At 46.8% G+C, this 125,326-nt stretch overlaps 3 protein-coding genes across 5 annotated transcripts; 1 reads left to right on the top strand and 2 right to left on the bottom strand.

Annotated features, from left to right (window-relative positions):
- Positions 1-70,870: 70,870 nt before the first annotated feature.
- Positions 70,871-80,272, bottom strand: rpl32 (ribosomal protein L32). The gene is made up of 4 exons (XM_080184001.1): positions 80,171-80,272; positions 77,502-77,602; positions 77,046-77,227; positions 70,871-71,045 (listed from the first exon to the last, which is right to left on the bottom strand). Exons 2-4 carry the CDS (start codon positions 77,595-77,597, stop codon positions 70,916-70,918), a joined length of 408 nt encoding a protein of 135 aa, XP_080040127.1. The 5' UTR covers positions 77,598-77,602; positions 80,171-80,272; the 3' UTR covers positions 70,871-70,915.
- Positions 80,273-86,757: 6,485 nt separating this feature from the next.
- On the bottom strand, positions 86,758-115,821 carry abhd14a (abhydrolase domain containing 14A). 3 transcript variants are annotated; one of them, XM_080184003.1, is made up of 5 exons: positions 115,517-115,821; positions 114,166-114,430; positions 111,635-111,750; positions 93,453-93,688; positions 86,758-88,080 (listed from the first exon to the last, which is right to left on the bottom strand). In XM_080184003.1, exons 2-5 carry the CDS (start codon positions 114,420-114,422, stop codon positions 87,901-87,903), a joined length of 789 nt encoding a protein of 262 aa, XP_080040129.1. In that variant the 5' UTR covers positions 114,423-114,430; positions 115,517-115,821; the 3' UTR covers positions 86,758-87,900. The 3 variants fall into 3 exon arrangements, with proteins under 3 accessions (XP_080040129.1, XP_080040128.1, XP_080040130.1); XM_080184002.1 differs by lacking the exon at positions 115,517-115,821 and adding an exon at positions 115,023-115,500; XM_080184004.1 differs by lacking the exon at positions 115,517-115,821 and adding an exon at positions 115,035-115,500.
- Positions 115,822-116,160: 339 nt separating this feature from the next.
- On the top strand, positions 116,161-120,482 carry LOC145339524 (transmembrane and coiled-coil domains protein 1-like; the record flags this gene model as incomplete). The annotated part of the gene is made up of 4 exons (XM_080184005.1): positions 116,161-116,196; positions 116,234-116,393; positions 119,740-119,763; positions 119,950-120,482. Coding segments are annotated over exons 1-4 (753 nt in total), but the record flags the coding sequence as incomplete, so codon positions are not given.
- Between the last annotated feature and the right edge of the window lie 4,844 nt (positions 120,483-125,326).

Below are 125,326 nucleotides of genomic sequence, written 5' to 3'. Positions count from 1 at the left end.
GGAGGAGGAGGCGGTGTGAGGAGGCGGGAGGAGGAGGAGGTGTGAGGAGGCGGTGTGAGGAGGCGGGAGGAGGAGGTGTGAGGAGGCGGGAGAGGGAGGCGTGAGGAGGCGGGAGGAGGAGGCGTGAGGAGGCGGGAGGAGGAGGCGTGAGGAGGTGGCGTGAGGAGGAGGCGGTGTGAGGAGGCGGGAGGAGGAGGCGGTGTGAGGAGGCGGTGTGAGGAGGCGGGAGGAGGAGGTGTGAGGAGGCGGTGTGAGGAGGCGGTGTGAGGAGGAGGCGTGAGGAGGCGGTGTGAGGAGGCGGTGTGAGGAGGCGGTGTGAGGAGGAGGCGTGAGGAGGCGGTGTGAGGAGGCGGTGTGAGGAGGAGGCGTGAGGAGGCGGTGTGAGGAGGCGGTGTGAGGAGGCTGTGTGAGGAGGCGGGAGGAGGAGGCGGTGTGAGGAGGCGGGAGGAGGAGGAGGTGTGAGGAGGCGGTGTGAGGAGGCGGGAGGAGGAGGTGTGAGGAGGCGGGAGGAGGAGGCGTGAGGAGGCGGGAGGAGGAGGCGTGAGGAGGCGGGAGGAGGAGGCGTGAGGAGGTGGCGTGAGGAGGAGGCGGTGTGAGGAGGCGGGAGGAGGAGGCGGTGTGAGGAGGCGGGAGGAGGAGGAGGTGTGAGGAGGCGGTGTGAGGAGGAGGCGTGAGGAGGCTGTGTGAGGAGGCGGGAGGAGGAGGCGGTGTGAGGAGGCGGGAGGAGGAGGAGGTGTGAGGAGGCGGGAGGAGGAGGCGGTGTGAGGAGGAGGCGTGAGGAGGCGGTGTGAGGAGGCGGTGTGAGGAGGCGGTGTGAGAGGAGGCGTGAGGAGGCGGTGTGAGGAGGCGGTGTGAGGAGGAGGCGTGAGGAGGCGGTGTGAGGAGGCGGTGTGAGGAGGCTGTGTGAGGAGGCGGGAGGAGGAGGCGTGTGAGGAGGCGGTGGTGAGGAGGAGGGGGAGGAGGAGGTGTGAGGAGGCGGGAGGAGGAGGTGTGAGGAGGCGGGAGGAGGAGGCGTGAGGAGGCGGGAGGAGGAGGCGTGAGGAGGTGGCGTGAGGAGGAGGCGGTGTGAGGAGGCGGGAGGAGGCGGCGGTGTGAGGAGGCGGGAGGAGGAGGAGGTGTGAGGAGGCGGGAGGAGGCGGCGGTGTGAGGAGGCGGGAGGAGGAGGAGGTGTGAGGAGGCGGGAGGAGGAGGAGGTGTGAGGAGGCGGGAGGAGGAGGAGGTGTGAGGAGGCGGGAGGAGGAGGAGGTGTGAGAGGAGGCGGCGTGATGAGGCGGTGTGAGGAGGCGGGAGGAGGAGGCGGGAGGAGGAGGCGGGAGGAGGAGGCGGTGTGAGGAGGCGGTGTGAGGAGGCGGGAAGAGGAGGCGTGAGGAGGCGGTGTGAGGAGTCGGTGTGAGGAGGCGGGAGGAGGAGGAGGTGTGAGGAGGCGGTGTGAGGAGGCGGGAGGTGGAGGCGTGAGGAGGCGGTGTGAGGAGTCGGTGTGAGGAGGCGGGAGGAGGAGGAGGTGTGAGGAGGCGGGAGGAGGAGGCGGGAGGAGGAGGCGGTGTGAGGAGGAGGAGGTGTGAGGAGGAGGTGTGAGGAGGAGGCGTGAGGAGGCGGTGTGAGGAGGCGGGAGGAGGAGGAGGTGTGAGGAGGCAGTGTGAGGATACGGTGTGAGGAGGCAGTGCGAGGAGGAGGTGGTGCGAGGAGGAGGCGTGTGAGGAGGAGGCAGTGTGAGGAGGAGGTGGTGCGAGGAGGAGGTGGTGTGAGGAGGAGGTGGTGTGAGGAGGAGGTGGTGTGAGGAGGCGGTGTGAGGAGGTGGTGCGAGGGAGCGATGCGAGGATACGGTGTGAGGAGGCGGTGTGAGGAGGAGGTGTGAGGAGGAGGCGGTGCGAGGAGGAGGTGGTGTGAGGAGGAGGTGGTGTGAGGAGGAGGTGGTGTGAGGAGGAGGTGGTGTGAGGAGGCGGTGTGAGGAGGCGGGAGGAGGAGGTGGTGCGAGGAGGAGGCGGTGTGAGGAGGAGGCGTGGGGAGGCGGTGTAGGAGGCGGTGTGAGGAGGCGGGAGGAGGAGGAGGTGTGAGGAGGCAGGAGGAGGAGGAGGTGTGAGGAGGAGGCGGTGTGAGGAGGAGGGGCGTGAGGAGGCGGTGTGAGGAGGCGGGAGGAGGAGGAGGTGTGAGTAGGAGGCGTGAGGAGGCGGGAGGAGGAGGAGGTGTGAGGAGGCGGTGTGAGGAGGAGGTGTGAGGAGGCGGGAGGAGGAGGCGGTGTGAGGAGGCGGTGTGAGGAGGCAGGAGGAGGAGGCGGTGTGAGGAGGTGGTGTGAGGAGGCGGTGTGAGGAGGAGGCGGGAGGAGGAGGCGTGGGGAGGCGGTGTAGGCGGTGGAGGAGGCGGGTGGAGGAGAGGAGGAGGAGGTGTGAGGAGGCAGGAGGAGGAGGCGTGAGGAGGCGGTGTGAGGAGGCGGTGCGAGGAGGCAGGAGGAGGAGGAGGTGTGAGGAGGCGGGAGGAGGAGGCGGTGCGAGGAGGCAGGAGGAGGAGGAGGTGTGAGGAGGCGGGAGGAGGAGGCGGTGTGAGGAGGCGGGAGGAGGAGGCGGTGTGAGGAGGCGGTGTGAGGAGGCGGGAGGAGGAGGCGTGAGGAGGAGGCGTGAGGAGGCGGTGTGAGGAGGCGGGAGGAGGAGGAGGTGTGAGGAGGCAGGAGGAGGAGGCGTGAGGAGGCGGTGTGAGGAGGCGGTGCGAGGAGGCAGGAGGAGGAGGAGGTGTGAGGAGGCGGGAGGAGGAGGCGTGAGGAGGCGGTGTGAGGAGGCGGGAGGAGGAGGCGTGAGGAGGCGGGAGGAGGAGGCGTGAGGAGGCGGTGTGAGGAGGCGGGAGGAGGCGGGAGGAGGCGGCGGTGTGAGGAGGTGGTGTGAGGAGGCGGTGTGTGGAGGCGGTGCGAGGACGCAGTGTGAGGAGGAGGCATGAGGAGGCGGTGCGAGGAGGTGGTGCGAGGAGGTGGTGTGAGGAGGCGGGAGGAGGAGGCAGTGTGAGGAGGTGGTGTGAGGAGGCGGGAGGAGGAGGAGGTGTGAGGAGGAGGCGTGAGGAGGCGGTGTGAGGAGGCGGTGTGAGGAGGCGGGAGGAGGAGGTGTGAGGAGGCGGGAGGAGGAGGCGTAAGGAGGCGGGAGGAGGAGGAGGTGTGAGGAGGAGGCGTGAGGAGGCGGTGTGAGGAGGCGGTGTGAGGAGGCGGAGGAGGAGGCGGTGTGAGGAGGCAGGAGGAGGAGGAGGTGTGAGGAGGAGGTGTGAGGAGGCAGGAGGAGGAGGCGTGAGGAGGCGGGAGGAGGAGGAGGTGTAAGGAGGCGGGAGGAGGAGGCGGTGTGAGGAGGAGGTGTGAGGAGGCAGGAGGAGGAGGCGTGAGGAGGCGGGAGGAGGAGGAGGTGTAAGGAGGCGGGAGGAGGAGGCGGTGTGAGGAGGCAGGAGGAGGGAGGGTGTGAGGAGGCGGGAGGAGGAGGCGGTGTGAGGAGGCGGGAGGAGGAGGCGGTGTGAGGAGGCGGGAGGAGGAGGCGTGAGGAGGCGGGAGGAGGAGGCGTGAGGAGGCGGGAGGAGGAGGCGTGAGGAGGCGGGAGGAGGCGGGAGGAGGAGGTGTGAGGAGGCGGGAGGAGGCGGGAGGAGGCGGCGGTGTGAGGAGGAGGCGGGAGGAGGCGGCGGTGTGAGGAGGCGGTGTGAGGAGGCGGTGTGAGGAGGTGGTGCGAGGAGGTGGTGCGAGGAGGCAGTGTGAGGAGGAGGCGTGAGGAGGCGGTGTGAGGAGGCGGTGTGAGGAGGAGGCGTGAGAGGCGGTGCGAGGAGGCGGTGTGAGGAGGCGGTGTGAGGAGGCGGGAGGAGGAGGCGTGAGGAGGCGGTGTGAGGAGGCGGTGTGAGGAGGCGGTGTGAGGAGGCGGGAGGAGGAGCGTGAGGAGGCGGTGTGAGGAGGCGGTGTGAGGAGGCGGTGTGAGGAGGAGGCGTGAGGAGGCGGTGTGAGGAGGCGGTGTGAGGAGGCGGTGTGAGGAGGAGGCGTGAGGAGGCTGTGTGAGGAGGCGGGAGGAGGAGGCGGGTGAGGAGGCGGGAGGAGGAGGAGGTGTGAGGAGGCGGTGTGAGGAGGCGGGAGGAGGAGGTGTGAGGAGGCGGGAGGAGGAGGCGTGAGGAGGCGGGAGGAGGAGGCGTGAGGAGGTGGCGTGAGGAGGAGGCGGTGTGAGGAGGCGGGAGGAGGCGGCGGTGTGAGGAGGCGGGAGGAGGAGGAGGTGTGAGGAGGCGGGAGGAGGAGGAGGTGTGAGGAGGAGGCGGCGTGATGAGGCGGTGTGAGGAGGCGGTGTGAGGAGGCGGGAGGAGGAGGCGGGAGGAGGAGGCGGGAGGAGGAGGCGGGAGGAGGAGGAGGTGTGAGGAGGCGGGAGGAGGCGGTGTGAGGAGGCGGGAGGAGGAGGCGTGAGGAGGCGGTGTGAGGAGTCGGTGTGAGGAGGCGGGAGGAGGAGGAGGTGTGAGGAGGCGGTGTGAGGAGGCGGGAGGAGGAGGAGGTGTGAGGAGGCGGGAGGAGGAGGCGGGAGGAGGAGGCGGTGTGAGGAGGAGGCGGTGTGAGGAGGCGGGAGGAGGAGGAGGTGTGAGGAGGAGGTGTGAGGAGGAGGCGTGAGGAGGCGGTGTGAGGAGGCGGGAGGAGGAGGAGGTGTGAGGAGGCGGTGTGAGGAGGCAGTGTGAGGAGGAGGTGGTGCGAGGAGGAGGCGGTGTGAGGAGGAGGCAGTGTGAGGAGGAGGTGGTGTGAGGAGGTGGTGCGAGGAGGCGATGCGAGGATACGGTGTGAGGAGGCGGTGTGAGGAGGAGGTGTGAGGAGGAGGCGGTGCGAGGAGGAGGTGGTGTGAGGAGGAGGTGGTGTGAGGAGGAGGCGGTGTGAGGAGGAGGTGGTGTGAGGAGGAGGTGGTGTGAGGATACGGTGTGAGGAGGCAGTGCGAGGAGGAGGTGGTGCGAGGAGGAGGCGGTGTGAGGAGGAGGTGGTGTGAGGAGGCGGTGTGAGGAGGCGGTGTGAGGAGGTGGTGCGAGGAGGAGGCGGTGTGAGGAGGAGGCAGTGTGAGGAGGAGGTGGTGTGAGGAGGTGGTGCGAGGAGGAGGCGGTGTGAGGAGGAGGCAGTGTGAGGAGGCGGTGTGAGGAGGCGGTGCGAGGAGGCGGTGTGAGGAGGAGGCGGTGTGAGGAGGCAGTGCGAGGAGGAGGCGGTGTGAGGAGGAGGCAGTGTGAGGAGGAGGTGGTGTGAGGAGGCGGTGTGAGGAGGCGGTGCGAGGAGGCGGTGTGAGGAGGAGGCGGTGTGAGGAGGCGGTGTGAGGAGGAGGTGTGAGGAGGTGGTGTGAGGAGGAGGTGTGAGGAGGAGGTGTGAGGAGGCGGTGTGAGGAGGAGGTGTGAGGAGGAGGTGTGAGGAGGAGGCGGTGTGAGGAGGTGGTGTGAGGAGGCGGTGTGAGGAGGAGGTGTGAGGAGGAGGTGTGAGGAGGTGGTGTGAGGAGGAGGCGGTGTGAGGAGGCGGTGTGAGGAGGCGGTGCGAGGAGGCGGTGTGAGGAGGAGGCGGTGTGAGGAGGTGGTGTGAGGAGGCGGTGTGAGGAGGCGGTGCGAGGAGGCGGTGTGAGGAGGCGGTGCGAGGAGGCGGTGTGAGGAGGCGGTGTGAGGAGGAGGTGGTGTGAGGAGGAGGCGGTGTGAGGAGGTGGTGTGAGGAGGCGGTGCGAGGAGGCGGTGTGAGGAGGCGGTGCGAGGAGGCGGTGTGAGGAGGCGGTGTGAGGAGGAGGTGGTGTGAGGAGGCGGTGTGAGGAGGAGGTGGTGTGAGGAGGCGGTGTGAGGAGGAGGCGGTGTGAGGAGGAGGCGGTGTGAGGAGGCGGTGTGAGGAGGAGGCGGTGTGAGGAGGAGGCGGTGTGAGGAGGCGGTGTGAGGAGGCGGTGGTGCGAGGAGGAGGTGGTGCGAGGAGGAGGTGGTGCGAGGAGGAGGCGTGAGGAGGAGGTGGTGCGAGGAGGAGGCGTGAGGAGGAGGTGGTGTGAGGAGGAGGTGGTGCGAGGAGGAGGTGGTGCGAGGAGGAGGCGTGAGGAGGAGGTGGTGCGAGGAGGAGGTGGTGCGAGGAGGAGGCGTGAGGAGGAGGTGGTGCGAGGAGGAGGCGTGAGGAGGAGGTGGTGCGAGGAGGAGGCGTGAGGAGGAGGTGGTGCGAGGAGGAGGTGGTGCGAGGAGGAGGCGTGAGGAGGAGGTGGTGTGCGATCAGCCAGCAGGCTGTTTGGAATTGGAAGCTTCCACACAATGAAAGAAGCAGCTGGAGATACACAGACAGCTCACTGCACTACCAAAACGGAGCAGAATCCTGGTCTTTAAATATTTCTGTTGCTGAATGGACTGACTTCAATACCAAAGAAGAATTACTGATTCTAAATACAATTTATACAAAAATAAATACAAAATTTACAAAAGAGATGACTTACTGGAAGCCTACAAGGTATGGTCAATATTTAATTTCTGATGAACAACCAGTCCATGGATGGAAATGGCATTCTGAAGGGGGCGGGCCAGTGGCCTTGGTACCAATGACATCGCTTAAAAAAAGGGATGAGACTCGAAAAGCAGAATATGGGGAGTTAGAAAGGAAGTTGAGAAGTCGGATCTCAAAGGTAGTGATCTCAGGATTACCACCAGAGGCACGTGATAGAGGAGAAACAGCAGGATATATAGGATAGAGACATGGCTGAAAAGATGGTGTGGGGGGGAGGGTCTCAGATTCCCAGGGCATTGCGGCTGTTCCGGGGGAGGTGGTTCCTGTACTAACAGGACAGGGTCACACCTGGGCAGGACCAGGACTGATGTCCTGGAGGGTACTCACTGAAGTGATTTAAACTAATATGGCAAGTGGATGGGAACTCAGAGCAGGGGGAATCAAAAACAAGAGTAAAAGACAGCAAGGAGAGTAAGAGTGATAGGCAGTGAAATAAAGGGCCAGAGTCAGATAAGGACACAGTAAGAAATAGTAGGAATGGAACAAGAAATGTTACAAGGGCTCGCCTTAATGTTTTGTACCTGAATGCTCAGAGCATTCAAAACAAAATAGATGAATTATTTGCATAGATGGATGTCAAGGGCTATGATATAGTTGGCATTACGGAGACATGGCTCCAAGGTGACCAAGAACGGGAACTAAACATTGAGGGCTGTTCAGTCTTGAGGAAGGGCAACAGGAAAGATGGTGGAGTTCTTGATTCTTGATTAAAGAAGATATTGATATGATATTGAGGAAAGATACTGGCACAGGTGATATGGATTCTGTATGGGTCAAGTTAAGAAAGGGGTAAAAGACATCAGCATAGGCTTAGAGGGCCGAAAGGCCTGTTCCTGTGCTGTACTGTTCTTGTCTTCTTTGGTGGTGGTCAGGCAATTTCAGGCACTTCAGGAACAAATAGGTGAACTCCAAAGTTATTTACCCATGTTTGGCGCAAGAGCAGTAAGGGAACTGTGGCCAAACCATGGCTTACAAGGAAAATTAGAGGTAATATTAGTTTCAAGGAAGAATCATAGAATTATAGGATCTTTACAGTGCAGGAGGCCATTTGGCCCATCGAGCCTGCACCACCAACAATCCCACCCAGGCCCTATCACCATAATCCATGTATTTATCTTGAGGAGGCAATGGCCTAGTGGTATTATCACATGACTATTAATCTAGAAACCCAGATAATGTTCTGGGGACCCGGCTTCAAATCCCGCCATGGCAGATGGTGGAATTTGAATTCAATAAAAAATATTTTGAATTAAGAGTTTGCTGATGACCATGAAACCATTGCGGATTGTTAGAGAAACCCATCTGGTTCTCTAATGTCCTTTAGGGAAGGGAATCTGCCATCCTTATCTGGTCTGGCCTACATGTGGCTCCAGAACCAGAACAATGTGGCTCTTAACTCTTAACTGCCCTCTGAAATGGCCTAGCAAGCCATTCAGTTGTATCAATCGCTACTAAGTCTCAACAAAGAAATGAAACTGGACGGACCACCTGGCATTGACCTAGGCACCAGAAAAAAACAACTGCAAAAGAAACAGCCATTGACCCTGCAAAGTCCTCCTTTCTAACACTGGGGGGCTAGTACCAAAACTGAGAGAGCTATCTCACAGACTAGTCAAGCAACTATGTGACAGTCATTCTCACGGAATCATACCTTACAGATAACACTCCAGACACCACCATTACCATCCCTGTATACATTCTGTTCCACTGGCAGGACGGGCCCAGCAGAGGTGGTGGCACAGTGGTATACAGTCAGGAGGGAGTTGCTCTGAGAGTCCTTAACATTGATTCTGGACCCCATGAAGTCTCATAGCTTCAGGTTAAACATGGGCAAGGAAACCTCTCACTGGTTACCACGAACTGTCCTCTTTCGGCTGGTGAATCAGTATTCCTCCCCCATGTTGAACAACACTTGGAGGAAGCGCTGAGGGTGGTAAGGGCGCAAAATGTATTCTTGATCGGGGGATTTCAATGTCCACCACCAAGAGTGGCTCAGCAGCAGCATTACTGATCAAGCTGGTCAGGTCCTAAAGGATATAACTGCTAGACTGGGTCTGCAGTAGGTGGTGAAGGAACCAACAAGAGGAAATAGCATACTTAACCTCATCCATACCAATCTGCCAGCAACAGATGCATCTGTCCATGACCGTATCGGTAAGGGTGACTACTGCACAGTCCTTGACATTGAGAATAACCTCCATCATGTTGTGTGGCACGATCACAGTGCTAAATGGGACAGACTTCAAAATGATCTAACAACTCAAGACTGGGCATCCATGAGGTGCTGTGGGCTTTCAACAGTAGCAGAACTGTACTCCAGCACAATCTGCAACCTCAAGGCTTGGCATATCCCCCACTCAGCCATTACCATCAAGCCAGGGGATCGACCCTGGTTCAATGGAGGGTGCAGGAGGGCATGCCAGGAGCAGCACCAGGCATACCTAAAAATGAGGTGTTAACCTGGTGGAGCTACCAAACAGGACTATTTACAAGCCAAATGGCAAAAACAGCAGAGCTAAGCAATTCCATAACCAATGGACCAGATCTAAGCTCTGCAGTCCTTCCACATCCAGTCAAGAAGGAGGAGGAGGCTCCGGGAATATCTCCATCCTCAGTGATGGAGGAGCCCAGCACATCAGTGCAGAAGATAAGGCTGAAGTATTCGCTGCAATCTTCAACCAGAAGTACCGAGTGGATAATCCATCTTGGCCTCCTCCAGTGGTCCCCAGCATCTCAGATTCCAGTCTCCAGCCAATTCGGTTCACTCCATGTGATATCAAGAAACGATTGGAGGCACTGGATACTGCAATGACAATGGGCCGCGATAACATCCCAGTAATTGTACTGAAGACTTGAACTCCAGAACTTGCCGCTCCCCTAGCCAAGCTGTTCCAGCATAGCTACAACACAGGCATCTACTCAACAATGTGGAAAATTACCCAGGTACATCCTGTACACAAAAAGCAGGACAAATCCAACCCCAATCAGTCTGCTCTTCATCATCAGTAAAGTGATGAAAGGGTCATCGATAGTGCTATCAAGCAGCACCTGCTCAGCAATAACCTACTCAGTGATGCCCAGTTTGGGTTTCACCAGGGTCACTCAGCTCCTGACATCATTACAGCCTTGGTTCAAACATGGATGAAAGAGCTGAATTCCAGAGGTGAGGTAAGAGTGATAACCCTCGACATCAAAGTCACATTCAACAAGCGTGGCATCAAGGAGCCCTAGCAAAACAGGAATCAGAGGGCAAACTCTCTGCTGGTTGGAGTCATACCTGGTACATAGGTTGTGGTTGTGGAGGGTCAGTCATCTCAGCTCCGGGCCATCTCTGCAGGAGTCCCTCAGGGTAGTGACCTAGGCCCAACAATCTTCAGCTGCTTCATCAATGTCCTTCCCTCCTTCATAAGGTCAGAAGTAGGGATGTTCGCTGATGATTGCACAATGTTCAGCACCACTCGTGACTCCTCAGATACTGAAGCAGTCCATGTTCAAATGCAACAAGATCTGGACAATATCCAGGCTTGGGCCGACAAGTGGCAAGCAACATTCGCACCACACAAATGCCAGGCAATGACCATGATCAATAAGAGACGCTCTAATCACTGCTTCTTGACATTCAATGGAGTAACCATCACTGAATCCCCCACTATCAACACCCTTGGGGTTACCATTGACCAGAAACTCAACTTCCTGATTCCCCAGAGCCAGAAGGAGGCCATGTGGCCCAAGTAAGGAGACCAAAACTGTACACAGTACTCCAGGTGTGGCCTCACCAGCACCTTACGCAGCTGCAACATAATCTCGCTGTTAAACTCTATCCCTCTCGCAACGAAAGACAAAATTCCATTTGCCCTCTTAATTACCTCCTGCACCGGCAAACCAATTCCTTGAGATTCCTGCACAAGGACACTCAGGTCCCTCTGCACAGCAACATGCTGCAATTTTTTACCATTTAAATAAGAGTCTATTTTGCTGTTCTTACTACCAAAATGGATGATCTCACATTTACCAACATTGTACTCCATCTGCCAGACCCTTGCCCACTCACTTAGATTATCTATATCTCTTTGCAGACTTTCAGCGTCCTCTGCATGCTTTGATTTTCCACCCATCTTAGTGTCATCTTCAAATTTTGACATATATTTGGTCCCCAACTCCAAATCATCTGTGTAAACCGTAAACAATTGTGGGCCCAACACTGATCCCTGAGGCACACCACGAGTCACTAATTGCCAACCAGAAAAATACCCATTTACCCCCAGTCTTTGCTTTCTGTTAGTTAAGCAATCCTCTATCCATGCTAATACGTTACCCGTAACACCATGCACTTATGTAGCAAGGTGCGGCACCTTGTCAAATGCCTTCTGGAAATCCAGATACACCACATCCACAGGTTCCCCATTGTCCACTGCACATGTAATGTTCTCAAAGAATTCCACCAAATTAGTCAAACATGACCTGCCCTTCATGAGCCCATGCTGTGTCTTACCAATGGGACAATTTATATCCAGATGTCTCGCTATTTCTTCCTTGATGATAGATTCAAGCATTTTCCCTACTACAGAAGTTAAGCTACCTGACCTATAGTTACCTGCCTTTTGTCTACCTCTATTTTTAAACAGTGGCATCACACATTGCTATTTTCCAATCTGTGGGAACCACCCAGAGTCCAGCGAATTTTGGTAAATTACCACTAGTGCATTTGCTGTTTCTCCCACCATCTCTTTTAGTACCCTGGGATGCATTCCATCAGAACTAGGAGACTTGTCTACCTTTAGCCTCATAAGCTTGCCCAACACTACCTCTTTCATGATAAAGATAGTTTCTAGGTCACCTGCCATGGCCTACCTGTCATCAATTTTTGGCATGTTATTTGTGTCTTCCACTGCGAAGACTGACAAAAAATACCAGTTCAATGCCTCAGCCATTTTCTCATTTCTAGTTATTACATCCCCCTTCGCATCCTCTGAAGGACCAATGTTTACTTTTTTGTTTTATATATTTGTAGAAACTTTTGTTATCTGTTTTTGTATTCTGAGCTAGTTTACTCTCATAATCCATCCATAACCCATCCATAATCATAACACATGCATTTACTCAAGCTAGTGCGCCTGATGCTAAGGAGTAATCCAGCGTGGCCAATCCACCTAAACCGCACATCTTTGGAATGTTAAGAATTGGGACAGGAGTTGGGATGTCTTGTTGAAGTTGTACAAGACATTGGTAAGGCCACCTTTGGAATACTGTGTACAGTTCTGGTCACCCTATTATGGAAAGAATATTATTAAACTAGAAAGAGTGCAGAAAAGATTTACTAGGATGCTACCAGAACTTGATGGTTTGAGTTATAAGGAGAGGCTGAATAGACTGGGACTTTTTTATCTGGAGCGTAGAAGGCCGAGGGATGATCTTATAGAGGCCTATAAAATAATGAGGGGCACAGATTAGCTAGATAGTCACTATCTTTTCCCAAAGGCAGGGAGATTATAATTAGAGGGCATAGGTTTAAGGTGAGAGGAGAAAGATACAAAAGTGTCCAGAGGGGCAATGTTTTCACATAGAGGGTGGTGAGTGTCTGGAACAAGCTGCCAGAGGTAGTCGTGGAGGCGGGTACAATTTTGTCTTTTAAAAAGTGTTTAGACAGTTACATGGGTAAGATGGATATAGAGGGATAAGGGCCAAACATGGGCAATTGGGACTAGCTTAGGGGTTTAAAAAAGGGGTGGCATGGACAAGTTGGGCCAAAGGGCCTGTTTCCATGCTGTAAACAAACTTCCATGACTCTATTTTGGAGGAAACCAGAGCACCCTATGGAAACCCACACAGATATGGGAGAATGTACAAAATCCATACGGATAGTGACCCAAGCTGGGAATGTGAGGCAGCAGTGCTAACCACTGTGTCACCGTGCTGGCCCATGCCATGCCACTAATGTAAGCCCGCTATTCAAAAAGAGAGATAAGAACAAACAGGTAACTATGGCCATTGAGCCTAATGTCAGTACTGGGGAAGTTGCTAGAGTCCATTAGCAAGGATTTCATAATATTTGGAAAGCAGTGGTATGATCAGACAAAGTCTGCATGGATTTACAAAGGGAAAATCATTATTGCTAAATTGCCCCTTAGTATCATGGGGACCAGCTAAGGTAAATGCATGGGGTTATGGGGATCAGCTTGGGTGGGTCAATGGGCCAAATGGCCTCCTTCTGCACTGTCGGGATTCTATGATTCTATGTCTAAAACATATGGGATTGCAGGTAATGTGTTGAGATGGATAGAAAGCTGGTTAGCAGACAGGAAGCAAAGAGTTGGCATAAATGGGTCTTTTTCTGATTGGCAGGCAATGGCTAGTGGAGTTCTGAAGGGATCTGTGCTAGGATCCCAACTGTTCACACTTTATATCAATGATTTGGATGAGGGGACTCAATGTATTATCTCCAAATTTGCAAATGGTACAAAGTTGGGTGGCAGGGTGGGCTGTGAGGAGGATGCAGAGATGCTTCAGTGTGATTTGTATAGACTGAGTGTGTGGGCAGATGAATGGCAGACGCAGTATAAAGTGGATAAATGTGAGGTCATTCACTTCAGAAGCAAAAATAGGAAGGCAGATTATTATTTCAATTTAAATCAAGAGTGGGACCTTGGTGTCCTCGTGCATCATTCACTAAAAGTAAGCGCGCAAGTACAGCAGGCAGGCAATAAAGAAGGCAAACGGCATATTGGCCTTTATAACAAGAGGGTTTGAGCCTAGGGATAGGGATTTTTTACTGCAATTATATAGGACATTGGTGAGGCCACATCTGGAGTAGTATGTGCAGTTTTGGTGTCCTTATCTGGGAAAGGGTGTCTTTGCTATAGAGTACAGCAAAGATTTACCAGCTGATTCCTGGTCTGTCATGAGGAGAGATTAAGTCGGTTAGGATTATATTCATTGGAGTTTAGAAGAGTGAGAGGGCATCTCATAGAAAGTTGTGAAATTCTAACAGGATAAGATGGTGATGATATGATGGTGGTGAGTCCAAAACTAGGAGGTCATAGTTTGAGGATAAGGGGCAAACCTTTTAGAACTGAGGAGAGGAGAGATTTCTTTACCCAGGAAGCAGTGAATCTGTGGAATTCACTACCACAGAAAGTAGCTGATTGGAAATGTTGAGTGATTTCAAAAAAGAATTAGATATAGTTCTTGGGGCTAAAGGGATCAAGCGATGTGGGGTGAAAGCAGGATCAGGCTACTGAATTTGATGATCAGTCATGATGAAAATGAATGACAGAGCAGGCTCGAAGGGCCTGCTCCTAATTTCCATGCATGTTTCTGACATGCTGTGTCTGTATTCACTTGTTGTTAATGTTACATCCTGTCGCAATGAAGTACACACTCCAAATGTCAGTGAGAACAGCCGTTACTAACTGAGCAAAGGGCATTATTCTGAAATAAGAACTGGTTTACAGCTGTGTGGGGAGGAAAAGGGATTCTGTGCCAGTGTTCTCTGGGTAAACCCGTGGTAAAAAAAGACTGACCCCAGATTGCTCTTTTACTCCGGGAATGAGTAGTCAGTTATAAAATGGCCACTACTTCTTTGTACGTCTGGTAAAGTCACCTTGCTGTGACAGGGATGTGTCCTTGGGGAGGAGGTGATGAGGAGAGTGCAAAGCTCTGTCACCTACTGCAGGCTGGAGTTGTGACAGGTCAGGTACATTAATGTTCAATTCTGTCCTCTCCCTGCCTCCTGCATCCTGCAGACTGTGCTGGTGCAGCTGGCTGTGTCTCAGACAATAATACCCCATCTTCAGCAGCCTGGAAGTGGTGTTATCAAGAGGAGGTGGATCCCCCTCTGAGAACTAACACTTAACCACTCAAAGAAGAGTACTTCACTTTATAATCTGTTCAAGTGAGTGTGAAGGGGTAATAATGTCTGGGATTCAGCAACTTTTAGTGGTTAAATCAAGGTGACTCCCTGACACACTCTCTAAAATCAACAAGTAACAATTTATTTATCTAACTTATTTATTTAACAGTAAACTAGTTAACTAAATTATTGACAAACTTAACAAAACATTATTCTAATGGAACCTGCTGAGATTTTCCAGCATTTTCTCTTTTGGTTTCAGATTCCAGCATCTGCAGTAATTTGCTTTTATTCTAATGGAATGCTGTTTAGCTAAATACAATTCCCACTTATTAACAAAACAGAAGAATTTTAGTCACTCTAAATTACTACCAGGTTTGTCATCTTCCAGAATCATCTATCTGCTTCGCTGTCTATATGACACTTTGAGTTATGGGCTGTGCCAGAGGGCAGTTACTATCTCTGCTCATTCTCCCACTGCCTGTTCTTTTATACCTGTGATGACATATCCACACCCCCTACAATATGATTGGTTTTCAATCAAAACATCAATCTCAAATCTAATAGGTTGCTGGCATCCAAGTGCCCTATTTAAATTGATAGACTAAATTCAAAACATCCAAATGTCTGAAGCCTGTTACCAAGGCAACCCTGCTGTTTGGTCTTTGATGCAAATGTTTCAATCTGGGACCCCATATGCATCTGCATTTTTTTTAAACTTGCAAAACACAGAAAAACGCCACCTTTTTTAAAGGGACCATGTAATTTTACAAGCACCAACTTTGCAAGAGGAGAATCCCCTCTCAATCTGCCACTGTTTCAGCTCCATTTAGGAGATATTTGAATGTTCTGGTTCACTTCCTTATGACACTGTACCTGTGCCTTTCAATGTGGTTTGTACACAATCTCAATCTCTTCCCTGGAGATTCAGCAGAACTTACATCTGGTGTTCACAGACATTGTGTAAACTAAATTAGCCATGGCTCATCTGCACGATTAACCCCTCACATTCTGCTGTTTTCAAAGTCCCATCTGAGCTACAACTACACAGACTTATCCATGTAGCAATAAATCATCCATGGAAATCCACACCGATCCCCTCCACTCTGCAGGCTCTCACAGGGAGGGGGTGTAGAAATCAGGGGGTTCTCAGGGTGGGGCAGAGTCTTCTGGGGTAGTGATTCACAGGGGTCAGACACAAAGGGGTGATTTTGGTGTTGAGGGGGTTCTGACAACGGGGATGATCGGAGGGAGGGAGGCAGCAGATAGGAGGGAGTGATTCAGGGGCAGGTACAAGAGGAGGGGGTGATTGGAATTCAGTTGAGGGAGGGTTCTGATAGGAGAGGAAAGGGTAGAGCGTAACATTTGGCAAATGTCCCAGGGGACTCCCGCTCCTCGGGACAGAGAGCGAAGGATTTCTGGATGATCATATGCACGCACGCGTCTACACTGCACAAAAAGGCCATTCGGCCCATCAAGCCTGCACCAATAACAATCCCACACAGCCCTTAGCCCCATAGCTTCACACATTTACCCTGCAAATCTCCCTGGCACTAAGGGGCAATTTAGCATGGTCAATCAACCTAGTCCGCACACCTTTGGAGTGTGGGAGGAAACCGGAGCACCCGGAGGAAACCCACACAGACACAGGGAGAAAGTGCAAACTTCACACAGACAGTCACTCGAGGCCAGAATTTTTAAAAAATTTATATCCAATCAAAAACCAAATTGGTCCAATCAAAGTGTCTACAAGAGAGACATTACAGCTCTAAGCTGAACATGACAGGCCCTACCATTCCTGTCTTGGGCTCGATCTACAAGATTCAAGCAGATAGAAGCTGGCATTACACCCTCTCCAGTGCTTGATCTGAGCTTCACCTTAGCCAAAAGGCCTATACAACATCTTAATAAATTGTTTCAAATGAAGCCTCAGTGTAACCTCATTGACTTCCATCAAGTGTAGGATCAAACTTCTACACTTCTTTTTATTTCAAAAATATACTTTATTCATAAAAAAACTCTCAAATAAGCCATTGCAAAATGACATATCCGATAATTACAAAGACCAGTCATTTTTCCAACACTACACGATGCCCATTTACAGGACATTATATTCATTTCATTTCAGTATTTGAAACTATATACATTTATTAGGTTTTACTGTTGCAGTTATTTTTCAGATTAACACACAGTTAAGCAGGCCGAGGCTGTTCTACAGTTACTGGGCCCTCGGTCTGCATCGGTTGAAAGGCTATACACAGTGGCCTTTCCTCATTGTGCCTTTGTGACGGCTGCCCCAAGCTTGAGCGCGTCCCTCAGCACATAGTCCGGGACCTTGGAATGTGCCAGTCTGCAACACTCAGTCGAGGACAAATCTTCCAACTGGAAGATTCGGATGGACCAAAGTGCGTCCTTCACCGAGTTGATGACCCTCCAGCAGCAGTTGATATTTGTCTCGGTGTCCGTGCCCGGAAACAGCCCGTAGAGCACAGAGTCCTGTGTCACCGAGCTGCTCAGGACGAACCTCGACAAATACCACTGCATCTCACTCCAGACCTTCTTTGCAAAGGCACATTCCACAAGGAGGTGTGCGACCATCTCATCAGCCCCGCAGCCGCTTCGAGGGCAGCGTGCAGTGCTGTTGAGACCTTGAGCGTGCATAAAGGATCTGACGGGGAGTGCCCTTCTCACTACCAGCCAAGCCAGATCTTGGTGCTTGTTTGTGAGTTCTGGTGATGAGGCGTTCTGCCAGATGACACTGACAGTCTGCTCAGGGAACCATCCGACAGGATCCGCCATCTCCTTTTCTCTCATGGCCCCAAGGACGTTACGCGCTGACCACTGCTTAATCGCCACGTGGTCAAAGGTGTGTTTGCGGAAAAATTTCTCCACGAAAGACAGGTGCTGTGGTACGGTCCAACTACTTGGAGCATTCGGTGGCAGTGTGTCCAGACCCATCCTTCACAACACGCGGGACAGGTAGAAACTCAAAAAGAACTGGCACTTGCTGTTGGCGTACCGAGGATCTACGCACAGCTTGCTATCAGCAGCCGCACACAAAGATGGCCATCAGGATGAGGGCAGTGTTGGGAACATTTTTCCCTCCATTTTCTAGAGATTTGTGCATCGCTTCCCACCGGATATGATCCATCTTTGATCTCCAGATAAATTTGAAGATGGCCTGGGTCACTGCTGCTGTGTAGGATTTGGGGATAGGCCATACCTGCACCACATACAACACGGACAGCACCTCGCACCGGATCACCAGGTTTTTTCCAGTGATAGAGAGGGAGCATTGCTCCCACAAGCCCAATTTTTGCCTTGCACTCTTCCCAGTTTTTGGCACATGCCCCTGCTGCTCAAAACCATATCCCCAACCATATCCTTCAGGTAATCTTCCCTGACGGTGAAGGGGACAAAGGATTTATCAGCCCAGTTCCCAAAGAACATGGCCTCGCTCTTGCTCTGGTTGACTTTGGCTCCCGAGGCCAGCTCGAACTGCTCGCAGACCTGGAGGAGCCTGCAAACAGACGAGGGGTCTGAGCAGAAGACAGCCACGTCATCCATGTACAGGGAGGCTTTGACCTGCGTGCCTCCGCTGCCTAGGATTGTCCCCCTTTGACGCCTGGGTCCCTTCTGAGGTCCTCAGCAAACGGTTCAATGCAACACACAAAAAAGATGGAGGAGAGAGGGCAGCCCTGTCTGACTCCAGACCTGATTTGAAAACTATCTGACCCCCACCCATTGACTGAAACTGCACTACTGAGTCTGTGTAGAGCAGTCGGATCCAATTGCGGATTCCCTCCCCAAAGCCCATTTTGGAGAGCATATCCATCGTGTAGCTGTGCGATATTCTGTCAAATGCCTTCTTCTGATCTAGGCCAAAGAGACACGTATCCACCTGCCTGTCCTGCATATAGGCAATCGTATCCCTGAGTAGCACGAGGCTATCAAAGATCTCCCTGCCGGATACAGCACAGGTTTGATCAGGATGGATCACTGACCCCAGAGCAGATTTGACCCGGTTGGCGATGACTTTGGCCAGAATTTTATAATCCATGTTCAATAGTGAAATGGGTCGCCAATTTCTAAATTCTTCCCTTTCCCCCTTCAGCTTATAGATGAGGGTAATGATGCCTTTCCTCATGGATTCTGACATTCTGCCTTCCAGAACCATACTCTCGTATACTTCCAGGAGGTCCGGTCCCATCAAGTCCCACAACACCAAGTAAAACACAGCCGGTAAGCCGTGGCTTCCGAGAGTTTTACCCTTCTGAAAGGAGTCGACGGCCTTTGTCAGCTCATCCAGAGATAACAGTCGGTCCAGGCTCTCCCGCTCACCGTCATCTAAGACCTGAGTGATAGACGACAGGAAAGACTAGGAGGCCGTGCTGTCTGTTGGCTTCAGTCATAAGGGATTTGCAGATCCTCAGAACGTCAGACTGCGATGACCTTACTGAGCTGTCCTCTTCCTTCAGGCTGCTGATCACAGAGGTTTGTCTGTGTACCTTCTGGAAGAAGAAACACGAGCACTTTTCGTCCTGCCCCATGGAGCGGACCCTGGACCGGAAGATGACCTTGGAGGCCTCCAAGGCAAAGAGCGAGGCTTGCTGGCTCTTCACCTCCTGGAGATCCTCCCTGACATCAACCCCCAAAGGATGCAGTTGGAGCAGTTCCTGCATGCTTTTCTGGAGTCAGGACATTTCCCCGTCTCTTCCTGGCCTTCTGAGCAGATGAAGAACCCCTTGATCCCACCAGAGCGATGGAGACTCAAAGAAGGGTTTCATGGTTCTCCAACCGTGGTAAACCATCTACACTTGATCTTAGCCAAAAGGCCAATGCCAGAATTGAACCCGGCAGTGTGCCACCGTGCCACCCTGTGTTATAGAAGCTCCATTTGTATCAGTCGAGCAGCAGACAGAACCTTACTGAGCTACATCAGGGCGTGTGGAGATGTGAGTTGATCTATAAGCTGCTGATGTTTCACAATTATCCTCTCCACACAATCTGCTCGGAGCTGCCCGTTATCTCAGTGATTTAATGCGGTCATTAATGAGATGCTGCATTTTCAATAAGCTCTGAAATCAAACTTTTCTTCCTCCTATTAGCTGAATATTGAGTGACTGCTCACTCATCTCCAGGACGTATGTGAGATTGTGCGGTGCAATTCCTCTGCTTCACCTCACTGGAAATCAGATCAAAAGATTGGGTGCTCAGCATTCAGCTCTTGCTTCTGGTAGGCTTCTGCAGAAAATGCAGATGTATGGGATTGAGGGTATTCTAGGAATTTGGATCAGGAATTGGCTAGCAGATAGGAGACAGAGGGTGGTGGTTGATGGTAAATATTCGTCATGGAGCCTGTTCTGCGCTGTAATGTTCTATGTTCTATGTTCTATATATGTTCTATGCTGGGAATATGGTGCACCCTCACACTCAGCACTATTCCTGAAAACAGGGAATCGATACTGAGAACAACCAGCCTTTCCCATCAGCCTCAGGGTGAGGTGCCAATGACAATGCATTATGGGCCAAAACCACAATCGTCACTCCAGCCTCGGTCTCTGTAATCACAGTGAGGAATCATAGCTGTGTCAGGGACACAACAGACAGCCAGTGAGAAGCAGGAACTTACACTCAGAAAGGTTATGATTGGATGAAGCCCAAAGTGTTAGTTTCCGTCGGTGTTAAAGATTCTTCAGAAATAGAATCTGGGTTTATCTCTGTGATTAGTTTCTGTTCAGAGGTATCACTACTTAGCATTTCTGATGCAAGTACTTCTGGTGAAGCTTCAGTGATTTCACTTCATGAGGCCAGTATCTGATCAGTATGATGTTGTCAAACTCTCTCATCATCCATCTGTATGGTATGAGATATTGGACATGTTTTTACGAGGATAATAGCGGGTATCCAATTTTCACTGTCATGTAGCTTCTCACTCGTACTCATTCTGCCTGAGTAAATACTCTCTTTTCAGAGTTTTATTCTCTCCTGGCAATCTGTGTTTTTTGTTGTCATTTGACAATCTAAGAATTGTATCAAAAGGTCAAACTTGATTCTTAGATTTCTTTTTTCAAAGCAGCATCGCTGGTGAGCTCTGTGTCATTGCTTGTGCACTGTTTCTGTATGATATCAGGAAGTTAATTACTCATCTTGGCAATGTCCCCTGGTCCTTTGTTGCCTGGATTGAGTGCTTGAGCAACTATATGAATCGTTCGGTCAATCCATTTGTGGATGGATGGTACAGAGCCATAGAACCATTGATTCCCTACATTGGATTCCCTACAGTAGGAGGCCATTTCACTCATTGAGTTGGCACCAAACCGCTGAAGGAATACTCTATGTAGGCCAACATCCCCCACCCTATCTCTGTAACCACATGCAATGATCACCTAACCTGCATGTCTTGGGATTGTGGGAGGAAACCAGACACAGGGAGAATATGCAAATTCCACACAGACTGTGACCCAAAGCTAGAATTGAACCCAGGTCCCTGGCATTGTGAAGCAGCACTGCTAACCACTATGCCATGGTGCTGACATGATGTGTTGTACTTAATTTCCTTTCATGTAGTCTTCGAACTTCTGGGAAGTGAATTATGTCCCATTGTCACTTAAGATCTTCTCAGTCTGTTTGGCTGTTGTGCATTTCATGATCACTACTTCAGGCCATTTAGAACGTGTATCTACAATTATGGGGAACATGTGTCACTTCATTGGGCCAGCATAATTAATGTGTGTTCTCTGCCATCACTGTTTCAGCCATTCCCAAGGATGTGAGGTTTGTGGAGGTGGAGTATTTCTTAGTTTTACACAGGATTGACGTTGCCAATCTCTCAACTATTAGTGCACCCACTCCAATAAATACATGCCCGTTCCTTCATTCTCGCCACACCCGCCCTTGTGCAGCTATTCAAAAATTTTTCCATACAAGCATGGGGGAATAATCACTCCGATTCCCCACAGTAAAACTCCACTCTGGACTGTCAATGCAAATTTTTTTGTGATGCAAGGCTTGAATTCTGGATCCTTACGATGCCCTTCTGTTTTTGTTCCTTTAAGAAGCATATCCCTAATCTTCCCCATTATTGGATCGGTTCTTGTGTGCCTCTGAACTTGAGAAGAAGTCACTAATTCACTATCTATTTGTGAAAAATATTGGTTGTTGATGACATTTTCTTTGGGTTCTTGTTTGATTTGTAACAGCAATCTTGACAAAGCATTAGCATATGCATGTTGCTCTGATTGAAGATATATATTGTAGGCATGTGCTGATAATATCAAATACCATTTCTGTAACTTACTAGCAGCTGAAGAAGGAATGTCTTGATATGGCCCAAAGATTGTTGTCAAGGTTTGGTGATCCGACAGAAATCTAAAACGATGCCCATAAATGTAGCAATGAAATCTTCTTACTCCAGACAGAATATTCACAGCTTCTTTTTCCAGCTGAGCATAACTTGTTTCTACACTAGGAAAAGTTTGTGAAGCAAAAGCTGTCAGTCACTCTTCTCCTGAGGCATGATATGCAAAATAACCGCACTTATCCCATGAGGTGATAGGTTGCAAGGAAGTTGTACTTTCAGCTTGAGGTTGAAGTGAACCAATAGCTTTGACTTCTTTAAAGGCTTCTTTTAACTCTTCACGCTCTGTTCTGCATTCCTTTGTCCAATGCCATGCCTGTTGAAAACACAGCGAAGTGTGTAGTGGCTTCAAATGTGTTGCTAAATTTGGAATCAATTTACAATAACTGTTCATCACTCTGAGAAACAATCCATGATGGTAATTATTCGTCATGGAGTTCAGTTACGAGTGGTGTGCCTCAGGGATCTGTTTTGGGGCCACTGCTGTTTGTAATTTTTATTAATGATCTGGATGAGGGTATAGTTGGGTGGATTAGTAAATTTGCTGATGACACCAAAGTCGGAGGTGTGGTAGATTGTGAGGAAAGGTGTCATAGTTTGCAGGAAAACTTGGACAGGTTGCAGAGCTGGGCCGAGAGGTGGCGGATGGAGTTTAATGCGGAGAAGTGTGAGGTAATTCACTTTGGTAGGAATAACAGATGTGTCGAGTATAGGGCTAACGGGAGGACTCTGAATAGTGTGGATGAACAGAGGGATCTAGGTGTATGTGTACATAGAACCCTGAAAGTTGGGAATCAAGTAGATAAGGTTGTTAAGAAGGCATACGGTGTCTTGGCGTTTATTGGTAGGGGGATTGAATTTAGGAGTTGCAGCGTCATGTTGCAACTGTACACAACTCTGGTGCGGCCGCACTTGGAGTATTGTGTGCAGTTCTGGTCCCCACATTATAGGAAGGATGTGGAGGCTTTGGAGAGGGTGCAGAGGAGGTTTACCAGGATGTTGCCTGGTATGGAGGGGAGGTCCTATGAGGAGAGACTGAGGGATTTGGGGTTGTTTTCGCTAGAAAGAAGGCGGCTAAGAGGGGATCTTATTGAAACTTATAAGATGATTAGAGGTTTAGATAGGGTGGATAGTGATAGCCTTTTTCCTAGGATGGAGAAAGCTAGCATGAGGGGGCATGGCTTTAAATTAAGGGGGGGTAGTTATAGGACGGATGTCAGGGGTAGGTTCTTTACCCAGAGGGTGGTGAAGGATTGGAATGCCCTGCCTGCTGCGGTTGTAAATGCGCCTAGTTTGGGGGCGTTTAAGAGATCCGTGGATAGGTTTATGGATGAAAAGGGATTGGTTTAGGTTAGAGGGTCATTGTTTTTTAACTGGTCGGCGCAACATCGTGGGCCGAAGGGCCTGTTCTGCGCTGTAATGTTCTATGTTCTATGTTCTATAATTGTGTCACGTTTTGATTTTGATTTGAATTATTATTGTCACATGTATTAGTATACAGTGAAAAGTATTGTTTCTTACATGCTATACAGACAAAGCATACCATTCATAGAGAAGGAAAAGAGAGAGTGCAGAATTAGTGCTACAGTCATAGCTAGGGTGTAGAGAAAGATCAACTTAATGCAAAGCAGGTCCATTCAAAAGTTTGAGAGCAGCAGGGAAGGAGCTGTTCTTGTGTCGGTTGAGAAAATGGTGCTTCTGAAATTGCTATCATCGTTTTCCATTCCTTATGCAAACCACTTTTATCAATGATGTAGCCCTCGTAGTTTATGGATGTATTGAAAAAGTTGCACTTTTCCTTTTTGACCCAGAGATTACGTTTTTGCAAACGTTCCAATGTAGCTTCCAAGTTGTCCAGGTGCTCATGTTCATTTGAACCTGTGACAAGTATATCATCTAAATAAGTCAGTACACCATTTAACCCACTCAGAATTTGACTCATGGATCTCCAGAATACAGTAAATGTGGAGGTTATCCTAAATGGATGTTCCCTGTATCGAAACAGACCTTTGTATGTCATGGTAGTGAGTAACAATTGTGATCTTGCAGCTACATTCATTTGTAGGTATGCCTCACTTACTGAATTCCTGGCTTCCAGATAGTCCACCAAATAAGTCTTCAATCAGCAGTAGTGGATACTGATCAATGCATAGAACAAGGTTAATGGTCATCTTGACATATCCTTACTGAGCCATCAGGTTTTAGTACAAGCACTACTGGTGAAGCCCAATCATGTGTCGTCAGTAACTGGTTCAGTGACTCCTTTTGGGCGAGTTTTTCTAGTTCTTCTTTGACTTTGAACTAATGGAGTGAGAGAGGGTTCTGGTTTTGAGACATTTTGGGATACTGCTGGGCTTAATTTTCTATTGGACTTCAATCACAGAGTCCAATGAGATTTCACAGACATTTCAAACACACTTTTGTACTTTTACAGAGGTTTCTGTCAGTCAATTTTTCCATTGATCAGTTAGTTTACAGCTCCCCAGCTGATTTAATGTTTCGCAGCCATGCTCTACAGAATAAAACAGGAAAGGTCCCATGGACAACGTGGAGCGACAACGCCACGTTTGTCCATTCAAATCCACTTTTACCTTAATGTATCCTTTCAGTAGTACAACCTCTTCTGTGTATATCCGTAGGATAACATTTTGATGATTTCAACAGCAGATGCTTTAACTTCTGATTATAGATTGTCTCAGATATCAATGATACTGCAGCCCCAGTGTCCACTTCCATTTTGACTAGCCTACCATCTGGGAACACCCAAAAACAGTGTGAACACCATGTACTAAAAAGACAAGCTTGTGGTTTTGCAGATTGATTTCGATTTATCTTTGTGTTGTAGATCTTCACTCCAGCTCCTACCTGTGAAGTCTCTTCAGCAGCCAGCTATATTGACGTTACAATGTCCACTGCTGATTACAGTCTTCTTTCTGTAAGCAGGTTTCTCTGCACAGCTCCCATCCGGAGTCTACATACCAACCGATCACAAAGCATATCATCAAGCATCACATCAAATCCACAATATTTAGCTAACCTGCGTAAAGTCACCACAACCTGAAATGCTTTTGCCTTCCTCCTGCTTCAGCAGTGGAACCCAAATCTTTCTGCAATGCTGAGTAGTTTTAGTGAGGAATGCTTCTCTAAGTCTTGGGTCAGTTTGGCATAGCTTTTAACTTCTGGTTTTGCTGGATGGGCCAGATTTTGTAGTGATATAAACATTTGCATCCTAATAAAGTGAGAAATGTTACAACCTTTAGATCATCTGGTATTGATTTGCTTGGTGATAATGACATGATCTTTCTGGCCCATTGTTCTGGTTGATCGGCACAGTAAGCCGAGAGGATAGTGCACGAGGCTTTTGCGCCAGGCATCAACTGATCTCGTGGTGAAAGCCATCTTCCCATGTTATACATATGTCCCTGGACACAAACCAATTTAAATATGAATGGCTGACATACCTGGCACAATCATTTCCAGCCTCTCACTGATGGGAATGACTCATGATCCCCAGGAACAGGGACCAGACATGATGACCACGCCAGAGGGACTGGAGGTCATTGAAGCCCCCGGGTAGTCGGGTAATGGCAGAGCAGTGCCAGCTTGGCAATGCCCATCAGGCACATGGCACTGCATATCGGGCATCCTGGCAATTGTTTTGATAAGATCTCACCTAATATTGGAATCTTTTTACACATGAGCTCCAAATCTCAAAACCTTCAACAAATACATCCATGGTGCCATCTTTGCCCACCATTTTGGTCACTGGTTCTGAGGTTCTATACATCCTTCACATACCCTCCTCCCCCTCTTTTCTGTTCTTGTTTCAAATTTGTAAAATCTCAAATAAAATTTCAAATTACTCTTGGACATTGCAACAGATTTGTCTAACAATGCACAGATTGGATTGTGCCTGGAATTTTCCCTCATTCCCAGTAGCAGCATCTTACAGATCTCACAGTCCAGTGAGTCTCCATTCCTGCACTCATTTCACTTCACCCTGTGCACAGTCTCTGCAGCCTGGCAGTCCAAAGATTTAGTTAAATGGTAAGTATGTTTTTTTTTAATTTCTTGTTTTCTCATGGTTTTACTTTAAACCTTTTTTCCATTGACAATTTCTTTCCTTGCCAATGATTGTGTTTTTGATCCAAAGTGCTGGATTTTTTTCAGAATCTGGTCAATTTTTTTTAATATCCCACTCTTGTCGTCAGTTTTCCCTTTGTTAAGATTTAATCATGAAATTGAACAAACAAGGGGCCACACTTGAGGGTTAACATCAAACATAATACAGCATTTTTGGGAGATATTGCTCACCCAAGTTCAAAATGAAAGATTCCCAAAAGACAGCATACCCCTCTGCTTACATCGCAACAGCTCACAGGGTGTTTCACTAGCAGAGATATAACCACTTCACATACCAAACAAATAGTGAGGCAAGTTACTCCAAAAGAATTCAGAAAAACAGTCACAAATAACAGGTCTCCACATCTCAAGGGAGAGGTCTTGAAAGAAATGCTATGATTACAGAACATCGCTCAGTGAACAGCCATTGAAAACATTTCTGCACACATCACTGTGAACAGAAGCTCTTGCATCTTCAGCTCTCTCTCTCTTCCTGCATCCTCAGCTCTCTCTGTTCCTGCATCCTCAGCTTTTTCTCCCCCCTCTCTCTCTCTCTCTCTCTCTCCCTGCACCCTTAGCTCTCTCTCTATCTCTGTTCCTGCGCCTTCAGCACTCTCTCTCTCTCTGCTTCTGCACCTTAAGGTCACTCTCTATCACACTGTGCCTGCACCTTCAGCTCTCTCTCTCTCTGTTAATGTGCCCTCAGCTTCTCGCTCACTCTCTCTCTCTCCCTGTTCCTGCAACCCCAGCTCTCTCCCTCTCTCTCTGTTTCTGCACCCTCACCCCTCCCTCTTCCTCCCTCTCCCTCCCTCTCTCTTTTCCTACATCCTGAGCTCTCTCTCTCTCTCCATTCCTGCACACCCAGCTCTCTCGGTCTCTCTGTTCTTGCAATCTTAGCTCTCTCCGTTCCTACACGCACAGTTCTCTCACTCTCGTTCTCTCTGTTCTTGTACCCTCAGCTCTCTCTCTCTCTCTCTGCCTCTGTCCCTGCACCTTCATTTCTCTCTCCTCTCCCTCTCTCTGCTCTTGCACCCTCAGGTCTTTCTCTCTCACTGTTCCTGCACCCTTAGCTCTCTCTTTCTCAGTATTTGCACTCTCAGTTCTCCCCCTCCCCCTCTCTGTTCCTGCACCCTGAGCTCTCTCTCTTTCTCTCTCTGTTCATGCACCCTGTCTGCCTCTGCACCCTCAACTCTCTCTCTCTCTGTTCCTGCACACTGAGCTGTCTCTCACTATCTCTGTCCCTGCATCCTCAGGTCTCTGTCTCTCTCACTCATTGTTTCTGCACCCTCAGCTCTCACTCTCTCTCTGTTCCTGCACCTTCTGGTCTCTCTCTGTGACTGTTCCTGCACCCTCAGCTCTCTCTCCCTCTCTTTCTTCCTGCACCTACAGCTCACTCTTTCTCCCTCACTCTCTACCCTTGCATCCTCAGGTTTCTCTCTCTGACTGTTCTTGCACCATCAACTCTCTTTCTCTCTCTCTGTTTGTGCATCCTCAGCTCTCTTTACCTTAATTTTCCTGCATCCTCAGCTCTGACTCTCTCTCTGTTCCTGTGCCCTCAATTCTCTTTCTGTCTCTCCCTCCCTTTCTCTGTCCTGCAACCTGAGCGCTCTCTCTCTCTCACACTCTCACTTTCCCTCTTCCTGCAACTCAGCTCTCTCTCCCTACCTGTTCCTGCACCCTCAGCTTCCTCTCTCTTTCTCGTTCTCTCTCTGTTCCTGCGCCCTCAACTCTCTCTCGCTCTGCCTCTCGCTCCCTTTCTCTGTCCTGCAACCTGAGCTCCTTCTCTCTCACTTTCGCTCTCCCTCTTCCTGCACCCTCAGCTCTCTCTCTCTGTTCCTGGACCATCAGTTCTCTCTCCCTCTTTCTCTCTCACTCTCTCTGTCCCTGCACACTCAGGTCTCTCCCTTTCTCACACACAGTTCCTGCATCCTCAGGCCTCTCTCTCTGTTCCTGGACCCTCACCTTTCTCTCTCTCTCTCTCCCTTTGCCCTGCACACTGAGCTCTCTCTCTCTGTTCCTGCACTCAGCTCGCTCCATCTCGCTTTTCCTGCATCCTCGGGTCCCTCTCTTTCTCAATAGTTGCACTGTCAACTCTCTCTCTCTCTGCCCTACACCTCTCTCTATTTCTCTCTCTGCCCCTGCACCTTCAACTCTCACCCTCCCTCTCTCTGCTCCAGTGCCCTCAGGTCTCTCTCTCTCTCACACACTGTTCCTGCACCCTCAGCCCTATCCATCTCACTTTTCCCACACACTCAGGTCCCTCTCACTCTCAGCTCTCTTTCTCCGTCTCTCCCTCTCTCTCTCTCTCTGTCTCTCTCTGTTCCTGCACCCTGAGCTCTCTCTTTTCCTGCACCCTAAGCTCTCTCTCTCTGTCTGCTCCCTCAAGTCTCTTTCTTTCACACACTGTTCCTGCACCCTAAGCTCTCTCTCTCTCTCTGTTCCTGCACCCTGAACTCACTCTCTTTCTCTGTCTGTTCCTGCACTCTCAGCTGTCTTTCTCACTCTTTGTGTTGCTACACATGCAGCTCATACTCTCTCTGTTCCTGTATCCTCAGCTCTCCCTCTCCTTCCCTCTCTGTTCCTGCACCCTCAGCTCTCTCTCTCACTCCCTCTCTCTGTCCTGCACCCACACCTTTTTCTTTTCCTCCCTGTTCCTGCACGCTCAGCTCTCTCTCTCTATCTGCTCACTCACTCTTGTTCTCCCTGTTCCTGCACGCTCAGCTCTCTCTCTCTATCTGCTCACTCACTCTTGTTCTCTCTGTTCCTGCATGCTCAGCTCTCTCTCGGTCTCTCTCTGTTCCTGCATCCTCATCTCTCCCTCCCTCTCTCTTCCTGCACCATCAGCTCTCTCACTCTCTGTTCCTGCGCCTACATCTCTCTCGTTCTCTGTTCCTGCATCCTTAGCTCTCTCTTTCTCAGTTCCTGCACCCTCAACTCTCTCTCTCCCTCTCTGTTCCCACACCCTCATCTTTCTCTCTCTGTTCCTGCACCCTTGGCTCCCTCTTTCTGTTTCTGCACCCTTAGCTCTCTCTCTCTCTTTCTCTCTCTCAGTTCCTGCACTCTCAGCTCTCTCTCTCGCTAATGTTGCTGCACTCTCAGCTTTCTCTCTTCGTCTCTCTCTCTGATCCTCATGTATCTCTCTCTCTCTCTCTGTCCCTGCACCCTCAGCTCTGTCTCTGTCTCTCTCTCTCTTCCTGCACCCTCAGCTCTCTCTTTGTTTCTGCACCCTCTGCTTTCTCTCTCTCGCTCTCTGTCCCTGCAACCTCAACTCTCTCTCTCTCTTTCTCTCTGTTCCAGCACCCTCAGCTCTCTCTCACTCTGTTCCTGCACCCTGAGTTCTCTCTCTCTCTCTCTATATCTGTCCGTGCACCCTCAGGTCTCTCTCTCTCTATGGTGCTGCACTCTCAGCTCCCTCTCCCTCTGTCTCTCTTCCTGCACCCTCAGCTTCCTCTCTCTCTCTCTCTTTCTCTGTTCATGCACCCTGTTCTCTCTCTCTCTGTTCCTATGCCCTGAGCTCACTCTCTCTCCCTGTTTTCCTGCACTTTCAGCTCTCTCTGTTTCTCTGTCTCTGTTCCTGCACTCTCATCTCCCTCTCTCTCTCTCTCTCTGTTCCTGCATTCTCAACTCTCTCTCTCTGTTCCTGCACCCTCAGTGCTCTCTCTCTCTCTCTCTCTGATGCATTGTACACTGAGGATTAATATCTTGGGACAGAGAGTAGTTCTGATGCAACCTTGTGGATGTTGTTATGGGAAACACAGCGTATGAACTGCCAGTTTGTGAATGATCACACAGTAGTTTAAGAAGCAACACTGATGATACCTCAGCCAATATGAGATCACTGATAGCTTTTCATTAGAGCTAGCACAACATTCACCTCATTACCCGTGGCAACACTTGGTGAAAAAATCAAATATTGGAGCTATTGTTGAAGGCAGAAAGCGAATCAAAATTCCAAAAGCATCAGAGAGGATTGAATCAATTGTTGAATGGAATTTTAGAGAAAGATTTGGACACCAACACTGGTTATGCTTCGCAAAATTTCTGCAAAAGCTTCAATCATACCACAACTGCAAATATTTAAACAGAGTGTAGGAACAGGAGAAGGCCGTTCTGTCCTTCAAACCACCTCCACCATTCAATATGATCATGGCTGATCCTCTATCTCAATGTCATACTCAGCCCTCTCCCCAAAACCCTTAACACATTCAGAGTCAGAAATCTATTTCCATTTTAAACATATTCAGTGTTTTGGCCTCTACAACCTTCTGTAATAAAGAATTCCATAGGTTCACCACCCTCTGGGTGATGAAATCTCAATCCTAAATGGCCTATCCCATATCATGAGACTGTGGCCCCTTGGTCTAGCCCCATCCCAGCCAAAGGGAACAATATCTCTGCATCCGGACTGTCCAGCCCTGCCAGAAATCTGCACATTTCAATTAGATCCCCTCATATTCTTTGCTACTAAAAGCATGTTTGTAAATTTAAAATAAAGCTGGCTTCCTTCATTATAGTACATTGCGCATGTGGGAAACCTAATTGACTCAGCCAGTCCAGCACTGAGGTGAAAACTGAGTCACTGGTTTGGGCAATCAAACACAGACAAGAATGTTGGATGTCTACTCAACTGAGAAAGGGCAGAATGATGCATGCTGGGCTGAGTCTGGGGGAGGGTTGGGCATCTTACCATTGTCCTTGGAGTTATTCTCTTCCAGACTCATCTGCTCAGCCAGTTGGGAGAGGGAGTCATCGAGAGGCCGGCTACTGCGCAGGGTCACGGAGAGTCGGCGCTTGATCATTCTCATCCTGTCCATTGCATTTCAGGCAGCCAGAATCTGTAAACAGAGGCAGAGAGCATAACAATCACTTCCATCTGCTTTCACCTTTCACACCTCTTAGAGTCTGCATCAGCATGGGAAGGAAGATCAGGAAAGGGAGCAGGAAAATCAGGGAACAATCCAAAGAACAAAGAACATTACAGCACACAAACAGACCCTTCAGCCCTGTACCGACCATGCTGACTGACTGAACTAAAACTCCCTACCCTTCCCGGGACCCTATCCCTCTATTCCCATCCTATTCATGTATTTGTCAAGACGCCCCATAAAAGTCATTACCGTATCCGCTTCCATTACCTCCCGTGGCAACGAGTTCCAGGCACCCACCACTCTATCCACATACAAAAGAAAATGAATTACACACAATTATACCCAACGTACACATCACCCCAATGGGTCCATATGGGTGGATCATAGACTCTCTCTCACCCATTAATATATCCTTCCATTCCTTTCTTACATGTTTCTTCAGCTTCCCCTTAAATACATGGGAATGGGAAATGAGTAAATGATTGGAGAATAAAAGGAAGCATGCTGTGGGACTGAGAGAAATAGGGTCTATGGATAAGGCCCAGAGGGTGGATGAATGGGTAAAGTACTGAAATGGAGAAGGAGGGAGTTTTGGAAGAAGGCTGAGCTGAGCACAGGCTGGGATTGTGATGGTGACACTGGGTGTATCCATGCTGCTGCTGTATGCCTACTAATTACTCACACAGAATCCCTTTCTGCAGCTTTTGATTTCATCCATGCTGTAATCAGGAACTTGTTATAAGCCATGCTGTGCTGGTCTTCTGTTCGGTATCATCATCAGTGACTGCACAGCACAGAACTCCTTTCCAATCGGGCTTTCTAGATGGTGTGAGTGGTTCCTGATAAAGAAAGGATTTGTGTGTGTCTTCTGGGCTTTGGAATGTATTTCAACATGGTGGCAGCACCCCAGTGAAGGACAGCCCAAATTGGTGGAAGTTTGGATGGCTGCCCAAAGACTTTTCACTCGCTGCTGCTGTGCTGTGACTCGGGAACAAGTTGGGAGCACAGAAATCTCACTGGCCAGCTATTTAACTTCATCAGAAGAAATCTGGTTTCTGGGGGCTTTCTTTGTTGCGTTCCGAACTCAGGCACCACATGGGGAGCGTGCCAAGGCGGGGTTCAGACTCGTAACTGAAATTAACTACAGCCTGATGTGATTAATGAGAAGATTGACAGAACAGGGACTTAAAAGAATGTCCTCTTACCCTGCTGGCTCAACTTGATTGAATCTGAACTTCCACCAGGGATGGAGTGGGGTCCTCTGGCCTGAGTTTAAATTTCTGCTGCCTGGATGGATTCTCCCGCTGCTGCCATGTTAAGTTCAGTTATTGCTATACATGAAAGGATACTGCTTGGACACCATGAAGCTGTCTTGTACAAGTTACAAGGAAGGGTTTATTGACAATAATGAACTATGTATGTATTTACAGTAGGAATGGGGATGACTCTATTCCAGCTGCTTGCACATTGCCTCTCATCTCTAGACTGCCTCACTCGAGGGCCTGTGTTTTCTTACATCAGTGTATGGACATTGCTGTACTCAGTCTCCCTTTAGTTTCCAGATCCTTCCTCTACAGTTAACAGTGTGGGCAGAGTCTTAGAGCAGGTAGAGTGCACATGTGGTGTTGAAAAAGATTAAATGATAAAGAAGTTCTGCATTTCTACAGCACCCTTTATAAGCCCAGGATACAACAAAGCACTTTCCAGCCAAGTATCTTTCAAAGTGTGGTCACTGTCGCAATGTGGGAAAAGTGACACCCAATCAGAACACAGCAAGATCCCACAAATAGCAATGTGATAATGACCTGATAATCTGTTGTTTCAGGCATAAATATTGGTCAGGATAACCCCCCTGTTTTTCCTCCAAATAGTGCCATGGGACTGTTTGTACGTCCACATGTGAGCTCAGCTCAGTTTTAACATCTCATCCAGCGGATGTTCCCTCCAACTCTGCGGCACTTGTTCAGTACGACATGGGGATCACAATCACTGGGATTGGACTTTTATAACCTTTGAATGTAGAGGCTGACCATACTGTGAGAAAGATCTTTGATAGGGTTGTATAAAAGGACTGTGTGATAGAAGGGTCTGTGATACACAGGATTCATGTCAGGCTGAGTATAGTGCCAGTCACACAGTGCTGGAAGGTGGTTCACAAGTCCAAGCTTGCTGAAATAGGTCAGGATGAAGACATGGAGATAGTTTCTTGCCTGTACCATTGATTGTATATATTTAGATAGTTACAAGAACTTGCTGTTAACATACAGAAGACTATGAAGACTGGTCCTTAATTGACAGGTTCTGTAACCAATCCCATTACAAATGTACAGGTTACCAATTTTTAGGATTTTATTTCTGAATTTTTTCCTTCAGTTATATGTTTATTCAGGAAATGGAGCAAAAGGTTGGACTGATTGAAGTGGAATTTTTATACATGTGACTGTAGAAATGTCTATTTAGCTCCCCTGCAAATCACAGATATTAAATGCCAGCCGGATATGGTTTTAATGCTGCAGTGAAACATCTAGACCCAGCAAAAAGCACTCTATTGATTTGATCTTCTGATATCCCATATTTCACACAGAGCTCCAGTTCCAACTAATGCATCAGGTCAAGGTCTGAGGAAGAGAGTCTCCTCTCATTCTTTCTGAAGTGGGATCTGCCATTGCACAGCTAATCAATGGCAGCTTATTCAAAGCAGAATTTCAATCTGCTCCTCGTAGATTTCTCCTTCACCAATCTTTACTGACACCACCTTCACTCTCCACAATCCCAACAAGCAGTCACAAGCTCCCAACAAATATCACTGCATTGTTCCAGTCTTTATGGCCAGCTTTATGTACAACGACAAGACTTAATATACAATACTTTACTCACCTGTGCATTCTGAATGTTGTGGGGCGTGACTTTTTATAATGACGTGAGTGTGAATAAAGAACATTCAAATCATCCTAATAACACATCAACAATGAGTGTTTTGTAGACAATACCAGCTAAACACAAAGCCAATGCTCTGTAGACTCACCGTACAGGACAACATCGGTCACAGCTGTCAGGGGGCCTGCACCATTCAGGTTTTGCAAAACAAAATACATCAAAGAAGCAACTGACTGTTACTGGCCATCATCTTGGCTGTTCAAGGGAAACCTTTATTCAAATACTATTCAATCATTCATCAGAAATTCTACTCCAAATTCATAAAAGCTCATTCTACAGGGTGTTCCATTTGTAACTTTTAGACCTCGTTTCATTGATACTCAGTAATGAGTCCAGTTGAAATTACAGTCAGCCAACTGAACAGATGTGATGACCCAGACAGCTTAAATAGTTCAATAAGATGCAAGTGGACAATAAATCAGCCTAATGAATGCACTGCACAGAAACCCAAAAGCAATTTACTGTCGTGGCCTTCTCCTGGTCTCTTCCAGTGTAAAAAGAATTGAAGATTTTGCAATTTTTCTTCATCACTAATCACTAAAGACTCTGACCATCTTGGTCAGTCTTTGCTGAACATTTTTGAATGCACTGATATTCATGTTGAGGTATGGTGATGAAAACTTTATGTTTTTATATCTTGAAGCATAATAAACACACACCTGTCAATATGCAAGCTACAAAAGCAGTGGTTTATTAGCCCAATGTTAAAGTTTCAAACCTGGACACCCTACAACAGCCTGCAGTTTTGAAGTTTTTAATGTAACAATTAATATAATGTTTGTTTGAAATTAGAAATATTTGACCGCAAGTACTGGGAAATGAAGTTAATCCAGGACCAAATAAAACAAACGTAATGTTAATAATAACAGTATTTCTCACTAGTGGTAGATGTCTAGGCTTGGTGCATAGAACTTTAGGAACACGATACACGCTATCCAAGTCTTTGCTGGAGAGAGATTTAACACGTAAGAGTTGGACAACACAAAACTTTGAAGGTGCCCAGTTCTGACCAATGTGTCACTCGTTTGCAGTGTCTCTCGCTCGCACTGTTACTTAGACTGTGCATCTCGTTTGCATGATGTCTCTTACACGGTTACTTGCAATGTCACTCGCAGTGTGTAACTTACTTGCACTGTGTCACTCACATTGCTCAATTCATTAGACAAGTGTTTCTCTTTGAAGTCTCAGGTATATATGAGGGTGTTTCTCATGCATCTCTTATTCCTTCTTGTTGTTTTTCTTTTGTACTGATCTTCAGTTAGGTAACATACACAGATATGTTTACAATGGTTATGATCTGCATGAGACCAAATACCTTTGGGAATTGGATAACACAGCTATACCAGCCAGTTACAGGCAGTGGTTAGTGTGTCACTGAAGTGGATGAGTTTGCCTGAGACTGAGGAAGGTGAGGTTGAAGCTATTCATTCGGGTACAAATCTTGGTTCATAGAATGGGTTGGGACAGAGCAGAGAATGCACAAAAAACACAACAATGTAGCTACAGGGAGCTGACAGAGATACGGTGGATTGAATGTTCTCCTCTGTGCTGCTACCTGTGCTCTGATGCTAAGTTGACACCACAGACGAAAAGAAGATGAGCAATCAATCCAATAGCTCCTAAAAGCAATGTTTATTTTCACAATAGACTATTGCTTTAGATCAGATGTGTCAGAGGAGAGAGGCTGAACTCTCCTGCAGTGTGAGAATTAAAGAACAATCTCTTAAACATTGCTACAAAAGGGAGAAAAACTGTTCTTTTTTTAACATTTTCACTTACTAGCTACAAAAATATTAGTGTTGATAAAGAGGCTATCAGGGCGAATGAGGTGGAAAGTCACGTCATGAAATCTCCACAAAAGTGTCCAACCAGAGGTGATAACTCTTCACTGGAGATTTAATGCTTTAATGTGCTAGTAGCTTGGGAGCTGAACCCATAATTAAACGCTCTGAATCTCAGACAGTAATCTGGATAGTCGTTTGATAACTAACTGCTGAATCTCTGAGCAGCTTTCTTTCACCTTGTGAATTCTCCCCATCTCCAGCTATTTCTATCTGAAGCTGCTCACATGCCCAATATTGAAATGTTAATTATTGATGGGTTCCAGTGAAGGGCTCTGTTTGGTTCCTGTTGATATATATTTGTTAAAATACTGACCCCAGCATTCCTCCAATACATCTCCAACCAAAATGAAAGCTCATTTTAAGCATAAATTCAATCCGAGTACAATATCCTGGAGGCCAGACATCACTTCTGGATATTAATTCAGGAAATTTATGACTGTATTCCATTTAATGCTGGGGTTCACAGACTGGAGACTAATCACAGATCCCAGACAGAGCACTCAATTAAATCACACACAACATGACAAACCCCTGTCGCTGCATCCAGACACACTGGGAGAGGGGAAGTGCTTCGAAGCTTGAATACTTCTGTGTAAACATACTTTCAAACAAGGCTTCCATTTATCTCAACTGGACTGTGCAATCCCATTGCCATATAGTATTAGCCATGGCTCAGTTGGGTAAGCACTCAAGATTTTGGGTTCAGATTTCATTCCAGGGCTTGCACACAAGAGAAAGTGAAGCAATATTGTAAGTGGTCTCAGCTGCATCTAAAAAATCCCTTCAAATACAGATCCAGGTACTTTTAAATGAGCTGAGTGTTTCAGCCTCAATTGCCAATTGAGGCAGTGAATTCCAGATGCCCATCACCCCTTGGGTGAAAAGGTTTTTCCATATGTCCCTTCTAATCCTTCTACCAACCACCTTCAATCTATGCCCCCTAGCAATTGACCCCTCAGCTAGGGGAAACAGATCTTTACTATCAACCCTGTCTCGGCTCATCAGAAGTTAGTCCACCTCAGTTAGGTTCCTCTCTTTGCTTCGTCTGTTCGAAGGAAAATAACCCTAGTCTATCCAATCGCTCCTCATAGCTGCAATTTTCAAGCCCTGGCAACATTCTTGTAATTTATGTCCACCCTGTAATGTGGTGACCAGAACTGTATCAAAATCCCAGTTGTGGCCTAACCAGCATTTTATAAGGTTCCATCATGCCTACTTTGTTTTCAATACTTTGCCCAATAAAGGAAAGCAATCCATGTGCTTTCTTGATCACCTTATCCACCTGTCCTGCCACCTTCAAGGACCAAGGTCAGTATTCACGAAAGAGAAGGACTTGGTGGATGATGGGTCTGGGAAAGGATGTGTAGATAGTCTGAGTCATGTTGAGATCAAAAAGAAGGTATTGGGGTTCTTGAGAAACATTAAGATAGACAAGTTCCAGGGTCTGATGGGATATACCCCAGAATACTGAGAAGCAAGGGAGGAAATTGCTGGGACCTTGAGAGAAATCTCTGTATCCTCACTGGCTCCAGGGGACATGCAGTAAGAAGTCTCACAACACCAGGTTAAAATCCAACAGGTTTATTTGGTAGCAAAAGCCGCTAGCTTTTGGAGCACTGCTCCTTCATCAGGTGAGTGGGAGTTCTGCTCACAAACAGGCATATAAAGACACAAACTCAATATACAAAATAATGGTTGGATCTAGATAGGCTGGGCGAATGGGCCAGGAAATGGCAAATGGAATTTAATGTTGGCAAGTGTGAGGTGGTCCACTTTGGTAGGAAGAATGGTGGGAAGGACTATTACTTACGGGGCGAAAAACTGCAGCAGGCGACGGTGCAGAGGGACCTCGGGGTCCTTGTGCATGAGTCGCAAAAACCCAGCCTGCAGGTGCAGCAGGTGGTCAGGAAGGCGAAAGGGATGCTGGCCTTCATAGCGAAGGGGATTGAATATAAAAGTAGGGAGGTCTTGCTGCAGCTGTATAGGGCATTGGTGAGGCCGCAGCTGGAGTACTGTGTGCAGTTTTGGGCGCCGCACCTGCGCAAAGATATGTTGGCCTTGGAGGGAGTGCAGAGGAGGTTTACTAGGCTGATACCGGAGTTGAGGGGGTTGAGCTATGAGGAGAGGCTGAATAAACTGGGCTTGTACTCGTTAGAGTTTAGAAGAATGAGGGGAGATCTCATTGAGACGTATAAGATGATGAATGGGATGGATAGGATAGAGGTGGAGAGACTCTTCCCGCTCAGAAAGGACAGTAGGACTAGGGGGCACAGCCTCAAGATAAAAGGGGGGCGGTTTAGAATGGAGTTGAGGAGGAACTTCTTCACTCAAAGGGTGGTGAATCTCTGGAATTCTCTGCCCGTTGAAGTGGTGGAGGCTGCCTCGCTAAATATTTTTAAGACGCGGGTTGATGGGTTTTTGATAGGAGAGGGGATTAAGGGTTATGGGGAGAGGGCGGGAAAGTGGAACTGAGCAGCGACAGATCAGCCATGATCTTATTGAATGGCGGGGCAGGCTCGAAGGGCTAGATGGCCTACTCCTGCTCCTATTTCTTATGTTCTTATGTTCTTATGAATACGAGTCTTTACAGGTATTCAAGTCTTAAAGGTACAGACAATGCGAGTGGAGAGAGAGGTAAGCAAAGGTTAAAGATGTGTATTGTCTCCAGTCGGGACAGTTAGTGAGATTTTACAAGCCCAGGCATGGGGGTTACAGATGGTGTGACATGAACCCAAGATCCCAGTTGAGGCTGTCCTCATGTGTGCAGAACTTGGCTATCAGTCTCTGCTCAGTGACTCTGCGCTGTCATGTGTCGTGAAGGTCGCCTTGGAGAATGCTTACCCGAAGGTCAGAGGCCGAATGCCCGTGACTGGTGAAGTGTTCCCCCACAGGAAGAGAACATTCTTGCCTGGTGATTGTCGAGCAGTATTTATTCATCTGTTGTCGTAGCGTCTGCATGGTCTCCCTGATGGACCATGTCTCGGTACATCCTTCCCTGCAGCGTATCAGGTAGACAATGTTGGCTGAGTTGCAAGAGTATGTACCGTGTACCTGGTGGATGATGTTATCATGTGAGATGTTAGCATCCGTGTCTATCAGGCGCATCTTGCAGAGGTTGCTGTGGCAGGGTTGTGTATGGCTACAGATGATTGAACACTGTTTGACAATCACCAGGTAGGAGTGTTCTCTTCCTGTTGGGGAACACTTCAGCGGTCATGGGCATTCAGCCTCTGATCTTTGGGTAAGCGTTCTCCAAGGCGGCCTTCACGACACACAACAAATCAGAGTCACTGAGCAGAGACTGATAGCCAAGTTCCACACATATGAGGATGGCCTCAACCGAGATCTTGGGTTCATGTCACACTATCTGTAACCCCCACAACTTGCCTGGGCTTGCAAACTCTCACTAACTGTCCCAGCTGGAGACAATTCACATCTCTTTAACCTGTGCTTAACGCTCTCTCCACTCACATTGTCTGTACCTTTAAGACTTGATTACCTGTAGAGACTCACATTTCAACTATTATTTTGTAAATTGAGTTTGTGTCTCTACATGCCCTGTTTGTGAACAGGGCTCCCACTTACCTGACGAAGGGGCAAAGCTCCGAAAGCTAGTGGCTTTTGCTCCCAAATAAACCTGTTGGACTCTAACCTGGTGTTGTGAGACTTCTTACTGTGTTTACCCCAGTCCAATGCCAGCATCTCCATATCATGACTACAGGGGAGGTCCCAGGGGACTGGAGAATAGCCAATGTTGTTCCTTTGTTTAAGAAGGGTAGCAAGAATAATCCAGGTAATTACAGGCCAATGATCCTTACATCAGTGGTAGGGAAATTACTGAACAGGATTCTTCGAGACAGGATCTATTCCCACTTGGAAATAAGTGGACGCATTAACGAGACGCAACATGGTTTTGTGAAGGGGAGGTCGTGTCTCACGAGCTTGATCGAGGTTTTCGAGGAAGTGACCAAGATGATTGATAAGGGTAGGGCAGTGGATGTTGTCTACATGGACTTCAGTAAGGCCTTTGATAAGGTCCCTCATGACAGACTGGTGCAGAAGGTGAAGTTGCATGGGATCAGAGGTGAGCTGGCAAGGTGAATACAAAACTGGCTCAGTGACAAAAGAGAGAGGGTAGCAGTGGAAGGGTGCGTTTCTGAATGGAGGGCTGTGACAAGTGGTGTTCCTCAGGGATCAGCGCTGGGATCTTTGCTGTCTATAACATATATAAATGATTTAGAGGAAAATGTAACTGGTTTGATTAGTAAGTTTGCAGATGACACAAAGGTTGGTGGATTTGCGGACAGCAATGAGGGCCATCAGAAGATACAGCAGGATATCGATCAGTTGGACGCTTGGGTGGAGAGATAGCGGATGGAGTTTAATCCAGACAAATGTGAGGTAATGCATTTTGGAGACTCTAATACAGATAGGAAATATACAGTAAATGGCAGAACCCTTAAGAATATTGATATTCAGAGGGATCTGGGTGTACAGGTACACAGGTCACTGAAAGTGTCAATGCAGGTGGAGAAGATAGTCAAGAAGGCATACGGCATGCTTGCCTTCATCGGCTGGGGTACTGAATTTGAAAATTGGCAAGTCATGTTGCAGCTTTATAGAACCTTAGTTAGGCTGCATTTGGAATCTAGTGTTCAATTCTGGTCATCACACTACCAGAAGGATATGGAGGTTTTGGAGAGGGTATAGAAAAGACTTACTAGGGTGTTGCCTGGTTTTGAGGGCATTAGCTATGAAAAGAGGTTGGAGAAACTTGATTTGCTCTCACTGGAACGATGGAGGTTGAAGAATAGAAGTTTACAAGATTATGAGAGACATGGACAGGGTGGATAGTCAGAAGCTTTTTCCCAGGGTCGAAGAGTCATTTACTAGGGGGCATCGGTTTAAGGTGCGAGGGGCAAGGTTTAAAGGAGATGTACAAGGCAGATTTTTTACACAGAGAGTAGTGGGTGCCTGGAACTTGTTGCTGGGGGAGGTAGTGGAAGCGGATACGATAGTGACTTTTAAGGGGCATCTTGACAAATACAGGATGGGAATAGAGGGATATGGTCCCTAGAAGGGTAGGGGGTTTTAGTTAAGTCGGGCAGCCAGGTTGGTGCAGGCTTGGAGGGCCGAAGGGTCTGTTCCTGTGCTGTAATTTTCTTTGTTCTATGGGAATATACTCCAAGGCTCCTCACTCTCTCACCCCTTATCTTCCTATTTATTGGGTATTCCCCTTGCTTTGTTTGTCTTCCCCAAATGCATCACTTCATGTCCTAATACTTATCCCTCCATCAACATCATTGACACAAATTATCTGATCATTATCACGTTGCTGTGTATGGGGGCTTGCTGTGCACATGCTTGCTGTCGTGTTTCCGTCATAACTGTTCATTGGTTGTAAAGCACTTCCAGATGTCCAGTGATTGTGTACGCTGCTATATAAATCCAATTTGTTATTTGTTTACCTGCTGTTTAATATGACTGATGTTACTGTGTTGACATAAAATGGAAAGCAGTACGTAACTCCAAGTGAACGAGTTATAAATCTTTGAAATTCCAAATTTTGCAAGGAATATAAAATTGATATTGGGTCTGAATCAGTAACGGCAGTGTAACATTCTGTAATTTTCACTGGCCTGGTAGTAATGAACTCTGGTTTCATTCTGCAGTTTCAGTGAATTTTCTGAGGCCTAAATGATCTGTACACATTTTTTATTGCTGAACTCTGTTTATTGATGGATAGATCATGCTGCTTGGCACCAGGGGATTAAAATATTAGATGAGGGAAAATGTACACAATTAAATTAAAACTGCCACCAATAAATCAGATTGGCATTTGTTAATTAAGAGTATTTTACAGAATGTGACAAAGATAGGTAACCTTCACAATGCATCATTCCACACAAATAATAGAAAAAAATATAATGCACTAACTGGTAGATTTAATTCATACAAAGTCAAATTGCCAGAAAAATTAAAAACACAATCCCAACTCCTTCAGTTTGTACCCTGAGCATCAACAGAAGATTCATAAATTTGGCATTCTAAAATCATCCCAGGCAGGAGCCAGTCAGTAGGTGTGTCGCATGACCCGACGTATTCAGATATGAGCCTGCTTTGGAAAACTGCCCTGTTCCCATGGGATAGGCAACAAAAATAAACAAGTGCTCCTGTGAGCTTCGTTCCATATAATTTTCATCCTTTCTTTTCAGTCACTGATCCAAAGACATAACTCAAATCCCACCATGGACAGCTGGCCAATTGAATTCAGTTAACTAATCAGAAAAATCAGGGATGAAACGTTCCTGTCACTAATGCTGATCATGAAACCATTGATGATTGGTGGAAAAACCAATCTGGTTCATTGATGTCCTTTCAGGAAGGGAATCCACTGTCCTTACCTAGTCTGGCCTATACATGACCCCAGACCCAGCAAAGAACTGCCCTCTGAAATGGCCTAGCAAGCCACTCAGTTGTTACAGAAATATTGGAAAAGATTAAAACCAAACAGACCACCCAACATCAGCCTCGGCACTGGAAACAACAAAGGCACAGTGCGCCTTGCAAAGTCATAGAGGTTTACAGCACGGAAACAGGCCCTTCGGTCAAACTTGGTTTTTTTAAAAACCCCTAAGCTAATCCCAATTATCTGTATTTGGCCCATATCCCTCTATACCCATCGTACCCATGTAACTACCTAAATGTTTTTTAAAAGATAAAATTGTACTCGCCTCTACTACTACCTCTGGCAGCTTGTTCCAGACACTCACCACCCTCTGTGTGAAAAAATTGCCCCTCTGGACACTTTTGTATCTCTCTCCTCTCGCCTTAAACTATGTTTAAGACTCCCCTATCTTTGGGAAAAGATATTGACCATCTACCTTGTCTATGCCCCATATTATTTTAGAGACATTTATAAGGTCACCCCTCAGCCTCCTATGCTCCAGAGAAAAAAGTCCCAGTCTATCCAGCCTCTCCTTATAATTCAATCCATCAAGTTCCAGTAGCATCCTAGTAAATCTTTTCTGCACTCTTTCTAGTTTAATAATATCCTTTCTATAATAGGGTGACCAAAACTGTACATAGTATTCCAAGTGTGGCCTTACCAATGTCTTGTACAACTTCAACAAGACATTCCAACTCCTGTATTCAGTGTTCTGACCGATGAAACCCAGCATGTCGAATGTCTTCTTCACCACTCTGTCCACCTGTGACTCCACTTTCAAGGAGATATGAACCTGTACCCCTAGATCTCTTTGTTCTGTAACTCTCCCCAGTGCCCTGCCATTAACCGAGTCAGTCCTGCCCTGGTTCAATCTACCAAAATACATCACCTCGCATTTGTCTAAATTAAACTCCACTGGCCCAATTGATCAAGATCCTGCTGCAATTGGAGATAACTTTCTTTACTGTCCACTATGCCACCAATCTTGGTGTTATCTGCAAACTTACTAACCATGTCCCCTATATCCTCATCCAAATCATTAATATAAATGACAAATAACAGTGGATCCAGCACTGATCCCTGAGGCACACCACTGGTCACAAGCCTCCAATTTGAAAAACAACTCTCTACAACCAGCCTCTGGCTTCTGTGAAGAAGCCAATTTTGTATCCATTTAGATATTTCACCCTAGATCCCGTGAAATTTAACTTGATGAAACAACATGTGGTACCTTGTCAAAGGCCTAGCTAAAGTCCATGTAGACAACATCAACTGCACTGCCCTCATCTACCTTCTTGGTTATCCCTTCAAAAAACTCATTAAATTTGTGAGACATGATTTTCCACTCACAAAGCCATGCTGACTATTCGTAATCAGTCCTTGCACCTCTAAATGCCTGTAGATCCTGTCTCTCAAAATACCTTCCAACAACTTACCCACCACAGATGTGAGGCTCACTGGCCTGTAGTTCCCAGGCCTTTCCCTGCAGCCCCTTTTAAACAAAGGCACAACATTTGCCACTCTCCAATCTTCAGGCACCTCACCTGTGACTATCGATGATTCAAATATCTCGGCTAGGGGATCTGCAGTTTCCTCCCTAGCTTCCAATGTCCTGGGATACACTTCATCAGGTCCTGCAGATTTATCTATCTTGATGCGCTTTAAGACTTCCAGCACCTCCTTCTCTGTGATATGTACATTCCTCAAGACATCACTATTTATTTCCCCAAGTTCCCTAACATCCATACTTTTCTCAACAGTAAGTACTGAGCAGAAATACTCATTTAGGATCTCGCCCTTGTGGATTCGGACATAGTTGTCCTTGTTGAACCTTAGGAGGCCCTACTCTCTCCCTTGTTACTCTTTTGCTCTTTATGTATTTGTAGAAGCTCTTTGGATTCTCCTTTGCCTTATCTATCAAAACAATTTTGTGTCCTCTTCTTGCCATCCTGATTTCTCTCTTAACTCTACTCCGACACCCTAATTCACTTGATCCCAGCTGCCTATGCATGTCATGTGCCTCTTTCTTCTTCTTGACCAGGGCCTCAATATCGCAAGTCATCCAGGGTTCCCAACTTCTACCAGCCTTGTCCTTCACTCTAAGAGGAATGTGTTTACCCTGCACCCTGGTTAACACACTTCTGAAAGGCTGCCACTTGCCTTCCCTTTGCCTTCCCACAGGCTTCCCCAATGAACTTTTGAAAGTTCCTGTCTGATACCATCAAAATTGGCTTTGCCCCAATTTAGAATATTAACTTTTAGGACAGATCTATCATTCTCCATCGCTATCTCAAAACTAATAGAATTATGGTCACTGGTCCCAAAGTGATCCCTCACTAACACTTCTGTCACCCGCCCTTCCTTATTTCCCAAGAGGAGGTCAAGTTTTGCCCCCTATCTAGTCGGGCCATCCACATACTGAATGAGAAATTCCTCCTGAATACACTCAACAAACTTCTCTCCATCTAATCCTCTGATACTATGGCTGTCCCAGTCAATGTTGGGAAAGTTAAAATACCCAACTATTATCACCCTAGCTCCTGGAGCTATCTGTAATCTCCTTACATATTTGCTCCTCAATTTCCCGCTGACTATTTGGGGACCTATAGCACAACCCTATCAAACTGATTTCCCCCTTCTTATTTCTCAGTTCTACCCATACAGACTCAGTGGTCAAACCCTGGAATATATCCCCTCAGTGCGGCCGTGATACTTTCCCTAATCAAAAGTGCAACTCCCCCTCCTCTCTTACCTTCTGTTCTATCTTTCTGATAGCATCTGTACCCTGGAACATTAAGCTGCCAGTCCTGTCCCTCTCTTAGCCATTTTTCAGTAATTGCCATAATATCCCAGTCCCACATACCCATCAATGCCCTGAGTTCATCTGCCTTGCCCATCAGGCCTCTTGCATTGGTATAAATGCAGTTTAATCTGGACTTCCCTTGCTCTCTGTCTTGCTTTTGACTGATCTGTCTGGTACTAGGATTACTGATACTGCCTTTACTAATTAATGTGCTCTCTTTAACTTCTGTACTGTCCTCAAACTTCTCTTCTGTCCCCTACTGCTTTGGATCCGACCCCCCCGGCCAAACTAGTTTAAACCCTCCCAAGTGGCTCTAGCAAATCTCCCTGCCAGGATGTTAGTCCCCCTCCAGTTCAAATATAACCCATCCCTGTTGAACAGATCAGCTCTTCTCCAGAAAAGATCCCAATGATCCAAAAATCTAAACCCCCACCCCTGAACCAGCTCTCAAGCCGGGCATTCATCTGCCTAATCCTCCTATTCCTGCTCTCACTAGCACTACGGGTACTAGTCCTGAAATGACTACCTTTGAGGTCGTGCGCATTAGCCTTCTGCCTAACCCTCTATATTCACATTTCAGGACCTCATCCCTTTTCCCACCTATGTCGTTGGTACCAATATGTACAACGACCTCCTGCTGCTCACCCTCCCCCTTAAGAATGTCCTGCAATCACTCAGAGATGTCCTTGACCCTGGCACCAGGGAGGCAACACACCATCCTGGAGTCTTGATTGCGGCCACAGAAACGTCTGTTCGTGCCTCTAACTAGCGAGTCTCCTGCTCGCTTGCTCTTTGTCCGCCCTTTCCCAAGGCAGAACCAGCTGTGGTGTCACAGGCCTGGCTGCTGCTGGTATCTCCGCCTGACTGGCTATGCCCCTTAACAGCATCCAAAATGGTATACTTGTTTGAAAGGGGAATAGACACAGGAGACTCCTGCACCACCTGCCTGCCTCTCCTGGCAGTCACCCATCTACTGATTTGAACCTGTGGTGTAACACCCTCCCTGTAACTAGTGTCTATCACACGCTCTGCCTCCTGTAAGTCCTCCTGACAAACAACTGGGGGCTTGTCGACAACTGGGAGAGCTGTCTCACAGACATACCGTCCTCCCCTCAGCTGATGACTCCGTACTCTTCCATGTTGAACACCACTTGGAGGAAGCGCAGAGTGTGGCAGGGACACAGAATGTACTCTGTGTAGGGGACTTCAGTGACTCAGTTGTTCCATCACAGACCGAGCTGGCTGGGTCTTAAAGGACATAGCTGCTAGACTGGGACTGTGGCAGGCTTTGAGAGAACCAACAAGAGGGAAAAACATACTTGACCTTGTCCTCACCAACCTATCTCCACAGGTTGGAGATAGGTTGTCATGGACAAAGTCCCATCTTCACATTGAGGATACCTCCATCATGTTGTGTTGCACTACCACTGTGCTAAATAGATTAGACTTTGTACAGATCTAGTAACTCAAACTGGACATCCACAAGGTGCTGAGGGCCATCAGCGGCAGCAGAATTGCACTCAACCACTATCTGTAATCTCATGACCTGGCATATCCATCGCCACTCTATCACCAAGCCAGGGAATCAACCCTGGTTCAATGAAAAGTGCAGGAGGGAGTATCAGGAGCAACACCAGGCACAAGGAAAAATGGTGTCAAGAGGTGTCAACCTGGTCAAGCTATAGAATAGGACTATTTGCATGCCAAACATCATAAGCAGCACATAATAGACAGAGCTAATTAATCCCAAAACTGATGTATCAGATCCAACCTCTACTGTCCTGCCATATCCAATCGTAGATGGTGGCGGACAATTAAACAACTCACTGGAGGAGGAGGCTGCACAAATATCCCCATCCTAAGTGATGGCGGGGCCCAGCACATCAGTGCAAAAGATAAGGCTGAAGCATTCACTGCAATCCTCAGCTAGAAATGCTGAGTGGATGATTCATCTTGGCCTCCTCCAAATGTCCAGCATCAGAGATGCTGGTCTCCAGCCAATTTGATTCACTCCATGTCATAGCTGAATAAGCTAGGCTTGTACTTGTTAGAGTTTAGAAGAATGAGGGGAGATCTCATTGAGACGTATAAGATGATGAATGGGATGGATAGGATAGAGGCGGAGAGACTCTTCCCGCTCAAAAAAGACAGTAGGACTAGGGGGCACAGCCTCAAGATAAACGGGGGGCGGTTTAGAACGGAGTTGAGGAGGAACTTCTTCACTCAAAGGGTGGTGAATCTCTGGAATTCTCTGCCCGTTGAAGTGGTGGAGGCTACCTCGCTAAATATTTTTAAGACGCGGGTAGATAGGTTTTTGGTAGGCAAGGGGATTAAGGGTTATGGGGAGAGGGCGGGAATGTGGAACTGAGCCACGACAGATCAGCCATGATCTTATTGAATGGCGGGGCAGGCTCGAAGGGCTAAATGGCCTACTCCTGCTCCTATTTCTTATGTTCTTATGTTCTTATATTGCAAAGGCTACAGGCCTGACAATATTCCAGTGATAATGCTTCAGAACTGTGCTCCAGAACTTGCCGTGCCATTAGCCAAGCTGTTCCAGTACAGCTATAACATTAGCATCTACCCAGTAATGAGGAAAATTGGCCAGGTATCTCCTGTACACAAAAAACAGGACAAATCCAACCCGGTCAATTAGTGCCCCAGGATTCTGGGCCTCTGACATGCACTTGTAATCACAGAATTTATACGGCTAGTCCAGTAGAGCCTTTGTTAATGTTCAGCCCCAGAATGTTGATATTGGGAGAATTCAGTAACGTAATGCCATTGAATGTCAAGAGGTGATGTTAGATCCTCTTTTGTTGGACAGCAAATGTTGCCAAGCTCTTCCAGCACAACTACAATGCTGGCACCAACTCAGCAATGTGAAAGTTTGTCCAGGTATGTCCTGTACATAAAAAAGAAGACAAGTTCAACCCAGCCAATTACCAGCCGATCAGCCTATACTCGATCATCAGTAAAGTGGTGGAAGGGGTCATCAAAGCACTACTGAACATCAGTTACTCAGCAAAAACTCACTTACGTTCAATCTGGGTTCCGCCAGGGTCCCTCCACTCCTGACCTCAGTGCAGCCTTGATTCAAACAGGGACAACAGAATTCATCTCCAAAGGTGGGATGAGAGTGACATCGAGGCAGCATTTGACCAAGTACGGCATCAATGAGCACAAGACAAACTGAAGTCAATGGGAATCAGGAGGAAAATTCACCGCTGGTTGAATCATATCTGACACAAAGAACCAACATGAATCCACTCACAGATACAGAATAGAGACCAACACTATTAGCATAGTATTAGCACTACTGCTTCACAGCTCCAGGGACCTGGGTTCAATTCTCGGCTCGGGTCACTGTCCCTGTGGAGTTTGCACATTCTCCTCATGTTTGCATGGGTTTCCTCCGGGTACTCCAGTCTCCTCCCACAGTCCAAAGATGTGCGAGTTAGGTTGATTGGCCATGCTAAAATTGCCCTCTGTGTCCTGAGAGGCGGAGGTTAGAGGGATTAGTGGGTAAGTATGTAGGGATATGGGGATAGGGTCTGGGTGGGATTGTGGTCGGTGCAGACTCGATGGGATGAATGGCCTCTTTCGGTACTGTAGGGTTTCTATGATTCACCCACTAATGCAGAATAAATATCAACACGATACAAAAATAGACCAACACTAATTAACTCACAGACAATGTAGACCCTACTACTTCACCCACAGATACAGAATAGAGAACACTAATCTGCCAACAGATACAGATTAGAGACCAATACTAATCCACCAACAGATACAGAATAGAGACAAACACTAATCCACCCACAGATATAGAATAAAGACCAACACTAAAAGTAAAGTAAAAGTAAAGTTTATTTATTATTCACAAGTAGACTTACATTCACACTGCAATGAAATTACTGTGAAAATCCCACAGATACAGAATATAGACCAACACTAATCCACCCACAGGCACAGAATATAGACCAACACTAATCCACCCACTGGTACAGAACATAGACCAACACTAATCCACCCAGATACAGAATATAGACCAACACTAATCCACCCACAGATACAGAATATAGACCAACACTAATCCACCCACAGATACAGAATATAGACCAACACTAATCCACCAACACATACAGAATATAGGCCAACACTAATCCACCCAGATACAGAATATAGACCAACACTAATCCACCCACAGATACAGAATATAGACCAACACTAATCCAATCACAGATACAGAATATAGACCAACACTAATCCACCCAGATACAGAATATAGACCAACACTAATCCACCCACCGATACAGAATATAGGCCAACACTAATCCACCCAGATACAGAATATAGACCAACACTAATCCACCCACAGATACAGAATATAGACCAACACTAATCCACCCAGATACAGAATATAGACCAACACTAATCCACCCACAGGTACAGAATATAGACCAACACTAATCCACCCAGATACAGAATATAGACCAACACTAATCCACCCACAGATACAGAATATAGACCAACACTAATCCACCCACAGGTACAGAATATAGACCAACACTAATCCACCCAGATACAGAATATAGACCAACACTAATCCACCCACAGGTACAGAATATAGACCAACACTAATCCACCCACAGGTACAGAACATAGACGAACACTAATCCACCCAGATACAGAATATAGACCAACACTAATCCACCCACAGATACAGAATATAGACCAACACTAATCCACCCACAGGTACAGAATATAGACCAACACTAATCCACCCACAGATACAGAATATAGACCAACACTAATCCACCAACACATACAGAATATAGACCAACACTAATCCACCCACAGATACAGAATATAGACCAACACTAATCCACCCACAGGTACAGAATATAGACCAACACTAATCCACCCAGATACAGAATATAGACCAACACTAATCCACCCACCGATACAGAATATAGACCAACACTAATCCAATCACAGATACAGAATATAGACCAACACTAATCCACCCAGATACAGAATATAGACCAACATTAATCCACCCACTGATACAGAATATAGACCAACACTAATCCACCCAGATACAGAATATAGACCAACACTAATCCACCCACAGATACAGAATATAGACCAACACTAATCCACCCAGATACAGAATATAGACCAACACTAATCCACCCACAGATACAGAATACAGACCAACACTAAACCACCCACCAATACAGAATATAGACCAACACTAATCCACCCACAACAACAGAATATAGACGAACACTAATCCACCCACCAATACAGAATATAGACCAACATTAATCCACCCAGATACAGAATATAGACCAACACTAATCCATCCCGATACAGAATATAGACCAACATTAATCCACCACAGATACAGAATATAGACCAACACTAATCCACCACAGATACAGAATATGGACCAACACTAATCCACCTGTGGATACATTCAATGAGATTGAGCATTTTGGAACTTACTGCACACAGCACCATGACAGCCAAAAGAGTGTAAACTAAATTATAAGTGTTAGTTAGGTGCTGTTTTATAAATAAACTTAATGACGAGGCAAAAATGTTGAGAAATGGATTAGCATATTGTGGTCAGAATGTGTTGCCATTGAATCTTGCCTCCTGACAGTACATCGGTCTCTGTAGTCCAGCACTCTTCCTGAGGCAATGTGCAACATGTTAAAGCTGCCTTTGCAATCAATGTGACTCGTGCAGAAGTGCCGTTGTGTACCAGAATGGAAATCAGCTGATAGCTGAGATGTTGCAGTTCGCTGCTCCCACTGTCTGTGTAATGTGTTGATAATCACCGTTGTGTTTATTTCTCATGCTCAGAGCTTTGAGAAATGAATCAGACGGTGTGGAGGGCGGAGAACCAACCAGCAATTAAATCAGTGATCCCTGCACAAAGCTTTCTACTGAAGCACGAACATCAACCTGGGAGGAGATGTACTCACCATTAAAGTTGTGTCAATGCAAAAAAATGCAACACAATCGTCCAGCAGCGCACAGCTCCGGGCTGCTTGCCAGCACCTCTCAGTTTGACAATGATCTGACCATTTCAATTCAGGGCAAATAACAACCTGCTGAAAGCAGAACGCAAATCCCAACAGTCAGCTCTCCAAACTAAACAGATTGATTAGCTATGCCTTTCAGCACAGTTTCTTCCAGAGGAGCCAACAGTCTAGATTCACGGAGACAAGTGTCTAACTGGGCAATGCTGGGCTCAGCACATTCACCGCTTCCTCCATTACCCAGCCTAGGGGAGTTATGACCTTGTTGGTAACTCCATATTTTACACTAAGATCGGCACTGCTTGACACCGCTTGGAAATCAACGGGAATCAGGAATATTTTCCTGCTGAAAATACGTTTCTGTAATGTAGCAAATGGGTTATAAGCAAACGTTTGATACAGTGGAAGAAATTAAAGAGCAAAAACGAATTCTGTCTAAAAGTTTCTATTGACAGTTCAGACTGGGATTCCATGCTGCAGGAACCCTATTCTCTGCAGCGCAGGTAGGCCATTCAGCCAGTCTGTGCTGGCAAGGCAGAAGAAAGTTAGACTAACACCTACCATCAGGAAACACTCTGAGGAGGCAGCCCTGGCACTCAGAAACAGTGCTTCCAGGAGGAACACATTGGACCATCACCAAGTTCTCTCTGACCACTGAGTCCATGATGAAGAAAATCAAAGATAATTTGTGTTTTATTATTGACATCAAAGCCAATAGACACCAGATGAAATAGGTGGTCAACAAACTGTAGAATATGGATGTAGCGAAAGTCAACAGTCCGATCAGGCCTGACGGTGAGAAGATGTCTATCTGTCTGGCTCAGTTTGGGATGCATTGAAAGTTGCCAATAAGAGTGGTATAATCAAAACTGAGGGGGCGGCACGGTGGTACAGTGATTAGCACTGCTGCCTCACGGCACCAGGGACATGGGTTTGATTCCTGGCTTGGATCACTGTCTGTGTGGAGTTAGCATGTTCTCCCCGTGTCTGTGTGGGTTTCCTCCGGGTGCTCTGGCTTCCTCCCACACTCCAAAGATGGGCAGGTTAGGTGGATTGACCATGCTAAGTTGCCCCTTAATGTCAGGGGACTAGCTGGGATAAATGCATGGGGTTATGGGGATAGGGCCTGGGTGGGATTGTGGTTGGCAGACTTGATGGGCCAAATAGCCTCCTTCTGCACTGTAGGATTCCATGATACTATGATTTAAAAAAGAATTGTCCAAGTATTTTAATAAAGATTTAAAATGAAAAAAGTCAGCAATTTATATGGTGCCATTACCTCCTCACCTCGCATATTCTCCCCTTACAAATAAAAATGCAATTCCCAATTTGCCTCAATAAGCGGCACAGTGGCACTCTCTGGGTTCAATCCCGGCCTTGGGTGCCTGTGTGAAGTTTGCATGTTCTCCCTGTGTCTGTGGGTCTCCTCCAGGTGCTCCAGTTTCCTCTCACAGTCCAAAGATGTGCAGGTTAGGTTGACTGGCCATGCTAAATTGTCCTTAGTGACGGAGATTTTCAGGGTAAATATGTGGGATTGTTGTCAGTGCAGGCTCAATGGGTAAAATGGCCAACTTTTCAAAATTCATTTAAGGGACATGGGCGTCGCTGGCTGGCCAGCATTTATTACCATCCCTAATTGCCCTTGAGAAGGTGGTGGTGAGCTGCCTTCTTGAATCGCTGCAGTCCTTGTGCTGCGGGTTGACCCACAATGCTATTCAGGAGGGAATTCCAGGATTTTGACCCAGCGACTGCAAAGGAATGGCGATTATATTTCTAAGTCAGGATGGTGAGTGGCTTGGAGGGGAACTTGCAGTTGGTGGTGTTCTCATTTATCTGCTGTCCTTGTTCCTCTAGATGGAAGTGGTGGTGGGTTTGGAAGGTACTGCCTAAGGACCTTTGGTGAATTGCTGCAGTGCATCTTGTAGATAGTACACACTGCTGCTACTGAGTGTCGGTGGTGGAGGGATTGAACGTTTGTAGGTGTGGTCCTAATCAAGCAGGCTGCTTTGTCCTGGATGGTGTCCAGCTTCTTGAGTTGTTGGAGGTACACCCATCCAGGCAAGTGGGGAGTATTCCATCACACTGCTGACTTGTGCCTTGTAGGTGGTGGATAGGCTCTGGGGAGTCAGGAGGTGAGTTACTCGCTGCAGTATTCCTAGCCTCTGACCTGCTCCAGCCACTGTGTTTATACGGTGAGTCCAGTTGAGTTTCTGGTTAATAGTAACCCCAAGAATGTTGACAGTGGAGGATTCAGTGATGGTAACACTATTGAATGTCAAGAGGCAGTGGTTAGAGTGTCTTTTATTGGTCATGGTCATTGCCTGGCATATGTATGGCGCAAATGTTACATGCCACTTGTCATCCCAGGTCTAGATATTGTCCAGATCTCTCTTCTCCCACTCTCTTCCCCCCTATCCTTCCATCAATGGGAAGATGGACTGCTTCAGTATCTGAGGAGGTGTGAATACTGCTGAACATTGTCTGTCATCGGCGAACGTCCCCACTCCTGACCTTATGACAGAGGGAAGGTCATTGATGAAGCAGTTAAGGTGGTTGGCCTGAGGTCACTACCTTGAGGGACTCTTGCAGAAATGGGCTGAAGCTGAGATGATTGACCATCCATAACCACAACCATCTTCCTATGTACTAGATTGGCGCCAACATACTCGCACAATCACAGAAAGTATATTCCAGATCCTAACCACTCACTGTGTAAATCTGTCTCCACCACACTCACAGACAGTACATTCCAAATCCTAACCACTCGCTGTGTGAATCTGTCTCCACTACACTCACAGACAGTACATTCCAAATCCTAACCACTCGCTGTGTGAATCTGTCTCCACCACACTCACAGACAGTACATTCCAAATCCTAACCACTCACTGTGTGAATCTGTCTCCACCACACTCACAGACAGTACATTCCAGATCCTAACCACTCACTGTGTGAATCTGTCTCCACCACACTCACAGACAATACATTCCAGATCCTAACCACTTGCTGTGTGAATCTGTCTCCACCACACTCACAGACAGTACATTCCAGATCCTAACCACTCACTGTGCCAATCTGTCTCCACCACATTCTCAGACAGTACATTCCAGACCCTAACCACTCACTGTGTGAATCTGTTTCCACCACACTCTCAGACAGTACATTCCAGACCCTAACCACTCGCTGTGTGAATCTGTCTCCACCACACTCACAGACAGTACATTCCAGATCCTAACCACTCGCTGTGTGAATCTGTCTCCACCACACTCTCAGACAGTACATTCCAGATCCTAACCACTCACTGTGTGAATCTGTCTCCACCACACTCACAGACAGTACATTCCAGACCCTAACCACTCACTGTGTGAATCTGTCTCCACCACACTCACAGACAGTACATTCCAGACCCTAACCACTCACTGTGTGAATCTGTCTCCACCGCACTCACAGGCAGTACATTCCAGATCCTAACCACTCACTGTGTGAATCTGTCTCCACCACACTCTCAAACAGTACATTCCAGATCTGAAACATTCGCTGTGTGAGGATTTTTCTTGTGTCTCCATTGCTGCTTTCATCAATCACCTTTAACCTCTGCCCTCCGGTTCTTGATCCTCCTACCAATGGGAACAGTTTCTCCTTAGCGACTATTTACAGACCCCTTGTGATTTTGAACATCTCTATCTAATCTCCTATCAATCGTGTCCTCTTCAAGAACAGTCCCAACTTCCCCAATCCTTCTCCAAAACTGAAGTTTCTCATCCCTGGAACCATTCTCGTGAATCTTTTCTGCATTCTCTTTAAAACTTTCACATCCTCCCTAAACTGTGGCACCCAGAACTGGACACAGTGGGCTAGTTTTCATTGAACCAGTGTTTTATACAAAGTTATCAAAACTTTCTTGCTCTTGTACTCTATGGCCCGAATTATAACGCCCTGAATATTATGTGCTTTATTAACTGTTGTCTCCACCTTTCCTGCCACTTTCAATGATCTATGCACACATACAGATTTGGGAGGGACTTTGAGAAAAAACCTGGATCCATCCACTCTCTGTCCAATGATAACCTTGAACTGAGTCCTTCTTTGATCAAGCATTGATGAGTTCATAGAATCATTTTAGTGCAGAAGGAGGTCCTTCAGCCCACCTAGGCACTATCCCTGTAATCCCACATATTTACCCTGCTAGTCTCCTTGACACTAAGGGGCAATTTAAAATGGCCAATCAACCTAACCCGCACATCTTTGGACTGTGGGAGGAAACCAGAGCATCCAAAGGAAACCCACGCAGACATGGGGAGAAATTGCAAACTACACACAGACAGTGACCCAAGGTCAAAATTGAACCCAGTCCCTGGCGCTTTAAGGCAGCAGTGCTAACCACTGTGCCACCAGTTCTCAGCTTTGCCTCACAATGTTAATGAGAAGCGTGTCAGTACAGGGAGAGATGGCTGACACAGGCAGAGCTGGTAAACATAGATAGAACTGGTAAATGCAGGCAGAGCCAGTGGGACACTGGTTAGCACTGTTGCCTTACAGTGCCATTGACCTGGGTTCAATTCCAGCCTTGAGTGACTGTCTGTGTGGACATTGCACGTTCTCCTTGTGTCTGCATGTGTTCCCTTCGGGTGCTCTGGTTTCCTCCCACACTCCAAAGATGTGCAGGTTCACAAAGATGTGCAGGTTAATTCGGGTTATGGTGATAAGACCCGGTTGGGATTGGTGTGGGTGCAGCTCAATGGGCCGAGTGGCCACCTTCTGCACTGTAGGGATTCGATGATTCTAAATGCAGGTAGAGCTGGTGAATACACCAAGAACTAATCAATTTGTACTTTTTTTGTGACTCTCAGTCAAAAGTCACAACATCACAATCATTCCCTTGTAAGATCTCCAGGGTCAGTAGGCCTGTCATGGAATGTAGTTGGTGAGAGGGAATTGTAGTCTATGCTGTGCTGGAAGTCCATCTACTACTCTCATGTTCACTTCAGATTTGTCAGTGGTCCACACCTCTAGAATATTCCTGCGACTAAGTTATGATGAAAAGGGAAACACTTCTTTCAAACACTTGGAATACCATACTTGAGATCTCGGAACAAGCTCCTGATCGCTTTTCGCTATAAAGGCTTTTGCCTCGCAAAAGATTTTCAGCTCCCAACTTTGCCAGCCTCTGAACATCACATTTACAAGAAACCTAACAGGTACATCTGAGATCCTGCATAGAGAACAATAGATCCAGTAATCAATAATCAATCCATTAGATCCAGATATCAAAAATGGCTCTAATAGATCCAGAAATCAACATTAGATCCAATAGTTTCAGGGGTGAGAAACCGATCCAATGGGTAAGAAATCCTCAACAGATTTGCTTGTATGAGGAATCAACAACAGATCTAATGGGTCTCGGGATCAACCAAAGGAATCAGTAACTAATCTGCTATCTTCACCAGATTTATAAAGGTAATCTGATGGATATTTATTTTCCATTTGTTTTCCCGGATAGGGAGTAGTTTGAATAATTAAATGATTCATGAGCATCCTCCCTGAATGGTAATTGTTCCTTTTGGAACACATTAATGCATTGGTGATTATATATCATAGCCTCCAGTTCTGGAAAGAAATTTCACTCATCCCATTAATATTTCAATGGTCATAAAGTCTGCATTCATTGACAATAGGAAAGTGAAGAGACATTGATCTGATTGATTGTGAGAGATTGCACTTAATGGGAAAGCTGCTAAAGCATTCACCAATCTTCTGGCATAAGCCAGGATTCTAAAACCCCAAGAACATTATCTCCACAGATTGACTTAAAACTCCTGATTTAGACATGGGCAGGACAGCTTCCATTCAGCTCAATCAGGGGTGTGGGGTTTATTCTGAAATGTCATTTTGTTTTTTACACCAGACATGGGACTTTGTTACTAGAGATTGTGGAAAGACTCTGGTAGTAGCTTAACACTTGTTTATTAATACTGCATCTAAAACCGGTCATAGGGCAGACACGGTGTTTCAAACCTTCTCTCCCTAAGAGAGCCTAACACACGACTGACTGATGTGAGTGACACATAATTATCTTTATCATGCATTAGCACATCCCACACATTAACCCTTGATGCTACACTTCCCAAAGTATGCAACATAAAACATTGAGCGAGGTTTTCCTCTCCCTCTTGGTGTTTCGTGGCAGTGGGAGGCGGTGCGCCACTCACTTGTGGTCCCGCCGTTGTCAACGGGATTCCTGTTGAACGCACACCTCGCTGCCATGAAATCCATGGTGGGGATGCGCCATTGGCGGGACCTTAACTTCCTGCTGGCATAAGTAGCAGCAAGATTTTGGCACTTGTCTAACTACTTCTTACATTTCTACAGCTCTTTTTCCTTTTCTCCTCTCCAAATCACTGCCATTGGGGGATTTAATCTCCTACACTATTCCTGGCCCTTAGGGAAGACATCTTGGAGACATGAGGGTTTTCTTCTGGTTCAGAATCATTGTCTGCAGAATAAGTTTACAATTTTAGCAGCGTTGCTGGGAAGTAGGGTATGGGATGCATGATGACTGAACTGCGAGGACGACAGTAACTTTTAAACAAAAGACTGGTCCCAAAGAGAAAACTGAAGAGAATCAACCTTTGGACTCTCTGTGACTAGACAAGAAGAACTCAAACCACCCTTAGGAATTTGTTGCTCTCTCAAAGGACTCTCTTCAATCCCAGGGAAGACAGTCACAGTTGAATCTGCGGCATTGAAGAGTCAAGATTTCAATGAACTTAAAGACAAAGGAAAATATAACCAACGTTGTGTCAGACCGTCAGGAAGAAAAATGAATGATTTGCCAGTGATAATTCGGGAGGATAATCTACTTTCTGTAGAAAGCCACATTTCTCTCTGCATGAGGTTGTTCCCCTATGAGTAATGGAAAGAATTACTGCGGATAGGGAGACAAAACAGTCTTTCCTTCTGTAATGAGACAGGTTTCCAGTTGACAATCATCTCAGGGACAAGATTTTAAAAATTCTTTCATTGCTGAATGGAATTCTGCAGCTTCAGAAATGCTGCAGATCCTGTGCTGAACTTCCAGCTCTGGGGTGTTTCAGCTGGAACTGTGCGGTGTTGATTGATTTTCGCCACTGGAATGTCCCCATTCTTTCGTAGTGTAATGCTCTATAGACTCTGACCTAGGCTAAGGCATTCTCTAGGCTGAATTTCTACTGCTTCTAAAAAGGTTGAAAATTGTTCCATGAAAGACCCTTTATAAGACCCTTGTCAGGCCCCATTTAGAGTATTGTGCGCAGTTCTGGTCGCCTCACTATAGGAAAGATGTAGAAGCTATTGAGAGGGTACAGAGGAGATTTACAAGGATGTTGCCTGGACTGGGAGGCATGCCTTATGAAGTTAGGTTGAGGGAGTTGGGTCTCTTTTCCCTGGAGAGACGAAGGTTGAGAGGCGACCTGATAGAAGTTTACAAAATGTTGAGAGGAATAGATAGGGTGGACTCTCAGAGGCTATTTCCCTGGGTTGAAATGGTTGCTACGAGAGGACACAGATTTAAGGTGCAGGGAGGGAAGTTCAGAAGTGATGTTAGGGGTAAGTTTTTCACTCAGAGGGTGGTGAGTGAATGGAATCGGCTGCCGTCAGTGGTGGTGGAGGCGAACTCGCTGGGGTCTTTTAAAAGACTTCTGGATGAGTATATGGGGTTTAATGAGATTGAGGGTTATAGATAGGTCTGTAGGTTGGTAGGTGTTGATGTGATCGGCGCAACTCGTGGGCCGAAGGGCCTGTTTGTGCTGTAGTGTTCTATGTTCTATGTTCTATGAAAGACAGTCGTTCAAATGATGAGCATAATTTTTCCAGAATTCCCAAAAGCTCATCAACATCTCCACTCAACAAGGATGTATATTGTTTGCGAAGAAGATGGTGAAGATCTGTTGCCCCCTCTAGTCAATAGCAGCAATAATCCTGCCTTTGATTGGACCTTGTATCTTGATGTCTGATGGACAAAAGATCATTGACTGAAGCAACTTGAAATTATCTGCGAATATGAGAATCAATTTTAAAGGTGTCTCGAACTTGCTCTGTAATGGACCAGTAGTCTGAATTAAGACTATCAACTTCCCCTAGGAACTCTGTAATTACAGCTTTTTCTTGACCTTCCATTTCTTGGAAAGAATGTGTTTCATAAATACTTCCTGATGTTGGCAGAGTGGTTAGCGCTGCTGCCTCACAGCATCATGGACCTTGGGTCACTGTCTGTGTAGAGTTTGCATGTTCTCCCCGTGTCTGCGTAGGTTTCCTCTGGGTGCTCCAGTTTCCTCCCACAGTCTGGGAGACATGCTGGTTAGGTGCATTGGCTGTGCAAATTTCTCCCTCAGTACCCGAACAGGCAGCAGAGTGTGGCTACTAAGGGATTTTCACAGTAACTTTATAGAACATAGAACATAGAACATTACAGCGCAGAACAGGCCCTTCGGCCCACGATGTTGCGCCGACCAGTTACAAAAACAATGACCCACTAGCCTATACCAATCCCTTTTCGTCCATAAACCTATCCAGAGATCTCTTAAACGCCCCCAAACTAGACGCATTTACAACTGCAGCAGGCAGGGCATTCCAATCCCTCACCACCCGCTGGGTAAAGAACCTACCCCTGACATCCGTCCTGTAGCTACCCCCCCTTAATTTAAAGCCATGCCCCCTCGTGCTAGCTTTCTCCATCCGAGGAAAAAGGCTATCACTATCCACCCTATCTAAACCTCTAATCATCTTATATGTTTCAATAAGATCCCCTCTTAGCCGCCTTCTTTCCAACGAAAACAACCCTAAATCCCTCAGTCTCTCCTCATAGGACCTCCCCACCATACCAGGCAACATCCTAGTAAACCTCCTCTGCACCCTCTCCAACGCCTCCACATCCTTCTTGTAATGCGGGGACCAGAACTGCACACAGTACTCCAAGTGCGGCCGCACTAGAGTAGTGTACAGTTGCAACATTACACTGCGACTCCTAAATTCAATCCCCCTACCAATAAACGCCAAGACACCGTACGCCTTCTTAACAACCTTATCTACTTGATTCCCAACTTTCAGGGATCTATGTACACACACACCTAGATCCCTCTGTTCATCCACACTATTCAAAGTCCTCCCGTTAGCCCTATACTCGACACATCTGTTGCTCCTACCAAAGTGAATTACCTCACACTTCTCCGCATTAAATTCCATCCGCCACCTCTCGGCCCAGCTCTGCAACCTATCTAAGTCTCCCTGCAGACTATGACACCCTTCCTCACAATCTACCACACCTCCAATTTTGGTGTCATCAGCAAATTTACTAATCCACCCAACTATACCCTCATCCAGATCATTAATAAAAATTACAAACAACAGTGGCCCCAAAACAGATCCCTGAGGCACACCACTCGTAACTGTACTCCATGATGAATATTTACCATCCACCACCACCCTCTGTCTCCTATCTGATAGCCAATTCCTGATCCATTGCAGTGTTAATGTAAGCCCACTTGTAAAATAAATAGTTAGATTTGCAGAAATGTTTGAAATGTCCAGTTTTACCACATGGAAGAATTTCACACTCCCTGCTGGACAGTCCTGGCATCTACGCTGCGCTTTTTAAAATGTACAAGATGTGCTGGCTAGACCAGCATTTATTGCCCATCCCTAATTACCCTTGAGAAGAGGATGGTGAGCTGTGTTCTTGAACCGCTACAGTCCATGTGATGTAGGTATGCCCACAGTGCTGATAGGGAGGGCATACCAGGATTTTGACCCAACGACAGTGAAGTAATAATTCTAAGTCAGAATGGTGAGTGGCTTGGAGGGGTATCTCCAGTTGGTGGTGTTCTGTGTATCTGCTGCTCTTGTCCTTCTAGATGGTAGTGGTTCTGGGTTTGGAAGGTGCTGCCTAAGGAACTTTGGTGAGCTCCTACAGTGCATCTTGTAGACAGTACACACTGCTGCTACTGTGCTTGGATGGTAGAGGAAATGAATGTGGAAGGGGCAGCAATCAAACAGAGCTGCATTGTGTTGAATGGCGTCAAGTTTGTGTTGTTGGAGCTACACTCACCCAGGGAAGTGAGGAATATTTGACCACAATCCTGACATTTTCACACCACAATGCTAGAATCTCAAAATGGCTGGAGTTTTTCTGCTCTTTCACCTAGTTTCCCAGGCTTCCCTGTGGATGGATCTACTGCCCCGAGCAGACCCAGTTAATAAGAGTCATGTGAAGGCTCGGAGTCATGCCAAATTACACCCTGATTAAATTCTCGAGGCTCAGCCTGCCTCACATATTGGACTATTTGACTCAAAGATCATCTTTGGTCTGCAGAAAGTGGGAGTTTTTCATCCCAGATATCAACAACGCTGTGATCACTGATTAGTCATCATTCAGCACCCGTATATGCAGGCACCAGCTAGGTGATATAGGTTGGTTAGAAATAATTCAATCAATTTTCCAGGTTGTTGTGAACTCTGTGTACAAGGCCTCGATTTTCCAGCCACCTTGTGCCTGGCACAGAACATGTCTGACTGGAGTAGGGCCAGTGAATCGGGGTGAATGGTTTAGCGTATTCTGCACCGGCACAAAACCTTGCCGATATCTTCCCATCTATGCTCTTGGATGTAAGGCAATTCCTGCCCAGTAAATGAGCATTTAAATATGCAGAGTACATTCAAGGATTTTACAACCCTGGGGCGTAGCGAGAACCTGGCAAGAATCACTCCTGGTCTCCACAAATAGAGACCAGACGTGATGGCCATGTGCCAGGGAGTGGGGGGCGGGAGGACTTGGAAGCCAGTGAAGCCCCCAGTGGTCAGGGTAATGGCACTGGCAGAGTGCTGGCAAAGTGCCGGCAAAGTGCCAAGGGAGTTGGGCTGAGGAGGGGGCAGAGCCTGAGAGAACAGGGGAATGAAGGGGATGGTCATGAAGGTGGACCCATTGCGAGGGCCCTGATGCCAGCCATGTTTGTTGGAGAGGGGACAGGGGAACATCCCTTCAATGAGGGGAGGGAAGGGGGGTGTCCATGCGGGGAGGTAGAGGGAGTGCCCTATTTCTGTGCACCTGGGCTTACTGATGTGTTTAGGCCCTTTCCCTCTCAGAACCAGTGTGAAATTCACCACTCTCCCAAAAAAATGACTTAATATGGGAAAATTGCAATCTGATTCACGCTTTTTCACATCAGGCTGACAGGAGTGTCATCGGCTTTAAGAATGGGCTCAATATCTACAGTGGATTCCTGCACCCCTGCCTTAAGAGAATGTTGTCAGCTACTAGACCTTCTGCATGGAGGGGAATGAACTAGCAGCTGAAGACCTGACACTGCTTGGTACCAGAGAATATCACGTTTCCATTATTCCCACTGCTGGCCTCTGCCTCAAGGAAATCAAACGGGTAGGGTAGGGGCAAGGACTGCTCAACAAAGGCAATCAATGTTATCTTTGTCTAGGGTGCCTTTTCCTTCAGTCAAGTGCTTTCAACATTTCCCTCACCCTAAGATCCTTCCAATAACACTGACATATATTTTACATCAATGCCTCCAATGCCACCATGTTATGCGATTGGATTGTTCTATCTTGGATTCTAGGTGCGGGACTTAATTCTTAGACTGTAGACAGACGCTGGTATCTGCTTTAGTATTACACCTAAACATGTTACAGAGTAGGTACTTTACTCCTAGACATGATTCTAATCTCTCCCTCTCTAGAAAAAGTCTAACACATGACTGACTGATGTCAGTGGCATGACATTGCACATCCACCTGTTAACCCATTATGGTACAATATTCATCCTTCAATTGAGCAAGTCGTCAATCCTCCTGAAAAGTGAGACTTTCAGTGAAGCAACATTAAGATTAATTAATAAATGAGGCGAAGGTTCTTGTTAGAAAAGAATAAAGACGCTATATGTGCAATACACTCCTAAATTAATTTAAAAAATAAAGTAAATTTCTGAAGAAACATTTAAATAAGGTAATACTCATCACTGATGATTGCACTAGGGCCAGCACAGTGATGCTGCCTCACAGTGCCAAGGACCCAGGTTTGATTACGGGCTTGGGTGATTGCACGGAGTCTGCTGAATCTCCCCATATTTGCGTGGGTTTCCTCCGACAGTCCAAAAGACGTGCTGGTTAGGTGCATTAGCCATGCTAAATTCTCCCTCAGCGTACCCAAACAGGCACCAGAGTGTGACGACTAGGGGATTTTCACAGAACTTAATTGCATAAGCCTACTTGTGATATTAATAAATACATTTAAAAACAACTTTACAAATAAGTTCCACAAGTTTAAAGACTTTTAGTTTAAGAGATGGTGAGTGAAGGAGTCAATGGGAGGAAGGGGCAGGATCAATGACTTTATAAACCATGAGACCATATGACATAGGAGCAGAATTAGGCCACACAACCCACTGAGTCTGCTCCACCATTTAATCATGGCTGATATTTCTCTCATCCCCATTCTCCTGCCTTGATCCCCTTATTAATCAAGAACCTATCTGTTTTAAAGACACTTAACGACATGGCCTCCACAGCCTTCTGTAGCAAAGAATCCCACAGATTCACCACTCTCTCGCTGAAAAAATTCCTCCTCATCTCTGTTTTAAAGGATTGTTCCTTTAGTCTGAAGTTGTCTCCTCTAGTTTTAGTTTTTCCTACTAGTGGAAACATCCTCCCCATGTCCACTCTATCCAGGCCTTGCAACATCCTGTAAGTTTCAGTAAGATACCCCCTCACCCTTCTAAACTGCAATGAGTAAGATCCAAAGTCCTCAACCATTCCTCATACGACGAGCCCTTCATTCCAGGGATCATTTTTCTGAACTTCCTTTGGATCCTTTCCAAGGTCAGCACATTATTCCACAGATATGGGGTCCAAAACTGCTCACTATATCCCAAATGGGGTCTGACCAGAGCCTTATACAGCCTCAGAAGTACGTACCTGCTCTCCTATTCTAGCCCTCTCGCATGAATACTAAAATCGCATTTGCCTTCCTAACTGCTGAATGAGCCTGCAAGTTACCTTCGAGTATCTTGAACAATGACTCCCAAGTCCCTTTGTGCTTCTGATTTCCTAAGCATTTTCCCATTTAGAAAACAGTTATGCCTCCATTCCTCCTTCCAACCTGCATAACCTCACACTTTTCCACATTGTATTCCATCTGCCACCTCTTTACTCACTCTCCTAAGCTGTCCAAGTCCTTCTGCAGCCCGCCTGCTTCCTCAATACTACCTGTCTATCTACATATCTTTGTATCATCTGCAAACTTAGCAACAGTGCCTACAATTCCTTCCTCCATATTGTTAGTATATATTGTGAAAAGTTGTGGTGCCAGCACTGACCCGAGGCACAACACTAGTCACTGGTTACCATCCTGAAAAAGATCCGTTTATGCCCAATCTCCACCTTCTGTCAGTCAGCCAATCTTCTATTCATGCCAGGATCTTACTTAACACCATGGGCTTATTTAACAGTCTCCTATGTGGCACTTTGTCGAAGACCTTCTCAAAATCTAAATAAATCACATCCACTGGTTCTCCTTTATCTAACTTTCTTGTTATCTCCAACAGATTGTCAGACATGACCTCCCCTTGATAAAACCGTGCTGACTCAGTCCTATTTTATCATGCACTTCCAAGTACTCTGCAACCTCATCTTTAACAATGGACTTTAAAATCTTGTCAATGACCGAAGTCAGGCTAACTGGCCTATAATTTCCTGTCTGCTGCCTTCCTTCCTACTTAAACAGCGGTGTTAGATTAGCTACTTTCCTGTCCTCTGGGCAGTCCCTGCCTCCAGTGATTCTTGAACTATCACCACTAATACTTCCACAATTTCCTCAGCTATCTCTTTTAGAATCCTGGGATGTAGTCCATCCGGTCCAGGTGATGTATCCACCTTCAGACCTTTCAGTTTCCCTGGAACCTTCTCCTTAGTGAATGCCACTAGACTCACTTGTGCCCCCGATTCTCCTGAACTCTGGCATCCCACTGCTGTCTTTCACTGTGAAGACTGATGCAAAATAACTATTCAGTTCCTCTGCCATTTCCTTGTTTCCCATTATTACTTCTCCAGCCTCATTTTCCAGTGGTCCAATGTCTATTTTTGCCTCTCTCTTACTTATATATTGAAAAAACTCTTCTTATCTTCTTTTATATTACTAGCTAGATGATCTGGAGGAGGGAACCGAGTGTAGGGTGTCGAAATTTGCTGATGACACCAAAATTGGTGGAAAGGCAAATTGTGCGGAGGGTGGGGAGAGTCTACAGAAGGATCTAGATAGGCTGGGCGAATGGGCCAGGAAATGGCAAATGGAATTTAATGTTGGTAAGTGCGAGGTGGTCCACTTTGGTAGGAATAATGGTAGGAAGGATTATTACTTACGTGGAGAAAAACTGCAGCAGGCGACGGTGCAGAGGGACCTCGGGGTCCTTGTGCATGAGTCGCAAAAACCCAGCTTGCAGGTGCAGCAGGTGGTCAGGAAGGCTAATGGGATGCTGGCTTTCATCGCGAGGGGGATTGAATATAAAAGTAGGGAGGTCTTGCTGCGGCTGTATAGGGCATTGGTGAGGCCGCAGCTGGAGTACTGTGTGCAGTTTTGGGCGCCGTACTTGCGCAAGGATATTTTAGCCTTGGAGGGAGTGCAGAGGAGGTTTACTAGGCTGATTCCGGAGTTGAGGGGGTTGAGCTATGAGGAGAGGCTGAATAGATTAGGCTTGTACTCGTTAGAGTTTAGAAGAATGAGGGGAGATCTCATTGAGACGTATAAGATGATGAATGGGATGGATAGGATAGAGGTGGAGAGACTCATCCCGCTCAGAAAGGATAGTAGGACTAGGGGGCATAGCCTCAAGATAAAGGGGGGGCGGTTTAGAACGGAGTTGAGGAGGAACTTCTTCACTCAAAGGGTGGTGAATCTCTGGAATTCTCTGCCCGCTGAAGTGGTGGAGGCTGCCTCGCTAAATATTTTTAAGACGCGGGTTGATGGGTTTTTGATGAGGGGATTAAGGGTTATGGGGAGAGGGCGGGAAAGTGGAACTGAGCCACGACAGATCAGCCATGATCTTATTGAATGGCAGGGCAGGCTCGAAGGGCTAGTTGGCCTACTCCTGCTCCTATTTCTTACGTTCTTATGTTAACTTATACACATATTTCATCTTTCTCCCCTTATTGCTTTTTTAGTTATCTTCTGCTCGCTTTTAAAGGCTTCTCATTAATCCTTGCCACTTTGTGTGCTTTTTCTTTTATGCTGTCCTTGACTTCCTTCGTCAGTCATGGATGCCTCGTCCTCCCTTTAGCATGTTTCCTCTTCCTTGGGATGAATTTCTGTTGTATCTCCCGAATAAACTCCTGCCATTGCTGTTTGACTGTCTTCCCTGCTAGGATCCCTTTCCAATCAACTCTGGCCAGCTCCTCCCTCTTGTCTTTGTAGTTACCTTTATTTAATTGTAATACTGCTACATCTGATTCCAGCTCCTCCCTCTCAAACTCTACCGTGTTGTGGTCACTGATCCGTAAGGGGTCCTTCACCTTAAGTTGCCTAATCAAGTTTGCATCATTAGACATCATCAAATCCAGAATTGCCTGTTCCCTAATAGGCTCTGTCACAAACAGTTCCAAAAAAAATCTTAAGACATTCCACAAATCCCTTTTCTTGGGATCTACTGCCTACCTGATTTTCCCAATCCATCTGCATATTGAAGTCCCCATGATTATTGTAATATTGACTTTTTTAATATGTCTTTTCTATCTCCCGATTTATTTTCTGCCCCACATCCTGACTATTGCTAGGGGGCTTGTGCATAACTCCCATCACGGTCTTCTTACCTTTGTGATTCCTCAACTCTGCCCAAGATTCCATGTCTTCTGATTCTACATTGCTTCTTGCTATCAATTTAACATCATTCCGTAACTAATAATGCAACTCTGCCTCCTTTGCCCATCAGCCTGTATCAAACTGTAACCACACTGTCCTTGATTGTTCAGCTGTCAATTTGTCACCGTTAATATCACCCTGTTCATTTTCACAGTATCACACAATCCCGACCACTGACAAAATATTCAGGAACTGTGCAGATACATTCCCATGAGGCTAAATGATGTGACAACCGTAGGTCAAGTTCCTTGGATGAGTAAGATAGAGCAGAGGTGTGTATAACTGAAGTCAGGTCCATAAACAAGTCAGAACCACAACTGCAAAGAAATGGGAATTCAAATGTCTTTTACAGGCATATAAATAATAAAAGAATATCAAAGAGAACTGGGGTGCTGATTAGGGAGCGTAGAAACAGGAGCAGGAGGCCATTCAGTTCATCAAATCTATACCAACAACAATCCCAGTCAGCTCTATCCTCATAAACCCACATATTTATTTACCCAGCTAATCTCCCTGACACCAAGGGGCGATTTAGCATGGCCAGTCAACCTAATCTGTACTTTCAGGGAGGAAACTGCAGCATCAGGAGGAAACCCACATAGACACAGGGAGAATGTACAAATTCCACCCAGCCTGGAACTGAATCCAGGTCCCTAGCGCTGAGGCAGCAGTGCCATCTGTGCTCTCTGTCCGATCCTACCACTGTTTTCCAAGTGTTTTGCTCTAAAAACTTTGATAATGATTCTAGAATTTTCCCCCACTACTGACACCAAGCTTATTTATCCATAATTGTTTTCTCTCTACCTCCCTTTTAAATAGCAGAATTGGCAACCACCTTCCAATCTGTAGGAACTGTTCCAGAGTCTATTGAATCTCAGAAGATGACCACCAATGTATCCACTATTTCTCAGGCCACTTCCTTAAGTACCCTGGGATGTAGATTATCAGGCCCTGGGGATTTATCAGCCTTCAATCCCAAGTTTCCCCAACATAATTTCTCTACTAATACTGATCTCGTCCAGTTCCTCCCTCTCCCTGAACCATGTTCCACAACATTTCTCTTCACCAATCTTTTTCTCCTCTCATGCCTATCAAAACATTTAGTCAGTTTTTATGCTCCCTGCAAGCTTATTCTCGTACCCTTCATAATTGATCTCTGTCCTCCTTTGCTGAAAACTGAACTGCTTCCAGTTCTCAGGCCTGTTGTTTCTGGCCGATTTGTATTCCTCCTCCTTGGCTCTATTACTGTCTCTAATTTCCCTTGTAAGTCATAATCTAGCCATTTTTCCTGTTTTACTTTTGTGGCAGACAGGTATTGTTGCAGTTTACCCATGTGTTCCTGAGTGTTTGTCATTGCCTATCCACCGTCATCCCTTTAAGTAACTTCTCCCAATCCATCATAGCCAACTCGCACCTCATATCATTGTAGTTTCTTTAAGATTCAAGACGCAGTGTCAGAATCAAGCATGTCACTGTCCAATTGATGAAAAATCCTATCACGTTATGATCACTCATCCAAGGATTCTCATGCCAGATTGCTAATTATTCCTTTCTCATTACACAATGCCCTGCTCTCTAGTTGGTTCCTCAATGTATTGATCCAGAAAACCATCCTATATACACTCCAGGAATTCCTCCTCTATGGTATTGACTAATTTGATTTGTCTAATCTATATGCAGACTAAAATCCTTACAGCACCAATACAGATGTTCCTCTATCGCATGAATCTCTAATTTCCTATTTAATGTCATTCTCAACATCATTAGAGTTTGGGGGTCTATATACACTTTTTTGCTCCTTGATGTTTCTTCGTTCTACCCATATAGATTCCACACGGTCAGAGCTAATATCCTTCCTCAGTACAATGTTAAATTCCTCTTTAACCAGTAATGCAACACCACCCCCTTTACCTTTTGGTCTGTCCTTCCCAAATACTGAATACCCGATGTTCAGTTCCCACCCCAGGTCACCCTGCAGCCATGTCACTGTAATCCTGACTATATAATTTCCATTTACATCTACTTGCTTGATTAATTCACGTGCTTTTTGCATATGCTCCACAACTTAAAGGCTCATCTTTCTAACATTACTGGTACCATTCCCACTATTTTTCACTATGGCCCTCTTTGAATCTGGCCCTTCGTTTCTCTGCCCATCACTTTGATCATCCCCGTTTTTTGTTCTTCTCCTTGATTCCCCCTCCTGACTCTTTGCGTGGGTTCCTATCCCCTCTGACATTTTAGCTAAACCCTTACCAACCATCTCATGGACATAGTGAATTTGACTAAATACTGCCAAAGTTAAGAGTGAATGAAGTAGCTGAGACACTGGGTGGTTTAAAATCAATAAAGATGTTGTTTTAGAAAGGCTGCTGGTACTTAAAGCTGAAACATCATCAGGATTGCAGGGGATGCATCTGAAGATACTGAGTGAAGTCAGGGTGGAAGCTGCACAGGTACTAGGTTGTAATCTGCCAATCCTCCTCATATAGGGATGGTTCCACAGAAACTAACTGCAATTGTGAATTATTGTTTACAAAAGAAAGAATAAATCTAGCAATCACAGGCTACTCAGGTTATACTCAGTGGTGGGAAAGTGGTTAGAAACCAATGCAGGACAAACTCTCACTGGAAGTCTGCATTCAAGATACAAGGTTGATGCAATGATAGGAAATGCAAATTTGTAGTGAAAGATGGATTTTTAGACTAGATGGAAGCCTTTTAAAACTTTAATATAGCTTAAACATTTTAGTGTGCATGAAGAATTTGTGCACTGTCCAGCAAACCACACCCCCCGCCAGACCAAACCCCCTCACCTACTGAAACAAAACCCCTAGTGTTAAGTTTGTTTTTCACAAGATTCTTCCATTTCTGATACAAACACCAACTGCTGTCCAATTCAAAAGTTCTTTATTTTTCTTACATATGCAAGCTGGCAAGCCTTTGCTACCTAACTTGCACTGAGTTCTGGGAGTCAGGTAACAAAGGCGGACTGAATAATGGGACAACCCCGCCTACGTAATTTTTACAATCCTTATACTCACATGTGGTCTGATAGAATATAGCTAATCACAAGACATCCTTTGTCCTAGTCAGGTTAACCATATCTAAGGTCATAATATGGTTATGTTGAAAGAAAGAGAACTGTTAATGGGTAAGTTCATTAATCACAGATGTATTAAGCTTGTCATCTCTATCAGCGCACAGCCGCATGCGATTTTTAACCCCATAATATCTCATTCCCTCCTTTTATCATTTCATGATAACAAACTTTTAGAGAGGAGCCTGGATTCTGTTATAGGCCAGGCATTGACAAACACATTGTAGCAAGAACAGTAATAAGCAAACCACCAGAATAATGATTCCCGAATGCTTTAGCATTCCTCCCCAAAGAGTTACCAAAGGGACACCAGCCGGGGGATTGTAATCCTTAAAATTTCTTCTCCTTGGTCCTAATTTTGTCTGTCATCTTTTTAATATGCTTAGCTAAATCAATGATATTGTCAGAGGAGTCTGGAATATATGTACAGCACTCGAGGCCTATTAGGGCATAGGTGCCTCCAGTAGCTGCCAACAAGTAATCTAAAGCCATTCAATTTTGTAGTGCCACCGTCCTGCTCGCAGTGCCAATTGTTAAGTTTGTTTTTCACAAGACTCTTCCGTCCTTGATTCAAAGGCGAACACCAACCGCTGTCCAATTCAAAAGTTCTTTATTCTCCTTACATATGCAAGCTGGCAAGCCTTTGCTACATGACTCCCAGCACTGAGTGGAAGTTAGGTAGCAAAGGTGCATTGAATAATGGGACAGTCCGCCTTTATGTAGTTTTTACAATCCTCATGGTCACATGTGGTCTGATACAATATAGCTAATTACAAGATGCCCTTTGTTCTAGTCAAGTTAACCATATCTAAGGTCATAACATGGTTATGTTGAAAGAAAGAACTGATAATAGGCAAGTTCATTAATCACAGATGTCTTACGCTTGTCATCTCAATCAACTCACAGCAGCATGCAATATTTGATCCGGTATCTCACTAGGCCCACACATCTCCACCCACAGAACCCTCTCATAACAACCCACCAACCCCCTCATACACACTCCCACCCACCAAAACACCCCATCATACACTAAACCACCCCATCCCACAAATACATCAAAACCCCCACCACAAAAGTACCAGCCACCGAACAATAAATCCCTCCCACAAACAGGCAGTACAGAAGGTTCTGTATTTAAAACTTTTATTGGAGATAGCATTCACAGAACAGTTTACTCATTCTCTTCACTGCGTAATCTGGCATTGGGATTGGTGATCTTGATTGCAAGCTGAGCAGCCCTCTCTACAATTGTCTTGCGGTTTTTGGAGGAGACATTGTGAGCAATCTCTGCACAGTAAGTCCTAGAAAAGAAGAGAGTTGTTAGTATTGTTCCTAAATCTGGACTAGTGAAGAGTTTCTCTGCAGCAGTTTACTCATTGTCTAAATAGCAGCTGCAGACTATCCACAATGACATTAGAGTCCCTTGTAGAGGACATAAACCAAGCCACACACAGTAAGTGACCAATTTTCTCATAGTAACCAGCATTTTCCATCAAGTCCCAGATTCAAGAAAACTCCTGGGCACCACATTTAATCAAGCTCGAACACAGGTGGATGAATCATTGTATATAGAAATGTGGTGAGAATGAAAATTGACTGGTGAGTGGGTACTCAGTAATTTGAGTGATCTCAAACTGAAATGCAACTTTGTTCTTCTGGGTAAGCATTGCATTTCAGAGGTGCTTCCAGTTGCTTCAATTGGAGGTTGAGCTTGAGGAATACCAGAGTCATGGCAGAGCACAAGATAGGTTGCAAATTTCCCCAAGTGCACAGTCCAAGAGATGGTTGGCAGTAGCTAGAGAATTCAGGGTATGATGAGAATGGCCTTTGGCAGTGTAGCAAACACATACTGAATCACAGCACTACATAGCAGACATAGTAGCTGCCTCCCAGTGCCAGGGATCCAGGCTCAATTCTGGCTTCAGATGGTCCATGTAGAGTTTTATGTTCTCCCTGTGTCTGCGTGGGTTTTCTCCCACAGTCCAAAGATGTATGGCTTAGGTGGATTTCCCATGTTCAATTGCCCCTTAGCACCAATGGGATTAGTAGGGTTACAGGAATATGGCTGGGTGGGATTGTTGTCAATTCTATGGTATCAGTGACAAGAGAAGCACATTCACAGGACTATGGGTGCACCCAACACCTCAGACACTGCAGCAGGTGGCAGCAGCTGACCACCACCTTAAGTATCATATGGGATGGACAATAAATGCTGGCCAAGCTAGTGATGGATAAACATATCTCCTATCAATGATTTCAGTCCCAGATGTTGTGTGCCTCCTTATTACCAGGATAGAGTAGTACAACATAGGCGGGGGATGGGGAAGGGCAACACACAATAGTCATGGTCTATGTAGGAACTAATAACACAGGAAATGAAATATTGAAATCTAACAGTCAGAATTCAGAAGAAAGGAGGAAGTTAAAAAGTAGGACCGCAAAGGTAGTAATCTCTGAATTTCTCAGTGCCACACACAAACATAGAATACATTAGATTCATAAGAATTAGGAGCAGGAGTAGGCCATCTGGCCCCTCAAGCCTGCTCCACCATTCAGTAAAATCATGGCTGATCTTTCTATGGACTCAGCTCCACTTACCCACCCGCTTACCATAACCCTTAATTCCTTTACTGTTCAAAAATTTATCTATCATTGCCTTAAAAACATTCAATGAGGTAGCCTCAACTGCTTCACAGGGCAGGGAATTCCACATTCAGAACACTTTGTGAAGAAGTTCTCCTCAACTCAGTCCCAAATCTGCTCCCCCTTATTTTGAAGCCATGCCCCCTAGTTCTAGTTTCACCTGCCAGTGGAAACAACTTCCCTGCTTCTATCTTACCTATTCCCTTCATAATCTTATGTATTTCTATAAGATCGCCCCTCATTCTTCTGAATTCCAATGAGTATAGCCCCAATGTACTCAGTCTCTCCTCAAACTGACCCTCTCAACTCTGGAATCAACCTCAGGAATCTCCTCTGTACCCTCTCCAGTGGCAGTATATCCTTTCTCACGTAAGAAGACCAAAAGTGTACACAGTACTCCAGGTGTGGCCTGTCTATGTAGGTCTTACACAGCTGCAACATAATCTCACTGCTTTTAAACTCTATCCCTCTAGCAATGAAGGACAAAATTCCACTTGCCTTCTTAATTACCTGCTGCACCTGCAAATCAACTCCTTATGATTTCAGAGGACAAGGACACCCAGATCCCTCTGCATAGCAGCATGCTGCAATTTTTTAAAATTTAAATAGTCCATTTTGCTGTTATTCCTACCAAAATGGATGACCTCACGTTTACCAACATTGTACTCCATCTGCCAGACCCTCGCCCGCTCACTTAGATTATCTATACCGCTTTGCGGACTTTTAGCATCCTCTGCACTTTGTCGCTCATCTTAGTGTCATCTGACACACTACACTTGGTCCCCAACTCCAAACCATCTAAGTAAATTATAAACAATTGCAGTCCCAACACTGATCCCTGAGGCACACCACTAGTCAGTGACCACCAACCAGAAAAACATCCGTTTACCCCCACTCTTTGCTTTCTGTTAGTTAACCAACCCTCTATCCATGCCAATACATTATCTGTAATAACACGGACCTTTAACTTATGTAGCAGTCTTTGGTACGGCACCTTGTCAAATGTCTTCTGGAAATCCAGATACACCACATCCACAAGTTCCCCACTGTCCACTGCACATACAATGTTCTTGAGGAATTCCACCAAATTAGTCAAACATGACCTGCCCTTCATGAGCCCATGCTGCATTTTACCAATGGGACAATTTGTATCCAGATGTCTCGCTATTTCTTCCTTGATGATAGATTCAAGCATTTTCCGTACGACAGAAGTTAAGCTAATCAGCCTATAGTTACCTGCCTTTTGTCTACCTCCTTTTTTAAACAGTGGCATCACACATTGCTATTTTTCAATCTGCAGGAACCACCCCAGAGTGCAGCAAATTTTGGTAAATTATCACTACTGCATTTGCTATTTCTTCCACCATCTCTTTCATGGATGCATTCCATCAGGGCCAGGAGACTTATCTACCTTTAGCCCTATTAGGTTGCCCAACACTACCTCTTTTGTGATCATGATAGTTTCTAGGTCACGTGCCATAGCTTTCGTATCATCAATTTTTGGCATGTTATTTGTGTCTTCCACTGTGAAGATTGACAAAATACCTGTTCAATGCCTCAGCCATTTTCTCATTTCCAGCTATTACATCTCCCTTTGCATCCTCTAAAGGATCAATGTTTACTTTAGCCACTCTTTTCTGTTTGATATATTTGCAGAAATGTTTGCTATCTGTTTTTACATTCTGAGGAAGATCAGACATATTGGAGTGGCCTTCCCCTTCACAACATCACAGAACCATACAATACCTAAGGTGCAAAAGGAAGCCATTGAAGCAGAGTGTGCATCAACTGTCAAGAGTATCTTATCATCTCGACCCACTATGCACCCTATTCCCACATATTTACCATGGCCAAACCATCTAACCTACACATCTTTGGGCCATGGGAAGAAACTGGAACACCCAAAGACCTACATAGACAGTCACCCAAAGCTGTAATTGAATTTGAGTCCCTGGCACTGTGGGGCAGCAGTGCTAATCATTGTGCCACCATGCTTTCCTGGTCAGCATATCACTGGGACATTTATGCAGTAGCAGTTTGGAGCAGAGTAGAGTGTCAATTCCAATCTAAATCCATCAATTCCTCAGCAAACTTCAATTCCATCAAACACTGCTACATTTCAACATGATTCAACAGTGAAAGGTCATTGGTTTAATGTAACCGTGGCACCAGCAACTACCTGTTTATCATAGAATCCCTATTGTGCAGGAGGCAGCCATCAAGTCCGCACTGGTAACAATCCCACCCCAGGCCCTATCCTCACAAATTTACCCCGCTAATTCCTCTAGCTTATAGATTCCCTGATATTAAGGAGCAATTTAGCATGGCCAACCTAACCTGCACATCTTTGAACCGTGGGAGGAAACCAGAGCACCTGGAAGAAACCCATGCAGACACAGGATGAACGTGCAATCTCCACATAGACAGTGGCCCAAGCTGGAAATCAAACCCAAGTTCCTGGAGCTGAGGTAGCAGTGCTAACCACTGTGCCGCCAGTTTATATGCATCTCCAGGCTTTAGAGCAAGACCTAATACTGACATTGAGCACAGGAGAAGTTGATTTAGTCCATGGTATTAGTCAAACCTTATGTCATCACTTCCGCTGCCCGACTCTCTCCCCATAGCCGTGAATCAGTTGCCCCAAACTAATCCCACTGCCTGACTCTCTCCTTAGCCCTATATCAATCCCTAAACTAATCCCACCACCCTGCTCTCCACAAAACCCCGTTAAAAAATGAAAGTTAGTGATGGTTGAACATTAAGTCTCTACAACACTGCAAGTTGCTCCAAATGCTTCTGTTTGGGAATGGATGACCCCTTTCTGGTTGAAGCAGAATGTTTGTGCAGGTCAGTGTCAAAATCCTAGAACTGCATGCATTTTCATAACTTTATCCTTGTACACTTAATCTTCTCATTTCTCTCTAGTACAATGGGCACTGTTAACAAGATGTTCCATGCTGCAGTGTTCTGTCCATATTGACTTGCAAGAAATAGTGTGTGTTTGAATATTTCTTCACTCCCTCTCCTTTCAGTCACCAGCCTCTGGTCCATTCTGCTGAACCACATCCCTCTCAAACCTTCTCCACTCCACCTAGTTTCTATTTGATCATCTTATACTATCACATTCCAGTACCATATTCCCCCATACTAAATTTCAAATAGCTGTCACATGGAAAATGCATGGGTTACTTGGAGAAACCACCTTCCCAAATCAAACAATAACCACTGGCAAATCAACTAACCTGCTACCTAATTCCTCCAGCACAGCTGCCATGATTCTGAAATATAACTTAACAGGCTCCCGAGAAACGTGAAATACCCTTACAAGACTTGTATTGCTGAAATGTGGGTGCCAGTGTCAAGGCCATCCTTGATTACTTATTACTTAGTTTTCATAATCATTCATCAGTTTGATACATCTGAGAGCTCCCACACCACTTTGGGCAATTGGGAGTCACATGCTGAACCAGATCAACCACTGCAATTAGTGAGAGCTCTGCATTTCCATTTGTTTTAGATGAAAAATAATTTGTCTTTGATAAAAAAAACCACTGCGGCATCCAGTTAGTTCTTATATTCTTTACTGTCAATTTCAAGAGTTTGCCCACAATTGATGTCAACTAACTAATCTGTAGAGGTCTACTTCAACCTTACTCCCAGACTAGTAATTAACCACCTCAAAATTCCTAATGGAAAACAGATGCTTAGTGAGAGTTGGACTACCTCAATCCGCAACACCAACCCCTTAGGGAGCAAAAACTCCAGCCAATGACAGAAATCCAGCATGGTGAGCGTCAGGCAACATCATTCATTCGCACTGTTTTATTCCTGGTTACTCCAGCTGTATTCTATCGATCACCCCTCCTTCTCTCCCAGTGAACTGTCCAACCCTCAGTGTGAAAGAGCAAAGAATCTACATTTCTATTGCCTCTTCGACAACCACCCAGTCTGATCTGCAGCTATTCAAGTAATTTTGAATTGTAATGTTGTAAATGTGGCAGTCACGGCAAGCGAACAGTCAGTTGGCTGCCACAAGATGAGAACAACGCGAGTATGTTTTCATGGTTTGGATTCAGGTCTTGTCTAACATGAAGACAAAGCCCTTATGCACTACTTCATTTAACAAACAATATCTGAAATTATATTGCCTGAATGGTGGCAAAGTTCAAGTGTATCTTTCAAAAGAGATTGGCACATATGCAAGAGAGGGAGATATCTACATTTATCTACATAGGCTCCAAGTAAACAAATCATGTTGACACCAATGAGAAGTTCAGTCCCAGATACCAGCTTAGTTACAGGAAGAACCCACGTTGCTCATCGGGACTTCCAGTTCTTTGACATTGTGGACAAGAAATTTCTAGAATGATCTGCAGGACTATGGGGAAAGGGACCAACACAACAGCTCTTTCAAAGAGCAAACATATTCATAGTATAACCCATGGAGTAAAATACACATGCTGGGAAAATCAGCAAACTGTAGGCTGGAATCTTAGCTCAACTACTCTGGCCCAGTAACAGATCTTGCTAAAACCCAGGAAGCCCCAATAATGTTGAGTTTATCACTTATCTATATAGCCTCTGAATAAACAAATCCTGCTGACGCCAATGAGAAATTCAGTCTCAAACACCACCTCAATTACAGAAGGAATTCTTACTTGTTGCTCATCATCAGGACTTCTAGTTCCTTGACATTGTGAACCAGGAATTTCTTGAATCCCGAGGGCAGCATATGTTTGGTCTTCTTGTTACTGCCATAACCGATGTTAGGCATCAGAATCTGACCCTTAAATCTCCTCCGTACTCTATTATCAATCCCTCTGGGTTTACGCCAGTTACGCTGTTAAAGAAATTGACAGATTTGAATAGATTATTAAAAAATCTCCATACTTATATACAATGCTTCAGTACCAAACCATCTTTGGATATTCCACCAGCACAGACTTCGGTTCATCTCCCTCATGTGCTGACAAGAAGTTGACCTCTTCCAAAATCAGACATATTCAACTAAACATTGTATAATAGCAAACATCTAAATTGCTGTTGAGAACATGTGGCTGATCACACCCTCAGTAAACACCAATAACAGCTCGAGACAGGATCAGAAATCTTACCGCAATCTTCACATAGCGATCTGACTGGTGGCGAATGAACTTCTTTCTGCGTTTCTTCACTATGTTAGGCTTGGTGAGTGGTCTTAGGGCAGCCATGGTAACTATTAAGAGAAAACATTTCGCTTAGCAATAGCAGTTGACAGCTCCTCACTAACAACAACTATCCTGTGGTTGAAGCCAGCAGCTCAAGTGACTACCCAAAGACTCTCCTGTACTGAGATACAATTCCAGGAAAGCACATCTGTGACATACCAAGAATCCATACTGAAAATATCATACTTCATCGGACAAATCCACAGCCAAGAGTTCATACTCACCCTATGCTGATACACTCCAGTTCACAGCACAGGTCAGTTGCCTCATCAAATCCGCCCTTCATAATTGTCTTCTAAGATACACTAATCTCTGCCTCAGCAGAACAAAGGAGGAATATCCATAAGGGTCTTCACTGAAAACTCTCCATTCTGGTAAAAATTCTTGCACCCTAACATCTCTCCTCCGTAGGTGTTCCCCAATCCTGACAGCTTGTTAAATCCACACACTAAGCTCCATCTGATTTGAATACGTTTATCATTCTAAGACCCTGTTAATAAAATCTAAACTTCTCCTACCACTCCTCATTCTGTTGACATCCCTTGTTTACACAAGAGTTTGAATCAGGAGCAGGCCATATACTTGTCAAAGCTGCTCCACCATCTTGGCTGAACTCCACTCACTTAGCACATCCCTTCGTTCAACAATGGAGCATCGACGCCTGCTGGGATAGGAAATCTGATCCCATATCCAAACGTATCTGGAGGAGGGAACCGAGTGCAGGGTGTCGAAATTTGCTGATGACACCAAGATTGGGGGAAAGGCAAATTGTGCGGAGGGTGTGGAGAGTCTGCAGAAGGATCTAGATAGGCTGGGCGAATGGGCCTGGAAATGGCAAATGGAATTTAATGTTGGCAAGTGTGAGGTGGTCCACTTTGGTAGGAAGAATGGTAGGAAGGACTATTACTTACGTGGCGAAAAACTGCAGCAGGCGACGGTGCAGAGGGACCTCGGGGTCCTTGTGCATGAGTCGCAAAAACCCAGCTTGCAGGTGCAGCAGGTGGTCAGGAAGGCGAATGGGATGCTGGCCTTCATAGCGAGGGGGATTGAATATAAAAGTAGGGAGGTCTTGCTGCAGCTATATAGGGCATTGGTGAGGCCGCAGCTGGAGTACTGTGTGCAGTTTTGGGCGCCGCACCTGCGCAAGGATATTTTGGCCCTGGAGGGAGTGCAGAGGAGGTTTACTAGGCTGATACCGGAGTTGAGGGGATTGAGCTATGAGGAGAGGCTGAATAAACTAGGCTTGTACTCGTTAGAGTTTAGAAGAATGAGGGGAGATCTCATTGAGACGTATAAGATGATGAATGGGATGGATAGGATAGAGGTGGAGAGACTCTTCCCGCTCAAAAAAGACAGTAGGACTAGGGGGCACAGCCTCAAGATAAAGGGGAGGCGGTTTAGAACGGAATTGAGGAGGAACTTCTTCACTCAAAGGGTGGTGAAGGCTGCCTCGCTAAATATTTTTAAGAAGCGGGTTGATGGGTTCTTGATAAGAGAGGGGATTAAGGGTTATGGGGAGAGGGCTGGAAAGTGGAACTGAGCCACGACAGATCAGCCATGATCTTATTGAATGGCGGGGCAGGCTCGAAGGGCTAGATGGCCTACTCCTGCTCCTATTTCTTATGTTCTTACCCCCCCTTAATAAATTGCATATGTACATGGATAGCAGCTCTACCTCGGCTCTGTACTGGCTGACATCCAAGTCCTGTGGACAGGCAACTCAGTAATTGAGCTGTTGCCACAGCAACTAAAATTAGCCTGGTAGAAATCTGTGAACTAAACAGTGCATTATTTTGTTAGGTGGGTCATTAACAGCTCAATGATGCAGTTTCTAGCACGTAACAGACTCTCAATTACTGGGGTGAAGCAGAATTGGAATGACTGCTCTCCTTGCTCCATTATTCCACCTACCAAAGTCTGAAAGAGCACAAAAACCTCCAGTTTAAAGTGGCAGAGACTGAGGATCATCAGTTTGTGTTGAGCTCAGAATAGTCAGAACATAAACCTTACTTATTTGATCTACTTTCTAAAGAACTATTCCCAAATAGAATTTAAAATCAATAAAACAAGGTATTCAATAGATATAAGCAAATCAGCAAGCAGGCCCTAGGAGTCAGTATGATAAACGTTGCACCTTTTGCTAATTACAGATTTGGATTTGAATGCAAAATTTTATGAAGACAGAGATGGACACCTGGCTGATTAAATTTAAATTGGTGCAGGAAGCAATGAAGATGAGTGAAAGTTAGTGGGATGGTACAGAGTGGACAGAGAGAAGGAAGGCAGCTGTTGAAGAGGATTTAGAAAGGAGTCACTATGCTGCATGTACACTCTCTGCAATGAACTGTGTCCAGCAGCCACTCCATCAAGGCTCAACCTAACCACGTCCCCACAGCACTCCCAACACAGCAGCAACATCCACACGGCCCTCCGACGGCTCCATCTCTCCCAGCCCGGCCAACCCAGTGGCCCATCTCCCGCCGAGAGGCCGCAGCAGAGCGGGAGCGGGTGACGGGAATGTGTCGGGACGGAGGGCGGGCAGGATGGAAGCGGATTGTGGTCCGCGGCGCTCTTACCCGCGAGCGGCTCACTCAGCAAAAGGACCGGAAGAGAAAGCCGCGCGGAGCCTGCCGGGATACATAAGGGTGGCGGGCGATCCGGAAATGACGTCTCGGTCCCACCGCTTCGGGCGTCCGCGCGGTGTTGCCCCGGTCGCGGGTCTGGGGAGGATGAGGCAGTGAAGTGCACAGCCCCTGGAGACAGGGAGGGTGTTGAGTTAAAACCCTTACAGTGCAGAAGGAGGCCAAGCGGCCCTTCGAGCCTGCACCAACAATCCCAGAAAATGCTGGAATATCTCAGCAGCTCTGATAGCATCCTAGGGAAGCGAATAGAGCCCACAGGATAACCCTCCGTCTGGGCCCCGTGCGTCCGTGTCCGCTGCGCACTGACTCCACCAGCAGTGTCCGTTCCACATCCCCACCGATTACAACTTCATATCTTCATAAAATCTTCATTTTTAAATCACAGTTCCATACTGGCAGCAAAGAGTATTTCTCCACTTCCATTCAGTAAATTTGCAAAGTGAGTGGTAGTCAAGGATAATTTCTAAAGGGGGGATCTTTTATTGGCCATGTTCAAATATATTTGTATGTGGATGTGTATATGTCTCACCCACGGAGGGACTGAGACTAAATAATCTAATAACTACATCCCCCAATTTGGTGTCATTTATAAATTGTGTTTCTAATTCCCAAAGTCCAGTTTGTTTATGGAAGTAGTGAGCACTGATCCCAGCAGTAGTCCTTGTGCAATGAAGAGGATTTACTCAATGAGTTACGATTACCTGGGATGCATTGCCTGAAAGGGTGGAAGATGCAAATTCAATGGCAAATTTTTGGAGAGAAATACAACAACAACCACTTGTATTTAGACAACAATCACAGCACAGAGAGAAGCTATCTGAGCTGTTACGTCCAGGACAGCTCTCTACAAGAGCTGCTCAGCTGGTCCCACTCTGCTGCCCTTTCCCCCAGTCCCCTGTTTATTGAACCTGGGTTCAAATCTCACCAAAGCAGAATTTAAATTCAATAAAAAATATCCAATGATGACCACTAAACCATTGTCAATTGTAATAAAAACCCATCTGGTTCACTGATGTCTTTTAGGGAAGAAAATCTGCCATTCTTACCTGGTCTGGCTTACATGTAACCTCAGATCCACAGCAATGTGGCTGACTCAACTTCCCCTGAAATGGCTGAGTGGGACACTCAGTTCAAGGGCAATTAGAGATGTGCAATAAATGCTGGCACAGCTAAGAATATCCACATCCCAGAATGAATGAAAAAAAACCTATATTAATGAAAACATTAAATCTGCCCCACCACACTCTCAGTTGCTGTATTCCAGATCAACGAACTGAAATGTTAACTCATTTCTCTCTCCACAGAAAGCTGGAGGACTACTCAGTATTTTGCTCCTGTTTCAGATCTCCAGAATTAGTTTTGCTGCAGTAGTTGCTGAAGTGTAGGAAAGTAGAGAACGACAGCAGTCAATGTGTGCACAGCAAGATCTAACAAATAGCTATGGGTTAATGACCAGAGAATCTGCTTTTGTGATATTGACTGAGAAAAGTATTGGCAAAGTCACTGGTGAGAACTCCTCTGCTCTTCAGAACAATGCCGTGGGATCTCTTACATCCACTCAAAAAGGCAGACTCGGCCTCATTTTAACAACTCAGATGAAAGATTGTGGCCCTGCCATGCAAATTGGAGCAGATGAGGGTAGACAATGGAAAGATCCGTTGACCTCCAGCAGGATTTTACGGTTTTGGGATGAGCAAGACTATAAAATCCCACCCTGCATCTCCGACAGTGCAGCTCTTCCTCATTACTCTGCTGGAGTGTCAGCCTCGACTTTTGTGCTTGAATCTTTGTGTGGGGCTTGAAACCACAGCTTTCTGACAGACATGAAATTGGAGGCAGAGCTGGCACGAGATGAATGAAATCCATCTCAATTCAGTCTATTATATGCAGCCTAAGCCCATTTCTCAACTCTTGGTTATTGAATCAATTTTTGGTACCACCAGGTCCAGACGCCATGACAGCCTTGGTTCAAACAGAAGAGCTGAACTCTAGAGGCAAGATGACATCAAACTGGTATTCGTAGAATCACTACAGTGCAGAAGGAAGCCATTTGGCCCTTTGGGCCTGCACCAACAATACCACCCAGGCCCTATCTCTGTAACCCCACTTATTTAGCCTGCTAATTCCCAGCACTAAGGGCAATTTAGCATGGTGAATCCACCTAACCTGCATATCTTTGAAGTATGGAAGGAACTTGGAGCACCCAGAGAAAACCCACGCAGACACAGGATGGAATTGCAAACTCCACATGGACAGTCAGCCAAGGCCAGAATTGAGCCAGGGTCCCTGGCTCTGTGAGTCAGCTCTGCTAACCACTATGCAGCCTCAAAATGGGGACCAAGGAACACTAGCAAAAACTGATGCAAAAGGAATTGGGTGGGGGAAGTGAGTTGGGAGAATCTCTCTGCTGACTGGAGCGACATGGTGGCAGAGTGGTTAGGTCTGCTGCCTCACAGCCAGGGACCTGGGTTCGATACCCAATTTGGGTCACTGTTTGTGTGGAGTCTGCACGTTCTCCCTGTGTCTGTGTGGGTTTCCTCCGGATGCTCTGGTTTCCTCCCACAGTCTGAAAGATGTGCTGGTTAGGTGCATTGGTCATGCTAAATTCTCCCTCAGTGTATCCAAACATGATCATCCTCAACATTGGTGCCCCACAAGTCTGTGTTCTCAGCCCCTACTATACTTCTTATATACTATGACTATGTGGCCAAATTCCCCTCCAATTTGATTTTCAAGTTTGTTGACAAAACCACCATAGTGGGTCGCATCTTGATGATGAGACAGAGTACAGGAATGAGATAGAGAATCTGGTGAACTGGTGCAGCAACAATAATGTCTCCCTCAATGTCAACAAAATGAAGGAGATTGTCATTGACTTCAGGAAGCATAAAGGAGAACATCAACGCATAAAGGAGAACATCAATGTTCTCCTTTATATCCCCACATATTTACCCATTAACCCCTTTAACCTATGTATCCCGGCTCGCTAAGAGCAATTTAGAATGGCCAATCAACATAGCTTGCACATCTTTAGACTGTGGGAGAAAACTGGAGCATCCAGTCTACATCAATGGGGATGAAGTAGAAAGAGTCAAGAGCTTCAAGTTTTTAGGTGTCTAAATCACTAACAACCTGCCTTGGGACCCTCCATCCAAGACTATAGTTAAGAAAGCCAACCAATGCCTCTACTTTCTCAAAAGACTAAGGAAATGGTGTGGCACGGTAGCACAGTGGTTAGCACTGCTGCTACACAGCTCGAGGGACCTGGATTTGAAACCTGGCTTGGGTCACTGTCTGTGTGGAGTTTGCACATTCTTTTTGTGTCTGCATGGGTTTCCACTGAATGCTCCAGTTTTCTCCCACAGTCTAAAGATGTGTGGCTATGTTGATTGGCCATTCTAAATTGCTCTTAGCAAGCCGGGATGCGTAGGTTAGAGGGATTAGTGGGTAAATTTGTGGGGATAGGGCCTGGATGGGATTGTGGTTGGTGCAGACTTGATGGGCTGAATGGCCTCTTTCTGCACTGTAGAATTCTATGATGAGTTCTGTGAAAATTGGCATGTTAGCTACGACTCTCACCAACTTTTACAGATGCACCATAGAAAGCATTCTTTCTGGTTGTATCACAGCTTGGTATGGTTCCTGCTCTGCCCAAGACCGCAAGGAACTACAAAAGATCATCAATGCAGCCCAATCCATCACGCAAACCAGCCTCACATCCATTGACTCTTCTACACTTCCTGCTGTCTCAGCAAAGCAGCCAGCATAATTAAGGATCGCACGTATCCCAGACATTCTCTCTTCCATCTTCTTCCTTTGAGAAAAAGATACAAAAGTCTGAGGTCACATACCAATCGACTCAAGAACAGCTTCCTCCCTGCTGCTGTCAGCCTTTGAATGGACTTACCTTGCATTAAGTTGATTTTTCTCTACACCCTAGCTATGAGGGTAACACTACATTCTGCACTCTCCCGTTTCCTTCTCTATGAACGGTATGTTAATAGAAAGGGTCCTGAGAGTAGGATTTATGACCATTTGGAAAGATGCAGCAGGTAACTAAGTGTGTAGACAAAGGTAGAGCAGTTGATGTTGTATACGTGGATTTTAATAAGGAGTTTGATAAGGTTCCCCATGGTAGGCTCATGAAGAAAGTAAGGAGGGGTGGGATAGAAGGAAATTTGGCTGATTGGGTTAGTAACTGGCTGTCTCATAGAAACAGTAAAAAGTCTGAACACCAGGTTGGACTAAAACCTGGTGTTGTCAGACTTTTTACTGTGTTTACGCCAGTCCAACGCCGGCATACCCACATCACGTCTCATAGAGGACAGATGGTGTTGGTGGAGGGAAAATTTTCAGACTGGAGAACAGTTACCAGTGGTGTACCACAGGGATCAGTGGTGGGTCCTCTGCTATTTGTGATTTTTATCAATGACTTGGAAGAAGGGGCTGAAGGGTGGGTCAGTAAATTTGCTGATGACACCAAGATTAGTGGAGTCATAGATGAGGTGGAGGGCTCTTGTAGGCTGCGAAGAGACATTGATAGGATGCAGAGCTGGGCAGAAAAGTGGAGATGGAGTTTAACCCTGATAAGTGCGAGGTGATTTATTTTGGTAGGACAAACTTGAATGCGGATTACAGGGTCAATGGAAGGGTTCTAAGGAATGTGGAGGAACTGAGAGATCTTGTTCATATCCATTTCTATATATCTCTGAAGGTTGCCACTCAAGTGGATAAAGCTGTGAAGAAGGCTTATAGTGTATTAGTGTTTATTAACAGGGGGTTTGAGTTTAAGAGCTGTTGAGTTCTGCTGCAACTATACCGGATGTTGGTGAGACCACATTTGGAATATTGCGTGCAGTTCTTGTCACCTCACTATAAGAAGAGTGTGGAAGCATTGGAGAGAGTGCAGAAGAGATTTACCAGGACGCTGCCTAGTTTGGAGGGTAGGTCTTATGAGGAAAGGTTGAGGGAGCTGGGTAGAGCAGAGGACGATGAAAGGCGACTTAATAGAGGTTTATAAAATGATGAGGGGGATAGAGTGGATGTGCAGAGACTGGATGTAGCTGTTACTAGGGGGCATAACTATAAGGTTCATGGTGAGAGATATAGGAGGGATGTCTGAGGTAGATTCTTCACTCAGAGTGGTTGGGGTGTGGAATGCACTGCCTGCTGTGATAGTGGAGTTGGACACTTTAGGAACTTTCAAGTGATTATTGGATAGGACATGGAGCACACCAGAACAATAGGGAGTTGGATAGCTTGATCTTGGGTTTGGACATAGCTCGGCACAACATCGAGGATAAAAGGGCCTGTACCGTTCTATGTTTTGTCTGTATAGCGCGAAAGAAACTATACTTTTCAGTACATGTTAATACATATGACAATAATAAATCAAATCAAAAAACAGATGCCAGAGTGTAGCAACTAGGGGTTTTCACAGTAACTTAATTGTAATGTTGATGTAAGCCTACTTGTGACAACAGTAAATAAAAACTTCAAAAAAAACCTCATAGCTAGCAGAAAGGAAGATGGTTATGGCAGTTGAAGGTCACATTTATGCCACATTTGTGGGAACTTTCTGCCCTTGACATTCAATGGCATTTATATTATTGAAGCTCCCCCCACCCCCAAATCTTTCATCATCATCATCATCTTAGGGGTCACACTGTGAACTCAACCGGATCAGCTATAGAAACATGGTAGCTACAAGGGCGTTGTCAGAGGCAGGGAATTCTGGACAAGTGCTCACCTCCACACTGCCCAAAGACTGTCCACTATCTACAACATGTCAGGAGTGATTTTTTAAAAATGCTTTCACAGGATATGGGTGTCACGGTGGGGGGAGATGGAAAGGTGGGGCGTGGAGAGGGGACAAGGGACAGGATGGGGCAGTTGAAGGGGAGGGAGTCTGGGGTGGGGAGTAGGATGTGGGGATGGGGAGGTAGAGGAAGGACGAGGTCTGAGGTGTGGAGGGAGGATGAAGTGTGGATAGTGTGATCACCTACTTCAACAGCTGCAATAACAAGAAGGATAGACAACGTCAGATTATGCCTCCTAGGCAGAGAATATAATTCTTGACCTTGTTGAGTTCTGTATTAAAGCATCAAATAAATGCAGCTTGATGGACTTTGAGGTGTGGAACCAACAGATTTCTGTTTGGAAAGTGCGCCAAGGGATTTGGAAGAATGGTGGATAAATGGAGTTGAGATACAGATCAGCCGTGATCTAACTGAATAGTGAAGTGGGTTTGAGGGGCTAAATGGCCTCCTTTTCCTACAGAAGACAATGAATTTCTCTGAACAATAGTCTGTACTCTTTCAAAATGGCCTTGAAAGTTCATTTTTGTTAAACAGCAGAATAGCAGGGGACAAATCTCTCTCAGTCAGCTAAAGAGCATGAGAAATCTGCTGACTGCAATAAGGTACTACCCCAAATCACTCCAACATCCAAACCACTGGCTCCAAGAGTCTGGGCTTTTCAACTAAAACCTTTGGCAAAGACATTAAAAAAAAAGACAGAAATGATGAAATCTGTATTTATTTGAAACGTGTCCATATTTGGAACATTAATATTTTGTTATCGAGAGGTAAATGGTGGATTCAAATTCTTTCTGAAAGGATACCGAACAGGTAATGCAGGACTAAAAAACGAACAAAGTTATCTTTTGGTGATCTGAGCAGATTATCACAGATAAATGTAAAAAGGTGAAGACAAGCTGATTTTAAGGCTAAGGTATGATCTATTTTCTTCAAAAAAGGTGGAAAAATAAATACCTTATTATGAGAGGGAGCGAACCTTTTGGATAGTAATTGGAAAAGGAAAATGGGATGAATTTTCCACTCCATTTGAAAAGGATGCTGGAAACTAGTCTTGGCATTTTTATTGTGTGTTTGTGTAGTAATTCAGCCAAACACCAGTTTTCTGTCATCAAAACCCTTTAATGTGCACTAAGGAAAAGGCTGCTCCTGTGCCATAGCAAGTTACCTTCACCTCAGGATCGACATCAGTCTGGGTAGAGTGGCAAGTTGATGAAACTCCTGTTGACTGCTTTCCATTGGGTGAGCTTCCACTCACTCAATAAGGCAGTTCATAGTCCACAAAGCCCAGAGGTAGATCCATTGATGATCCCTGTGGCCTTTGTGATCATTACAACTGCTTGGCTGAAATCAGTTAATGAGACAACAGCTGGGCATGGAGACTGGGCTCTTTCTGATTTTTGAGGCTTAGTCCCACAGTGGGAGAGCTCTTATCTTGAAAACTTCAAACAAATCCCTCCTTAAACTTCTAAATTCCAGGCAATACCAATCCAATCTGTGATTTCTCCTCACGATGTAACCCTTGTGGTCCAGCTACCTCAGCAGAGGCCAGCGTTTAGATATAGGATGCTTCTGCTCTGTAAGGTTAGGTTCCACACCAGAGGATATATGAACCCATTCAGCCCACAATTTTTTTTTCAATTCCTGTCAATTCTCAACTTTAATTAATATCTACTGTAACTTCAGATACATTTAAAAAAATAAGCTGAATTCCTTACTGTTTTAGTTTCTTCTTAAGAATATTAAAAGTTAATAAAGTCAACTGCTGAGGAAACTGGTTTAGTGTTGGTCTCAACTGTTTTGCAAGTAGCTGATGCAGAGAAACATCAGTAGTGTAAATCCTCCAAACTAAAATTTGGTTAGGAAGTCCAGTAACACATCATGAAACTTATTTGGCTCATCGAGGTAACAAGCGTGATGTGCTCCTGGTATCTTGAAGACAGTGTGATGCGGAAGATGATTTAAATTCTTCAGGGACTGCACACCGAGATTTGTGTCCAATTCTCCAAATACAATCAGGGTTGGGGTCTGCAAACAGAAGTACACATTTAAGTTCCCCATGTAAAACACTAACACCTCTTTCAGCACAGCCCCGCTCTGTCGCACAAAGAAAAAACTTCCCATTTCCACTGTTCACAAATTCAGGATGTCCCAAAGTACTTTACAGCTAACAAAATACTGTAGAAAACTGTAGCCTCTATCGCAGGAAGCATGGCAGTCAATCTGCACACTGTAAGATCCCACAGACAGTACAGATTAATCAAATAATTGTCCAGATATGGGATCCTGTACAGATGAAGCCATGCAACAACATTCTATAATCTCCACTAGTCAGCCTAGGGAGGCAATTACACCTGAGGTCTTTGAGATAAGATAGTTATGTTCCTTGTCTTTACCAGAGATGGTAATCACTCTCTGGACGTGTTTAGGAGTATTTAGTCTGTAAACACAGGGAAGGATCCCTTAGAGAAACTCACTGCAGCCATTCCTGTCAGTGACTAATTGTCTCACCCATCTTCGAGGTGGGTGTCTATTTTAAAATATAAAACTCAAGTTATTTTAAAATCCAAGATTTCTCTGCATAATTCCATTATTTTTTTTCTCCATCATGACAGACCATGTAGTGGAAATGTCTCCTGCTGCTTGAACTCTGGTTCAGAGTATCTGAGGTTGAGGGGCAGCTGGAATTATTGCAGAGCATCAGGGAGAAGGACAACTTCTTGGATTGTATGTTCCAGGATACGTTCTGCCCACAGGCAGTGAGATAAATAGTCGACGGATAGCCAGCTGGAATAGGAGGCAGAGGGAGCAAGTACAGGATCTCTTTGGGGTATGTGTCACTTTTAAAATGGTCCTCAGATTGGAGACTGCTGGGAGGTAAGACAACTTGAAGGAGTGTAGTCCAGACCATGTCTCCAATAAGCGAGGTTTTTTTGTGGGGCAGAGAAATGGAAAGCAAAGTCATGAATCTGTGAAAAGAAATTTCATAGGGAGACAGATAGACTTCCTGTAACCATCATCATGAGTCCATCCCAAACCTTCCAGATAATGAACATGATCTTGAACAATGTGTCCCACAGGCGTGTTCCCTTCCTGGTACATCATGGAGAGAGTGCAGAATATCCTACAGGGTGAGGGAGTGAGCCAGAAGCTATGGTGGTATTGAGAGGACAGGTACTGAACTGTCTGGTCAAACTTTCAGGAGCCAGAGAGGAATTAAAAAGTAGGATCTTGAAGGTAGTAGTCCCTAGATTACTCAGTACTACACACTAGCCAGTGTAGAAATAGGCAGATTGGGAGAATCAACATGAGGCTTGAAGCTTGGTACAGGAGGGTGGGTTTCAGATTCTTGGGGTATTGAGACCAGTTCCGGGACAGGAGGCATCTACTCAAAGGGATGCACCTCAACAGCATTTAGACCAATATCCTCACAGAGAGGTTCACATCTCTCCATAGATTTATGGATGGAACAGTGGTTAATATTGCTGCCTTGCAGCGCCAGGGACCGAGTTGAGTGACTGTGTGGGGTTTGCATATTTTCTTGTGTCTTGTGGATCTCCTTATGTTTCCTCCCATACTCCAAAGATGTGTGGGTTAGGTTGATTAGCACATTAAATTGACCCTTACTGTCAGAGGAATTAGCAGGGTAAATACAAGGGGTTATGGGCGGCATGGTAGCACAGTGGTTAGCACTGCTGCTTCACAGCTCCAGGGACCTGGGTTCGATTCCCAGCTTGGGTTACTGTCTGTGTGGAGTTTGCACATTTTCCTCGTGTCTGTGTGGGTTTCCTCCAGGTGCTCCAGTTTCCTCCCACAATCCAAAGATGTGCGGGTTAGGTTGATTGGTCACGCAAAAATTGCCCCTTAGTGTCCTGGGATTTGTAGGTTAGAGGGATTAGCAGAAAAATGTGTAGGGATATGGGGGGTAGGGCCTGGGTGAGATTATGGTTGGTGCAGACTCGATGGGCCGAAGGGCCTATTTCTGCACTGTAGGGTTCTATGTTCTAAGGGGTTACGGGGATAGGGCCTGGGTGAGATTGTTGTCGATGCAGGCTCAATAGGCTGAATGCCCTCCTTCTGTACTGGAGGGATTTTATTCTATTCTAGATGTTGCCAGATCTGTTGAGTTTTATCCAGCATTTTCTGTTTTTATTTCAGATTAGCAGGGGTGTAAGCTAACATAAATAAATGGAAAAGAGAAGTAAAGTACAAGGAGAAGTGAGAGTTGGACAGCACTGGGGAAGGAAGTAATACAATATCCAGGATTACAAAAAAATGAAAACAAATTTAAAATGCAAATCCACTGCATTGGGCAGATCAAATGCAGACTGGCTCTGTCCAGTCCACAAGCTGTCTGTCACCAAAAGTTTAATTCCCTACCTTGCTTCTACTGCTGCAGTGTTCCAATGAAGATCACGCAAGCTCAAAGAACACCACTTTGTGTTTTGATTTGGCACTTCATGCCCTTCTGGACTCTGGTAAGTTCAAACATTTTAAATCATGACCTCTGTCCCCCATTTTGTTCTTTTGCTGGTTCTTTTTTTGTTTCTTTCTTAATTCTTTTACTAGGCATTTGGATGGCTGCTATCCTGTCATTCACCCCTCCTCTAGTCACATCATTATTTGTCCCATTAATGCTTTCTCTGCTTTAAATGTGGTAACTGGCTATTTTTCAGATTCAAGGTGCTGGACATTGGTATAAAAGCAAAATATACCGATGCTGCAAATCTGAAATAAAAGCAGAACATGTTGGATAAACTCAGCAGGTCTGGCAGCATCTGTGGAGGGTGAAACAGAGTAAATGTTTCAAGACTGTATGAGTGTTTTTCAGAGAACTTCTGAAGAGTCGTACTGACTTGAAACATTAACTCTGTTTCCCTCCAGAAATGCTGCCAGACCTGCTGAGTTTATCCAGGATGTTCTGCTTTTATTATGCTGGACACTGGTGTTCCCAAAAATGTCAGTGGTAAGAGCACGGCCTTTATATATAAATGACTTGGGTTTCAGGATACAGAGTGCAATTTTAAAAATTGCCGATGGTACCAAACTTGACAGCTTGGCAAACTGAGGATGACACCACTCAACTGTAACAGAACCATTTAGCCTAGCTAAATGGGCAAATGGGATTTAATACAGAAGTGTGAGATGATGCCTCAGTTTGTCAACAGTTAAAAGGCAATGCAATATAAACTTAATGACACAGTTCTGTGGAGCTTGCAGTGAGTGAAGGAGCCCTGGAGGTGCATGTGCACAGGGATTTAAAGGTGGTAAGCACACAGTCCTGAGAGTATGGTTGGCAAAGCATTTGGAATCTTGGGCTTCATAAATAGACATGATGTGGGTATGCCGGCGTTGGACTGGCGTAAACACAGTAAAAAGTCTGACAACTGGTGTTGTCAGACTTTTTACTTCATAAATAGAGACATTGAGTACAAAATCAGAGAAGCGTTGCTGAACTTTTATAAGGATCTGGTTAGATCACAACTTACGGCATTGAGTTTTAGCCAGCACACTTTGACAAGGATGTGAGGGTCCCAGTGAGGGTGCAGAGGAGATTTACCAAATGGTTCTAGAGATGACTGCAGTTCAGCCATTCACACCTTATCTGGACACTTTCTTTGTTTCTTTACTTCACCCATTCCCACTCTCTTTGGCTTTTGTCTCATCAAATATTTTGTCAGTTAAATTTTCCTGCCCTCATTCTATCACAGACCTTCACTTTTGTTCTTCACTCACTCCAATCCCCCTTCACTTGCTCAAAAGCTACCACATTTCTAACTTTGCTGACAACCCATGAAAGATTAACGCTGTTCTCTCTTCAGTTGCTGAATATTTTCCAGTATCTCCTCTTTAAAGGGAGTCCATTTCAATTTACCAGGGCAGATCCATTCTCAATTCACTGAAATTGGCTTTCCCCTAATTCATTCTCTTTAATCAAGGTGGCTGCTTCTCCTTCTCCGTAGCTAACTTAAATCTTATGATATTATGATCACTTTTTCCTAAGTGCTCCCCTACTGGTTCGTGACCCATTTCAAGTTGCAGGTGGAGGAATATTGAAGGACAGGGAACGGGGAAACCCAGGACTGCAAAATTACTAAAAGTGTACATAGTAAATGCAATAATTGGCGACCACCAGTTAGTTAACAAACAACAAGTTTTATTACTATTTACAGCTACATATAGGGTACTATAATCAAGGTGGTCATTCTTGACTCTGGCTGCAGAAGCCCATGGTCTGCCCTGTGATCCTTGTGCTCGTTCCCTATTGGACAATTAGGTCAAATGACCCTTCTGATGCACAACCTTTAAAAAGGCTAGCTACTAATGGAGAAATAAAAGGACACACAAGGGAGGAGCAATGGGCCTCTGAAGGATAAAGAGGAGGAAATGGAAGTGAATGGCTCATGTACAGCATTCCAGTCAAAACATACAAATGGATACAGGGAAATAGAATCAGAAAGTAGATCAAAATTATTTCCTGGATCAGGAATACCCAGGTACTTCTGATTTCTGGACTGGGTGGGACACACCATGGAGCCTCAAGGGTTATCTGAAAATGCAACTTCAGCCCTTGCTAAGCATCCAAATTACTGATACTAACACATCTTTGAGTGCTGATTTTTATTCAAGAACTATTCTTTCCAAACACCCAGAACAACAACATTTCAACAGGAGAAACTAGAGAATGCGAACCAAGACAGCAAGATACTGATGACTTTGGCTTTGATAGCTAGAAAGTCAATATTCAGGCTGAATGCGGCCTACCGTTCCACAATGTGGTTCCTTGATAGCTGGATTGTCAACATTCAGACTGTATGTGGCCTACAGGCCAACAGTGTGTTACTTAATAGCTACATTGTCAATATTCAGGCTGTGTGTGGCCTACAGGCCCACAGCGTTAGAATCATAGATAAACTACAGCACAAACAGGCCCTTCGGCCCACAAGTTGCGCCAATCATATCTACCTACTAGGCTTACCTATAACCCTCAATCCCATTAAATCCCATGTACTCATCCAGGAGTCTCTTAAAAGACCCTATCGAATTTGCCTCCACCATCGATGGCAACCGATTCCACTCAACCACCATCCTCTGAGTGAAAAACTTACCCCTGACATCTCCTCTGTATCTACTCCCCAGCACCTTAAACCTGTGTCCTCTTGTGGCAGCCATTTCAGCCCTGGGAAAAAGCCTCAGAATCCACCCGATCAATACCTCACCCGATAGCTGGATTGTCGATATGTAGGCTGTATGTGGCCTGCAGGCACAGTGTGGTTACTTCAATAACTACATTGTCAATACTCAGGCTATATGTGGCCCACAGTGGTTACTGCTCACTTAGACTACAGGGGTGAAGAAGCAGAGAGCCACAGTGGGCTATTTGAAGGAAAACAACTTACCTGGATTTTGCGATATTGTTCAGCACTGCAGTGATTTGTTCCAACTGGTGCAATAGGGACAAAGCCCTTCAGTCGCTGGTTGTGAAACATTAGAAATGGAATGGAGAATTGGCCACTTCTGGATGGACTGATAAGGACTGGGGTCTGCAGTCCCACAGTGTTCAGGAAAGCCAACAGGAAGTCTGCTCTGTCCTTGTCCACTTTCCCAATCTCCAAGTGTGGGGTATTTCCAAACCCTATTAAATAAGATATCAATTAGTTAACCACAAGATACAGCAGTGGTTCCCAGACTCTGGCTCACAGAGATTGTTTTTGGGTTCACATGTTTCCCATCCTCTGAGCAGCAATGGTGATTATGGCGAGAAGGTGATCCAGTCTGGAAGCACTGTCAGGACTCACTGTATAGAAGCTGTAAAGTAGAAAGAGGTAGACTGTGAACAGGGAGCCCAAAGTGCTCTAAAACTCAGAAAGTAGTTTTAGCAACGAGTGCTGAGCAGCTCCAGGATGTTTGTGGATCAACATTGAGAAGCAAAGGCCAGTAGCTCAGTGACTGAGGCAGGAGAGTAAGTGGCAGCCTGAAACTTTACTGGCTTTCTACTCCTATTAAAAGTCTCCTTACCCTAAGCTGGAGAAACTGAATAGTGACAACTAGATAAGAGAGGTGGAAAGGGCTGGGTGCAGTGTGTGTGAGTGAGGAGAGGGACTGTTGTGTGGTGCTGATTAATGTGTGTGTGTCCATGCACGTATGCAGTTTTTGTATGTGTGCGTCCATACACATGTGTGTGTGTGTTTTGGTATGTGTGTGTGTGTGTTTTGGTATGTGTGTGCGTGTGTTTTGGTATGTGTGTGCGTGTGTTTTGGTATGTGTGTCCATGCACGTGTGTTTTTGTATGTCTGTATCCATACCCAAGTATGAGTGTTTTTGTGATTGTCTGCGCACGAGTCTTTTTGTGTGTTTGTGCAGACGTATAAGTATTTTTGTGTGTCTGCATGTGTGCAGGTGAGCGTATGTGTATGTGCGAGTGCCTGGGCACATGCAGGTGTGCTTTTGCATGTGCATGTGTGAGAGCATGTGAGTCTGTGTGTATGCATGCACATGTGTTGTATCTGTGTGTATGTGTATATATCTCTTTGAATCCATGTGTGCCCATGTATATCTGTGTATGTGCATACATGCCTGTGTGTGCGGGTGTGCATGTGTATGTATGTATGTTTGCACAGCACATGCATGTTGGGGAGAGGGGCTTCACTCAGTCTTTTGTCACAGGTATATACGGATATCTTGGTTGAAACGTAGAGTACAAACAATAAAATTTTTAGCAAGTAGTTTAAAAGCTCAGATTTCTATATTTTTATAATGCATGTTGGCCTGTAATAAGTAGTTACTGAAGATACATTGCTTGGTTATTGCTGGTCGATCGCAATGATGACCAGGATCATGTTGTTAAGTGTACACATGCACACTCTATTGTGGTTCCTCGTGACCACATTTGTAATAAGTGTTAGCTGCTCAAGGAACTGCAGCACAGAGTAGATGAGCTGGAGTTTGAGCTCCAGACACAGTGACACATCAGGGAAGGGGAGAGGTACTTGGACACTGTGATTCAGAAGGCAGTCACATCCCTTAGATTAACTATCTTTAATTCAGCCAATGGTTAGGGACAGGAGGGTGTGACTATGAGAGGCAGGTAGGTGGATCCAGAAAGCAGCACTGCAGGAGCCTCAGCCCCTGTCTTTGTCCAACAGGTTTGAGGTTCTTGTTTCCTATGGGGACGAGAGCGCGGGACTGTAGGGAGAATGAACAAACTGACCACAGCACCATGGTACAGGAAGCCATTCAAGTGGGAGGAGAGAAATATAGTCATTATTTTGGATAGTATAATTATGGGCATAGACACTGCTCTCTGACCAGGATCAAAAATCCTGTAGGTGTGTTGCCTACCTGATACCAGGATTCGGATCTCTCATCTGGGCTGCAGAGGAACTTGCAGTGGGAGGGGAAAGATCCAGTTGTCATGGTCCATGTAGGTACCAAAAACATAAGTAGAGTAAGGATAGAGGTTCAGCTCAGGGACTAAATTAAAAAGCAGAACCAAAAAATAATAATCTCCGGATTACTACCTGAGTCATGAGCTAATTGGTACAGGGTCAATAAGATTAAAGAGCTAAATGCATAGCTCAAAGACTGATGTGAGAGAAATAGTTTCAAAGTCACAAGACACTGGCACCAGCAATGGGAGGAAGGGAGCTGTTCCGACGGGATGGTCTTCACCTGAATCATGCGGGACCAGAGTCCTGGTGAATCACAGAACTCAGGCTGTAGATAGGGCTTTAGGGGGAGGGTTTCGTTGCACAGAAAATTAGAAAATCAAAAATAAAGGTAGGAACGCAAGTTAGTGATGAGGCGGATTGTTACCAGAAAACAAAAGGGATGGAGCAAGTGAATATCATTTTGCAAAATGGAATTATACAAGAGTAAGGAAATTTGATAATATTACAAACCCAAAGGATTTGTATTTGAGGAACTTGCACAGTTTGATATAGGGAATGGGGAGATATCAGAGGCTCCAATGCGCTTAAAAATGGAAAAATGCCCTGACCCAGATGAATTGCATCCCAGACTACTGTGGAAGGCGAGGCAGAAAATTGCAGGGGCTCTGTCACAAATTTTTACTTCCTCTCTGTCCATGGGGGCAGTCATGATGTGGAGATGCCAATGTTGGACTAAGGTAAACACAGTAAGAAGTCTCACAACACCAGGTTAAAGTCCAACAGGTTTATTTGGTAGCACAAGCCATAAGCTTTCGGAGCGCTGCTCCTTCTTATCCAGTAAAAAGTCTGACAACACCAGGTTTTAGTCCAACCGATTTATTTGATAGTAAACGCACAAGCTTTCGAGGTTTCCCTCTTCGTGAGGTGAATGGAGAGTTCTGGCCTCAGACAGAGCATATAAAGCACAGACAGTTTAGAGATTACTGATTAGAATGCGAATCCTTACACCTAACCTGCTGTTCAGCTGAGGCCAGAACTCTCCATTCACCTGACGAAGCGGGGAACCTCGAAAGCTTGTGCGTTTAGAATCAAATAAATCGGTTGGACTAAAACCTGGTGTTGTCAGACTTTTTACTGTGTTTATAGAGGGGATTAAGGGTTATGGGGAGAGGGCGGGAAAGTGGAACTGAGCCACGACAGATCAGCCATGATCTTATTGAATGGCGGGGCAGGCTCGAAGGGCCAGATGGCCTACTCCTGCTCCTATTTCTTATGTTCTTATGTTCTTATGTTCTTACCCCAGTTCAACGCCGGCACATCCACATCATGCCTTCTTATCCACGCAGATGATTGATAATGTTGTTCCACTTTTCAAGAAGAGTGGTAGAGATGAAACAGGAAATTAAAGACTAGTGAGGCTCACGACATTGGTAAGTAAACTATTGGAGGAAATTCTATTGGAGGAAATTGTTGGTGCAGAATCAATGGGCTGAAGGCCTTTTCTTATGCTGTATGACTACGAATGTGTCTAACATTCAGAATAAAATTAACGAGTTAACAGCACAAATGGAGACAAAAGGGTACAATTTGATGGTGATTACTGAGACATGGTTACAAAGAAATGAGATCTGGGAATTGAATATCCAAGGATATCCAGTATTTTGGAGGGATAGACAGAAAAGAAAAACAGGTGGTGTAGCTTTGTTAGTGAAAGAAGGAATCTGTGCTGTAGTGAAAAATGATATAAGCACTGGAGATCAAGATGTGGAATCAATCTGGGTAGAAATAAGAAATAGCACAGGAAAGTCCCTTGTGAGAGCCATCTATAGGTCCCACAGTAGGATGCACTTTAAGTACTGGGGGCTTGTAAGAAAGGTATGACAATAGACATGGATGATTTTAATATGAATATAGACTGGTTTAATTAGATTTTCATGCTCAACCTTGAGGGAGTAGTGTGTATTAGAAAATATTTCTTGAAACAATATGTTGTTCGAGGGGATAGGCTATTTAAATTTAGTATTGTATAATGAAATGGGATTAATTAATGATGTTGTCGTGAAGGATCCTCTAGGGAAGCGTGATCGTTGCATGCTTGAATTTCAAATTCAGTTTGAGAGCAATAAACATGAATCACACACTATTGTTCTGATGTTAAACCAATGTAATTACATTGGCGTGAGGACAGATTTGGCCATAGTGGAGTGAGCAGAAAGACTGAAAAGTAGAACAGTTGATGAACTGTGGCAGACATTTAAGGAGATATTCAACTCTTCCCAATTAAAACATGTTCCAGAGAGGAAGAAAGATTGTAAGAGGGGAACATCCATTTGTAGCTAAGCAAGAAGGTTAAACATAAAGGCAAACCTAAGTCATATCATATCGCAAAGGTCAGTGGCAGGCTGGAGGATTTGGAAACCCTTAGAACCCAAGGAAGTACGTGAGATCCGAAATGATTACTTTGCATCAGTATTCCCAAAAGAGAGGGACACGTTGATAGATAGTGTCTCAGAGGGATATGTAGACCCGTTAGAACAAATCGCAATTACAAGAGAGGAAGCGTTAGGTGTATTAGGAAGCATTATGGTAGACAAATCCCCAGGGCCAGATGGCATCTGTCCAAGATTATTGAGGGAGACAAGAGATGAAATTGCTGGGCCTCTATCAGAAATATTTGTTTCTTCATTGAACACAACTGAGGTCCCAGAGGATTAGACGATAGCAAATGTAGTCCCGTTATTTAAGAAAGGTAGCAAGGATAACCCGGGTAATTGACATCTGTGGTAGGGAAATTGTTGGGGAGGATTCTTAGAGATAGGATCTATATGCATTTAGAACTGAATAGTCTCATCAGCGATAGACAACATGGTTTTGTACGAGGGAGGTCATGCCTCACAAATTTGGTTGAGTTTTTTTGAGGAGGTGACAAAAATGATTGACGAGGGAAGAGCCATGGATGTTGCCTACATGGATTTTAGCAAAGCATTCGATAAGGTCCCTCATGGCAGGCTGGTGCAAAAGGTTAAATCTCACAGGATCAAAGGTGAACTAGCTTGGTCATAGAAGACAGAGGGTAGCAGTGGAGGGGTCTTTTTCTGATTGGGAGTCGGTGACCAGTGGTGTTCCGCAGGGCTCTATACTGGGACCTCTGCTATTTGTGATTTATATAAATGATTTGGAAGAAGATGTAGCTGGTCTGATTAGTAAGTTTGCAGACGACACAAAGATTACTGGAGTTGTGGATAGTGATGAACATTGTCAGAGAATACAGCAGGATATAGATAGGCTGGAATATTGGGCGGAGAAATGGCAGATGGAATTTAATCCAGATAAACGCAAAGTGATGCATTTTGGTGGATCTAATACGCGGGGAGAGAGCTATTCAATAAATGGCAGAACCATCAGGAGTATAGACACACAGAGGGATCTGGGTGTGCAAGTCCACAGATACTTAAAGGTGGCAACACAGGTGGACAAGGTGGTGAAGAAGGCATATGGCATGCTTGCCTTTATTGGATGGGGCATAGAGTATAAAAGTTGGCATATGATGTTGCAGTTGTATAGAACGTTGGTTAGGCCACATTTGGAATACTGCATCCAGTTCTGGTCGCCACACTACCAGAAGAACGTAGAGGCTTTGGAGAGAGTGCAGAAAAGCTTTACCAGGATGTTGCCTGGTCTGGAGGCTCTTAGCTATGAGGTGAGATTGAGTAAACTAGGGTTATTCTCTTGGAAAGACGGAGGTTGAGGGGCGACCTAATTGAAGTTTACAAAATTATGAACGGCATAGATAGGGTAAACAGTTGGAAGCTTTTTCCCAGGTCAAAATGACAAACACAAGGGGTCGCAAGTTTAAGGTAAGAGGGGCAAGGCTCAATACAGATATGTGGGGGACATATTTTACACAGAGGGTGGTGGGGGCCTGGAATGCACTACCAAGCAAGTGGTTCAGGCAGACAAGCTACTTATCTCGATAGCCACATGAACAGACTGGGAATAGAGGGATACAAACGAATGGTCTGGTTAGCAACACATGGTCGGTGCAGGCTTGGAGGGCCGAAGGCCTGTTCCTGTGCTGTATTGTTCTTGTTCTTTAAACACTAAAAAGGATTATGAAAAAAGTAATAAAAAGAGCAAAGGTAAATTATAAAAAAAACCACAAAAAAAAATGAACAGCAAAAGTTTCAATAATTATATAAAAAGAGAATAGCTAAAGTCAACATTGGTCCCTTAGAGGATGAGACTGAGAATATGAATAATAGAAATGGCAGGGACAATAAATCACAAATTTTTCTTGATTCTCATCGTAGAGGATACAAGAGCCATCCTAATAGAACATAGAACATAGAACATAGAACATTACAGCGCAGAACAGGCCCTTCGGCCCACGATGTTGCGCCGACCAGTTACAAAAACAATGACCCACTAGCCTATACCAATCCCTTTTCGTCCATAAACCTATCCAGAGATCTCTTAAACGCCCCCAAACTAGACGCATTTACAACTGCAGCAGGCAGGGCATTCCAATCCCTCACCACCCGCTGGGTAAAGAACCTACCCCTGACATCCGTCCTGTAGCTACCCCCCCTTAATTTAAAGCCATGCCCCCTCGTGCTAGCTTTCTCCATCCGAGGAAAAAGGCTATCACTATCCACCCTATCTAAACCTCTAATCATCTTATATGTTTCAATAAGATCCCCTCTTAGCCGCCTTCTTTCCAACGAAAACAACCCTAGATCCCTCAGTCTCTCCTCATAGGACCTCCCCACCATACCAGGCAACATCCTAGTAAACCTCCTCTGCACCCTCTCCAACGCCTCCACATCCTTCTTGTAATGCGGGGACCAGAACTGCACACAGTACTCCAAGTGCGGCCGCACTAGAGTAGTGTACAGTTGCAACATTACACTGCGACTCCTAAATTCAATCCCCCTACCAATAAACGCCAAGACACTGTACGCCTTCTTGACAACCTTATCTACTTGATTCCCAACTTTCAGGGATCTATGTACACACACACCTAGATCCCTCTGTTCATCCACACTATTCAAAGTCCTCCCGTTAGCCCTATAGTAACAGGTAATGCAGAGATTGTGGAAAAGGAGGAATTAAAACAAGCGCAGATGTGACAGGCAAAGTGGATAGTGGGGATTTTGTAGATGTACTGCATCTGGACTTCCAGAAGACATTTGCTTAGGTGCTGTACAGAAGGTTAATACACGAGGTAAGATGCCAGGGGGTTGGGTGTAATATATTAGTTTAGATAGGGGATTGACTGACGTACAGAAAATAGAGTGGGCAGAAATGTGTCTTTTTCTGGTTGGCAAGCTGTAACACGTGGTGTGCTGCAGGGTTTGGTCCTTAGATCGCAACACTTTACAATCTATATTAATGACTTGGATGTAGGGATAGAAGGTACAATAAACAAATTTGCAGATGACACTAAAATAGGTGGCAGAGCAAGTTGCAATGAGGAAATGGATAATATGGTAGCAAGCCCCCTTTAAGGAACGAGCTCTCGTTGGACGAGGTGACCTACCCATCCAATGAGACGGGAGTGTGCATGGCCTAAAAGGAAGCATGAGCTTGAATCCTGGGTCGTGGGATTTGGAAATGGAGAAAGTACTACTCGTAACACAACACTCTGCGTATAGTTCTCATTTGTAAATAGTTTATAGTATAGTTCCTTATCGACTGGTGATTGTTTGAAATTTCCATTACAACATTGGTAATGAGGGGGGGGGAAAAAATCAGCAAACTATTTCAGAACAGAAGAGTATTGTGTTCCAATTCAAATCAATCTCAGCAATCAGGAAATGATCAGGAAATGGCTATCGTGCCATTTTTTGGTAAGCTTGAACTATTTATTGCAAAAGAAGAAGACTGGGTGCAATACACAGTATATTTACAGCAAACAATTTAGAGGGGTTGGAGAAAGAGAGACTTACCCTGCTCTCAACATACAGTACCCTGATAAATGGGATAATAATTCATGTGGGGTACGGTGCGGCGTTCCGAAAGCCCAGGGATCGCGGAGGGAGCGGCGTTCCGCAAGCCCAGGGATCGCGGAGGGAGCGGCGTTCCGCAAGCCCAGGGATCGCGGAGGGAGCGGCGTTCCGCAAGCCCAGGGATCGCGGAGGGAGCGGCGTTCCGCAAGCCCAGGGATCGCGGAGGGAGCGGCGTTCCGCAAGCCCAGGGATCGCGGAGGGAGCGGCGTTCCGCAAGCCCAGGGATCGCGGAGGGAGCGGCGTTCCGCAAGCCCAGGGATCGCGGAGGGAGCGGCGTTCCGCAAGCCCAGGGATCGCGGAGGGAGCGGCGTTCCGCAAGCCCAGGGATCGCGGAGGGAGCGGCGTTCCGCAAGCCCAGGGATCGCGGAGGGAGCGGCGTTCCGCAAGCCCAGGGATCGCGGAGGGAGCGGCGTTCCGCAAGCCCAGGGATCGCGGAGGGAGCGGCGTTCCGCAAGCCCAGGGATCGCGGAGGGAGCGGCGTTCCGCAAGCCCAGGGATCGCGGAGGGAGCGGCGTTCCGCAAGCCCAGGGATCGCGGAGGGAGCGGCGTTCCGCAAGCCCAGGGATCGCGGAGGGAGCGGCGTTCCGCAAGCCCAGGGATCGCGGAGGGAGCGGCGTTCCGCAAGCCCAGGGATCGCGGAGGGAGCGGCGTTCCGCAAGCCCAGGGATCGCGGAGGGAGCGGCGTTCCGCAAGCCCAGGGATCGCGGAGGGAGCGGCGTTCCGCAAGCCCAGGGATCGCGGAGGGAGCGGCGTTCCGCAAGCCCAGGGATCGCGGAGGGAGCGGCGTTCCGCAAGCCCAGGGATCGCGGAGGGAGCGGCGTTCCGCAAGCCCAGGGATCGCGGAGGGAGCGGCGTTCCGCAAGCCCAGGGATCGCGGAGGGAGCGGCGTTCCGCAAGCCCAGGGATCGCGGAGGGAGCGGCGTTCCGCAAGCCCAGGGATCGCGGAGGGAGCGGCGTTCCGCAAGCCCAGGGATCGCGGAGGGAGCGGCGTTCCGCAAGCCCAGGGATCGCGGAGGGAGCGGCGTTCCGCAAGCCCAGGGATCGCGGAGGGAGCGGCGTTCCGCAAGCGGCATAATGCAGGCCAGGGTTTTGCTGAATCAGCCATTCTCTATTTCTAAATGTTGACAGGCGAGTGAGCAGATGATCTTACATACTGGAGAGACACAGACAACTCTGTAACCCCAGCAGGTTTTCTGTCTTTACAGTCACTGAAATACATAAAGCAGCATGGCGACATCTGCCATGGTGTCCTGCTGACTATGGTCAGGTTTGCTGTGTAATCTCCAAGATGCAGGTCAAGCATTCATATGGAGGTGGTTTTCAGGACAGGGTTGTAGCTGTGGAATGCAAAGCTGACATTCTAGCCTACCACATTTACCACACATTGCAGGGATTAAAGACTGACCATGGAGTTAATGGATGGCGCTTATATCCAATGTTCCTTTGTTGCAATTGCTGGAATATGTGCTGAAGGAGTTCTTTAGCTCCCCTTCACCTAGTTTAAATGTACTGCTCCATATTCCTCTCTGATTGGACTGGCACTTCGAAAGTTCACGCTCGAGGGGGCAATATGCTCCAGCATCATGTCAAGCACTTTTCAACCTTGCCTGCTCCAGATCCAACACATGGAGATGCCTGCATTGGACTGGGATAAACATAGTGAGAAGTCTCACAACTTTAATCTGGTATTGTGAGACTTCTTACCAGATCCAACAGACCTACACGACCCCATAACCAATGGATCAGATCTAAGGTCTGCAGTCCACATCAAGCCATGAATGCTGGTGGACAATTAAACAACTCATTGGAGCAGGAGGATCCACAAATATCCCCATCCTCAAATGATTGAGGTGTCCAGCACATCAGTGCAAAGGACAAGACTGAAGCATTTGCAACAATCTGCAACCAGAAGTAAGTACCAAGTGGATGATCCATCTCGGCCTCCTCCAGAGGACCCCGCATCACAGATTTCAATTCTCAACCAATTTAATTCATCCCACTTGATATCAAGCAGCAGATGGGGACACTAGATACTGCAAAGGCAATGTACCCTGACAGTTCTCCAGAACTTGCCGCATCTCTATCCAAACTGTTCCAGTAAAGTTACAACACTGGCATCTACCCAGCAATATGGAAAATTGCCCAGATATGTCTGTACACAAGAAACAGAGCAAATCCAACCCAGCCAATTACTTCCCCTTCAATCTACTCTCGATCATCAGTGAAGTGACGGAAGGGGTCATCAACTCTGTTCCCGACCTCATTACAGCCTTGGTTCAAACTTGGACAAAAGAACTGAATTCCAGAGGTGAAGTGAGGTGAGAGTGACTGTCCTTGACATCAAGGCAGCATTGGAATGAGTATGGCATCAAGGAGCCCTCGCAAAACTAGAGTCAATGGGAATCAGGGCAATCTCTCCATTGGTTGGAGTCAAACCACAGAAACATGGAATCCCTATAGTGCAGAGAGGCCATTTGGCCCATCAAGTCTGCCCTGTTCCAAAAGAACATCTTTCCTAAGCCCAGCTCCCCACCCTTTCCCCGTAACCCCACACATTTACCATGGCTAATCTTCCTAATCTATACATCTTTTGACACAAAGGAGCAATTTAACGTGGCCAATCTATCTAATCTGCACATCTTTGGAGTGCGGGAGGAAACGGGAACACCCGGAGCAAACCCATGCAGAAATGGGGAGAACATGCAAACTCCACACAGTGGCCCAAGGTTGGAATTGAACCTGGGTCTCTAGCGCTGTGAAGTAGCAGTGATAACCACTATGCCACCGTGCTGCCCGCTATACCTGGCACAGAAAGGTGGCTGTAGTTGCTGAAGGTCAATCATCTTAGGACCTCACTGTAGGAGGTCTTCATGGTAATGTCCAACCATCTTCAGCTGTTTCTTCAATGACCTTCCTTCCATCATAAGGTCAGAATTAGGGATATTCATTGATGATTGCACAATGTTCAGCACATTCACAACTCCTCAGACACTGAAGCAATCCGCATCCAAATGCAGCGATATCCACACTGGACAACATTCAGGATATAGCTGAGCCTCACAAGTACCACGTAAAAGCAAGAATCTAACTATTGCTCCTTGACATTGAATGGAATTACCATTGCTGAATTCCCCACTGTCAACATCCTGAGGGTCACCACTGACAAGAAACTAAACTGGACCAGCCATTATTTCTGGCTACTAGAGCAGGTCAGAGGCTCGGAATCCTGTCGTGAGTAATTCACTCCTGGCTCCCCAGAGCCTGTCCACCACCTACAAGATATAAGTCAGGAGTGTTATGGAATACTCCCCACTTACACCACATGGACTGCAGTGGTTCAAGAAATCAGCTCATTACCTCCTTTTCCAGGGCAATTAGGAATGAGCAACAAATGCTGGCCTAGCCAGCAACGCTCATAAAAACATAAGAAGTAGGAGCAGGGGTAGGCCATCTAGCCCTTCGAGCCTGCCCCGCCATTCAATAAGATCATGGCTGATCTGAAGTGGATGAGTTTCACTTTCCCGCTTTCTCCCCATAACCCTTAATTCCCTTGCCTGTCAAAAACCTATCTACCCATGACTTAAATATATTTAGCGAGGTAGCCTCCACCACTTCAACGGGCAGAGAATTCCAGAGATTCACCATCCTTTGAGTGATGAAGTTCCTCCTCAACTCCAATCTAAACTGCCCCCCCACTTATCTTGAGGCTGTGCCCTCTAGTCTTGCTATCCTTTCTAAGTGGGAAGAATCTCTACCTCTACCCTATCCATCCCTTTCATTATCTTATACGTCTCTATAAGATCCCCCCTCATCCTTCTAAACTCCAACGAGTACAGACCCAGTCTATTTAGTCTCTCTTCATAGTCCAACCCCCTCAACTCCAGTATCAGCCTAGTGAACCTCCTCTGCACTCCCTCCAAGGCCAAAATATCCTTGCGCAAGTGCAGCAACCAAAACTGCACACAGTACTCCAGCTGCGGCCTCACCAGTACCCTGTACAGTTGCAGCAAGACCTCCCTACTTTTATATTCTATCCCCCTCGCTATAAAGGCCAACATTCCATTCGCCTTCTTGATCACCTGCTGCACCTGCAGACTGGGTTTTGTGACTCACGCACAAGGACCCCCAGGTCCCTCTGCACCGTAGCATGCTGCGGTTTTTCACCCTTTAAATAATAATCCCTCCTACTATTATTTCTGCCAAAGTGGATAACCTCACACTTGCTAACATTATACTCCATCTGCCAGGTCCTTGCCCACTCGCTCAGCCTATCCAGATCCCTCTGCAGACTTTCCACACCCTCCACACAACTTTCTTTACCACTCATCTTCGTGTCATCAGCAAATTTTGTCACCCTACACTCAGCCCCGTCCTCCAGATCATCTATATAAATGGTAAATAGCTGAGGCCCCAGCACCGATCCCTGCAGCACTCCTCTAGTCAACAACCACCAATCAGAATAGCACCCATTGATACCAACTCTCTGCTTCCTATTAGACAGCCAATCGTCTATCCACGCTAACACCTTACCCCCAACTCCGTGCACCCTAACCTTCTGTAGCAACCTTTCATGAGGCACCTTATCAAACGCCTTTTGAATATCTAGAAACACCATATCCACCAGCTCCCCTCTGTCTATCGCACTAGTCACATACTCATAGAAATCCAATAAATTTGTCAAACATGACTTCCCCTTAACGAATCCGTGCTGCATCTGCTCTATCAAACCATTTCTTTCTAGGTGCCTCGCTATTTCTTCTTTGATGAAGGATTCAAGCATTTTTCCAACTACAGACGTTAAACTAACCGGCCTATAATTCCCTGCCTTTTGTCTGCTACCTTTTTAAAACAGTGGCGTAACATTAGCCGTTTTCCAATCTACCGGCACTTCCCCGGAATCCAGTGAACTTTGGTAAATAATCACTAAGGCATCCACTATCACCTCTGCCATTTCCTTCAGAACCCTGGGATGCATTCCATCCGGTCCTGGGGACTTGTCCACCTTCAGTCCCATTAGTCTATCAAGCACTACCTCTCTAGTGACAGTAATTGCATTCAGGCCCTCAACTCCTACCATCCTTCTATCTTTAATATCCGGCAGACTATTCGTGTCCTCCTCCGTGAAGACCGAGGCAAAAAACTTATTTAAGGCCTCAGCCATTTCGTCATCTCCCACCACTAAATCCCCCCTCTCATCCTCTAAGGGTCCAACATTCACTCAAGCCAGCCTCCTCTTCTTTATATATTTGTAAAAACGCTTACTGTCCTTTTTCATATTTAGTGCTAGTTTAGCTTCATAGTCTATCCTTCCTTTCTTTATCACCTTCTTAGTCATTCTTTGTTGATTTTTAAACCTTTCCCAATCTTCTAATCGCCCACTACTTTTAGCCACTCTGAACGCATCAGCTTTTAATTTAATACTCTCCTTTATTTCCTTCAATAACCACGGCTGGTTATCCCTTCTCTTACATTACTTCTTTACCATCGGAAAAGATCTCCTTAAAAATCGTCCACTGTTCCTCAGCTGTCCTACCAACCAATCTGCGCCCCCAATCTACATTAGCCAATTCCTCTCTCATCCTATCGTACTCCCCTCTGTTCAAATAGAGGCCACAGGTTCGGGACCCTACTTTCTCATCCTCCATCTGCATCAAAAACTCAACCATACAATGATCGCTCGTCCCAAAAGGATCCCTCACAACAAGATCCCTAATTCTTCCTGCCTCGTTACAAAACACCAGATCTAAGATAGCTCGCTCCCTCGTAGGTTCCGGCACACACTGTTCAAGGAAACTATCCCGACAGCATTCCAAGAATTCTTCCTCGAGCCCACCGCGTCCGACTTGGGTCAACCAATCAATATGCAGATTAAAATCCCCCATAATTATCGCCGTTCCATTCCTGCACGCAGCACTTATTTGCTTGTTTATAGCCCGCCCCACCTCCAAGTTATTATTTGGGGGCCTATAGACCACACCCACCAGCGTCTTCCTCCCCTTGCTGTTCCTTATCTCCACCCACAACAATTTCACGTTCTGCTCTTTGGAGCCTATATCTTCCCTTATTACCGCCCTGATATTATCCTTAATCAGTAGAGCTACCCCACCCCCTTTTTCCTCCCGTCTATCCTTCCTAAACACTTGATACCCCTGGACATTCAGCTCCCAGTCCTTGTCGCCCTGCAATGATGTCTCTGTAATGGCCACCAGATCATATCCATTTATGCTGATCTGCGCCACCAGCTCGTTCACTTTGTTCCGAGTGCTTCATGCATTCAGGTAAAGTGTCTTTATACCAGCCTTTATCTGGACCTTATTTGAAGGAACGCTACCAACCTTTCTCATGCCCCCCTACTTCCGTTATTATGGGGACATCCTCAACATTTTCCTATAGCCGTACCCTCTCTTTTACTTTAGACATTGTAATTTCTCCCACCCCTGAACCCTCCTCCCCCCTAATTAGTTTAAAGCCCTATCTACAGTCCTAGCTATATGATTTGCCAGGACTCTAGTCCCAGCACGGTTCAGACGAAGACCATCCCATCTGAACAGGTCCTATCTGCCCCAATACTGGTGCCAATGCACCATAAATTCAAACCCATTCCTCCCACACCAATCCCTGAGCCACCCATTCATCTCTAATCCTATTTACCTTACGCCCATTTGCATGTGGTTCACGTAGTAATCCAGAGATAACCACCTTGTCGGTTCTGCTTTTTAATTTGATTCCCAGCTTTGCATACTCCCTCTGCAGATCTTTAGTTCCCATTTTGCCTATGTCATTGTCACAACATTCACAAAAGGATAAGAGAAAAACTCCATTTGGAAGGCTGGTGCATCAAGTCCATGAAATGTAAGCAATTTGTCAAGAGTCTGCTGGGACAACTTGGACTGAGAGAAGCAGATGAATCATAGACCATTGAGCCTGCACCAACAACAATCCCTTCCTATCCCCATACCTCCACATATTTACCCTGCTAATCCCCCCAAAACTAGGTAAATGCTAGATAACTAATCAACCTAACCCAGTATACCTTGTTGAAGCACCCATAGATAACACTTTCTCATGTAACGGAAGATTCTCATTCAATAGCAGATTGAAGATCATGATAATGGAGATTCGTCCCTGTATTTGTGAAACAAAAACCTGATCCCATCAGTGACTATTATATTTAAGGAGAGGCAATGATATAATACTATCATTGGACTCGTAATCAAGAGACCCAGGATAATTCTGCAGACTGGGTTTCAAATCCCACCATGGTAGATGATAAAATTTGAATTCAATAAAAAATTGGAATTATAAGTCTAATGATGACCACAAAACCATTGTTGATTGCCTTAAAAACCTATCTGGTTCACTAATGTCCTTGAGTGACCCTTATCTGGTCTGGCCTACATGAACCACAGCAATGTGATTGATTCTTAACTGCCCTCCGAAATGGCCTAGCAAGCCACTCATGTCAAGGCAATGAACGAATAAATTTTTAAAAATTAAATTTGAGATAAGTGCCTGTGATAGGTTTACTGATGCAATGGGGTGCATCCCTCTTTCTGAGCCAAGGGTTCCGGGTTGGAGTCTCACCCAAGGAAAAGGTGGTTCATAATGTGGCCAAACAGGTTGAGTCTCAGTAAATGCTGCCAACACATGCTAATGGCAGGATGAGACATGTGATGGAAAGAAGATTGGAGCCTTTATGGATTTATGAAGAGGAAATCATGCTTGACAAATCTATTAGAATTCTTTGAAAATGTAAATAGTAGAGTTGACAAGGGGGAGAGCCAGTCAATATGGTATATTTAGTCTTTCAGAAAGCGTTTGACAAAATCCGCACAAGAGATTATCGTGCAAGATTAAAGCACATGGGATTGGGAGAAGTGTATTGAGATGGATAGAAAACTGGTTGGCAGAGAGGAAACAAAGAGCAGGAAATAATGAGTGTTTTCAAATTGGCAGGCAGTAACTAGCGGGGTGCCACAGAGATCGGTGCTGGGGCCCCAAATATTCACAACATACATCAATGATTTGGGTGAGGGAACAAAATGTAACATCTCAAAATTTGCAGATGAAACCAAGTTGGGTGGGAGGGTGAACTGTGACGGGGATACAGAGGTCCTTCAGCATGATCTGGACCGGTTGGGTGAGTGGGCAAATCAATGACAGATGCAGTATAAGTTGGAATAAATGAGGTTATTCATTTTGGAAGCAAAAACAAGAAGGCAGATTCTATCTGAATGGCTGTAAATTGGGAGAGGAGAGTGTGCAGTTGGACCTGGGTGTCCTTGTGCACCAGTCACTGAAAGTAAGCACGCAAGTGGAACAGGTGGTAAAAAAAAGGCAAATGGTATGTTGCCTTTCTCGCAAAAGATTTTGAGTACAGGAGCATGGGATGTATTATTGAAATTATGCAGGGCCTTGGTGAGGCCACACCTAGAATATTGTGCGCTGACTATCACGGATTAAGCTGCATCTTTCCAAATAGTCATAAATCCTATCCCTCGGGACCCTTTCCATTAACTTACCGATCACCAAAGTAAGACTAATTGGCCTATAATTACCAGGGTCATTCCTATTTCCTTTCTTGAAGAGAGGAACAACACTTGCCACTTTCCAATCCTCTGGCACAATCCCCGTGGACAGTGAGGACCCAAAGATCAAAGTTAAACGCTCCGCAATATCATCACTTGCCTCCCAAAGTTTCCTAGAATGTATCCCATCTGGCCCAGGGGACTTATCAACTCAGGTTTTTCAAAATTGCTAATACATCTTCCCTCAGAACATTTACTTCCTCCATCCTATCAGCCTGTATCACAATCTCAACCTCAAAAACATGGCTCCTTTCCTTAATGAACACCGAAGTAAAGCATTCATTCAACGCCTCACCTATCTCTTCTGACTCCATGCACAACTTCCCACTACTATCCTCGACTGGCCCTAACCTCACCCTGGTCATTCTTTTAGTTCTCACATAAGAGTTAGAAGCCTTGGGGTTTTCCTTGATCTGACCCGCCAAGGACTTCTCGTGCCCCCTCCTAGCTCTCCTAAGCTCTTCTTTTAAACTCATTCTTAGCTACCTTGTAACCCTCAAGCGACCCAACTGAACCTTGCTTTCTCATCCTTACATATGCTTCCTTTTTCCTCTTGACAAGACATCCAACCTTCTTTGTGAACTATGGTTCCCTCACTCGGCCATTTCCTCCCTGCCTGACAGGGACATACCTATCAAGGACACGCAGTATTTGTTCCTTGAACAAGCTCCACTTTTCATCTGTGTCCATCCCTGACAATTTCTGTTCCCACCTTAATGAACCTAATTCTTGCCTGATCGCATCATAATCACCCCTCCTCCAATTATAAACCTTGCCCTGCCGAATGACCCTATCCCTCTCCATTGCAATAATGAAAGACACTGAACTGTGGTCACTATCTCCAAAGTGCTCTTCCACAAACAAATCTAACACTTGGTCCGGTTCATTACCCAGTACCAAGTCCAATGAGGTCCCATCTCTTGTCGGCTTATCCACACGCTGCACACGCTGTACAAAAAGTGCTCCATCTGAATTATTCGACCTATAAAGGTTCCAATCAACATTTGGAAAGTTAAAATCACCCATGATAACTACCCTGTAACCTCCACACCTATCTATAATCTGCTTTGCTACTTCCTCCTCCACATCTCTATTACTATTTGGGGGCCTATAGAAAACTCCTAACAATGTGATCGCTCCTTTCCTATTTCTAACTTCAGCCCATATTACCTCAGTAGGCTGATGCCCCTCGAAATGCCTTTCAGCAGCCATTAAACTATCCTTGATTAACAATGCTACTTCTCCATCTCTTTTACCACCTTCCCTATTCTTCCTGAAACATCTATACCCCGGAACTGCCAACAACCATTCCTGTCTCTGTTCTAACCATGTCTCCGTCATGGCCACAACATCATAGTCCCATCATAGTTTTATGGTCCTCATCAGACTTTTAATTCCAAATTTTTATTGAATTTAAATTTCACTATCTGCCATGCTGGGATTTGAACCCAGGACCCCAGATCTTGTTCTGGCTCTTTGGGCTACCTATCCAGCGACAATACCACTACAGCACTGCCTCTGCTGTTCAATTTGCATACATTCCAATGTGGGAGACCTAACCAGTAACTTCATAAGACTGCCTGAAATGCCTTACCTGGTAAATCCATTGCTACAGCTCTGTATCCATGTTGCGCAAGCATTTTGAGTGTTCCTAGACTCTCCCAGGTCTTTGAGTTGAAGGACTGTCCATGAAGCAAGAGTATCTCCAAGCTGAACAAACAAAACGATGTAAGGTGTTACTGAAATGTAACATTAGAGGAGCAAGCTTAAATCACCTGTTGGGAGTGCCAATCCCTGGCAGATTGACACACTGGATAGACTCACCCTGGTTGAAATTCCAGAGACCCTGACGCACCCAATCTTTCTCCCTCAGGCCGGGTCTGACAGAAGCAGAGATGAGTGCCCCAGGCTGTACAGACACAGAGTAATTGCAGCAAAGAAGGCAATATTTTTCAGTCAAGTCACCTCTTACTCTTCTATACTTCAATGGACACAACCTAAGCTCTCCAATCTTTCCTCATAAGACAAGCTGCCCATTCCTGGTATTAGTCCAGTAAACCTCCTCTGAACTGCTTCTAACACATTTACATCTTTCATTTAATAAGGAGCCCAATACTGTGCACAATACTCTACTGTGGCCCCACCAATGCCCTGTAAAACTGAAGCATAAACTCTGCTTTTGTATTAATTTACTTTTGGCACACGGTCCTTTTAAATTGTTTGGTAGGACTGCCTTGTGTGTGTCCTGCCTTGTGTGTGTCCTGCCCAGGAACTTACAAGTTACCTTACAACTGCACAGGGATTGTTGGTCACAAGAGACATTGGAGTGCAGTGATATATTCCAGTGGAAGATCTGTGTTGAGAATCGCAGGAGGATTTTAGCTTATATGAGAATCGGGGTGAGTGGCAGCAGTAGATGGAGGAAGGGGAGGTGAGGATCAGAGTGCTCTGAATACAAACATAACAGTTACTGCTGATGGAAGTGAACTAAGTGTGGGGATGCTGTGAATGGAGAATGCTGGACAAGGCAAAGTGAGATCTCAGCATATCCTGAAGTTTGTTGAGCTGACTAAGTCATCATCGAAGCTTCTGTGATAGCAGTATTCCTCATGCTCTGTTCCTGTGACAATGCCAAACATGCCTTCTTCATGACGGCAGCAAGGTTTCTTTTTCTGTTGCTGGGAAACACAATCTTCCTCCTTAGCCTAAACTGCACCAAAAAACACTCAGCGAAGGCTTTGTAAACCAAGGGGCAGCCTTCGTTCTCCTTCCTGCCATCTCTAGGTTCTCATTTCACCGCATAATCCTCTCAGCTCCATCACCCACTCATCTCTCAACTGGATCTTTGAATAGTCAGGTGAAATTGCACCAGGTCACTTTTTATGCCACAGTCATGTCAGTGGAAATACAAAACAGAGAAGTAAAATGATAAGGAGAGATTCATGTCGAAATCATACACATTCAGCTATGTGGCACACTTGTGCCCGCTTGCTCAAGTTTAACTCTAAATGCAGCACCTATCGTGACCTTGTTCAAGAAGAAGCCAGAAGGAGAGATAAACTGGCAGAGACACCACTCACCCAAGGGCAAAGATTGAGCATAGAATCCCTCCAGTGCAGAAGGAGGCTATTTGGTTCATTGAGTCTGAACCAACAACAATCCCACCCAGGTCCTATCCCCATAGAACATAGAACACTACAGCACAAACAGGCCCTTCAGCCCACAAGTTGCATATCGCTACCTATAGGCCTATTTATAACCCTCAATCCCATTAAATCCCATGTACTCACCCAGAAGTCTCTTAAAAGACCCCAACGAGTTTGCCTCCACCACCACGACTGCAGCCAATTCCACTCACCCACCACCCTCTGAGTGAAAAACCTACCCCTGACATCTCCTCTGTACATACTCCCCAACATCTTAAACCTGTGTCCTCTCGTAGCGACCACTTCAGCCCTGGGAAAAAGCCTCTGAGAATCCACCCGATTTATACCTCTCAACATCTTATAAACCTCTATCAGGTCACCTCTCATCCTTCATCTCTCCAGGGAGAAAAGACCGAGCTCCCTCAACCTATCCTCATAAGGCATGCCACCCAATCCAGGCAACTTCCTTATAAATCTCCTCTGCACCCTTTCAATAGCTTCCACATCCTTCTTGTAATGAGGCAACCAGAACTGCGCACAGTACTCCATAACCCCACATATTTACCCTGCTGATCCCCCTGACACTGAGGTGCAATTTCCCATGGCCAATCCAACTAACCTGTGTATCTTTGGAGTGTGGGAGGAAAATGGAGCTCTAGGAGGAAACCCACACAGATACAGGGAGAATGTGCAAATACCACACAAACAAACAGTCATCCAAGGTTGGAATCGAATCTGGGTTCCTGATGCTGTGAGATAACAGTGCTAATCACTGTGCCACCATGCTGCCAGGTAAAGTTTCAAACCTAATCTTTGTGCTCAAAATCAAAAGAAGCAAGTGTGATAAGAAAATACCATGTACAAAGACAATGTAAGCAATTGTGGTTCTACAAATGAGGCTGTAGGTCGATAGTAACAGTACCTGTATAAATGTCTATGTGCTGCAGACTCTAATTGGAGATTAAATGCACCCATTTACCTTGGCTGCTGGCTTTCTCCACCTTTCTCTGGAGGTAATGATTCACGGTAAAAAACCTCTGAGGATGCTGATTTTGGGGTTTTCTGCACAGTGACATTGACTGAGTGCTCGTCAATGTTCGCCATGTTGAATTCCTGATCTGGCCCTGAGGTGTGGGTAAGGTAATAGTAGGCCACAAGTGTGGCACCAACAACAAACAGGAAAGCCAGCAATTTGAATCGATGAAAGGAACAGGGGTGCATAGTTTTCCTCAGCATCAAGAAATCTGGAATTACAACAAAGGAACATCAAAACTCAATAACACAGATACAGCATTTTCTTTAATAGCCACATCTTCTCAACATTAAAGTACCAATCATACACAAGGATTGGTGAAACAATAATGTGGATTCCTTATTTGAAGACTAAATGCAGATAGTATTCATTGAAGTTAAGTATAATCTTGACTTCTAGCCTTGCTAATTGTGCACTGCCTCCAAGTCATGGCACTGTCAATATAATTGACAATTGTTTAAGATACATCTCAAAGGCCAAATGGCCTCCTTCTGCAGTGTGGGGATTCTATGATATGACATAAAGTTAAAGTTTAGTTATTAGTCCCAAGTAGGCTTACACAAACATTGCAATGAAGTTACTTTGAAAATCCACACACATCCTTTTACCCCTCACACTGTCAGATATAGCCCCATCTTTAAATAATGGGTCCATTCTATCTTACACTGCTCTGCAAATAAATCCTAATCACACTACATCCTTGCAATTATTTTATATTGTTCTGAGTAACCAAGGACTGGAACTCAATCCAGTTCAAGTAGCAAGAAAACAATATTAGAAAAATATTGGCACGAAAGACTTACAAATCCCCCAACCTGATGGATTTTAAAAGAAGTGTGACAGAGCAATGAGAAATCTTTGAGTCAATTACAGGAAGCCAACACACATCTGTCAATATTTTGAGGAAGTAACTAAAGTTTTAGTCAGGTGGAACATCTGTAGATGCATGGACTTCCCGATACATTCAACAAAGCTTCAAATTGGAGAATGTTTGTTGTAAATAATGTTCATGGATTTGGAGGCAAATTATTGCCCAGATTAGGTATATGCTTCAGAGGTTGAAGACATTGCATTGGAGTAGGGATAAGGATCTGTGCCACAGTCTTAACTTGCTACTCCCATCTATCTGTATAAATACAAAAACTCTATGATGCATTACTCTGTACACCAAATTTAGCACACTACATCTTTGCTAGTATTTTATATCTTTCAATTGCTGGGTGTCTCATAAATCTGCTTGGCCCATCTCCAAATTCCTCAGCACAGCTCCTGAATGAATCTGTCACGTGGTACTGACTTTTCTATATCAGCACAGAACGAAAATCATGGGAAGAAGTTTCTTAAAAGGCACAGCAGGCTTATCAATATGCAATATTCCCATTTAATAGATGTTGCTGGATATTTCAGCGATCTCAATAGGAGTGTATGAGACAAGTTTTTTTTACACAGAGGCTGCTGGGGGAGGTAGTGGAAGTGGATTCGGTAATGACTTTTAAGGGGCGTCTTGACAAATACATGAATAGGATAAGAATAGAGGAATATGGTCCCGGGGAGGGTAGGGGGTTTTAGTTCAGTCAAGCAGTATGGATGGTGCAGGCTTGGAGGGCCAAAGGGCCTGTTCCTGTGCTACAATTTTTCTTTGTTGCCCGTGTGGGAGATGTTCCTCCGGGAGCGGCGGGGAGGGGGGAGGGGAGTAGCGGGTGCTGGGGCGGCAGGGGAGGGGAGGGGAGGGTGGCTACGGCAGCAGGGAACAGGAAGCTCCTGTTCCACAGCATTAGCCTTACCTGCATGTTACAGCCCTGCCCCCAGTCACCGTGACAACGGGCGCTCCATCTCCGATTGGTGAAGCGCTGACACGTGAAACGCGTCATCCAGCGCCAGGGTCTGTGGACAGCACTCAGGACGTGCCTCCTGATTGGTCGCGGCTTCGGTAACGCTTTCATGTTGCCGGCGGCGGGGCCTAAGTCTGCCGGCGCAGTACGTCACCGGACACGCAGACGTGATGACGTAGCAGGGTGAAGCTAGGGCCTCTCTGAGTCGGGCTCCTGGTGTGGGTGCGGGACTGGGAGTCGCAGCCCTGAGGCTCTACCAATGTGCCAGGGGGCCCTGGGCTCTCCCATTGCGCTCAGCAGCTCTCCTGCTGGCCCAGCCCCGGCTGCAGTGCACTGAGTCCGGTAGGTAGCAGCTCAGCACCATCCTGTCCATGCAGCACACAGCCTTCTGAGCGGCAGGGCGGAGCTCAATCCCTGACCACTCGCTGACCCATGACACTCTGCTGACCTCTGACCCCTCTGACCCATGACACCTTGCTGACCTCTGACCCCTCCTTGACCCATGATACCTGCTGACCTCTGACCCCTTGCTGACCATTGGACTCCTGCTGACCTCGGACTGCTTGCTGGGTAGTCACTGACCTCTGCCCCCTCTCTGGCCCTTGACCACTCTGACCCCTGACAGCTCACTGACTGCCTGACCATTTGCTGACCCCGTTGTTGACCTGTTGATATAGTCTCCAACTACCTCTAACATGGTCCTGAAGCATTGACCCTGTTACCTGTGGGTTTCTCAGCTTGACCCTGATATCCCCACTCATGTTTTCAAAGAACAAACAAACGACAATACAGCACAGGAACAGGCCCTTCAGTCCTCCCAGCCTGCACTGATCATGTGTTCCTAACTTGACCATCCGTTTGTATCCCTCTATTCCCAGTCTGTTCATGTGGCTATCTAGATAAATCTTAAATGATCCTAGCGTGTCTGCCTCAACCATCTTGCTTGGTAGTGCATTCCAGGCCCCCACCAACTTTAAATTATTAAAAATTTAATAATTTAAAAAATTATTTTAAGAAAATTTCAGTCGCTCTTGAAGGTTGTTTGCGTTATCAATGCCCAGTTGATGCTGTACTTTGTGCTGTCAATGCTGTAGTGTCTGCCCCTGTATCTATATGTCTGTCACAACATTATGGCAAGATCTAATGCTGTATCAGTTTTAGGCTTAAAACAGCTGCTCACATCTGTCCAGCAGAATATCCCCACTCTGTTTCATGTTTGGGTGGTGGAGTAGGTTGCGAGGGGTTTATGGAGATCCTGGAGGGAGGTTACAGACCAGGTGGTGGGTGGATTTGAGGAGATCATTTGAGCACTGATCAGAGACTAGAAACCTCCATCCCTGTGGTGGTGCAGGGCTGGGTAGGATACACTGCAGATGGGAGTACAGTGTTGTGTACTTGAGGAGGATCTTGAATTAGTGCACTGACAGGGTGATGAATGATGGGTGCAGACAGATGTGCTGTATTTAGTTGCAGTTGTTTGGTGAAGCCTGGAGAAGGTGAGGTTAGGATGAATCAGAGATGTCTTGTGTAAGCAGCTCTTCTGCTTCAGTACCATGCTCTTGGAGGCTGTTGTTGACCATGGATTCTTCCATGATTATGCATGGTAAAGTACTGTATTGTTTGCCATTTCCTTCTGCTTTATTGCTGACCAGGAACCTCTTCCACTCTCAACTGCCTGCATTCAGGCATAGTGGAAGGATTTCCAGATATGAACACACATTCCAAGAGTCATGGAGTGGGATTTGAATCTGGAGTTGTCAAGAGGCAGGAGCGCTATCCACTGCACCACGAAACCTCCTACCCCGAATACAGGCAATAGCTGGATGGAAGTAAGTGGTCTTTGTAATGGACGGGGTGTGGGAATTGAAACTGTGTTCAGGAGTAAGCACAACATAGGGAAAAGCAAAACAGAATATTATTTAAAAGACATTAAACTTTTAAATTTTGATGTTCAGAAAGTGGGACACTGAATGTTAGCATGTGGGGGTATAGCAAGCAATTCAGAAAGCAAATAACATCTTGACTTTTAATGTGGGGAGATTGGAGTATAGGAATAAAGAAAACCAGTTACAGTTGAACAGATTTTTTGAGGTTCCACATCTGGAACATTGTACAATTTTGGCCTCCATATTTAAGGAAGGATATATGTTCATTGGAGGTGGTATAGTGAAGGTTCACTAGATTGGTCCCTTGGATGAGGAGACTGTCCTATGATGAGGCTGAGTAAACTGGACTGATACTCTGGAGTTTAGAAGAATGAGAGGTGATATCATTGATACACGTGAGATTCTAAGGGGGTTTGACAGGGTAGGCATGAAGAGATTGTTTTCTCTGTTCGGAGAATCTAAATCACGGAGGCTCAGTCTCAGAGGGCCAATCATTTAAGATTGAGACCAGGAGACATGTCTTCACTCAAAGGATTGTGAATCTTTGGAATTTTCTATCCCAGAGGGTTGTGGATGCTCCATTGTTGGATATATTTAAGGCTGGGACTGAAAGACTTTTGCTCTGTCAGGGAATTAAGGATTTGGGGAGTGGATGGGACAATGAAGTTGAAACCTGAGATCAGCTATGGTTGGATTGAATGATGGAGCAGGCTTGATGGGCTGCTCCTGCTCCTATTTCCTCTGCCCTTGTGCGCCAGCCTGAACTGAGAGTGAGGCAGGTGAGAATGGGTTTCAGGTACAAAGTTTCCTGGAGGAGCTTTGGTTTTCTAATGTTTCATCTCCAGAAAATTCTGGCTTGGTGTTGTGGAATCGAGGATGGTGTTTGGGGCAATGGATAGATGCCTATGCCATATTTACAGAAGCTGACACAATAATTGAGATGTAGCATACAGTCATCATCTTGTTCCTCCAGCCAGCACTTTATGACCCTGATGTAACATTGCTCAAAGCACTCTCCTGTTTGAACCCTGCATGTTAACTGGACATGAACTAAACTCTGAGTGACAGTACTGATCATCTTGCTGTTATTCATGTCATGTAGAAGTTGCTGCTAGTTTTACTGCTATTATAATTTGCTGCGAGCAGAGCAACTGGTTTGAAGCCTATTTCACTGCTTGTAGACATGAATTAGAATGGCTGCAAGATTTATTACAAGTAAATTATTGCTGCTTTCATTGCTGCCTGTGCTGTTATTGTTTTAATTGCTTCAAATTGAGGTTTTAGTGCTACATGTGAAGGTAAATGATTTCTGATCTTTCAGCATTCACTCTTGTGTTTGATCTGTGAATGTGTGATTTTGGTTTCAGTTTTTGAGTGCAGAAAGCTAAAACCTGCACACACCTTCTTCCTGTGGTTGTCACAAGGTAAAATAGATCATTTTTTTTTCCAGAGATCTTAAACACTGAGGTTCTCATTAAGTCAAAGCTTGTCCTGATGAATAATTGGGTGGTTTTGCTGTAGACTGAGCAGGACTGTGTAAATATTGAGCAAAATCAACAAAGTCTTCCAGCCTTATTTTCGAAGCGATGCTTTTGGAAAGATCAAACTGACTAATTGAGCTCTTTACTTGAAGTAAAAGATTGCAGTTACATTGGCTTATCGACCAGTGTGCATTGTCATGGTATTGTATTTGAAATGTCAGCAATGCTGGGAGATCAGAAATATTTAACCTAACACAATCTATCATTTTGTATTTAAATATGCATGAAGGGTAATGTTTGCTTTTTTTTCTTTTATGTCAGATGAGTATGATGTGACATTGACAGGTACGTGCATGCTGAAACCTAACAATGACTGAACAACTATGCAGAAACTAGATCACCAAGTGAACCAATTATTTAAAAAGACTTGTGCCATTATATATATACCTAATCAGTAAATATAAAAATTAGAAATCAAAAGAGAGTGCTTCATGGAGCAGACTAATAATGACCCTTCACTTAATGACCTAGACAACAGTACCAGACCCGCAGATGCTGAATGCAGGAGGCCAAGTGAATCCGAACACTCCTTATCCAAGATAACACAGAATGCTTTGGAAAACTTTGGCTCCCTCAGCCAGGGATTAAAGCAGCTCTTTCACCACCAACGCCGCCGATCTTCTGTGTCTCGTCAAGATGTTCTCCATACTCAGGCTGACCAGGACTTCCCGAGTCTGGACAGGTCCACTATGGCTGCTGAGCTGGACTGGCCTGCCCCAGCCCATCACTCTCCTGCTCAGTCCACTACTACTCTCAACAGGGTCCTGCAGCAGATTCGAGTGGCTCCCATGATGAAACGGGGCACTAGCCTGCATGGCCGAAGAAGCAAGTTGGACCTGCCCAGGGGAAGCCCGCAAATATTCCGCAAGTCGTCTTCAGATGGTTTCAGTGGTTTCCTGCTACACTCCAGACCTCGGTCCTCCTCGACCACCGACGCACCAAACTCCTTGTTGTTTCTGGAGCCGCTAACCTTGAGTCCTCATTCGGGAGATGAGCTGGATCGGGTAATGGTTTTTTTCTTTTTTAACATGTAAGTCCCTGTACTGTTGGAGGTGCTGGGCAGGTTGTTGCATATTAAAGTCCTTTGTAAGGCAGACTTTGCAAACTCCTCATGTTTTGCGTAGCTGAATTGGTTGGAGTTGAGTTGTTTACAGCAATCTCTGCACAGGCTATTTACTGGAGTTTGTGTCGATTTGTGTCCAATTTGTTGTTCCCGATGATGAACATTCCACCAAATACAATTCCCTAAAGGTTTTCCTTTACTGCTGGGAAGTGGTAAATGCCTACTTAATTGAGTTACTGAACTTGATGCTGTGTGAAGGAGCTGAGTTGGCCAAGGTTTTAACGCAAGCGTTACAGTGAAGATCTAATGATGAATCTCAATGAACAAGTTGTACATTTTAGTGGAATACTGAGTATAGATTAGGGATATTGAGACAATAAGGAAGTATTGACACTCTATACTGCCTGGTATGAGCAAATATGGGGAAAGGTGTGGAGATTGGGTGGCTTCTGTGGGAGGATGTTCTGAGGAGTTTCGATCCTGTTTAATATTGTGACGAGAAGGTACAGAACAGGGCCTCTAGTGATGAAATGGCCTAGAGCCAGAAGCAGGGAGTATGTGTCCATGGTTAAATGAACAATTCTGATTTTTTCTTAAGTGATTCTGTGAAAAATTGGATTGTCTCCATTTATTCTGTCCAGTCAGATGGGCAGCATAGCAGTGCAGTGGTTAGCACAGTGCCAGGGACTCGAGTTCCAGTCCACTTGGTGCGAGAGAGAGGGAGAAAGGATAGTAGGACTAGGGGGCACAGCCTCAAGATAAAGGGGGGGCGGTTTAGAACGGAGTTGAGGAGGAACTTCTTCACTCAAAGGGTGGTGAATCTCTGGAATTCTCTGCCCGTTGAAGTGGTGGAGGCTACCTCGCTAAATATTTTTAAAACGCGGGTTGATGGGTTTTTGATAAGAGAGGGGATTAAGGGTTATGGGGAGAGGGCGGGAAGGTGGAACTGAGCCACGACAGATCAGCCATGATCTTATTGAATGGTGGGGCAGGCTCGAAGGGCTAGATGGCCTACTCCTGCTCCTATTTCTTATGTTCTTACGAGTATGCACATGAGAGAGGGGTGACTGTGGAGTTTGTAAGTACTCCTCATGTCTGCATCGGTTTCCTGTAGGTGCCCCACAACCAAAGATATCCAGCTTAGGTGGATTTGCCAGGGTAACTTGCCCCTGAATACCCACAGATGTGTAGGTTAAGTGAATTAGCAGGATAAATGCATGGGGCTATAGGGATAGTGCAGGGAGTGGGCGTGCATTAGATACTCTGTCAGAGAGTCGGTGCAGACCTGATGGGCCAAAATCGCTGCCACCCACACTGTAGGGATTTTTTGCTTCAATGATTGCTTAGATTGTTTTGAGCACTATGTCGCCAAGATTATGTTGACTTGAGGCTTGGGTGGGAATTGAGTAAATAGTCAATTTTTGGGAATGCTCTGCATCAATGGAAGGACATAAAGGCTGCTTCAAAGCATGCTCTGTCTGACTCGCATGCACCAGCTGCGTCTCTCTCTTGCTGGCGCATGCTTGCACTCGCAGCCCACCCCCCCGGCCCGTGCCGCCCCCCGCCTCTGCCTGTCCCTCTGTCACCCATGGCCCCTGCCCTCCCCCGCGGCCGCGGCCCTGCCCCTGCCCTCCCCCGTGGCCCCCGCCCGCCGCCTCAGCTCGCTCCTCCTAATCCCACCCTCTGCTCACCCGCTCCCCCAACCCCTCATCCACCCCCCCACCCCACCCCATCTCACTGTCCCCCCTTGCCCATTCCGCCACTGTTGCCCGCGCACTGCCCATAACCCGCGCCCCCCACCCTCTCCCACACCCCAGCCCTATCGCCTGCACCCGTTCCTCCATCCCTCCCCCATCCATGGCTCCCCCCTCCCCCATCCCTCCCCCATCCATGGCCTCCCCCCTCCCCTCCCCCCATCCCTCCGACCCCCCTCCCCTCCCCCCATCCCTCCGACCCCCTCCCCTCCCCCCATCCCTCCGACCCCCTCCCCTCCCCCCATCCCTCCGACCCCCTCCCCTCCCCCCATCCCTCCGACCCCCCCATCCCTCCGACCCCCCCTCACCCCATCCCTCTGACCCCCCCATCCCTCCGACCCCCCCCTCCCCCATCCCTCCGATATCCCCCTCCCCCATCCCTCCGACCCCCCCCGCCCTCCCTCCCTCCCTCCGACCCCCCCCGCCCTCCCTCCCTCCCTCCGACCCCCCCCGCCCTCCCTCCCTCCCTCCGACCCCCCCCCGCCCTCCCTCCCTCCGACCCCCCCCTCCCTCCCTCCCTCCGACCCCCCCGCCCTCCCTCCCTCCCCCCGCCTCCCTCCCTCCCTCCCTCCGACCCCCCGCCCTCCCTCCCTCCCTCCCTCCGACCCCCCCTGCCCCCTCCGACCCCCCCGCCCTCCCTCCCTCCGACCCCCCCGCCCTCCCTCCCTCCGACCCCCCCCCGCCCTCCCTCCCTCCGACCCCCCCGCCCTCCCTCCCTCCGACCCCCCCGCCCTCCCTCCCTCCGACCCCCCCGCCCTCCCGCCCTCCCGCCCTCCCTCCCTCCGACCCCCCCCGCCCTCCCTCCCTCCGACCCCCCCCGCCCTCCCTCCCTCCGACCCCCCCCCCCCCGCCTCCCTCCCCGACCCCCCCCCGCCCTCCCTCCCTCCGACCCCACCCGGCCCTCCCTCCCTCCGACCCCCCCCCCGCCCTCCCTCCCTCCGACCCCCCCCCGCCCTCCCTCCCTCCGACCCCCCCGCCCTCCCTCCCTCCCTCCGACCCCCCGCCCCCCCGCCCTCCCTCCCTCCGACCCCCCCGCCCTCCCGCCCTCCCTCCCTCCGACCCCCCCGCCCTCCATCCCTCCGACCCCCCCGCCCTCCCGCCCTCCCTCCCTCCGACCCCCCCGCCCTCCCTCCCTCCGACCCGCCCTCCCTCCCTCCGACCCGCCCTCCCTCCCTCCGACCCGCCCTCCCTCCCTCCGACCCGCCCTCCCTCCGACCCCCCGCCCTCCCTCCCCCCGCCCTCCCTCCCTCCGACCCCCCCGCCCTCCCTCCCTCCCGACCCCCCGCCCTCCCTCCCTCCGACCCCCCGCCCTCCCTCCTCCGACCCCCCCGCCCTCCCTCCCTCCGACCCCCCCGCCCTCCCTCCTCCGACCCCCCCGCCCTCCCTTCCTCCGACCCCCCCGCCCTCCCTCCCTCCGACCCCCCCGCCCTCCCTCCCTCCGACCCCCCCGCCCTCCCTCCCTCCGACCCCCCGCCCTCCCTCCCTCCGACCCCCCCGCCCTCCCTCCCTCCCGACCCCCCCGCCCTCCCTCCCTCCGACCCCCCCGCCCTCCCTCCCTCCGACCCCCCCGCCCTCCCTCCCTCCGACCCCCCGCCCTCCCTCCCTCCGACCCCCCGCCCTCCCTCCCTCCGACCCCCCCGCCCTCCCTCCCTCCGACCCCCCCGCCCTCCCTCCCTCCGACCCCCCGCCTCCCTCCTCCGACCCCCCCGCCCTCCCTCCCTCCGACCCCCCCGCCCTCCCTCCCTCCGACCCCCCCGCCCTCCCTCCCTCCGACCCCCCCCGCCCTCCCTCCCTCCGACCCCCCCGCCCTCCCTCCCTCCGACCCCCCGCCCTCCTCCCTCCGACCCCCCCGCCCTCCCTCCCTCCGACCCCCCCGCCCTCCCTCCCTCCGACCCCCCGCCCTCCCTCCCTCCGACCCCCCCGCCCTCCCTCCCTCCGACCCCCCCCCCTCCCTCCGCTCCCCCCCGCCCTCCCTCCCTCCGACCCCCCGCCCTCCCTCCCTCCGACCCCCCGCCCTCCCTCCCTCCGACCCCCCCGCCCTCCCTCCCTCCGACCCCCCGCCCTCCCTCCCTCCCTCCCTCCGACCCCTCCGACCCCTCCGACCCCTCCCGCCCTCCCGCCCTCCCTCCCTCCCGCCCTCCCTCCCTCCCGCCCTCCCTCCCTCCGACCCCCCGCCCTCCCTCCCTCCGACCCCCCCGCCCTCCCTCCCTCCGACCCCCCGCCCTCCCTCCCTCCGACCCCCCCGCCCTCCCTCCCTCCGACCCCCCCGCCCTCCTCCCTCCGACCCCCCCGCCCTCCCTCCCTCCGACCCCCCCGCCCTCCCTCCCTCCGACCCCCCCGCCCTCCCTCCCTCCGACCCCCCCGCCCTCCCTCCCTCCGACCCCCCCGCCCTCCCTCCCTCCGACCCCCCCGCCCTCCTCCCTCCGACCCCCCGCCCTCCCTCCTCCGACCCCCCCGCCCCTCCCTCCCTCCGACCCCCCCGCCCTCCCTCCCTCCGACCCCCCGCCCTCCCTCCCTCCGACCCCCCCGCCCTCCCTCCCTCCGACCCCCCCGCCCTCCCTCCCTCCGACCCCCCCGCCCTCCCTCCCTCCGACCCCCCCGCCCTCCCTCCCTCCGACCCCCCCGCCCTCCTCCCTCCGACCCCCCCGCCCTCCCGCCCTCCGACCCCCCCGCCCTCCCGCCCTCCCTCCCTCCGACCCCTCCCGCCCTCCCGCCCTCCCTCCCTCCGACCCCCCCGCCCTCCCTCCCTCCCTCCCTCCCTCCGACCCTCCCTCCGTCCCCCCCGCCCTCCCTCCCTCCCTCCCTCCGTCCCCCCCGCCCTCCCTCCCTCCCTCCCTCCGTCCCCCCCGCCCTCCCTCCCTCCCTCCCTCCGTCCCCCGCCCTCCCTCCCTCCGTCCCCCCCTCCCGCCCTCCCTCCCTCCCCCCCTCCGACCCCCCCTCCCCCCCTCCCTCCCCCCCACCCTCCCCCGCCCTCCCCCCCTCCCTTCCACCTGCTACCCCACCCCCCCGCCCCTCCCCGTTTGTTCTGTGG

The sequence above is a fragment of the Carcharhinus amblyrhynchos genome, unplaced genomic scaffold, assembly GCF_965287045.1.
Source record: "Carcharhinus amblyrhynchos unplaced genomic scaffold, sCarAmb.v2.hapA scaffold_514, whole genome shotgun sequence".
NCBI classification, from domain to species: Eukaryota; Metazoa; Chordata; class Chondrichthyes; order Carcharhiniformes; family Carcharhinidae; genus Carcharhinus; species Carcharhinus amblyrhynchos.
Note: the sequence above shows the minus strand (reverse complement) of the source record. Positions and strands in the feature narration are given on the sequence as shown.

Bases quoted from the DNA above. Each gene is read 5' to 3' on its own strand.
- rpl32 (XM_080184001.1), bottom strand. From the start codon at position 77,597: ATGGCTGCCCTAAGACCACTCACCAAGCCTAACATAGTGAAGAAACGC. The intron at 77,228-77,501 runs GTAAGATTTCTG...TTTCTTTAACAG, and splicing joins ATCGCTATGTGAAGATTGCG to CGTAACTGGCGTAAACCCAG. The intron at 71,046-77,045 runs GTAAGAATTCCT...CTTCTTTTCTAG, and splicing joins GTCCTGATGATGAGCAACAA to GACTTACTGTGCAGAGATTG.
- abhd14a (XM_080184003.1), bottom strand. From the start codon at position 114,422: ATGCTGAGGAAAACTATGCACCCCTGTTCCTTTCATCGATTCAAATTG. The intron at 111,751-114,165 runs GTAAATGGGTGC...TTGTTTGTTCAG, and splicing joins GGAGAAAGCCAGCAGCCAAG to CTTGGAGATACTCTTGCTTC. The intron at 93,689-111,634 runs GTAAGGCATTTC...CTTATTTAATAG, and splicing joins TGTAGCAATGGATTTACCAG to GGTTTGGAAATACCCCACAC.